This window comes from Apostichopus japonicus, chromosome 16, assembly GCF_037975245.1.
Source record: "Apostichopus japonicus isolate 1M-3 chromosome 16, ASM3797524v1, whole genome shotgun sequence".
NCBI lineage: Eukaryota > Metazoa > Echinodermata > Holothuroidea > Aspidochirotida > Stichopodidae > Apostichopus > Apostichopus japonicus.
This window is the reverse complement of record NC_092576.1, coordinates 28,253,458-28,397,636: the sequence shown is the minus strand read 5'-3', so window position 1 is coordinate 28,397,636 and position 144,179 is coordinate 28,253,458. Positions and strand designations below refer to the sequence as shown.

General features: G+C 36.5%; 9 protein-coding genes, 2 long non-coding RNA genes and 1 other non-coding gene across 21 annotated transcripts in view; 10 read left to right on the top strand and 2 right to left on the bottom strand.

Annotated features, from left to right (window-relative positions):
• Positions 1–2,522, top strand: part of LOC139981972 (metalloproteinase inhibitor 3-like) — a 10,005-nt gene extending 7,483 nt beyond the window's left edge. The window contains exons 4-5 of the mRNA XM_071994431.1: positions 990–1,114; positions 1,450–2,522. Coding sequence (XP_071850532.1) covers positions 990–1,114; positions 1,450–1,641 — 317 coding nt within the window. The 3' untranslated portion in view covers positions 1,642–2,522. The remainder of the gene's footprint in view (positions 1–989; positions 1,115–1,449) is intronic.
• Positions 2,523–11,617: 9,095 nt separating this feature from the next.
• LOC139981967 (metalloproteinase inhibitor 3-like) lies at positions 11,618–17,364 on the top strand. 2 transcript variants are annotated; one of them, XM_071994426.1, is made up of 6 exons: positions 11,618–11,834; positions 13,423–13,563; positions 14,744–14,914; positions 15,958–16,082; positions 16,394–16,419; positions 16,489–17,364. In XM_071994426.1, the coding sequence occupies exons 1-6, from the start codon at positions 11,708–11,710 to the stop codon at positions 16,577–16,579; spliced, it is 681 nt and encodes a 226-aa protein (XP_071850527.1). In that variant the 5' UTR covers positions 11,618–11,707; the 3' UTR covers positions 16,580–17,364. The 2 variants fall into 2 exon arrangements, with proteins under 2 accessions (XP_071850527.1, XP_071850525.1); XM_071994424.1 differs by having other exon boundaries at positions 11,624–11,834; positions 16,394–17,364.
• Positions 17,365–26,801: 9,437 nt separating this feature from the next.
• LOC139981974 (metalloproteinase inhibitor 3-like) lies at positions 26,802–33,463 on the top strand. The gene is made up of 5 exons (XM_071994433.1): positions 26,802–27,037; positions 28,507–28,617; positions 29,969–30,127; positions 31,574–31,698; positions 32,082–33,463. The coding sequence occupies exons 1-5, from the start codon at positions 26,911–26,913 to the stop codon at positions 32,253–32,255; spliced, it is 696 nt and encodes a 231-aa protein (XP_071850534.1). The 5' UTR covers positions 26,802–26,910; the 3' UTR covers positions 32,256–33,463.
• A 5,389-nt stretch (positions 33,464–38,852) lies between these two features.
• Positions 38,853–45,775, top strand: LOC139981971 (metalloproteinase inhibitor 3-like). Its single transcript, XM_071994430.1, has 5 exons — positions 38,853–39,063; positions 40,047–40,157; positions 42,156–42,329; positions 44,243–44,367; positions 44,703–45,775. Exons 1-5 carry the CDS (start codon positions 38,937–38,939, stop codon positions 44,892–44,894), a joined length of 729 nt encoding a protein of 242 aa, XP_071850531.1. The 5' UTR covers positions 38,853–38,936; the 3' UTR covers positions 44,895–45,775.
• Positions 45,776–56,481: 10,706 nt separating this feature from the next.
• LOC139981968 (metalloproteinase inhibitor 3-like) lies at positions 56,482–63,553 on the top strand. The gene is made up of 5 exons (XM_071994427.1): positions 56,482–56,724; positions 58,296–58,418; positions 59,581–59,751; positions 60,794–60,918; positions 61,254–63,553. The coding sequence occupies exons 1-5, from the start codon at positions 56,598–56,600 to the stop codon at positions 61,443–61,445; spliced, it is 738 nt and encodes a 245-aa protein (XP_071850528.1). The 5' UTR covers positions 56,482–56,597; the 3' UTR covers positions 61,446–63,553.
• An 8,669-nt stretch (positions 63,554–72,222) lies between these two features.
• LOC139983251 (uncharacterized) lies at positions 72,223–87,388 on the top strand. 4 transcript variants are annotated; one of them, XM_071996672.1, is made up of 5 exons: positions 72,223–72,243; positions 73,596–75,608; positions 76,008–76,175; positions 79,498–79,717; positions 80,797–86,908. In XM_071996672.1, the coding sequence occupies exon 2, from the start codon at positions 74,135–74,137 to the stop codon at positions 75,287–75,289; it is 1,155 nt and encodes a 384-aa protein (XP_071852773.1). In that variant the 5' UTR covers positions 72,223–72,243; positions 73,596–74,134; the 3' UTR covers positions 75,290–75,608; positions 76,008–76,175; positions 79,498–79,717; positions 80,797–86,908. The 4 variants fall into 4 exon arrangements, with proteins under 4 accessions (XP_071852773.1, XP_071852774.1, XP_071852776.1 ...); XM_071996673.1 differs by lacking the exon at positions 72,223–72,243 and adding an exon at positions 73,121–73,202 and having other exon boundaries at positions 80,797–87,388; XM_071996675.1 differs by lacking the exon at positions 72,223–72,243 and adding an exon at positions 73,121–73,202 and having other exon boundaries at positions 73,596–75,575.
• A 6,370-nt stretch (positions 87,389–93,758) lies between these two features.
• Positions 93,759–96,476, top strand: LOC139983252 (uncharacterized). Its single transcript, XR_011798572.1, has 3 exons — positions 93,759–93,907; positions 95,318–95,383; positions 96,415–96,476. It is a non-coding gene; the product is annotated as an uncharacterized lncRNA (long non-coding RNA).
• Positions 96,477–97,502: 1,026 nt separating this feature from the next.
• On the top strand, positions 97,503–101,859 carry LOC139983250 (techylectin-5A-like). Its single transcript, XM_071996671.1, has 10 exons — positions 97,503–97,550; positions 97,663–97,731; positions 97,844–97,894; positions 98,007–98,075; positions 98,188–98,238; positions 98,351–98,419; positions 98,641–98,855; positions 98,984–99,295; positions 99,662–99,923; positions 101,222–101,859. The coding sequence occupies exons 1-10, from the start codon at positions 97,508–97,510 to the stop codon at positions 101,527–101,529; spliced, it is 1,449 nt and encodes a 482-aa protein (XP_071852772.1). The 5' UTR covers positions 97,503–97,507; the 3' UTR covers positions 101,530–101,859.
• A 1,173-nt stretch (positions 101,860–103,032) lies between these two features.
• Trnac-aca (transfer RNA cysteine (anticodon ACA)) lies at positions 103,033–103,105 on the bottom strand. The gene has a single exon. It is a non-coding gene; the product is annotated as a tRNA-Cys (tRNA).
• Positions 103,106–111,659: 8,554 nt separating this feature from the next.
• Positions 111,660–117,442, top strand: LOC139981969 (metalloproteinase inhibitor 3-like). Its single transcript, XM_071994428.1, has 5 exons — positions 111,660–111,850; positions 113,389–113,511; positions 114,671–114,841; positions 115,883–116,007; positions 116,343–117,442. Exons 1-5 carry the CDS (start codon positions 111,724–111,726, stop codon positions 116,532–116,534), a joined length of 738 nt encoding a protein of 245 aa, XP_071850529.1. The 5' UTR covers positions 111,660–111,723; the 3' UTR covers positions 116,535–117,442.
• Positions 117,259–135,385, bottom strand: LOC139981964 (alpha-(1,3)-fucosyltransferase 4-like). Of its 6 annotated transcripts, XM_071994420.1 has the most exons (5): positions 128,796–128,961; positions 123,817–127,022; positions 123,060–123,123; positions 121,800–122,079; positions 117,259–121,360 (listed from the first exon to the last, which is right to left on the bottom strand). In XM_071994420.1, exon 5 carries the CDS (start codon positions 121,163–121,165, stop codon positions 119,792–119,794), a length of 1,374 nt encoding a protein of 457 aa, XP_071850521.1. In that variant the 5' UTR covers positions 121,166–121,360; positions 121,800–122,079; positions 123,060–123,123; positions 123,817–127,022; positions 128,796–128,961; the 3' UTR covers positions 117,259–119,791. The 6 variants fall into 6 exon arrangements, with proteins under 6 accessions (XP_071850521.1, XP_071850522.1, XP_071850520.1 ...); XM_071994421.1 differs by lacking the exon at positions 123,060–123,123; XM_071994419.1 differs by lacking the exons at positions 121,800–122,079; positions 123,060–123,123; positions 128,796–128,961 and adding an exon at positions 135,230–135,385.
• Positions 132,855–137,838, top strand: LOC139981975 (uncharacterized). Its single transcript, XR_011797944.1, has 4 exons — positions 132,855–133,703; positions 135,270–135,351; positions 136,486–136,695; positions 137,730–137,838. It is a non-coding gene; the product is annotated as an uncharacterized lncRNA (long non-coding RNA).
• The last annotated feature ends 6,341 nt before the right edge of the window (positions 137,839–144,179 follow it).

The window sequence follows — 144,179 nt, the reverse complement described above, 5'->3', positions numbered from 1 at the left end:
AGAAATTTCACCCAAATGTAACAATTGTTGTGTGTGTGTGAATTTGGACACTCCTTTTAGGGTCGTTTTATATTGCTGCACCGCTTCTTTCTACTCTTCTTACAAAATAGTCCAATTGTGAGCGTCAGAGGGTTCTTTCTTTTAGTTAAACAAATGTTACGTTGGGGTGTGCTCCGGCTCATTTACTTTGGGCTCCGTTATTAAATAATGAACAACAAACAAAGAGAAACTCCAGACATAGATGTAATTGTAGAATATGAGCTTTATTGCTGGAGTGTATCTGAAGTACACTCTCTGAAGTCTGGAATCTTAGTCTTCTACATATTAAAAAACTACAGTATTTAAGTCATTACAACTTCCTGTGAGTGGGCGATAACCTCTCTGTGACATAAACTCTTGGTCTTACTTATAATTACTAAGGCACATAGGAGATGACTATGACTAACCAAATTTGTAATACACATGAGATGCAACAGGTTGTCATCTGTGTTTACGCATGAGTATTTCATGGAATTAAGACAAAGGGGGCTTCTACGAATATGATGTGGGTGTAGGGTGAATAAGTCATGAACAGGAAGTAAGTAGTTACTCTTAAGACAAAGAGGCATGGAAGCAAATGTTTAAAGTAATATGATGTGGATATAACTACATACTACATTACACAAACTGTAACCGGTAATACATTTAACAGTTAAACGGTTCTTAAAAAGCAACGTGCGACTCCCACATCTGAACCCTTTTCTCTACGCACGGTTTTAAATATTTTAATTTCATGATGAAGGAATATGTGACCTATAATTCAAATATAACTAAACATAACCCAGGAGTGTATAGGGTGGCTAAGAAAGGTTTTGAAGGTTGGTGTATATAATCATAATAATACTTTGTGACCTAGGATTTATTTTTTCCTTAATACCTAACATCAGTATGTACATTTTATCGTCAGATGTGCTCTTATACGTAATCATGTTTTTGGCTCATCTTTATAGGCGATGTAGTTGATGGCCAGTTGACACTCGGAGTATGCGGATATTACAGGACCGTTAATCAGATCACCCAGCGACAGTTTCAAGGGCTGAAACGTCAGTATAGGAAGAACTGCAATAAATGTTCCGTAAGTTTGTAATCAAAAGCATTAGGCCTTGTCGCAGGGTTACGTCGACGATTATTGAATATTAAATAATGCGGAGTGTTACAAATCACGACTTGGCTACAACATACCATGAACGAAGTGAACATTGCGGCGTCAACATTATATACGGGCAATCATGGAATGAAATCACAAATACACCACAGTAACTTATTTCTCAGCCGCATGACAAATCGATTTTTGGGGTTTCTGTTGCAATGTGTCTGGTCCGTAAACAGTGTGACGTCAATGTTATATTCAGGCAGTCATGAAATAAAATCACACGTACATCACAGTTACTGATTTTCTCTTCAAATCAGATATGCGGGCAATACGACTATTGTGATTCAACTGAAGGAATATGCACACTGGAATCGGCCAGCTACAATTTCGGCAGCTACGGCGATGGTGGGAATTGTGAAATTGATTTTGCAAGATGCGGCAAGAACAAGAAAGGGATTTGCGTCTGGCTCGGAGGGAGAGACTACAAGAAGTGCTTGAGACAGCAATAAAGTCATGATGCGGATACTATAAGGCGGCCACCAAAAGTATAAATTAGAAACTGTAGTTTTCTTTTCTTTAGCTTTTCTTTCCTTTTGGTTTTCAGTTGGGTAGCTTAAATTTGCTTTCATCTTGTTAATGTTGAACGTTTTCCTTAAAACGGTACTTGTCCTTTAGTTGCAACGTTTACCAAGTCTTGTGACATGCACAACTAGTGATATACCGATGCGTTAGCGGCGATGTCTATGCTAAGAACAATTTGGTTGCACGAATTATAGGAGCGAGTTATTAACGTTTAGTTCAATACAGAAAAATAAGCAAACTTCTGAATTTTATTACAATAACCTGTTCTTGTTATCATTTCAAGTCATGTTTTTTCTGTCAAAATTCGAAACAATTGAAAATGTACCTGTCACATACCAATATGTCAACCGCACCCTTCTTCAAACTCATTAATGTTAGAGCTATGGCAGAGATGTAAGAACATATTAGCAAGATCTTTAGTGTAGTTATTGTAAAATTATGGCCATAACGTTGAAGAGAGTCAAACCTTTCAGCCATTTTCTACTTTTAAAATTGTCTGTTTTGTGTGGCGGACATTGCTAGAATTTATAAACTGAAACAAACTAAGGACACATAAGAGACATAGATGGTCGGATCGTTAACTTGAACAAATCGAGTCATCTTTGTATTGGAATGTTTTGTAAGTTTGTTTCCGCTTCATTTGGCATCTAAAGAATATCCTGGTAGCATGGAAACGTCAAGTCCCCTAAAATGTTCATATTTACCTAAAATTGTATTTTTTGGCATTATACAAGCAGTTTGCTAACAGTTTTCTTCTTTTCCCACCCCTTGTTTCACTACAACAGTAGAAGTAAATCATAATCAATCAGGAATGATTCAGTGTCTTCTTTTAGCATGTTTTCGTTTCAGAAGCTGCACCAGAATTACCAAAGTGTAGGCAGAGGCAAGTGGGGTGGAGAAGCAAAGAGGTTTTTATTTTGTATGAGGGGCAGAGCAGGTACAAAAGGGCATATGTATGAAGTGTAAATATTAACGAACGTTTAATGCAAAGAAACAAGCCCCCCCCCCCCCCCCACCGCTATCTCGCCCTTATGTCCATCCAACCCTTAATCGGAGAAACAAAACTTCATTTATGGTACTTTACTTGTGTTTCATGAAATTTACCATTTTCTATGAGCATTGTCGATCAATTCGGCGACCGACATTGCTTTTGCGTCCGACTGCAAGCTGTGTAACCGAGTAAAATTTCGAAAAGACTTGCTTTATGAATATAGCTGTTTACTGTTATTGGATCAGATTCACATTTGCGAGCCCATGAATGGATGATGACAAACAGCATAATTGAATCATTGAAACGATGGAACTGTTAAGATGATATTCAAGCGATATTCAACTAGGATTAATTTGATGCGACTTTCTGAGATGGATACGGGTCAGAAAAAATTACTTATGAAGAGTATATTCGTTGGAATACTTCATTTCATACATATATGTATATATAAATATATATTTATAAATGTGAATATGTATTAATACATATATATATATATTAATATATATTAATACATAGTTATATATATATATATATATATTTATTGCTTTTGAGTTGCTGGCTAAGGTTTCTGCAACCGCCTTGCACTGGCTATGCCGTTATCTTGTGGGTAGTCTCCAGACTTGTGCAGTGAAGGGTAATTGCATCCAGCTGAACTTGTGGTTGATGCGCTACTTGACCGACTTTGTTATTGGGCATGGTCTGCCATGTTCATTGGTCCCTTAACCAGCAGTTGGCCTTTGACATGGGGGATCGCGGTTTTTATAATGAATGTATTCCAGAAGTTTCAGTTACACCCAAATTTTCGTAAATGATTTTTGTTTTGTATCAGCAGAATTTCAGTTCGGTGATCGTAAATGAGTTTTGTTCAAAGATTTCTAACGTAGAGTAGGGGATGCGCCAGGGGGGCCCACTGTCTCCATTACTTTATGGATATTCGCAGGATTTATCTATCTTTGAGAGAGCTACCGGGGCGAAGTTGAATCCGAACAAGGGGGGGGGGGTTGGTATGGTTCATCTAGGAAGTAAATTGAGCTTTTTGTTATTTAAGCAATTGTTTGTAGCCTTAACTGACCCAGGGTTGCCTTGTTTATATTTTGAACGTTTTTGGGGAGGGTAGCACTTGAGTAGATGAATCTCGGCACTGGTTAGCAACAGAGAACCGCATAGGAGTACTCCAAGCAGGAAGGTACGTGTCATTTGCTCCTCTCTAATTGAGTTGCCCCTTGTTGACCTGTCACGGCCAGCCCTCATTCACAGCTCCTTGCGGGATAGGGCCTTGAATGCAATATTTGTACAGGGACGTCATTCTGCCGCAGTATGGCGTTCGGTGCATTCAAGGCTGAATGGTACAGGCTCCGCGATCTTGCCTGGGGAATTACACACGGTGCCATGGTGACCAATCTGAAGAGGTATCATTGGCGATTGGGTGATGGACTGTGCCCGAGGACCGGCTGTGACAGCTTAGAGAGTCCCGCTCATGTTTTTTTTTTTAATGGTTGCTCTGTTTTAAAGTTTTGGGAGTGGTTCTGAACCTGGACCGACCGTGTAACGGGAGACCGTTCATGTTCGGTGGGACAGGGTTTTGTTTTGTTTTATAAGGGGCAGATCCTCCAGTTTGTTCTGTTACTGTGTTGCATCGTATTATTTGGGCTTGTGCTATGTTGATAAAAACTTAGTTGGAGGAATATATGCGATATTGTTTTAGGGGAAATTTGCCAGTTGGCTGGCAGTCCTGGAGGCGGTGAAGTGTGACATTTACCTTCAGGTTTAAGGCAACTTTTGCCATTTTTCTGGGGCTGCCCTTTTCGGAAGCTAGTGTGCTGGGTAGGGGTGTTCGTTTTGCTGCGTGCTGGTTGTCCTTTTGTGTTTTTTGAATGTTGGATGGGTGGTTGGGGGTTGTCGTATTGTGCGTATTTATTTTTTGGCTCTCTTGACTTGAGTTTTGTTTGTTAGAAAGGGATGGTTGGGTAGTGCCGTTCGGCCGTGACGTTTAGGACCCCAACCGGCCGGGTCAGTATAGATATATGGGTATATTTTTCTCCAGCTCTCCCCCTTCCACCCTCTCTATCTACATCTCTCTCTCTCTATAAATATATATCCCGGTGGAGGCTGGAAGTTCTTCCAGATTTTCCAACTAATTACGATTTAATTTCATTAACAAAAGTATGTTCAAAGTATCTCTTTAGAGTGTAGTGGCCAATTGGCTAAGGCGTCGGACTCGTGATCCAAGGATTGTTTGTTCGATTCCTGCCTAGTTCATTACGTTGTCTCCTTAGGGGTTAAATTGGTACCTGTGAGGTAACTTGTCATTGGGCGCAGTAAATAACTGCTGCCACCTGGAGGGATTGTCTCTGGGACAGGTTATCGTTGAGCATGGGTGATATAACTTGTAAGCGCTGTGATATGGTTTACAATGATTAGCGTAGCTAAATGCCTAATATTATTATTATTAGAGGTCCGACCTTAGGAATGACGAATTATTTCGAGTTGGTTAGAATCATGTTTGATCTCTAGAGTAAGGCAAATATGTCACCAAAACATAACTAGTATTGTTCGATACAGGTGACAAATGCATACAGTGGAATTGCGACCTTCCTTACCGGTTTCGAACTTCTGGACATACAATCAGCGTCCATGGCCTAGTGGTTACGGTGTCCACATATGCAGCGGTGCGGCGATTGTTAACGTGTACATTCGAAACGTAAGTGCACGTCGTTATATTTGAGAAGAAAGAACAGATCCTTTTCTGTAAACATTTCTTGCTGTTATCGATTAATCTTAACTTATCTTATCTTAACAGTACCTACAACTTAGAACACCGAACTATTAGCCGAAGTGCAGTTTCATTAGTGACAGATTATTCAGAGCCAAATCAGCTATACATGCTTGTCCATTTTGTGCATTCAAGATAACAGTGAACACTGTCACTTCAGTTTAATTACATCTTTCATATCGAATGCATTAGTTCTAACAACCTTCAGTTTATAGTCATGAGTTCTAGTTTAAAAAATTCATTTATTTTACTGGCTTTCATACTCCTTATAACCACAATATCATGGAGAAGAACAAGCCATAGGTTTTGAATCTCTTTGTGTTACACGTACGACATCACACTTATAAACTGCAAAACATGAAATTAAACTTAGAACTGATTAATATAGGTTACTAACTATGCTTTCGGCGTGCGTGTCGCCATGCTTTTGCTTCCAACAACTGTCAGGCGCCCTCATTTTTATCTCTTATCTACACCGCAACACTTCCTAATTATAACTCCAGTATCACTGCTTTCACCAAAGGGAAATTGCGGGTGTTCAGCCTTTCTGAAAAATCCAAAGGTTTAAAGCAGGAGCTGTTTATAAAAAAAACCGATTAGTTTTATAATCTGCAACTATCGTACTTTGCACGGTTGAAAATAAGTTGGCGACATTTGTTATTTTTATTTTTCTCGTTTCAAACACAGTTTGACTGTTGCATTAACTAGGCTATTTACCGCACACTTATATAGAAAGAATGAATCAATATCTAATGACTTAATATTAAACACAACAATATGACAGGGATCAGATTGATGGTAACGCATTTATGCTTAAGTTTGAGTGACTCAAATATTGCCCTACCAAATGAATCGTGCTTCAAATGCATTAAAAAAGAAGCAGAACGATGAAACATTTCGGACGGCATTACAAAGTGTTTCTTGTTTTTTGTTTTTCCTTCTTTTTTTGTTTTCTTGAGAAGAAAAGTTCGCTTTTTATTAAAACGTGAAAATCAATGAATAGCTCAACCACATGCAAAAGCAAATGAAATTGTTTTTACTCATTTCAAACAAAACACCCATCGCTTTTAAATGTTTGATGTTTTGATCTTATCATTGAGCAGAACAGGGTAATAAACATTTATTTGTCAACAAATGATGTCAAGGCTTACAGTTACAGTAATTGATCCTTATAGATAGGGTGTCGAGAAATACCTTAATGAAAGGATTGTAAGGTTCATTGTTCATATCATCTTTGTAAGCCTAACAGACAAATTTGAAACAAAAAAAGGTTGGAAAAACATAAATGAATGTAGGCAAGCAGCATGTGAAATATGATCAATGTATCCGCAGCGTTTGCCTACAGACACGTTAGTCACAGTTTGATCGCAAGTTATCACATGTACCTTGGTTTTAGAACCACTGTGCTCGTATGTCTCATGTCTGAATTCTGTATTTAGCCTTTATCACAATGTTTTGTTCTGTAATACAGATTTTGTAAAGCGGGCCATCAGATCACAGGAAGTTGTCATATTTCAATTTATAGCAACTACCATGATCCAATGTATTCGCTCTGAAAGAATGCTAGAATAGAGCACAGTTTATAGCAGTTTTCTGATTTGATTACCCCAGTGTCGACACTATGTTATGATAAGCTGGACGGGTGCACGATTACCGTATGCAGTGCAAATTTTGGTTTTTGACATTATTCCTTACACTGTCAATTCCTAGGTAGATCGAGACTATCTAGGTAAGTCAATCACGGTTATATCAAGTCTAGATAGGCAGATAACATCCTAACATCAATTTTCGTATACTTTCTTCTGGGGACCTCTACCCGATGTTCCTGACAGCAATGATGATTCCGTACATGATTCTGAGAAATGTGATTCATCCCACTCAAAAGTTGACTAATATACTGATGATTGCGCGATCTATATTGTTGCACAGCAAATGCATAGTAGGTTGCAGCACTAATTATAAGGAGTAATTTGTAGAGGTTGGTCTTTCTTGGATTGTTCTTGATAATACCAGGTTAAACAGATAAAGCATATATTGTATGTGTTGTACTACACTAACATATTGTATTACAACTGCAAATGATCCTCTGACGAATTTTTATGGACCCATGATGGGCAAAACCAGCTGTAAATTACGTGCCCTTTCTTTAATACTTTGTTTGATATTTCTTACTTCCAACAAAAAGTTCCACACCAATGTTTGTTTCTCAAAGTATTCTTACCACTTTTATTAAAATTTATTAATCAGATTCGTTTTCTAGTTTATGGTTTAAACTTTAGAGTCGAGATTTTTTATTTAGCAATAAATACAACTTAACACAACTAGTAACGACGTCATCATTCCTTGTTTGATTGCGAAGCAAAACGTCTTTATTGAATAATACCTAACATGTTAACATGTAGGTGACAAGATCGGCACTCATTGTGTACAATACCAACAACGAGTGCCAAGCCAATTCGCAAAATTCATATTTTCCACTTTAATTTTACAGGTTTCCTTTAAAAAAAATCCATATCTTCTTAAACATTGGCTAGTGCAGATGAGAAGGTACCACTGGAAACTACGCAGCACCTGTTGTTAGGTGCCATCATTGGAAGTCATTTGATGGAACCGTCTAAAAAGCCGCAACTGTGTAGACCACTTAGATCGGTTTAACAAAGTTCTACATATTGTTTTTACGGAAGATCCAGAAGACTCATGTTGGATGGTATCGTTAAGATTAATATGACAGTTATTCTTAGAGAACATTACTTCTACATGTTACCTAACAATATTGTTCTAAATAAACAATAATTTACCTACTCCTGATACATATACATATATATTGCTGATGAACTGTTGGTTAGATATTAATGAAAAATAGCCCAATTACTAGTGCAGAAATTACATAGTCAGCTCAGCATGTTGGCATATATTCAACCACAATGGCAAACAGTTACCGATTTTGGTCGGACACATATCCCAAGTGTCAGGTCAAAGATTGCCCAACGTCTGTAAAGTGTAGTAAGTGCACTCCATTGTCAAAGACACTTCGTCACAGTGTCGAGGCAACTTTGCAAAATTCAACCAAAGGTCGGCAGCAAATTACCAAACAATTAGTCTGACATATATATGCTTAGTATCAGCTTTTTTTGGTATTGGCCATGACATTATATTAGTATTTTTTTCAAATGTAGTAGGTATATAGCGGGTTTCGACCTAGGCATTTTTTCGTAGTGTGTAAATTGTATCTAAAAGTATTTGAAAACATGGCGGTCACATTTATGTAGCAAATTTAGTAGGAACTCGTAAAGATTATCAATTACGAATAAATTACGTGTACATTTGCTCACTGATTAGTAACAATCCCTTTTTTGATGTCCGCTGGCCAATTCAGATAGCTCCTTTGCTCCATCTTAGACCCTGTGATTACATCTAAGTCAACATATAATGAGTCACTATGATAAAGCTGACATTTATTTTAGGTTTTATCCTCTCAATTTACCTAATTTATTATGTTCAGACATTATTTTCATGTCGTCACTTTTCTGTTTATGTTTTAAAATTGTATATGATGAAATTAACATTCCTGACATTCTCGTTATTTTTCTTCCTGTGTATGTGATCAACGACGCTTCCTGGAGATGTAGACCTACGATATCTACCTTCTTTACGTATGCTGTTCCCCTATTACAGAGTTGTCTCCACTATGCCTTAGCGCCACCATTGCCATTATACGTAACAATGCAAGGATAGAAACTGGTACATAACACAAAAGCTCTTACCTAGTCCCCTTGATACCACTGGCATTTTTTGCAGAACTTTCAAGGTCTTCACTCATGGGAAGGTAAATGGAGCACCACTGCCTAGACCCCACCAGGAGCTCTCAGACGGGCCGATATAACCTATGCCGCTGGTACTTGACGGACGTTCAGTTCCCGACTGACTTAATAAAATGCCTGAACCTTTAATGGAATGTACAAAGATGAATTTGTTTTTTTTTACTCTCATATGTAGAGGAGCTGGCGTAGAAACTGTTGTTTAAAGAATCGTCTGGGCATACGCATGGGAAGAAGATGGAAAATGTTGGAAAATACGTCCCCCTCTCCATGCACCATGGCTGTCGCCACCGCATTCAGATATTCCTTGAAAGTGAATTTAAAGCCAAAAAGTAAGGAAGAGGAATAACTAAACATTCTTTCTTGTCTCTTTAGCAATTTATTTAGGTAACTGATGCTTGTCCCACATATCAAAATGTATCGCATATGGTATTTTTTGCATGTTATGCAAGTCAGCAATACAACATGTTTCAGTTGTTGAGTAGTTTTAGCCAGGGCGTGTACAGGCGTATACATATAATAACGTTTGTAAACAAGCCTCTGAAGAAAAGAATGAAACACAATGGCCATCGTTCTTGCGCTAACATGATCAAAAATTGAAAGTATTATTGAGTACAATCCATCTGCTCAGGTTTCAACAACAAGTTGTGAAATTTTTCTTACTTCACTATAACCAAAATTCCCATGATTTGATTGGCTGCAGATGGCTGCACTTCGTAGTTGTATCCTCCTTACTCGTTGTGCATAATTGTACTGGTAACGTTGTTTTACCGTGTAAGGAGCGTGATTTTTGAACGATAGGCTATCATATGGTTGTACACAAATTTATAAAAGAAGGCCATGTTGCCATTTTTCGACAAGAATAATTCAGGTAGTATTGACTAATGGAAGTTTACATTGGAATGGTTTAAGGGACTCTACATAAAACTTGAGCCGGGGTACAAATGTTATCAGGATTGGAAAATTGTATATTTCCAAATAATGTTGTCATGCCTTCATTGTTATAATTTCGGCCTCGAGAGATCGCAGAATAGTGCAGCAAAAAACAAGTTACCAAACAATTCGCGCACATGTAATGGTATTTGTATTTTTACTTCGTGTCATTTCTTTCACTGCTTTACAGCAACGGGCAGAATAAAGGATCAATTAAAGCGGCCTTAGTTCATCAGTAATTATCGCAACTTGAATAATCAAACTGATTTCTGCTTACAGTTGATATCTATAGTCAATTAGATTTTCCATTACCATTTAAAGCCTAGGCGGGACGACGATTTAGTTACATCATAATAAATGTATATTAGAATGTAACGGAGCTGAGCCGTATCATTTGTGGTTGATGTTATTGCCTCGAACGTTGTTGAGATACCCGCAAGTCTTCTGTTGCCATAGTTATACAGGAAATGTGTTGCAACAAGAGCGCCATGAGCTGACCATGCATTCGCGAGAGTTCAGAGTATTTGTATTCTGCAAAGTTAGACGCAAACAAGAGCACAAATGGCAATGGCAATGGTGTACAAATTGGGGGTGTGAGCTATTGAACAGATGGTACTGAGCATTATAGCTAAGTTTTTTGGGGGGTTATCTAACTATCTATCTGAATATCTCTCTACCTATCTGTTTGTCGGTCTGTCGGTCTATCTATCTATGCGTACTGCTAAAAACGGCTGTTCTATGACGGCTAACTTTAGTAACCCAAAATTTGTTAATAACTGGATATATCGTTCAAACTCAAAGCTTATTAAAACAACTAGGACCGGGAATATTAGTCTATAATTTAGGTTTATCGAAATAATTGGTATATCGATAGAAAATCCAGCTGTATCATATCGACTGGGTAATTGGTGTAAACATCCACGTTAATAACATAATTGGGTAATTGTTCAAGATTCCAGGTTTATCAAACTATTTAGTATTTCGGTTGAAAATCCAGATTTCTCAAATTAAATGGGTATATCGATCGATGATCATTTTTTGCTGTCGATAACTTGAAGTTTTCACCCATTTAACATTCAGCTATGCACTAAGATGATTCGATTACCACAATTTGTCTGTAAAAGAACCAATCATCTTAGGCAATGGTCAGGCTACCCGCTATTGCGATAGTCTATGAGGAAGAATTATTATTATATTCACAAAACCGTCGTAAAATGTAATGACACCACAGGGAGGAAAGGGTGTGCATAATTCCCAGGTCTGTCATTGCTCGCTAGCCTAGAATGTGTTTTTCTTCTTCTATGTAAAAGAATAGGCACTTACTGGTAAAGAGAGAAATTGAATCGGTTGTTGATCAAATACTTTGCCACATAATACCGTTGGACACGATTGAGGCAAACCATTTCGTGTTTGCTGACGACTCAAGACTACAATTCCAAAAAAGGTAGATTTAGTTCTCTGAGACGTTATAGAAGATGTCCAAGGCGATGTGGTTCTCCAGCGTACTGAGTGTTGTACTTCTAATGTCCAGCATTCGTAACATACAGTGCTGCACATGTGTACTACTGCATCCTCAAGAGGAATACTGTACATCTGATTATGGTGAGTAATGTATTAAATCAATTTATCCTCCATACTACATTTTACAGACATTCTAATTATATTTCTTTGGTGATATGTGTTGTGCTTTTTGCCAGATGCATTGTGCCTGTATCACAGGTTTGAAAATCTGAAATTCGTTGATTGACTGTCTGAAGTAATTGAGAGAAAAAGTAGCTTAATAAATAGCTAAACTAACAGTTCATATTGTGAGTTCTTAAAACACTCCACTGAAAGTATTGCAATATTTTGGATTCCATTTGATTGTAACTCTCATATCAGTATACGTCATCAACGTAACAGCTACTTCTCATATAAGAAAATGTGAAGCAAAATTACGAAAACAACTTTGAGTTTCCCATTTAGTCTTTAAATTGGTTTTCATTTATACTATGAAAGCTTTCTAGACGGTTTAATGATAAAAGTTGAATACAAGTTCTATAGTAACTATCCTATGAATTTTCATTTGGTGGAAAAATCGAGGTGATTTTCTTAGTGATCAACCGCAATGTTATCTTAAGTAATACTCAACAGGCTTGGAAAATTGCCAACAAACTCAAAAAGCTGCTTTAAGATATTGATGTCTTCTTTTACAGAGGTGTATCAATAAAAAATGAAAAAATCATGCATCTGAATGTCTATCAAGTTTGATGCCCATAATTTGAGATACAGCATCATTTAAAAACTAGTTGGTGTGTGTTTAAAATTAATATATACTTTATATATTCCTGAGTATTTCTTAGATACCTTGCAAAATCTAAGAGATGGTTTAGATATTTAGATGACTTAACTAATGAAATTTTACAAGCATTCATTTGTCATTTTGTTACCTCAAGAAACGATGTTTGCTGTTTTGTGATGTCAATATGTTTGAGATAAAAAAGTTTTTAAACAGATGAAATAGTCTGTTTTGCATCTTGTATAACTCGTAGTTCATTTAAGTTGAGTAAATGGGTGAACTTGCTGCATTGACTGTTGTTTATTTCAATTATTTACCATTGAGTTCACCATACTAGAACCACCTTACTAGAAGAAACTGAAAAAAGATGTATGATATAGACTATTCCGTGTGCACGCAAGCTTCATGGAGAATGTCTTTACCTTCCACACTTAATTTGTAATTTGCCATTAATATAAAATGTTTCAGCAATAAGTAAAGAAGACCGAGTGTGTGTTTACTATATTTAAAAGGAAACACGTCATGGTCTCATCTTAGTGTTTATATCTGTTTGTATGGAAACTCAAATTTGGCAATGTAAATCTGCTGCAACATTATTGCCAAAACGTTTCCGTAGGAACGTATTTGAGGGTGCTTTAATTAAAGCCTACAACGCAACCAGCTGGTTGAAAGGTGGAAAATATGTTCAACTGATATCCAAATTCTAAAGTTATCTAAGGTAATTATTTGTCAAGCATTTTTATTTTCAACATTTGCTCGATGAAAAGGCTTTAGCGAAGTAGATACAAGCCAATTGATACCTATATTAACGTTTTATTGGGCGTGGAGGCAGTTTGCTTGTAATTTTCCGTTTGTTTAACTTCAGTCGAGACATGAAATAATACTCAGTCTTCACGTTTTAAATTTTCACAGTCATACAAGGCCGAGTGACAGCAAAGGATGAAACTTTCATAGACTATGAACGACATTACCACTACCAGCTCAGTCAATCCCCACCACCAAGTCAATCCCTACCATGGATCATTGCTGATTACTTTTCATATTTTTCATCTTGTGAGTATCAAAGACAAATCGTTTGCGTAGAGTTGAGATATGGCGAAATATTCATGACATCATACAATCTTACAATCGTTGTAAGTGGTCTATCAAAAAAATCAGTTTTATTAGAGAACACGTCTACAAACTTCAATATGTTACAAAGAAGGTCATCGAGTGGTCACATAGGAAGACAATTCGCGGTTGACACAATTCTGTTGATAAAATTTGTATACTATCTTGTTTGATTCCAGAGTTGTCTGTTCTAAAATGTAAGTTTCGCGAGTTACATAGAAAGCAATTGTTTCAAAATGGTAATAAATTTGATGCTCTCGTCATCATTGTTATTAGTGACACCACTCAAACACTCTCATTATTCAGCGACAACAATTGACATGTATATTATTTGTATGAAGTTTTAAAGTTTCATTTCTGCGAGGGCTTGAACATGGATTGCAAGATTAATAATAATAGCAAAGTCATAATGGCTTCTTTTCAAGAGTGTACTAAACGTAAACAGTGTACTAAAATTAACAGAATAATAGATTGGGCTTGGAGTAATAATGTAATAACTTACCAAGCGTAAACTATAAACTTAATATTAAACCGTTAACCACAATGGTAAAAAGGGATTGGTGATACAAACTAGCATATTCATTGTGGTCTACGCCAGTAAAAGAAAAGATTGAGTTAACGTGAATCTTCTACTTCAAAACTATCCGCAGTATAAACTTGCTTAAATTTCAACAACAAAAATTCCTCGGGTATTAAATTTTGATAGTTGGTCACGTGATAGGTTATCAAAAGTACAAAAATGTATGTTATCTGCCTTTAAGAAAACCAAAATATCTACGTTCACTTCTTTTCCTGAATTTGCCATGAAAAGATTAGAGATCAGACTGATCAGCAAGGATGACAAGATTCATGTTATAAGTATATCGGCTGTTAGTGGTTGTTTATAACGTAATGAAGAAGAAGAAAAAAATCAAACCAGCGGTATTGAAAATAAGAAGAATTGCATAACACATATCTATGTCACTGTTCAATCTTGCGATACGTCCACCACCTTGATCCCCAACCAACTGCCCCTTTATTCCCAGGCAATCATTGACCTGTATTTGTGTGAACTTCGCAAGGTAGGTCAGCTTTATGTTACAGTAAATATTTTTTTTTATTACCTTGTTTCGTTTACATTCAGCTGTGGGTTTTGACGCAATGAAGAAGATTGTCTACACCGTGGATATTGAGAAGGTTTTTAAAAGAAACGGTTTGACTGCCAAAGGAACGACGGTCGAGATCATAGTCACTCACCATGCAAAGCTTGATTGTAACGTCTATCTTTCTATCAATCAGAATTATGTTATAATGGGTAAGAGTGAAAAACACGGTTCCGTTCGTCCTGATGTTAGACTTTAGGCGTAGTTACAATAATTGTTATTAGATTTAATTATATTGTTAGATTTAACCGGGAACGTGAAAAACGCAGTAATGTCCATATTTGTACCTGATACAAAACAAACCCAAAAATATTCGCCCGGCAGTGGCACTAAATAGTGTATTGAAATACCGCACCTTTTTGAGAAAAAAAGGAAAATGTGCGTTTGGAAATTGTGAGATCACACGCTGTAGTCTCTTTCCAATTGAGATTACGTGGTTAACATGTATTTCGTCACCTGTTGCTAAAACGCAAGGTTAACAAAAGTTCAAGCCCCTTAAAGCTATAGGGGCTTTCAAATATATTCCTCTCTAAAATGTGAGCTCGCTACGAGACAACAATTAGCTCTGGAAACATTGCAGCGTGTTGGCAGGAAGGTTCCCCTGAACTCTTGGGCTCGAAGATGTATTCCGCAAAGAACAATCAGAGTACCAATATTCTTCTTTATGTGCTTAATAATCGCCAGCAGACGCCAACCCATGGTGTAGCTTGGGGGGGGGGGGGGTTAAGAGGGATGTAAACCCGGCCAATAACAGTGAACACAATCGGAAATAGTTCATAAGCGTATTTTTGGCAGACAGAATATTACTTAAAATTATTGTGTACAGTAAATCGTTTATAAAAAGGTTATGCGGTAAAAATTCTCCCAGCAGGATGACAAGAATTGAAAAATAAAACGATATAGATTCTTTCCAGATACACTAACCATAATGAACATTCCAAAGAAATCCTCAACAGGATGATAAAGGGAAAGCCTGATAGTGTCATATCCGGGCATGTAGAGGTGAAAAATGTTCAAAAGAAATCTCACCCAAATCAAACAATTGTTGGATATGCGTGAATTTGGACGCTCCATTTAAGGTCCTTTTATATTGCTGTACCTCTCCTTTCTACTCTACTAACCTTATCATCAGTGCGTACATTTTATCGTCAGATGTACTCTTATACGTAATCCTGTTTTTGACTCATCTTTGTAGGCAATGTAGTGGATGACCAATTGACACTCGAACCATGCGGATCTTACAGGAATGTTGATCGGATCACCAAGCGACAGTCTCAAGGGCTGAAACGTCAGTATAAGAAGAACTGCAACAAATGTTCCGTAAGTTTGTAATCAAAAGCATTAGGCCTTGTCGTAGGGTTACGTCAACGATTATTGATTATTAAATACTGCGAAGTGTTATATAACACGACTCGGCTAAAATTCACCACGAACGAAGAAAACATTATATACGGGCAATCATGGAATGAAATCACAAATACACCACAGTAACTTATTTCTCAGCCGACTGACTTTTGGGGTTTCTGTTGCAATGTGTCTGGTCCGTAAACAGTGTGACTTCAATGTTATAATCAGGCAGTCATGAGATAAAATCACACGTGAATCAGTTACTGATGTTCTCTTGTAATCAGATATGCGGGCAATACGACTATTGTGATTCAACTGAAGGAATATGTACACTGGAATCGGCCAATTTCGGCAGCTACGGCGATGGTGGGAATTGTGAAATTGATTTTGCAAGATGCGGCAAGAACAAGAAAGGGATTTGCGTCTGGCTCGGAGGGAGAGACTACAAGAGGTGCTTGAGACAGCAATAAAGTCATGATGCGGATACTATAAGGAGGCTCCCAAAGTATCAATTAGTTTTCTTTTCTTTTAGCTTTTCTTTCCTTTTGGCTTTCAGTTGGGTAGCTTAAATTTGCTTTCATCTTGCTAATGTTTAACATTAGTCTTAAAACGTTACTTTACGTTTAGTTGCAAGTCTTGTGACATACACACATAGTGATATACTGATGCTTTATTGGCGATATCTATGTTGTTATCATTTCAAGTCATGTAATTTCTGTCAAAATTCGAATATTGTATCATAAGATACTGTCACAAAACCAATTGAAAATGTACCTGTATACCAATGTTTCAACCGCACCCTCCCTCAGACTCATTAATGTTAGAACTATGGGAGAGATGTAAGAACATATTAGCAAGATCTGTAGTGTAGTAATGGTAAAAGTATGGCCATAACCCTCAAGAGAGTCAAACCGTTAAGCCATTTTTATACAGTTTAAACTCTCTGTTTTGTGTCGCGGATATTGCTGGAAATAATGAACTAAAACAAACTAAGGACATATTAAGAGACAGATGGACAGATGAACTTGAACAAATCGTGTCATCTTTGTATTGGAATGTTTTGTTAGTTTGTTTTCGCTTCATTTGGCCTCTAAAGAATATCCTGGTAGCATGGAAACGTCAAGTCCCCAAAAATGTTCATATTTACCTACAAAGGTCTTTTCTTGCATTATATAAGCAGTTTGCTAACAGTTTTCTTCTTTTCTCACTCCATGTTTCACTACTACAGTAGAAGTAAAGCATAATCAATCAATAATGATTCAGTGTCTTCTTTGAGCATGTTTTCTTTTCAGAAGCTGCACCAGAATTACCAAAGTATGGGAAGAGGCAAGTGGGGTGGAGAAGCAAAGAGGTTTTTGTTTTGTAAATGTTATGTAAATAACCGGGAACGTTTCAGGCAAAGAAACAGCCCCCCTCCTCCACCGCTATCTCGGCCTAATCTCTATCTAACGCTTCATTGGTGAAACACAATTAAATTCATGATACTTTATTTTCCTTTCATGAAATTTACCATTTTCCAAGAGCAATATCGATCGATTCTTTTGCGTCCGACTGCAAGCTGAGTAGCCGAGTAAGTTTCAGAAAACTTGCTTAATAAATACAGCGGTTCACTGTTTTTGGATCAGATTCACATTTACATGCCCTTGAATGATGATGACACACAACTTCATTGAATCATTGAAACGATAGAATTGTTAAGATGATATTCAAGCGATATTAACAATGATTAACATGATGCGACTTTCTGGGATGGATACTGGTCATGAAAACTTACTTATGAAGAGTATATTAGTTGGAATACTAACGGATAATTTACAAAAACAAATTTCATACATATATATATATATATATATATATATACATATATATATATATACATATACATATATATATATATATATATATATATATATACATATATATATATTTACATATATACATATATATATAATTTACAAAAACAAATTTCATACATATATATATATACATATACATACACACACATACACATACATATATATATATGTATATATATATGTATATATATATATATATATATATATATATATATATATATATATATATATATATATTGGATACATTTTTTTTTTGAGTTCTCAACTCGTTTATCATTCGTTTGTTTATTTCATGCATCAATATTCACATATCTCTTAATTTGACATAATGAACATAATATTTCTCTTAGCGTAACAATCATAGTTCTTTTTTCTTTTCTGTTTTTGCTTCTTTCAATGTCACATAATAACACAAACATATGTGACAAACATAGTAGTCTTGTTTCTTACTTCAACACAATACATATAATCTGGATCTTAATGTAATAGACATAATTCAATGGAATTGGAGAAGGAGCAAATTAATTTAACAGAAAGGGACCGTTCTAAAAAGCTTTCTCATAGTCATTGAAAGAAAATTGCTAAGTGCTACCACCGCTAGCGATGTTCTTTTTTACTTGCAGGAGAAACTAAAACTTGTCCAGAAACTGATGTAAACTAAAAGGCTCCGAGGTCAACATTTTACTGAAGATATAATACTTCAGATGTAAGATTCATAAATTATATGGGAAATTATAACCAAAAAAGAGATCGTACTTTGAAAAAGACAAACTGTTCCCATAAAATGCATTGCTCCATATGCAGAATAAAGCTGGAGGTTATCTTACAAACCCAGAAGAGATGATCAATAGTCTCTACACATCTCTTACAAAATGTGCATAGAGCATTATCCTTAATTTGCATACGGGAGAAGAAGGTAATTAGTGAGAATGATGCGATAGATAAAACGAACTGGAAATACTGAACTTTTGATTCTTTTAAGGAGAGGAAGGGAATAAGAAAAAATATTTTGCCACTGTTCATCACTTAAATAAAAAAACCCGGAGCGGGTCCATTTATTCTCACAAGTAGGGAGAAGAAATGAAAGATTTAACTAACTTCTTGTAAAAACACCTGGAGAGGAAAGGAGTACAGTGAATCTTGTCAAAAGGGGTGGTATGCAAAACATGGGAAACAGTGGGGGTCCTGTTATTCTTCCAGTGCCTGGGGATAGCAGAAATGAGGCCATAAAATAAGGTGAAAGGGAAATCTTCTCTAGAATAAATACGTTTAAAGTTAACAAAGCTTAAAGGTATATAGTCGTCATCTATCAGATCATTGATGGTTATAACACCCTTGTTATACATAAAGCTGTAACACACTGTCTTATTATTTACCTTGATACTGGAGTTATTCGAAATAATTTTGGAATGTGAATTATTTTCTACAGGTCTAATATTATTATAAGCCCAAACAGAGCAGACATCATTAATAAATGAATTAGGAATAACAATATCATTACAAGAATAATTACATTTAAAAAGAAGATGCTTGCCATATTTGTTCAAAAAAAGGTCAAGAAAAACGTTTCCATCTGCATGTACCTGTTCAGTATATCGTCTTACCCACACACATTTCAAGCTACGGATAAAAGAATGAATATGGATTGCCCTTAGGTCACCCAGACTAGTAGGGTGACCGTTTGTAGGGTGACTACTAGTAGGGTGACTAGTAGCAATGACCGTTTTACGCTTAACTTGATCAGGTTAACCACCCCAAGCGAAGCCAAAAAAAGTTTTCTAACTTGTTGATAAAGGGAGCGGGGTGATCAGTAAGGATCTGGCACGAGAAGACAAACTGATTTGAAGATTTAAATTTTGCCTACAGAGGTAAGGCCACGAGCGGACCACAGGTTTAAAATATATTTTAGACGTGATAACTTTAGGGAATAATTAAGGCGAAAAAGATTATCATGACAGTTATCAAATGTGATGCTCAAGACCACGACATAATGTCAACACAAAAAGAAACACGGGGTTTCTGAGAAGCAAGGGAAAATAACGGGAAAATATTAGACTGGTCATAATTTACTCTCAAACCAGAAGAAAGCCCCTAAATGTTCAAAATATCAACTGTGGCCTTTAAGCTGTTGTCAGTACCATCTAATACAATATAGATGTAATCAGCACATTGAATAAGTCTACTGCTTCCACATATGCCTCCTTTCTTTGCCTTGTTTTCACTGTTCACAATGGTGGTTTTGCGACAAGAATATTCAATATAGTCCAAACGAAAAAGAGGGTCTTGTCTATAAAATTTTCAACGAGATCTAAAATATGCTTGGTAATCGAATTGGTAAAATCAGAGTCAGCGAGAAGAGAAATGTTGAATTTCCCATAATTATATATAAATAAGCTGTTGTAAGTACGATCTTCTACTACAATACAGGTGTCATCACCATATTGAATTAGTCTACACTTAGTACCTAAAATAGAAATACCTTTAATATACGAGAAGAACTAATTTTAATAGCAAGTGCCACTACACAAATGATAAAATATATAGATTAAGAGGGCAGCCTTCACAAACTCCCCTAGGCATTTTGAAGGATGGCGAAGAAAAGCCATGATTAATAACACAGGCTGGGGAGTTAGAATAAAACTTTCGACTCCATATAATGAAACTGTTGTTAAAAATTAAAAATATACGCAATCAAAAATAAAGTTCCATTCAAGACGGTAAAAGACCTTTTCAAAATCTAATAATAATAATAATACACACAAAAGGCAGTGACGTTAATCTAAATCTCACATACAACGGATGTTCTCTCCAATAAACCTATTTTTAATAATAACACTGCGAGCTTCAGAAAGAAATAAGGTATCATACGCAAAGTTCAAGGCATTGGTTACAATATCAGCTATGATTGACCATTTTTGTTTTGTATGTAAAAGTCTACTGATAAACCATTGCTGCCGGGCTCTTACCTTTACTAAGTGAATTTAAGGCTGAGTAACACTCGTCAGAACTTAATTTAGCATCACTACTGGCAGCACTTTCATTCGACAGAACATTGACATTAGGCAGATTGTCAAGGAGCAGAGATGGGTTACACATTTCACTATACTACAGGGATTCATAATACGGACGCAAATTGGAGAGAATGTCTGGACCATGAAAGATGAAAGAACAATCATAAGTTTTCAGCTTATGAATTACATTAAAGGATTTAATACGCTCTTGAAGATCAAAACAGTACTCGGTATTTTTTCCCCCCTTCTCCACCCACATAGCTCTAATCTAGAGCCAATGATAATACCCCTAAGTTTATAATCATAAATGTGTAGTTTATTCCTGGTTAAAGAATGTTTTATGAAATTATCAGAGGAGTTGGAGGCCCAATGGGCTTGTTCAAGGCAGGAAATTTTCTTTAACAACTGCTTCTACATATGCCTCCTTTCTTTTGCCTTGTTTTTACTGTACTTTCTTTAGCCTTGTTTTTACCGGTATTTATCACTCATGCAATATCACTTTTTATATGTGTTTCATCGTTATGCGTTTTCAATTTCATGTCTGTTTTAGAGCTCTTGTGTTTGAACAATTTCCATTGTATTTTTATGCATGTGGCTGAATAAATCATCTATCTATCTATCTATCTACACAATGGTGGTTTTGCGACAAGAATAGTTAATAAAGTCCAGACGAAAAAGGAGGGTCTTTGTTTTTAAAATTGTCAGCGAGATCTAAAATATCCTTGGTAATTAAATTGGTATCATCGGAGCCAGCGAGAAGAGAATTGTTGAACTTCCCCATAATATATATATATATGTAATTTAATTGACCTGGGAAAATGCTGACGCAGTGTTTCGCCGTGTGTTTAAACAGTGAAGCCTTGAAAAATGTGGGGGCGCTGTTTGTTGTACGGCAAAAAGGCAGATCATTTGTAAGTCTTCATACATTCATGTTATATTTTAAATTGACTTTAAATTGGAATTTCGTTTTTTTGAAAGAGTAAGTGTTATTTTCACACAGAAACATATAATGGCTACCAGAGTGGAAAGTACTGTACTCCTGACTTAAGAATCAACTTTGATTTTGTTTTTCGCCTCTAATGACTGGAACAAAGTGGAGTGATTTATGCAACTTGAAATTTCTGGAAAATTTCATTTCCGGGATCTGAAAGGCTCATGACAGATTTTTCTCTTGCTTGTTTTATTTTTGCGCTCCACTTATATGGTGTCATTGCTGTCTCTGGAAATGCTGAGAAATAGCCACGCCCCTTATTTAGTTTAATACTTCCATATTAGTCTGTGTAAAGTAATGTTGCAAAGTAATAATGCAGGATAACAGATCCACCTTATGGAGTGAGAATGCAGAAAGTGTGTTTTCAAGTCAATGGAGGTCGACTGCGTTTGCCTGCAAGAAACACACATTTTGGAAGATGTCCCTCTATGGGCTTATGAGTGGGGTGGTGAGCTGCATGCTTCGATTGCTTTGTCTTCATCCTGAGGCACTGTCATCCTTCTGTCACCTCGTCAGGCGGGTTGTGCCACTAGGGTGGAGACGGACCATGAGTGCCGATTGTTTTGCATTCTTTTCAAGTATCCACAGGGTAATATCTCCCTTTGTACTGTGTATGCTCCCAATCGGTCTTCTCATAGACGAGACTTTTTTGACACGCTGCCTTCCTTCATTCCTGGTAGTGCACCATGTGTCATGGTCGGAGACTTAAACTGTGTCTCAGACTCGGTTCTTGGCAGAATCCGGGGCTTCTGTGTCTGCTAGTCCCGACGCTGGGATCACATAACTGGACAGATTCACTTCCACACACCTTTTAGCTGATGTCTTGAGGCATATGCACCCGTGTAGTACGGGGTATAACATGGGTGAGGCCAAATGGGGAAGATGTGTCGAAAATAAATCGAGCATATGCGCCCGTTAGTCTTACATGTTCGAGTTGCGTGACACTGAGCTGTCCGCTCGCTGACCATGACACTGTGGTTGCACGGTTTGATCTGGCTTCTATTTTCCCGATCGGGCGGGGCCTATGGAAACTTAAATGTCAGATACTAGGCGAGGAAAATTTCCGCCAAGGTTTCGAAACCAGGTACAATGGATAGCAAACTTTCAAGCCGGCCTTTGCCTCTACATCCTAATGTTTGGATGGTGTCAACTTCCACATTAAACGCTACGCGGTTCTATATTGTGTGACCAGCGCACGGTGGCGGAGAGAAGAATTATCGAAGCTGTGCGCGGAGGTGAAGTTTGACGACTCTTTGGCTGTCATCGCTTTGCAGACTTATCTCGATGAAAATTACCACGGTGCGTCAGGGCCCGTGTCTAAGCATTGAAAGCTAAGGAGCCCCCTTAACTGAGGTTTTACCAGTTTGTTAGCTCATCGGCGGGTGACAGATGCGTCCCATCTGTGCGCACTACTGATAGGACCGTGGTTAGTGACCCTCACGGCATTGTCCGCGTGTATAAAGATTATTATTCGAATTTGTTTATGCGCGGCAATGTCGACTGGTCGGAACGGGCCGATATATTGAGGGGAATCTCACAAACTATTCCCCATGAGGTCAATGATATGTTAGTGGGCGGAATAACCACTGTTGAGCTTTGGAAGGCGCTTTCAAAGATAAAGAATAGCAAGTCCCTGGGTTCGGACGGGCTTCCGAGGGAGTTCTACCGAACCTTTTGGGCAATAATAGGACCCGACATCAGAGCCGTCTTCGAAGACGCCTTCCTGAACGGACTGTTAAACCAAAGTCAACGTTTGGCATAATTACTTTGCTTCCCAAGTCTGAGGACCCCTTGGATCATCATAACGAGCGTCCGATTACCTTGTTAAATGTTTGCTGGCTAAGGCTTTGTGCAACTGCCTTGCACTGGCTATGCCGCATCTTGTGGGTCATCTCCAGACTTGTGCAGTGAAGGGTCATTGCATCCAGCAGAACTTGTGTTTGAAGCGCTATAGACCGACTTTGTTATTGACCGTGATCTGTCATCTTCATTGGTCTTTCTTGACCGGCAGAAGGACTTTAACATGGTGGATCGCGGTTTTTTAATGAATGTATTGGAGACGTTTCAGTTGCACCCATATTTTTGTAAATGGATATGTGTTTCTTATCAGGAAAGTTTCAGTTCTGTGATCATAAATGGAATTTGTTCAGAGCGTTTTAATGTAGATAGAGGTGCACCAGGGGTGCCCTCTGTCTCCATTACTTTGTGTTTTGTTAAGAGAGTCCTCTTCCGGTGCTTGGAAAGGGACTAAAGACTTGTTCCATTCGTTGTGCTAAGGGGTGCCAAAGTGAAATGCGTTCAAAATGCAGATGACGTCACGTGTGTTGTTTCGAGTCTGGGCTCCTTTCGTGCCCTCTCGCAGAATTTATCTAACTTTGAGAGAGCTACCGGGCAAAGTTGAATCCGAACAAAACAAAGGGCTTTCGCCTTGGTAGCTGGAGATACAAAGACTTACCATTCGGTGCGTCTTGGTAGGATCAGAATATCAAAATTAATGGTATATGGTTCGGCTACGGATACACATTGTGATGTCACCTGCAACGAGAAGGCTAGGGTATTTGAGAGCAGGCTCAAAAACTTTGACACCTGCTGGCTTTCGATCTTGGGGAAAGTCACCGTTATTAATCTTTTTGTTTCGCCCATCTTGTGGTACCCGGGCGCGGTGTACCCAATTCCGCGTCGCGTACTGGTGCGGTGGGAGAGAGCGATATTTTCATTCATTTGGTTAGGTGGTACAGAGCTTGTCAAAAGGGCGGTAATGTACCAAAAACTGGAGAAAGAGGGAGGGAGTTAGGGGTGGTTCATGTGGGAAGTAAAGTGAGCTTTGTGTTAGTAGAAGCTCGTAGATGATTGTCAAGTACGAATATATAACGTGTGCTTTTGCTCAATCATAAGTAACAATCCTTTTTCTCCCTTGTGCAAGCTGTCTGCTGACCAATTCAGACAGCCGCTTCGCCCCATCTTAGACCATGTGATCACATCTAAATCAACATATAATGAGTCACCATGGTATAGCTAACTTTAATGTCAGGTTATACCTTCTCAATTTACCTTTCTTCATTATGTCCAGACATTATGTTCATGCTGTAACTTTTCTGTTTATGTTTGAAAATGTTATATGATGAAATAAACTTTCCTGACATTCTCTTCTTGTGTATGTGTATGCATGTGATCAATGACGCTTCCTGGAGATGTAGACCTACAATATATACCTACCTTACGTATGATACAGTGTTTGTCTCCATTATGCCTAAGAGCTACCATTGCCATTATACGTAACAATGCAAGGACACTGTTACATAACACAAAAGCTCTTACCTAGGCCCCTTGATGCCACTGGAAATTTTAAACGTTCAGGGTCTTAACTCATTGAAGGTCATCTGAGCACCACTACCTAGACCCCACCGGGAGCAACTCGCTCGAGTTCATTTAACCTATACCGCTGGTACTTGACGGACATTCATTGTCGCATAGCATTCTGGACTCCGACTTGGGCCTCCTCCCATGTTCCCGGCCACGAGCTGGGCCTGAGTTTGGTTTGCAGCTTTAATGCATTTGACGTCACCAAGGTGGGATGTAACATATGGTCCCTAAAACATTGCAAAACCTGGCAATATGATTTTGCAAAAAATATAAATATTCCCCCCCCCCCAAGAAGTGTTGTTCCCACTCGCTCTCCCCAGATCCCATCCTAGATCAAAAGGTGTGACATGCTAATGAAAGTCATATGCTTTAAACATGAGCTTATTTTCTCGGAGCTTCCGGGGGTTCTCCCTCAGGACCCATCCCAGCTGGCGAGTAACTTGAAGTCTACAAGGGGATGAGTTTAATCCACCCCCGTCACTTCGGGGGATGGATTAAACTCAGCAAGGACAAAAATGACAGTTGATGTCCATAGTCGATTAGATTTTTCATCGCCATTTAAAACCTAGACGCGACGGCGATTGTGTTCATCTTAATAAATGTATATTAGAATGTAACGGAGCTGAGCTTTATCATATGTGGTGTGATGTTATTGCCTCGAACGTTTTCGATATACCCGCAAATCTTTTGTCGCCAGGGTTATACAGGAAATGTGTTGAAACAAGAGCGCAATGAGCCAAACCGTGCATTCGCGAGAGTTCAGAATATTTGCCTGTGAAGTTAGACGCAAACAAGAGCACAAATGACAATGGGGTACGAGTTTATAAAAGAATGGGTGTGTGAGCTGTTGACCAACTGAAACTGAGCATTATAGCTAAGTTTTAGGCTTTTGCGTATGCATCTATTTGTATATATATATGCGGCTGTGTGGTTTATCAAAATAATTGGTATATCGATAGAAAATCCAGCTTTATTATATAGACTTAGTAATTAGTGGAAACATCTACGTTAATAACATAATTGGGTATATCGTTTAAGATTCAAAGTTTTCAAAATAATTGTTGTATTTCGTCTGAAAATCCAGATGTATTTTTTGCGGTCGTTTACTTGAATTTTTCTTGAGATATACTCATATAACATTTAGCTATGCACCGAGGGGGATCCAATGATACTACAACATGTAATAAGGCTACCTGCTATTACGCTAACATATAAGGACGAATATTTTGTTTTGATCTTTCTTATGTAGGATGAATCCTCACAACTACTAGTGCATTCATTTCGAATTTCACATTTATCACATTTGTTTCTTTTTCCTGTACCGTCGTAACAATTCAAATGAAGCCCCAGGTTGTGTTCATTTCTCGCTAGCCATACGATGTGTTTTCTTTTTCTTCTATGTAACAGAATATGCACTAACTGGTAAGGGAGAAATTTAATCGGTTGTTGAACAAGTACTTTGGCACATAATAACCTTGTGCATGATTGCGGCAAACCAATGCGTTTTTGCTGACGACTCAAGACTAGAGTTGCCCGAAAATATTAATAAGTAGATTTATCTCTCTGAGACGTTATAGAAGATGCCAAAGGCGATGTGGTTCTCCCGCGTACTGAGTGTTGTACTTGTAATGTACAGCATTCGTAACATACAGTGCTGCACATGTGTACTACTGCATCCTCAAGAGGTATATTGTGCAGCTGACTATGGTGAGTAATGTATTTAATCAGTTTATCCTTCGTACTATGTGTGACAGATACTCTAATGATATTACTCTAGGTGATATGCGTTATGCTTTATATTGGATGCATGTTGTGTGTTTAACCGGTCCGATGATCCAAAATACGTTGGTTGGCCGTCTGAATAAATAAATAGCTAAATTAAATGTTGTTATGGTGAGGTCTTAAAAAACTTAAAGTAAGAGGTAATTTCATGTGACCTTAAAAGCAGCTTTTGAGTCGGTATTTCAATATTTGATACTATTTCATGCTAAAACTCTCGTATCAAATAGACGTCATCAACTTAACTAATTGCTACCTTTCATTTAAGAAAACGTGAAGCAAAATTCCAAAAAACAACTTTCAGTTTCCCATGTAGTCTTGAAATGTGTTTACTTTGATACTATGAAAGCTTTCTAGACGGCATAATGATAACATTAAATAAAAGTTCTATAGTTACTATCAAATGAATATTCATTTGGTGGAAAAATCGAGGTGATTTACTGAGTGATCAATCGCAACGTGATCTTCAGTTATATTCAACAGGCTTGGAAAATTGCCAACAGACTCAACAAGCTGCTTTAAGAAATTGATTGCTTCTTTCAAAGAGCGCATCGGTGAACTGTAAAAATCATGCATCTGAATGTCTATATAGTTTGATGCCCATAATTCGAGATACAGCGTAATTTAAAAACTAGTCGGTGTGTGTTTAAAATTAGTATTTACTCTATAGTATTTCTTAGGGAATTTACCTTACATAATCAAAAATATTGTGTAGATATTTTGATGCATTGAACTAGTGTACTATCACAAGCATCCAATTAGTCATATTTTTTTTGCCATATTAAGTTGAGTAGACTAGGTTAACTTGCTGCAATGCCAAGACTATAACCACGTTATTAGATGAAAGTGAAAAGGAATGTAGACTATCTCATGAAAACACGCAATTTTCATATAAAATGTCTTTACCTCCAACACTTAATTTGTTATTTATATTAATATGACATGGCGATACGAATATCGGCTAGACTTGCAGGTGTAAAGTAGGGCGAGTTTGTGTGTTGACTATGTGCAAAAGGAAAGACTTCTTAACTCATTCAAGTGTTGATATCTGTTTGTATGGAATCTCAAATTTTGCAAAGTAAACCTGCGGCAACGTTAGTACAAACATAGTTACTGTAGGAACGTATTTGAGAGTTATTGAAACCTACAACGAAACCAGCTGGTTAAAAGGTTGAACAAATAAATCATGTTCAACTGATATCCAATATCCGAATTTCTCCAAAGTTGTCAAACGCTTGTTTTTCCGGACAGTTGTGAAATGAAAACCCCTTAGCGAATTAGATTAAAGTCAATTGATACCTATATTAAAGTTGCGTTGGACATTAGAAGCATTTTGCATGTCATTTTAACGTTTGTGTAATTTCACTCCAAAGATAAAATAATACTTGATTTTACAGTCATACGAGGCCGAGTGACAGCACAAGATGTACCTTTTATAAACTACGAAAGAGATTACCAGTATCAGCAAAGTACAACTCCCCTGCCACCGGCCATGAATCTTACAGGTCGTGAGTATCAAAGACAGCTTATTATGTATTGTGTTGAGATAAAACGAAATATTCATGACATTTCTAAAGATTTGACGATGAAATCTTACAACTATTATTGTTAATATTTGGTCTATCTAAAACTTAATGTAGAAGAGAACACGCCTAGAAACGTCGACGTGTTACAGAAAGGTTATCAAGTCGTTGCGAGGTTGACATTTCTGTTAATAAATATTAGTATACTCTTTGGTTAAATTTAGAGAATTTCATCAGGGCGGGTGTAAAGTTCATGGGTGGTAAAACATCATGCTAAACGAAAGTAGCATGTGTGGTTGTGTTACACGTTAGCACGAGGTGCCCAAGAGTTCAGTGCATCCTTTCAGTGTTTGATTTACAACCAACCTCGTCTGTCAAGTTCTGATAAATGTAAGTTTGGCCAGTCAGACAGAAAGCAATCGTCTGAAAATGGTAACACATTTGATGCTCTCGTCATCATTTTTATTACTGAAACCACTCAAACACTCATAGTATTCAGCGACAATACTTTACATGTCTATTTATTCATCTCAAGTTTTTCATTTTTTTTTTCTGCGAGGTCTTGATCGGTATGGGTAATACATTGATTCTCAAATACAACAATAGCAAAATCATAATGAATCCTTTTCAAGAGTGTACTTAACGTGATCAGTGTACACAAATTCAGAAATAAATAGCTTGGGCTTGGAATAATAATCTTACAACTTACCGACTGTCAACCTATACTCTTACTGTAAAACAGTCAACCGCAATAGTAAGGAGGGATTGGTAACACAAAACTAGCGTATTCATTGTTTTTGAATACGCCAGATGAAGAAAATATTGGGTTAACGTGAATATTCTACTACATAAATATACGTAGTATCAACTTGTTTAAATAAAAAGTAAACAATTCTCGGGTACTCAATCGTGATAATTGGTCATGTGATTGGTTATCAAAAGTACCAAAAAAATGTTTGTATCTCCCTTTAAGAAAACAGAATTCTCTACGTTTACTTATTTTCCTGAATTTGCCATGAAAAGATTAGAGATCAAAACCATCAGCAAGGTTGACAAGATGAAAGTGATAAATACACCGGTTGTTAGTGGTTTCTTTATAGCAAAAAGAAGAAAATCAATCAGACCAGTGGTATTGAAAAAAAGAAGAATTGCACAATATTGATCTATGCCACTGTTCAATCTTCGATACGTCTAACAGGAATGATCCCCAACCAACTGCTCCTTCCTCGTCCTTTTCCCAAGCAATCATTGACCTGTATTTGCGTAAACTTGGCAAGGTAGATTAAAATTATTTTACAGCATAGTCTTTTTACTGCCTTGTTTTTCTAACTATCAGCACCTGACGCAAAGAAGATTGTCTACACCGTGGATATCGAAAAGAGTTATAAAAGAAACGGTTTGACTGCCAAGGGAACTACGGTCGAGATAGTCACACACAGTGAAACGCTTGATTGCTTCGTCGGACTTGCTATAAATTACAGTTATGTGATAATGGGTAAGAGTGAAAAACACTGTTCCTTTTCCCCTCAATAGGAGTGGCTACAATATTTGTATATATATTGAATATTGTTAGAACAAACAGTGACACTAAAAAAACAGTAATGCCCATATTTGTACGTTATACAAAAAAAACCCAATAACATATGCCCGGTAGTGAAATGAAATACCGCACACATTTGGTACAAAAGGAAAATGACCGTGTGGAAGTTGCGACATCACATGATGTGGTTTCGTGCTAACGAGAATACTTTGAGATTACGTGGTTAAACTGTCTTTCGTTGCCTGGTGGTTAGAACGTTAGGTTTACGATATATCAGTCCCTGGAGAATACAGGGACTTTTAAATACACTCCATTGAAATTTAAATTATCTCTGAGATGTGGTTTTCTGCTTTGAACTCGCTACGAGACAACAAACAGATCTGGATACCTTGCAGCTACTGGGAAGGAGGGATGCTCCTGGACACCATTAGGGCTCTAAGATGTATTCCGAAAAGAACAAAAAGAAAACAAATATATTCTTTCTCTGCATAATAATCGTTAGCAGACACCACGAAATGATGTACTCGGGGAGGGAGCAAGGGTAGGGGAGCGGGGGCCTTAAACACAGCCAATAAAATTAAACATAAAAAAAATATTTCAAAAGCGCTTGAGTATACATCTGTTATTATAGGACAAATTGTCACTGATGTTGGTTAAATTTAATTATTTTTGGCCCACATTGGGTATTAATTAGAATCGTTGGGTACGGTACATTCATTTATAACATGCTTATGCGGTACAACCGCTTCCAGCAGGGTGACAAAAATCGAAAAATAAATAAACACACTTAACATTTTTCCAGTTATACTGGCCATAAATGGACATTTAAAAGAAATCCTCTATAGGACACAGGGAAAGCCTGTCCTAAAAATGATTAACGGAAAGCTTGATAGTGTCATATCCGGGCATGTTGAGGTGCAAAATGTACAAATGAAATGTCACCCAAATCCAACAATTGTTGTGTGTGTTTGAATTTGGACACCCCGAGGGTCCTTTTACATTGCTGCACCGCTCCTTTCTACTCTTCTAACAAAATAGTATAATTGTGAGCGTAAGATGGTTCATTCAAACAAATTGTAAGCGGTCATAAATTTAACAGTTTAACGATTGTTAAAAAGCAAAGTACGACTCCCCCATCTGAAACCATTTCTCTACGCACGGTTTTAAATATGATAATTTCATGATGAAGGAATATGTGACGTATAATTAAAATATAACTAAACATAACCCAGGAGTGTATAGGGTGACTAAGAAAGGTTATGAAGCTTTGGTGTATATACTTATAGTAATAATTCTTTGTGACCTAGCATTTATTTTTTCTTTAATACCTTACATCAGTATGTACATTATATCGTGAGATGTGCTCTTATACGTAACCATGTTTTTGGCTCATCTTTATAGGCGATGTGATTAATGACCAGTTGACACTCGGAGTATGCGGATATTACAGGACCGTTAATCAGATCACCAAGCGACAGTTTAAAGGGCTGAAACGTCAGTATAGGAAGAACTGCAATGAATGTTCAGTAAGTTTGTTATCAAAAGCATGAGACCTTGTCATAGGGTTACGTCGACGATGTTGATTATTAAATACTGCGTGTTTAAAATCAAGACTCGGCTGAAACTTACCATGAACGATGTAGAAAGTGCGACCTCAACAATATTATACGGGTAAACATGGAATGAAATCACTTGTACATCGCAGTAACTTATTTCTCAGTCGTATAACAAATCGAATATGGGGGTTTCTGTTACAAAATGTGTCTGGTTCGTAAACAGTGTGACGTCAATATTATATTCAGGCAGACATGGAATAAATTTACAAGTTAATCACAGTACCTGTTTACTTAGTCGCAAAACCAACAATTTATATTTACATATTTTTGTATTTGCTTTTTCTTCAAATCAGATATGCGGGCGATACGACTACTGTGATAAAACTAAAGGAATTTGTACACTGGATTTTGACCACTTCTATAGTCGGTACTGTGAAATTGATTTTGCAAGATGCGGCAAGAACAAGGGAGGCATTTGCGACTGGCTCGGAGGAAAAGACTACAGAAGGTGCTTGAGAAAGCATTAAAGTCATGATGCGGATACTATAGGCGGCTCCCAAAAGTATCAATTACACATTGTAGTTTTCTTTTCTTTTAGCTTTAGTTGGGTAGCTTAAATTTGCCTGATCTTGTTATTGTTCAACATTTCCTTAAAACCGTACTTAACGTTTAGTTGCAACTTTTACCAAGTCATATCACCCGCACAACTAGTGATATTCCGATGCGTCATATCTATAATAACAATAATTTGGTTGCACGAATTATAGTAGCGAGTTATTACCGTTTAGGTTAATATAGAAAAACACGGCCAGTTACATTGCAACCTTCTGAATTTTATTACTAGTATATGGTTTTGTTATAGACTCTATTATTCTTTTAAAATTAGAATCTTTTATCACTAGATACTGTCCAAAAAAACCGATTGAAAATGTATCTGTCACATACCGAAGTTTAAGGAGCACATTCCCTCGGGCTCATTCATGTAAGAGCTATGGTAGTAAGAAGATCACTAAAGCAAGATCTTTAGTGTAGTTATGGTAAAACTATGGTAGTTATGGTAAAACTATGACCATAACGTTCCAAAGTGTCAACTTTTCAGCTAATTGCTAGATCTATTGTGAAGTTATACTAACACAATGGCCATAACCTTCCAGAGTGTTAACCTTTCAACCATTTTCTCGATCTTTAGTGTAGTTATAATAAAAGTATGGCTATAACGTTCCGTATTGTTAACCTTTCAGCTATTTTCTAGATCCTTAGTGTAGTTATAATGAAAGTTTAGCCATTATTTTCCATAGTGTCAACTTTTCAACCATTTTTCTACATTTATAGCTGTCTATTTTGTGTCGCGGACATAGCTAGAAATTATGTTGAAGTTAGAGAGACGGATGTATCGGTCCTATTAGGATCTCCTTCAGAGGCGACCTAAAATGAATCAAGCTAAGAACACATCAAGAAACATAGATAGGCAGACCGTTAACTTGGTCAAACGGTCAGATCATCTGTGTATATTAATGTTTTATTTGTTTATTTTCGTTTCAGTAGCCTCTAAAGATGATCCTGCTAGCATCGCAAAGTTAAATCTTATAACATTGTCATGTTTTTTTTGGCATTACATAAGCAGCTTGCTAACATTTTTTCTTCTTTTCTCACTGGTACATAGGAAAAGACTTTGTAATTAAAGTAACGGTTACTAAGAAATAATATAAACTACAGAAGTAAAGCATACACAATCTAGGATGAGTCAATGTCTTCTCTTAGCATGTTTTGGTATCAGTAGATGCACCAGAATTGCAAAAACACTCATGTATGTAGTGTAAATCACGGGGAACATTTAAGGCAGAGAAACACGTCCGTCTTTGGCCCTGATCTACCCAAAGCTTCATTGGTAAATACAAATTTAATTCATGAAACATGTTTCATGAAATTGACCAGTGTTATACATAAACTATTTTTAAGGGCAGTGTAAAATAACATAGTAGTAACCTCTTTGTTTTTCATTAACTTCGGCTGCTGTTTTACAAAATATAGTGAACGTTCACTATAAAGCGACTGCAGCACTCAGTTATTTACTTATGTAAAATTAAAACGTGCAAAACTGAAATTCTGATGTAAATTAAACAATATCAACCTCTGTGAATTGTGAATACTTTACAACCACGTTCACGAGGTCTAAACCGGCTTTCATTGCATGGCATGCCCATTTACGTGTGAGTACGTGTACTTATTATATTAAACATTGTGATAGTGTAAAAGCGCGTTCCCAAAAACTAAATATTGAAGAACAGTTCCCAAGGGAACAATCAAATAATTTAAGAAACAAATGGCATATGTTGCAATTTTGATACTGTGCTATTTTTATATTAATAAGATATAGCAAACCATATTAAATTAGTAAGATCAACAACTTCCTAAATTAGTTTTTGTTATTAGATCGTCTCCATTCAAATAACGAGATACTGATGAGATAAGAAACGTAAGCTATACCTATAGAATAATTCGTGGATAAACTTATGATTTTGCCAGGGAGTTTCCAGTATTTGCTCTTTTTGTATTCCGAACTTTATCATCGTGCTTCCATCTCTGTGTTTTCTTAAATATATCATCGCCTGGACATTCAATTAGCACTGAAGAATACAGCTCACTTTGCTACACATGAGAAGTATTTAGTTTCACCTTTAAATGCTTTTGTCGAAACAATGTTAACTAAAGAGTCATGTGAAAATTGTCTTGCCTGTCTCAATGCCATCTTTAGACAAACTTGATAGTTTAACAGTTACTCGATATACTGTTAACTAAATGCAGCAAACGTGTATTGCCTTCTTGAAGTTTATTGTGTGCAAGAAAAGTGAATGAGGTATGATACAATATATGACTAAATGGAAAACTCCGTGGTTGGTTCGGTTCAAACATAAACCATAGTAAAATATTTTAGGATGAAACCTCCCTGAGCACATTCAAACTGCACTTCATATCTTCGTATTAGTTGTTTAAATTATTTAAGCAATAAATAAAGTAGACGACACGCTTTTTTGGAAAAAGCAAAGTTACTAGAGTACAGTGAGGAGTTTAACAGCTGGTTGGAACAGTTGAGGCTGTACGTTGCATCTTAAATGCGAACATGATCATATTATACTTGTTAGAGTGTGGTTTTTACGTGACCCGCCATGTGCGATACAAAACGGCACGGCCAAACGGCACTACCGAACCATTCCATTCTGACAAACGAAACTCAGGTGAAGCGAGCCAATAAAACATGCGCCCGTCGACCTGCAGACACAAAACGCCCAACCCCCCCAAACATTCAAAAAACCACAAAAAGACGACCAGCACGCAGCGAAACGAAAAACCCCTCCCCAGCACACCACCGTCCAAAAAAGGCAGCCCCAGATAAACGGCGAAAATATAGTGTTTTGATGATACCATCACACTCGACTAGTAAAAATTTAGACCAACTAAATATTGAACAACAGTTCCCAAGGTAAGAAAAACATAACTTTAAGAAAGAATAGGTATATGTTGCAAGTTTGATACTGTGCTATTTTTATATTTATGAAATCAAGCAAACCATATAAAATTAGAATGCTGTACAACTTCCTAAATTAGTTTTTGTTATTAGATCGTCTCCATTAAATAACGAGATACTGATGACAAACATACCTGTGACCATCAGCAATTAAGTCCACCGTTCAGAGTTTCGGAAACACTGGAATATTCTTTCGTGTGAATAAGAAACGTTAGTTAAACTTTAGAATAGTTCGTGATTAAACTCATGACTTTGCCAGGAGGTTTTCCAGTATTTGCTCTTCCTGTATTCAGAACTTTATCATCGTGCTCCCATCTCTGTGTTTGCTTAAATATTTCGTCGCCTGGACATTCAAATAGCACTGAAGAATACAGCTCAGTTTGCTTTACATGAGAAGTATTCAGTTTCACCTTTAAACGCTTTTATGGAAACAATGGAAACTAAAAAGTCATGTGAAAATTGTCTTGCTTGTCTCAATGCCATTTTTAGACAAAGTTTTGTGTTCATAATCCTATGGTGTTTTCTTTGTCAATGCTCAAGGGCAAAGTATGTTTATTCTAATGTCATATGTACCTCCCTCTGACTTGCTGAAACCGTATCATGCTATTACAAATTGCATGTACACGGGCAATAAACATATAGGATCGAGCAGCCACTTGTATTAATTATTCCTTTTAAATGTACCCACTTGATCACTAAGCTCGGGTGTAACACAAATATCGCTTTCGAACTATGTATCAGTTTATAAAAGACGCTGCTCTTCCCGAGAATCTAGATAGCAAGCTGACGGTGATCGACCGACGGGAGAAAGACGACATGGCTGCCAGTGAAGAAATGTTGTTACAAGTTTAAAATCACAATAATCATAATCGCCGACGGTACAGGCAGCATTAGAGGTACAGAAAACTGATGTAACACGATGTATATATATTTTGGCTATATGTGTAGATCTGTATTGTTAAAAAACAACAATGCCTGAAAACGTAGCATCCTAGACGTAATCACATATGTCTACGTAAATAGCATGGCGATAGGGATATTTATACGTACTGGACACTTTGTGAAGGTAAATATCTTTATTCGTGGATTAAAATACGTGTCCATCGTGTAAAGTACATCACAAGGTTTTCACAAACTGTCGTTTGCAAGTTTCCTTCTGATACATTGAACAATACACAGCTCTTTATCAAAGATTATGATCCCATTTAAGTGAAGCATTAAGGATAACGAGTCTGAGAACTTAAAAATATACTGGTTCCTGCTGTGTTTCTTTTATATAATTAGAGCTGAGGATGAAACGTTAATTTCGAAATTTCTTTATGGTCAAATTGAGCCATCATAATTGCATTTGTTTTTGGTACGAGAACTGCACTTGAGATTTTCCGAACTTTGTTATCTGTAAACTAATCCCAAAACCATTCAAATCAATTGAGCATTTTCTTGGCATTATCAAATTTTAAGCTATACCCACAATCTTTTACATCGGGATTTTAATCAGTTTTTTTGGATGCTTTTCACCGAGGAAAGTGAAAACGAAACGAATCAAGCGTTATCTTTTTATAACTGAATCAGGCAGTCATATTCTTAGAACGAAACTTGAGGTTACTTTATTTCTGTTTCTTGACTTTTGTTGATTCGTTTTATTATTATTATTATTCAATCAATTGTCTGATCTTTCTCATCATTTAAAAGTGCAAGATACTATTCATTAATTCTACACTAAAGCGCCGTGTGTTCTTTGTATGATACTAAACGATATGTTACGACACCATAACAAAGTCTTTGAAAGATGCATTATGTCGGCAACTGTACGATGTGTAAAAGAACTTCGATAAAATTGAGTGTTTGAAGCTTAGCTCTACAAAGGGGAAATCGCTGTGGGCTGGCTCACTATATTGAAGTAAAGAAAGTAATATTGCAGACAGCGCGTACTAGAGCTCGATAAAGACATACGGGTATTATGTTAGTATTCAATATCATGGTTCTGATTGGGCAATAATAACAACTGTCGAATTTCGCTCAGTTTTATCGTATGGTATGGTATCGTACGTATTGAGAACGGGATGATATAAGTACATAGTTTTGTGTCGTTTATCGTACGTAGTGTGAACAGAGATCGATGTGTTCAGAAGCTTGTCTCTATCATTGCATAATATGGAGCTATGCTAAGTAAAACAATCATGTTTGACTGCAACTAAACTTGGGTACCAACTATTCGATCGTGTCTTGTAATATCGGTCTGACTTGGAGTACATAATTATGATGTCATCTTTCAAGTATATAGCTGTACGTGACTACAAAGTGTAAAACGACCGAAATCTGCTTTTGCAAATAATATCTATTGTTTTGATTTGGAGCACCCTTCACTTCCAACTCATTACGATTTTTAATTATATATATATATATTGATTTGCTTTTGTCATTACGTCTGTTCATAGTATCTCTTTCGAGATCCGGCTTTAGGAATCACAAATGACTTCGAGTTGGTTAGCATCATATTTGATGTCTAGAGTAAGGCAAAAAATGTCACCAAAAACAGAACTAGTATTGTTTGATACAGGTGACAAACGCCTACAGTGGAATTGCGACCTTCCTTACCGGTTTCGAACCTCTGAACATACAATCAGCGTCCATAGCCTAGTGGTTAGGGTGTCCGCGTACAGAGCGGGAGGCCCGGGTTCGAATCCCGGTGGAGGCTGGAAGTTTTTTCATTGTTCTTGATTTTCCAACTCATTACGATATATATATATATATATATATATATAGCTATATATATATACATATATATATGGATATATATATATATATATGTATATATATATAGAGAGAGAGATAGATATAGATATATATATATATATATAGATATATATAAATAGAGAGAGATATCTAGATATATAGATATATATATATACATATATATATATATATATATATATATATATATATATATATATATATATATATAAATTGACCACATGAAGAAAGGGTGTGTTCATTGTTCTTGATTTTCCAACTCATTACGATATATATATATATATATATCTATATTTTATCTATATATATATATATATATATATAGATATAAATATATATAGATATATATAGAGATATATATAGTTGTATATATATATACATATATAGATATATATATATATAGATGTATATCTATATATATATATATAGATATATATATATATATATATATATATCTAACTATATAACATTCTAGAACATGTGATTAGGCTACCCGCTATTGCACTAGCCTATGAGGAAGAATTGGTTTCTTTTTATTTTTGGATGTAGAATGTGCCCTTACAACTAGCGCATTCACTTTGAGTTGTTGTTCATCTGTAACATTTGTTTATTTTTATAAGCCTTGATGCTTCAGCTGTACTGAGCTATTATACTCACACAACCGTTTTAACAATTGACTAAATTGACGACATGAAGAAAGGGTGTGTTACCAGGTCTGTCATTTCTCGCTAACCGTATAATGCTTTTCTTATTCTATGTAACAGAATAGGCACTTACTGGTAAAGAGAGAAATTTAATCGGTAGTTGAACAGGTACTTTGGCACATAATAACCTTGTACACGATTGAGGCAACCATTTCGTGTTTGCTGACGAATCAAGACTAGAGTTCCCAAAACAGTAGATTTAATTCTCTGAGACGTTATAGAAAATGCCAACGGCGATGTGGTTCTCCCATGTACTGAGTGTTGTACTTGTAATGTCCAGCATTCGTAACATACAGTGCTGCTCATGTGAACAACTGCATCCTCAAGAGGAATATTGTGCAGCTGATTATGGTGAGCAATGCATTTCATCACTTTATCGTTCATACTACGTGTCAGAAATGCCAATAATATTTCTTTGAGTGATATGTGTTATGCTTTATGTTGGATGCATGTTGTGTGTATAACTGTTCCGGAAATTCTAAATTCGATGATTCACCGTCTGAATAAATAAATAGTTAAATTAATTGCAAGAAACAATAGGTTTGTAAATAGCTAAAATAACCGTTAATATTGTAAGGTCTTAAAACACTTAAAGTAAGGGGTATTTCATGGGACCTTTAAAAGCAGATTTTGAGTTGACATTGCTAATTTTGGATACTATTTTATTCTAAAGTCTCATATCAGTAGACGTCATCAAATAAACAAGCTACCATTTATTTAAGAAAATGTCAAAATTATGAAAACATTTTAGTGTCCTATTTAGTCTTTAAATATGTTTACATTTATACTATGAAAGCTTTCTGGACGGTTTAATGAAAAAAAGTTGAATACAAGTTCTATAATTACAATCCTTTTAACCTTCATTTGGTGGAATATTCCAACTATTCGCCATTGAGTTCACCATACTAAAACCACTTACTAAAAGAAACCGAGTAAAAAAGATGTATTGTATAGACTATTCCGTGTGCACGCGAGCTTCATGGAAAATTTCTTTACCTCCAGCACTTAATTTGTAATTTTCCATATTACATTAACCTTCAGCGATAAGTAAAGAAGACCAATTGTGTGTCAACTATATGTATAAGTGTTTATATTGTTTATATTGAACTCAAATTTGGCAAAGTAACGTTAGTGCAAAACGTTATTCTAACGTTACCTTAGATTGTAATTTGTCAAGCGTTTTTTTATGTTAGCTCGATAAAAAGCCCTTTGTCAAGTGGTACCTATCATAAAGTTGTATTGAGCGTGGGAGAATTCTGCCTGCCATTTTGCGTTTGTTTAACTTCAGTCGAAAGATAAAATAATACTCAGTCTTTACGTTTCAATTTTCACAGTCATACAAGGCCGAGTGACAGCAGAAGACGTAACTTTCATAGAAAACGAAGGAGATTACCAGTATCAGGAGAGTAACCTACCATCCTTCTTTGATGACTATTTTCCATCTTGTGAGTATCAAAGACCAATCGTTTGCGCCGAGTTGAGATATGTCGAAATATTCATGACATTTTTATGAAATCTTACGATCATTGTTAGTATTTGGTCTTTGAAAGAAATAGTAATAAGAGAACACGCCTACAAACGTCAATGTGTTACAGAAAGGTTACAGGGGCGTAGCGAGCGGGGGGTGTGGGGGGTGTCACACCCGCCCCCCAATAATTTGGTCGCTGTCGGCAAATTTTGGGTCTGTCGGCAAAAGGAGAAAAGGTGAAGAGAGCGGAATGGGAAGAAAGAAGGAAAGCTGAATAGAGAAAAGGAGAACGGGAGCTTCTTCCGTGCCAAATTTGACTTAAAATATTCACCAGATTGCATCTAAGGACGTTTCAAAACTAAAAATTTTCCAAAGGGGGAGGGTTAGACCCCCTACCCTTATACCCCTCCCCCATTTCAGTCACCACTTCCAGATCCGACGGCAAATCAAATTTGACTTAAAATATGCACCAGATTGCATCTAAGGACGTTTCAAAACTAAAAATTTTCCAAAGGGGAGGGGGACACCCCCTCCCCTTAAACCCCTCCCCCATTTCAGTCACCACTGCCAGATCCGACGGCAAATCAAATTTGGCTTAAAGTATGCACCAGATTGCATCTAAGGACGTTTCAAAACTAAAAATTTTCCAAAGGGGAGGGAGACACCCCCTCCTTTTAGACCCCTCCCCCATTTCAGTCACCACTTCCAGATCCGTCGGCAAATCAAATTCTCCACACCCCCCAACAAAAACCCCTTCGCTACGCATCTGAAAGGTTATCGAGTTGTCACAAAGGAATGTAATTCGCGGTTGGCACATTTCTGTTGATAAATATTTGTATACTATTTCGTTCATTTTAGATAACTTCAGAGAGGATGTAAATTTTATGTGTGATAAAATATAATGCTAAACGAAATTAACATTAGTGGTTATGTTAGTTAGCACGACGTTCCCAAGAGTTCAGTGCATTCTTTCAGTTTTTGATTCACAACCAGACTCATCTGTTCTGCTAACTGTAAGTTTGGCCAGGTTTAAAGAAAGCAATCGTTTGTGAATGGTAACAAATTTGATGCTCTCATCATCGTTGTTATCATTACAACCATTCAAACACTCTCAGTATTCAGCGACTATTCTTTACATGTCTATTTATTTGTATCAAGTGTTAAAGTTTGAAGGCTTGAACGGTCTCGGTCGTACATGGATTGTCAAACACAATTCAACGCTTTTGCGAGATTATTAATAATAGCAAAATCATAATGCCTCCTTTCCAAGAGTGTACTAAACGTAAAAAGTGTACTAAAATCAACATATTAAAAGCTTGGGCAAGTAGTAATAATGTTACATCGTACCAAGCGTAAACCTTCAAACTTAATATTAAATCGTTAACCACAAAAGTAAAGGGAAATTGATGATACAAAACTAGCTTATTATGTTTTCTACGCAAGAAAAAGTGAAGACTGAGTTAACGTCGATGTTCTACTTCAAAAATATGCGAAGTTATCAACTTGCTTTATATTCAAAAAGACAAAAATCCTCTGGTACTCAATTGTGAAAGTTGGTCACCTGATTGGTTACCAAAAGAGCCAAAGTAAATGTTATCTCCCTTTAAGAAAACCAAATCATCTACCTTCACTTCTTTTCCTGAATTTGCTATGAAAAGATTATAGATCAGACTGATCAGCATGGTTGACAAGATTCATGTTATAAGTACATCGGCTGTTAGCGGTTGTTTATAACGAGAAGAAGAAAAAGAATAAATAAACCTGCGGAAATTGAAAATAAGAAGAATTGCATAACACTTATCTAGGCCACTGTTCAATCTTGCGATAAGTCCACCACACATGATCCCCAACCAACTGCCCCTCTTACGTCCTTTTCCCATGCAATTATTGACTTGTAATTGCGTAAAATTGACAAGGACTGTCAGCTTTCTGTTACAGTATATTAATTTTACTACCTTCTTTCTTTTACAATCAGCTGTCGGTTTTGACGCCATACGTAAGACTGTGTACACCGTGGATATTGAAAAGAGTTATAAAAGGAACGGTTTAACTGCCACGGGAACGACGGTCGAGATCATAGTCAGTCTCCAAGGAGCATTTCTTTATTGCAACGTCAGACTTAGTGTCAATCAGAATTATGTGATAATGGGTAAGAGTGAAAAACACGGTTCCTTTCTCCTCAATAGGAGTGGCTGCAATATTCGTATCAATATTGAATATTTTAAGAATAAACAGTGACACTAAAACAACATTAATACCCATATTTGTACGAGCTACAAAACAAACCCAATAATATTTGCCCGGTTGTGACCCTAAATAGTGTAATGAACTACGCATACATTTGGTATAAAAGGAAAACGACCGTGTTGAAGTTGTGACACCACATGCTGTGGTTTTGTGCTAACGAGAATACTTTGAGATTACGTGGTTGGCCTGTCTTTCGTTGCCTGGTGGTAGAACGTCTTGAAAGTTTTATTTCAGGCGTAGTTACAATAATTGTTATTAGATTGAATTATATTGTTAGATTAAACAGTGACATTAAATCAACATTAATGTACATAATGTACCTAATGTACGTAATACAAAACAAACCCAATAGTATTTCGCCCTGCAGTGACACTAAATAGTGTAATGAAATACCGCACCTTGTTGGGATAAAAGGAAAATGTGCGTTTGAAAATTGTGACATCACATGCTGTGGTTTCGTTTCAATTGACATACTTTGAGATTACGTGATTGACCTGTGTTTCGTCACCTGGTGCTAAAACGTAAGGTTAACAAAAGTATAGGCACCTTACAGCTATAGGGGCTTTCAAATATATTCCTCTCTGAAATTTGAGCTCGCTACGAGACAACAAGCAGTTCTGGAAACGTTGCAGCGTGTTGGAAGGAGGGTTCCCCCTTAACCATTGGGCTCGGAGATGTATTCCGCAAAGAACAATAAGAGTATAAATATTCTTCTTTCTGTGCTGAATATTCGCTAGCAGACGCCAATCCATGGTGTAGTTTGGGGAGGGGGTATAGGAGGGGGCTGTAAACCCAGCCAATTACAGTGAACACAATCGGAAATAGTACATAAGCGTTTGAGTAAACATCTGTAATAATTGAACAAATTGTCATGACTGATGTTGGTTGAATTAAATTATTATTGGCAGACAGAATATTACTTAACATCATTGTGTACAGTGAATTATTGATAACATGCTTATGCGGTAAAACTGCTCCCAGCAGGATGACAAGAATTGAAAAATAAATAAAAAACATTAAGATTCTTTCCATATATACTGACCAAAATGGACATTCCAAAATAATCATCAAAAAGGAAACAGGGAAAACCTGTCCTCAAAATGATGAAGGGAAAGCCTGATAGTGTCATATCCGGGCATGTAGAGGTGCAAAATGTACACAAGAAATCTCACCCAAATGTAACAATTGTTGTGTGTGTGAATTTGGACACTCCTTTTAGGGTCGTTTTATATTGCTGCACCGCTTCTTTCTACTCTTCTTACAAAATAGTCCAATTGTGAGCGTCAGAGGGTTCTTTCTTTTAGTTAAACAAATGTTACGTTGGGGTGTGCTCCGGCTCATTTACTTTGGGCTCCGTTATTAAATAATGAACAACAAACAAAGAGAAACTCCATGAACAGGAAGTAAGTAGTTACTCTTAAGACAAAGAGGCATGGAAGCAAATGTTTAAAGTAATATGATGTGGATATAACTACATACTACATTACACAAACTGTAACCGGTAATACATTTAACAGTTAAACGGTTCTTAAAAAGCAACGTGCGACTCCCACATCTGAACCCTTTTCTCTACGCACGGTTTTAAATATTGTAATTTCATGATGAAGGAATATGTGACCTATAATTCAAATATAACTAAACATAACCCAGGAGTGTATAGGGTGGCTAAGAAAGGTTTTGAAGGTTGGTGTATATAATCATAATAATACTTTGTGACCTAGGATTTATTTTTTCCTTAATACCTAACATCAGTATGTACATTTTATCGTCAGATGTGCTCTTATACGTAATCATGTTTTTGGCTCATCTTTATAGGCGATGTAGTTGATGGCCAGTTGACACTCGGAGTATGCGGATATTACAGGACCGTTAATCAGATCACCCAGCGACAGTTTCAAGGGCTGAAACGTCAGTATAGGAAGAACTGCAATAAATGTTCCGTAAGTTTGTAATCAAAAGCATTAGGCCTTGTCGCAGGGTTACGTCGACGATTATTGAATATTAAATAATGCGGAGTGTTACAAATCACGACTTGGCTACAACATACCATGAACGAAGTGAACATTGCAACGTCAACATTATATACGGGCAATCATGGAATGAAATCACAAATACACCACAGTAACTTATTTCTCAGCCACATGACAAATCGACTTTTCGGGTTTGTGTTGCAACGTGTCTGGTCCGTAAACAGTGTGACGTCGATGTTTTATTCAGGCAATCATGAAATAAAATCACACGTACATCACAGTTACTGATTTTCTCTTCAAATCAGATATGCGGGCAATACGACTATTGTGATTCAACTGAAGGAATATGTACACTGGAATCGGCCAGCTACAATTACGGCAGCTACGGCGATGGTGGGAATTGTGAAATTGATTTTGCAAGATGCGGCAAGAACAAGAAAGGGATTTGCGTCTGGCTCGGAGGGAGAGACTACAAGAAGTGCTTGAGACAGCAATAAAGTCATGATGCGGATACTATAAGGCGGCCACCAAAAGTATAAATTAGAAACTGTAGTTTTCTTTTCTTTAGCTTTTCTTTCCTTTTGGTTTTCAGTTGGGTAGCTTAAATTTGCTTTCATCTTGTTAATGTTGAACGTTTTCCTTAAAACGGTACTTGTCCTTTAGTTGCAACGTTTACCAAGTCTTGTGACATGCACAACTAGTGATATACCGATGCGTTAGCGGCGATGTCTATGCTAAGAACAATTTGGTTGCACGAATTATAGGAGCGAGTTATTAACGTTTAGTTCAATACAGAAAAATAAGCAAACTTCTGAATTTTATTACAATAACCTGTTCTTGTTATCATTTCAAGTCATGTTTTTTCTGTCAAAATTCGAAACAATTGAAAATGTACCTGTCACATACCAATATGTCAACCGCACTCTTCTTCAAACTCATTAATGTTAGAGCTATGGCAGAGATGTAAGAACATATTAGCAAGATCTTTAGTGTAGTTATTGTAAAATTATGGCCATAACGTTGAAGAGAGTCAAACCTTTCAGCCATTTTCTACTTTTAAAATTGTCTGTTTTGTGTGGCGGACATTGCTAGAATTTATAAACTGAAAAAAACTAAGGACACATAAGAGACATAGATGGTCGGATCGTTAACTTGAACAAATCGAGTCATCTTTGTATTGGAATGTTTTGTAAGTTTGTTTCCGCTTCATTTGGCATCTAAAGAATATCCTGGTAGCATGGAAACGTCAAGTCCCCTAAAATGTTCATATTTACCTAAAATTGTATTTTTTGGCATTATACAAGCAGTTTGCTAACAGTTTTCTTCTTTTCCCACCCCTTGTTTCACTACAACAGTAGAAGTAAATCATAATCAATCAGGAATGATTCAGTGTCTTCTTTTAGCATGTTTTCGTTTCAGAAGCTGCACCAGAATTACCAAAGTGTAGGCAGAGGCAAGTGGGGTGGAGAAGCAAAGAGGTTTTTATTTTGTATGAGGGGCAGAGCAGGTACAAAAGGGCATATGTATGAAGTGTAAATATTAACGAACGTTTAATGCAAAGAAACAAGCCCCCCCCCCCCCACCGCTATCTCGCCCTTATGTCCATCCAACCCTTAATCGGAGAAACAAAACTTCATTTATGGTACTTTACTTGTGTTTCATGAAATTTACCATTTTCTATGAGCATTGTCGATCAATTCGGCGACCGACATTGCTTTTGCGTCCGACTGCAAGCTGTGTAACCGAGTAAAATTTCGAAAAGACTTGCTTTATGAATATAGCTGTTTACTGTTATTGGATCAGATTCACATTTGCGAGCCCATGAATGGATGATGACAAACAGCATAATTGAATCATTGAAACGATGGAACTGTTAAGATGATATTCAAGCGATATTCAACTAGGATTAATTTGATGCGACTTTCTGAGATGGATACGGGTCAGAAAAAATTACTTATGAAGAGTATATTCGTTGGAATACTTCATTTCATACATATATGTATATATAAATATATATTTATAAATGTGAATATGTATTAATACATATATATATATATATTAATATATATTAATACATAGTTATATATATATATATATTTATTGCTTTTGAGTTGCTGGCTAAGGTTTCTGCAACCGCCTTGCACTGGCTATGCCGTTATCTTGTGGGTAGTCTCCAGACTTGTGCAGTGAAGGGTAATTGCATCCAGCTGAATTTGTGGTTGATGCGCTACTTCACCGACTTTGTTATTGGGCATGGTCTGCCATGTTCATTGGTCCCTTAACCAGCAGTAGGCCTTTGACATGGGGGATCGCGGTTTTTATAATGAATGTATTCCAGAAGTTTCAGTTACACCCAAATTTTCGTAAATGATTTCTGTTTTGTATCAGCAGAATTTCAGTTCGGTGATCGTAAATGAGTTTTGTTCAAAGATTTCTAACGTAGAGTAGGGGATGCGCCAGGGGGGCCCTCTGTCTCCATTACTTTATGGATATTCGCAGGATTTATCTATCTTTGAGAGAGCTACCGGGGCGAAGTTGAATCCGAACAAGGGGGGGGGGGGGTTGGTATGGTTCATCTAGGAAGTAAATTGAGCTTTTTGTTATTTAAGCAATTGTTTGTAGCCTTAACTGACCCAGGGTTGCCTTGTTTATATTTTGAACGTTTTTGGGGAGGGTAGCACTTGAGTAGATGAATCTCGGCACTGGTTAGCAACAGAGAACCGCATAGGAGTACTCCAAGCAGGAAGGTACGTGTCATTTGCTCCTCTCTAATTGAGTTGCCCCTTGTTGACCTGTCACGGCCAGCCCTCATTCACAGCTCCTTGCGGGATAGGGCCTTGAATGCAATATTTGTACAGGGACGTCATTCTGCCGCAGTATGGCGTTCGGTGCATTCAAGGCTGAATGGTACAGGCTCCGCGATCTTGCCTGGGGAATTACACACGGTGCCATAGTGACCAATCTGAAGAGGTATCATTGGCGATTGGGTGATGGACTGTGCCCGAGGACCGGCTGTGACAGCTTAGAGAGTCCCGCTCATGTTTTTTTTTTAATGGTTGCTCTGTTTTAAAGTTTTGGGAGTGGTTCTGAACCTGGACCGACCGTGTAACGGGAGACCGTTCATGTTCGGTGGGACAGGGTTTTGTTTTGTTTTGTTTTATAAGGGGCAGATCCTCCAGTTTGTTCTGTTACTGTGTTGCATCGTATTATTTGTGCTTGTGCTATGTTGATAAAAACTTAGTTGGAGGAATATTTGCGATATTGTTTTAGGGGAAATTTGCCAGTTGGCTGGCAGTCCTGGAGGCGGGCCAAGTGTGACATTTACCTTCAGGTTTAAGGCAACTTTTGCCATTTTTCTGGGGCGGCCCTTTTCGGAAGCTAGTGTGCTGGGTAGGGGTGTTAGTTTTGCTGCGTGCTGGTTGTCCTTTTGTGTTTTTTGAATGTTGGATGGGTGGTTGGGGGTTGTCGTATTGTGCGTATTTATTTTTTGGCTCTCTTGACTTGAGTTTTGTTTGTTAGAAAGGGATGGTTGGGTAGTGCCGTTCGGCCGTGACGTTTAGGACCCCAACCGGCCGGGTCAGTATAGATATATGGGTATATTTTTCTCCAGCTCTCCCCCTTCCACCCTCTCTATCTACATCTCTCTCTCTCTCTATAAATATATATCCCGGTGGAGGCTGGAAGTTCTTCCAGATTTTCCAACAAATTACGATTTCATTTCATTAACAAAAGTTTGTTCAAAGTATCTCGTTAGAGTGTAGTGGCCAATTGGCTAAGGCGTCGGACTCGTGATCCAAGGATTGTTTGTTCGATTCCTGCCTTGTTCATTACGTTGTCTCCTTGGGGGTTAAATTGGTACCTGTGAGGTAACTTGTCATTGGGCGCAGTAAATAACTGCTGCCACCTGGAGGGATTGTCTCTGGGACAGGTTATCGTTGAGCATGGGTAATATAACTTGTAAGCGCTGTGATATGGTTTACAATGATAAGCGTAGCTAAAGGCCTAATATTATTATTATTAGAGGTCCGACCTTAGGAATGACGAATTATTTCGAGTTGGTTAGAATCATGTTTGATCTCTAGAGTAAGGCAAATATGGCACTAAAACATAACTAGTATTGTTCGATACAGGTGACAAATGCATGCAGTGGAATTGCGACCTTCCTTACCGGTTTCGAACTTCTGGACATACAATCAGCGTCCATGGCCTAGTGGTTACGGTGTCCACATATGCAGCGGTGCGGCGATTGTTAACGTGTACATTCGAAACGTAATTGCACGTCGTTTTATTTGAGAAAAAAGAACAGATCCTTTTTTGTAAACATTTCTTGCTGTTATCGATTAATCTTAACTTATCTTATCTTAACAGTACCAACAACTTAGAACACCGAACTATTAGCCGAAGTGCAGTTTCATTAGTGACAGATTATTCAGAGCCAAATCAGCTATACATGCTTGTCCATTTTGTGCATTCAAGATAACAGTGGACACTGTCACTTCAGTTTAATTACATCTTTCATATCGAATGCATTAGTTCTAACAACCTTCAGTTTATAGTCATGAGTTCTAGTTTAAAGAATTCATTTATTTAACTGGCTTTCATACTCCTTATAACCACAATATCATGGAGAAGAACAAGCCATAGGTTTTGAATCTCTTTGTGTTACACGTACGACATCACACTTATAAACTGCAAAACATGAAATTAAACTTAGAACTGATTAATATAGGTTACTAACTATGCTTTCGGCGTGCGTGTCGCCATGCTTTTGCTTCCAACAACTGTCAGGCGCCCTCATTTTTATCTCTTATCTACACCGCAACACTTCCTAATTATAACTCCAGTATCACTGCTTTCACCAAAGGGAAATTTGAGGGTGTTCAGCCTTTCTGAAAAATCCAAAGGTTTAAAGCAGGAGCTGTTTATAAAAAAAAACGATTAGTTTTATAATCTGCAACTATCGTACTTTGCACGGTTGAAAATAAGTTGGCGACATTTGTTATTTTTATTTTTCTCGTTTCAAACACAGTTTGACTGTTGCATTAACTAGGCTATTTACCGCACACTTATATAGAAAGAATGAATCAATATCTAATGACTTAATATTAAACACAACAATATGACAGGGATCAGATTGATGGTAACGCATTTATGCTTAAGTTTGAGTGACTCAAATATTGCCCTACCAAATGAATCGTGCTTCAAATGCATTAAAAAAGAAGCAGAACGATGAAACATTTCGGACGGCATTACAAAGTGTTTCTTGTTTTTTGTTTTTCCTTCTTTTTTTGTTTTCTTGAGAAGAAAAGTTCGCTTTTTATTAAAACGTGAAAATCAATGAATAGCTCAACCACATGCCAAAGCAAATGAAATTGTTTTTACTCATTTCAAACAAAACACCCATCGCTTTTAAATGTTTGATGTTTTGATCTTATCATTGAGCAGAACAGGGTAATAAACATTTATTTGTCAACAAATGATGTCAAGGCTTACAGTTACAGTAATTGATCCTTATAGATAGGGTGTCGAGAAATACCTTAATGAAAGGATTGTAAGGTTCATTGTTCATATCATCTTTGTAAGCCTAACAGACAAATTTGAAACAAAAAAAGGTTGGAAAAACATAAATGAATGTAGGCAAGCAGCATGTGAAATATGATCAATGTATCCGCAGCGTTTGCCTACAGACACGTTAGTCACAGTTTGATCGCAAGTTACCACATGTACCTTGGGTTTAGAACCACTGTGCTCGTATGTCTCATGTCTGAATTCTGTATTTAGCCTTTATCACAATGTTTTGTTCTGTAATACAGATTTTGTAAAGCGGGCCATCAGATCACAGGAAGTTGTCATATTTCAATTTATAGCAACTACCATGATCCAATGTATTCGCTCTGAAAGAATGCTAGAATAGAGCACAGTTTATAGCAGTTTTCTGATTTGATTACCCCAGTGTCGACACTATGTTATGATAAGCTGGACGGGTGCACGATTACCGTATGCAGTGCAAATTTTGGTTGTTGACATTATTCCTTACACTGTCAATTCCTAGGTAGATCGAGACTATCTAGGTAAGTCAATCACGGTTATATCAAGTCTAGATAGGCAGATAACATCTTAACATCAATTTTCGTATACTTTCTTCTGGGGACCTCTACCCGATGTTCCTGACAGCAATGATGATTCCGTACATGATTCTGAGAAATGTGATTCATCCCACTCAAAAGTTGACTAATATACTGATGATTGCGCGATCTATATTGTTGCACAGCAAATGCATAGTAGGTTGCAGCACTAATTATTTTGAGTAATTTGTAGAGGTTGGTCTTTCTTGGATTGTTCTTGATAATACCAGGTTAAACAGAAAAAGCATATCTTGTATGTGTTGTACTACACTAACATATTGTATTACAACTGCAAATGATCCTCTGACGAATTTTTATGGACCCATGATGGGCAAAACCAGCTGTAAATTACGTGCCCTTTCTTTAATACTTTGTTTGATATTTCTTACTTCCAACAAAAAGTTCTACACCAATGTTTGTTTCTCAAATTATTCTTACCACTTTTATTAAAATTTATTAACCATATCCGTTTTCTAGTTTATGGTTAAAACTTTAGAGTCGAGATGTTTTATTTAGCAATAAATACAACTAGCAACGACGTCATCATTCCTTGTTTGATTGCGAAGCAAAACGTCTTTATTGAATAATACCTAACATGTGAACATGTAGGTGACAAGATCGGCACTCATTGTTAATTCACTTCAACTACCCAATACCAACAACGAGTGCCAAGCCAATTCGCAAAATTCATATTTTCCACTTTAATTTTACAGGTTTCCTTTAGAAAAATCCATACCTTCTTAAACATTGGCTAGTGCAGGTGAGAAGGTACCACTGGAAACTACGCAGCACGTGTTGTTAGGTGCCATCATTGGAAGTCATTTGATGGAACCGTCTAAAAATCCGCAACTGTGTAGACCATTTAGATCGGTTTAACAAAGTTCTACATATTGTTTTTACCGAAGATCCAGAAGACTCATGTTGGATGGTATCGTTAAGATTAATATGACAGTTATTCTTAGAGAACATTACTTCAACATGTTACCTAACAATATTGTTCTAAATAAACAATGATTGACCTACCCCTGATACATATACATATATATTGCTGATGAACTGTTGGTTAGATATTAATGAAAAATAGCCCAATTACTAGTGCAGAAATTACATAGTGTCACGTAAGTGGATGCAAAATTCCTGGTGTTGATATGCTTCACTGTGTGCATTGGAGAACCTGTATCGCATATAACGAGTAACTAAATTCCGGGTTTCTCGGCTCCTTATTGTTGGTATGTTTCACCGAGATATATCGGAATACCTGGGCTTACAAATTGTAAGAGCCGTTACGTCATATTAGATTCGTGTTTTTTTAAAGTTGATGTTAGGGTGGAATACAGGGGAAAGGTAGTCAGTTGCATTCCATCTGGTAACGATATCACGTCGGGCAGAGAGGTAGTTTCTCCGTTATTGAGAACGGGAGTTAGCATATTCATAAAAAGGCAATGAGGTCTTAAATTGAGTTAGTATAATATTGTCAATGAGGACAATTTTGCGTACACTTGTTATTGAGAACAAGCCGCTACAATACCGTATATTCTCGACGCACGTGCTTTATTCGTTTAGTGTGACAAGCGGAGTTTGCAGTATAGTAAGATTACGGGCAGGCGACCCCCAATAATCTGTGAGAATTCTAAGTATTAATGTAAAATTGGTATATTCTAGGACCACATTAAATGAGAGTGTCATCATTTCGTAAATTTATTTGTAAGTAAACTGTATGATCCAAAGTGCTTGAATTGAAACGAAATTCTTAAAAGTGGTCGAATAACTAGCAGAAATGCTGAGACTAATACATGTAACGAGAGTTAGTTTCATTTTGTCGCATAATTGGTTTATTATTGAGATTGGATGGAATTTATATTTGATTGATTGATTTATTTGTTGCATCACGTGAATATATACAATGTGATAGGAAATCCTTTAAGAAACCTTCACATGGCTTAACAAAGTATAGAGGACTCCCTGTAAAGAAAAGGAAAGAGTAAACTAAGTATATTCGAGCCTTAATTGTTTGAGGAACAAGAGCAGATCTTTAATTTTTCGCGTAAAGAATTTATTCTGAAAAATTTGTAAGATTATCTTTAGAAAGCGAAGGAAATGCTGTATCATGATTACGTTAATGTGTCTCGTAAGGAGTGAGAGTTAAAATGTCCCTTATAAGTGACGATAAATCAATCGTAGTTTTGCTTCCGGAAATTGACCGTATGTTTAAAACAAATACTAGGAATGGTTTTGTTCCTCTGTTTGTCTACAGGGTTTTATTTTTGGTGACTCCAAAACTAAGTGCCTGGGGTCACGGGGGTATTCTTCCGTGCCAATAGATGTGGTTTGGTCCACACTTTTAAGACGCCGGATACAGGTATCCTACCTTTGACACGTGCCAAAAGCTGAATGGTTTGACTCCGCCTATAGCGACTACCTTGTGGGCGGTGATCTTCTGAAGTCTGTCATAAAGCGTACTATAGCAGTGTCAGTTAGCATAAAGGGGGTAGGATTCACTGGATAAGTATCCAAGGGGGTGTAGTTATCTTCATATATGCATTTCTTTTATATTTTCTTTTACCAAATAATCATTGAAATATCTCGTGCCAATAAATGCATGAGAATTAAAAGCAGAGTGTTTGCGTGGTTTCTTGATTATCAATTGAGCGTTACTTTCTAGAAAGGGTCACTATGTGTCACTTGTGACACATAGTCAGCTCGGCATGTTGGCATATATTCAACCACAATGGCAAACAGTTACCGATTTTGGTCGGACACATATCCCAAGTGTCAGGTCAAAGATTGCCCAACGTCTGTAAAGTGTAGTAAGTACACCCCATTGTCAAAGTCACTTCGTCACAGTGTCGGGGCAACTTTGCAAAATTCAACCGAAGGTCGGCAGCAAATTACCAAACAATTAGTCTCACATATATATGCTCAGTATCAGCTTTTTTTTGGTATTGGCCATGACATTATATTAGTCTTTTTTTTTTCAAATGTAGTAGGTATATAGCGGGTTTCGACCTAGGCATTTTTTCGTAGTGTGTAAATTGTATCTAAATATATTTGAAAACATGGCGGTCACATTTATGTAGCAAATTTAGTAGGAACTCGTAAAGGTTATCAATTACGAATAAATTACGTGTACTTTTGCTCAGTCATAAGTAACAATCCCATTTTTGATGTCCGCTGGCCAATTCAGGTAGCCCCTTTGCTCCATCTTAGACCCTGTGATTACATCTAAGTCAACATATAATGAGTCACTATGATAAAGCTGACATTTATTTTAGGTTTTATCCTCTCAATTTACCTAATTTATTATGTTCAGACATTATTTTCATGTCGTCACTTTTCTGTTTATGTTTTAAAATTGTATATGATGAAATTAACATTCCTGACATTCTCGTTATTTTTCTTCCTGTGTATGTGATCAACGACGCTTCCTGGAGATGTAGACCTACGATATCTACCTTCTTTACGTATGCTGTTCCCCTATTACAGAGTTGTCTCCACTATGCCTTAGCGCCACCATTGCCATTATACGTAACAATGCAAGGATAGAAACTGGTACATAACACAAAAGCTCTTACCTAGTCCCCTTGATACCACTGGCATTTTTTGCAGAACTTTCAAGGTCTTCACTCATGGGAAGGTAAATGGAGCACCACTGCCTAGACCCCACCAGGAGCTCTCAGACGGGCCGATATAACCTATGCCGCTGGTACTTGACGGACGTTCAGTTCCCGACTGACTTAATAAAATGCCTGAACCTTTAATGGAATGTACAAAGATGAATTTGTTTTTTTTACTCTCATATGTAGAGGAGCTGGCGTAGAAACTGTTGTTTAAAGAATCGTCTGGGCATACGCATGGGAAGAAGATGGAAAATGTTGGAAAATACGTCCCCCTCTCCATGCACCATGGCTGTCGCCACCGCATTCAGATATTCCTTGAAAGTGAACTTAAAGCCAAAAAGTAAGGAAGAGGAATAACTAAACATTCTTTCTTGTCTCTTTAGCAATTTATTTAGGTAACTGATGCTTGTCCCACATATCAAAATGTATCGCTTATGGTATTTTTTGTCTGCATGTTATGCAAGTCAGCAATACAACATGTTTCAGTTGTTGAGTAGTTTTAGCCAGGGCGTGTACAGGCGTATACATGTAATAACGTTTGTAAACAAGCCTCTGAAGAAAAGAATGAAACACAATGGCCATCGTTCTTGCGCTAACATGATCAAAAATTGAAAGTATTATTAAATACAATCCATCCATCTGCTCAGGTTTCAACAACAAGTTGTGAAATTTTTCTTACTTCACTATAACCAAAATTCCGATGACTTGATTGGCTGTAGATGGCTGCACTTCGTAGTTGTATGCTCCTTACTCGTTGTGCATAATTGTACTGGTAACGTTGTTTTACCGTGTAAAGAGCGTGATTTTTGAACGATAGGCTATCATATGGTTGTACACAAATTTATAAAAGAATGCCATGTTGCCATTTTTCGACAAGAATAATTCAGGTAGTATTGACTAATGGCAGTTTACATTGGAATGGTTTAAGGGACTCTACATAAAACTTGAGCCGGGGTACAAATGTTATCAGGATTGGAAAATTGTATATTTCCAAATAATGTTGTCATACCTTCATTGTTATAATTTCTGCCTCGAGAGATCGCAGAATAGTGCAGCAAAAAACAAGTTACCAAACAATTCGCGCACATGTAATGGTATTTGTATTTTTACTGCGTGTCATTTCTTTCACTCCTTAACAGTAACGGGCAGAATCAAGGATCATTCAAAACGGCCTTAGTTATAGTCTCTGGGGTGTTGTTCTCCAACATGTTTACTTTTCATCAGTAATTATCGCAACTTGAATAATCAAACTAATTTCTGCTTACAGTTGATATCCATAGTCAATTAGATTTTCCATTACCTTTTAAAGCCTAGACGGGGCGGCGATTTTGTTACATCTTAATAAATGTATATTAGAATGTAACGGAGCTGAGCAGTATCATTTGTGGTTGATTTTATTGCCTCGAACGTTGTTGAGATACCCGCAAGTCTACTGTCGCCATGGTTATACAGGAAATGTGTTGCAACAAGATCGCCATGAGCTGACCGTGTATTCGCGAGAGTTCAGAGTATTTATACTCTGCAAAGTTAGACGCAAACAAGGGCACGAATGGCAATGACAATGGTGTACAAATTGGGGGTGTGAGCTATTGAACAGCTGAAACTGAGCATTACAGCTAAGTTTTTTTTGGTTATGTTACTATCTATCTGAATATCTGTCTATCTATTTGTTTGTTGGTCTGTCGGTCTATCTATCTACGCGTACTGCTAAAACAACGGCTGTTTATGACGGCTAACTCTAGTAACCCAAAATTTGTTAGTAACTGGATATATCGTTCAAACTCAAGGCTTATTAAAACAACTAGGACCGGGAATATTAGTCTATAATTTAGGTTTATCAAAATAATTGGTATATCGATAGAACATCCAGCTGTATCATATTGACTGGGTTATTGGTGTAAACATCTACGTTAATAACATAATTGGGTAATCGTTCAAGATTCCAGGATTATCAAACTAATTAGTTTCGTTTGAAAATCCAGATTTCTCAATTAAATGGGTATATCGATCGATAATCTATGTTTTGCTGTCGATAACGTGAATGTTTTACCCATTTAACATTCAGCTATGCACCAAGATGATTCGATTACCACAAATTTTCTGTAGAAGAACCAATCATCTTAGACAATGGTTAGGCTACCCGCTCTCTCGCTAGCGTATGAGGAAGAATTATTATTATACTCACACAACCGTCGTAAAAATGTAATGACACCACAGGGAGGAAAGGGTGTGTATTCCCAGGTCTGTCATTTCTCGCTAGCCTAGAATGCGTTTTCCTTCTTCTATGTAAAAGAATAGGCACTTACTGGTAAAGAGAGAAATTGAATCGGTTGTTGATCAAATACCTTGCCACATAATAACCTTGAACACGATTGAGGCAACCATTCCGTGGTTGCTGACGACTCAAGACTACAATTCCAAAAAAAGTTAGATTTAATTCTCTGAGACGTTATAGAAGATGTCAAAGGCGATGTGGTTCTCCCGTGTACTGAGTGTTGTACTTGTAATGTCCAGCATTCGTAACATACAGTGCTGCATATGTGCAGATGTGCATCCTCAAGAGGAATACTGTACATCTGATTATGGTGAGTTATTTATTAAATCAATTTATCCTCCATACTACATTTTACAGACATTCTAATTATATTTCTTTGGAGATATTTGTTGTGCTTTTTGCTAGATGCATTGTGCCTGTATCACAGGTTTAAAAATCTGAAATTCGTTGATTGACTGTCTGAAGTAATTGAGAGAAAAAGTAGCTTAAATAAATAGCTAAACTAACCGTTCATGTCGTGAGTTCTTAAAACACTCCACTGAAAGTATTGAAATATTGTGGATTCCATTTTATTGTAACTCTTATATAAGTATACGTCATCAACGTAATAGCTACTTCTCATTTAAGAAAATGTGAAGCAAAATTCCGAAAAAACTGAGTTTCCCATTCAGTCTTTAAATGGGTTTTCATTTTTACTATGAAAGCTTTCTGGACGGTTTAATGATAAAAGTTGAAAACAAGTTATATAATTACTATCCTTTGAATTTTCATTTGGTGGAAAATTCGAGGTGATTTTCTTAGTGATCAATCGCAATGTTATCTTAAGTAATATTCAACAGGTTTGTAAAATTGCCAACAAACTCAAAAAGCTGCTTTAAGATATTGATGTCTTCTTTTAAAGGGGTGTATCAATAAAAAATATAAAAAATCATGCATCTGAACGTCTATAAAGTTTGATGCCCATAATTTGAGATACACTTTCATTTAAAAACTAGTTGGTGTGTGTTTAAAATTATTATAAACTTGATATATTCCTGAGTATTTCCTAAATGCCTTGCAAAATCTGAGAGATGGTTTGGATATTTAGATGACTTAACTAATGAACTTTTACAAGCACTCATTTGTCATTTTGTTATGCTCAAGAAACGTTGTTTGCTGTTTTGTGATGCCAATATGTGTGAAATAAAAAAGTTTTTAAACAGATGAAATAGTCTGTTTTGTATCTTGTATAACTCGGTTTTCATTTAAGTTGAGTAAATTGGTGAACTCGCTGCATTGACTATTGTTTATTTATACTATTCACCATTGAGTTCACTATACTAGAACAACCTTACTAGAAGAAACTGAAGAAAGATATAAGATAAAGACTTATCCGTGTGCACACAAGCTTCATGGAGAATGCCTTTACTCCATCACTTAATTTGCAATAAACAAATTTTCAGCGATAAGTAAAGAAGACCGAGTGTGTGTTTACTATATTTAAAAGGAAAAACGTCATGGTCTCATCTTAGTGTTTATATCTGTTTGGAACTCAAATTTGGCAATGTAAATCTGCTGCAACATTATTGCCAAACCGTTTCCGTAGAAACGTATTTGAGGGTGCTTGAATTAAAGCCTGCAACGCAACCAGCTGGTTGAAAGGTGGAAAATATGTTCAACTGATATCCAAATTCTAAAGTTATCTAAGGTTATTATTTGTCAAGCATTTTTATTTTCAACATTTGCTCGATGAAAAGGCTTTAGCGAAGTAGATACAAGCCAATTGATACCTATAGTAACGTTTTATTGGGCGTGGAGGCAGTTTGCATGTAATTTTCCGTTTGTTTAACTTCAGTCGAAACATGAAATAATACTCAGTATTCACGTTTTAAATTTTCACAGTCATACAAGGCCGAGTGACAGCAAAGGATGAAACTTTCATAGACTATGAACGACATTACCACTACCAGCTAAGTCAATCCCTACCATCGATCATTGTTGACTATTTTTCGGATTTTTCATCTTGTGAGTATCAAAGACAAATCGTTTGCGTAGAGTTGAGACTTGGCGAAATATTCATGACATCATACAATCTTACAATCGTTGTGAGTGGTCTATCAATTTCTTTATTTTATTAGAGAACAGGTCTACAAACGTCAATATGTTACAGAAAGGTCATCGAGTGGTCACAGAGGAAGACAATTCGCGGTTGACACAATTCTGTTGATAAAATTTGTATACTATCTTGTTTGATTCACAACCCGAGTTGTCTGTTCTAAAATGTCAGTTTCGCGAGTTACATAGAAAGCAATTGTTTCAAAATGGTAATTAATTTGATGCTCTCATCATCATTGTTATTAGTGACACCACTCAAACACTCTCATTATTCAGCGACAACAATTGACATATATATTATTTGTATGAAGATTTGAAGATTCATTTCTGCGAGGGCTTGAACATGGATTGCAAAATCATAATGACTTCTTTTCAAGAGTGTACTAAACGTAAACAATGTACTAAAATTAACAGAATAATAGCTTGGGCTGGGAGTAATAATGTTACAACTTACCAAACTATAAACTTAATATTAAACCGTAACCACAATGGTAAAGGGGGGTTGGTGATACAAAATAGCATATTCATTTTTGTCTACGCCAGTAAAAGTAAAGATTGAGTTAGCGTGAATCTTCTACTTCAAAACTATCCGCAGTATAAACTTGCTTAAATTAAAAAAAAAAATAGAAATTTCCTCGGGTATTAAATTTTGATAGATGGTCACGTGATAGATTATCAAAAGTACAAAAATATATGTTATCTGCCTTTAAGAAAACCAAAATATCTACGTTCACTTCTTTTCCTGAATTTGCCATGAAAAGATTAGAGATCAGACTGATCAGCAAGGATGACAAGATTCATGTTATAAGTATATCGGCTGTTAGTGGTTGTTTATAACGTAATGAAGAAGAAGAAAAAAATCAAACCAGCGGTATTGAAAATAAGAAGAATTGCATAACACATATCTATGTCACTGTTCAATTTTGCGATACGTCCACCACCTTGATCCCCAACCAACTGCCCCTTTATTCCCAGGCAATCATTGACCTGTATTTGCGTGAACTTCGCAAGGTAGGTCAGCTTTATGTTACAGTAAATATTTTTTTTATTACCTTGTTTCGTTTACATTCAGCTGTGGGTTTTGACGCAACGAAGAAGATTGTCTACACCGTGGATATTGAGAAGGTCTATAAAAGAAACGGTTTGACTGCCAAAGGAGCAACGGTCGAGATCATAGTCACTCACCATACAAAGCTTGATTGCACCGTCCATCTTTCTATCAATCAGAATTATGTTATAATGGGTAAGAGTGAAAAACACGGTTCCGTTCGTCCTGATGTTAGACTTTAGGCGTAGTTACAATAATTGTTATTAGATTTAATTATAATGTTAGATTAAACCGGGAACGTGAAAAAAGCAGTAATGTACATATTTGTACCTGATACAAAACAAACCCAAAAATATTCGCCTGGCAGTGGCACTAAATAGTGTATTGAAATACCGCACCTTTTTGAGAAAAAAAGGAAAATGTGCGTTTGGAAATTGTGAGATCACACGCTGTAATTTCTTCCCAATTGAGATTACGTGGTTAACATGTATTTCGTCACCTGTTGCTAAAACGCAAGGTTAACAAAACTTCAGGCCCCTTAAAGCTATAGGGGCTTTCAAATATATTCCTCTCTAAAATGTGAGCTCGCTAAGAGACAACAATTAGCTCTGGAAACATTGCAGCGTGTTGGCAGGAAGGTTCCCCTGAACTCTTGGGCTCGGAGATGTATTCCGCAAAGAACAATAAGAGTACCAATATTCTTCTTTATGTGCTTAATAATCGCCAGCAGACGCCAATCCATGGTGTAGCTTGGGGGGGGGGGGGTTAAGAGGGATGTAAACCCAGCCAATAACAGTGACTACAATCGGAAATAGTTCATAAGCGTATTTTTGGCAGACAGAATATTACTTAAAATTATTGTGTACAGTAAATCGTTTATAAAAAGGTTATGCGGTAAAAATTCTCCCAGCAGGATGACAAGAATTGAAAAATAAAACGATACAGATTCTTTCCAGATACACTAACCATAATGAACATTCCAAAGAAATCCTCAACAGGATGATTAAGGGAAAGCCTGATAGTGTCATATCCGGGCATGTAGAGGTGAAAAATGTTCAAAAGAAATCTCACCCAAATCAAACAATTGTTGGATATGGGTGAAATTGAACGCTCCATTTAAGGTCCTTTTATATTGCTGTACCTCTCCTTTCTACTCTACTAACCTTATCATCAGTGCGTACATTTTATCGTCAGATGTACTCTTATACGTAATCCTGTTTTTGACTCATCTTTGTAGGCAATGTAGTGGATGACCAATTGAAACTCGAACCATGCGGATCTTACAGGAATGTTGATCGGATCACCAAGCGACAGTCTCAAGGGCTGAAACGTCAGTATAAGAAGAACTGCAACAAATGTTCCGTAAGTTTGAAATCAAAAGCATTAGGCCTTGTCGTAGGGTTACGTCAACGATTATTGATTATTAAATACTGCGAAGTGTTATAAAACACGACTCGGCTAAAATTCACCATGAACGAAGAAAACATTGTAACGTCAACATTATATACGAGCAATCATGGAATGAAATCACAAATACACCACAGTAACTTATTTCTCAGCCACATGACAAATCGACTTTTCGGGTTTGTGTTGCAACGTGTCTGGTCCGTAAACAGTGTGACGTCGATGTTTTATTCAGGCAATCATGAAATAAAATCACACGTACATCACAGTTACTGATTTTCTCTTCAAATCAGATATGCGGGCAATACGACTATTGTGATTCAACTGAAGGAATATGTACACTGGAATCGGCCAGCTACAATTTCGGCAGCTACGGCGATGGTGGGAATTGTGAAATTGATTTTGCAAGATGCGGCAAGAACAAGAAAGGGATTTGCGTCTGGCTCGGAGGGAGAGACTACAAGAAGTGCTTGAGACAGCAATAAAGTCATGATGCGGATACTATAAGGCGGATCCCAAAGAATCAATTAGTTTTCTTTCTTTTAGCTTTTCTTTCCTTTTGGCTTTCAGTTCGGTAGCTTAAATTTGCTTTCATCTTGCTAATGTTTAACATTAGTCTTAAAACGTTACTTTACGTTTAGTTGCAACTTTTACCAAGTCTTGTGACATACACAAATAGTGATATACTGATGCTTCATTGGCGATATCTATGATAACAACAATCTGCTTGCACGAATTATAGAAGCGAGTTATTAACGTTTAGGTCAGTAAAAACAATAAGGCTATTTCAATAGGAAACTTCTGAATTTTCTAACAATTACCTGTCCTTGTTATCATTTCAAGTCATGTAATTTCATTCAAAATTCGAATGTTGTATCACTAGATACTGTCACAGAACCAAATGAAATTGTACCTGTCACATACCAATGTTTCAACCACACCCTCCTTCAAACTCATTAAATGTAGAGCTATGGCAGAGATGTAAGAACATATTAGCAAGATCTTTAGTGTAGTTATTGTAAAATTATGGCCATAACGTTGAAGAGAGTCAAACCTTTCAGCCATTTTCTACTTTTAAAATTGTCTGTTTTGTGTCGCGGACATTGCTAGAAATTATGAACTGAAACAAACTAAGGACATATTAAGAGACAGATGGACAGATCGTTAACTTGAACAAATCGAGTCATCTTTGTATTGGAATGTTTTGTTAGTTTGTTTTCGCTTCATTTGGCCTCTAAAGAATATCCTGGTAGCATGGAAACGTCAAGTCCCCTAAAATGTTCATATTTACCTATAAAGGTATTTTTTTTTTGCATTATACAAGCAGCTTGCTAACAGGTTTCTTCTTTTCTCACTCCCTGTTTCCCTACTACAGTAGAAGTAATGCATAATCAATCAAGGATGCTTCAGTGTCTCTTTTAGCATGTTTTCTTATCAGTAGCTGCACCAGAATTAGCAAAGTATGGGAAGAGGCAAGTGGGGAGGAGAAGCAAATAGGTTTTTGTTTTGTATGAGGGGCAGAACAGGTACAAAAGGGCATCTGTATGAAGTGCAAATATTAAAGAACGTTTAATGCAAAGAAAACACGCCCTCCCCTCACCGCTATCTCGCCCTAATGTCTGTCCAACGCTTTATCGGAGAAACAAAACTTCATTTATGATACTTTAATTGTGTTTCATGAAATTTACCATTTTCTATGAGCATTGTCGATCAATTCGGCGACCGACATCGCTTTTGCGTCCGACTGCAAGCTGTGTAACCGAGAAAAGTTTCGGAAAACTTGCATTATAAATAGAGCTGTTTACTGTTATTGGATCAGATTCACATTTGCGAGCCCTTCAATGGATGATGACAAACAGCATAATTGAATCATTGAATCACTGTTAAGATGATATTCAAGCGATATTCAAGAATGATTAATTTGATGCGACTTTCTGGGATGGATACTGGTCAGAAAAACTTACTTATGAAGAGTATATTCGTTGGAATACTTCATTTCATACATATATATATATATGTATTAATACATATGTATATGTATATGTATATGTATATGTATATGTAAATGTAAATGTAAATGTATATGTATATGTATATGTATATATATATATATATATATATATATACAGACCATACCACTCGACCACAGGGATACTACTGGCTATGAAGGCGTGATTGAATGATTTGTATAACTGCCAATGAGAGAGTATTACGCAAGTGTTTTATGATGTATCTGTCCAACTGAAGGCAAAAAACATTTTTGCATCATTGAAGACTTTTATGATACGACAAATCTGAAATTGAACCTACGTTTCAAAAATCGATATTTTTACTTTATCTCAATTTTGTGCAATTGACGGTACCAGGCGAAGCGTCTGTCTTACAAATTGTCAACAGATCTGAGAAAAGTCACCGCACTATTATATTCTTTAATAAATAAATAAATAAATATATGAGCTTACATTATTCAAAATGGAACCTTTCATTTTTGTTTGTATCAAATGGCGCTTCGTTCAGAGCAAACACGTATTTAATCAACGTCGTTTCATTATTGTCTGAACACAATGGAGAAGTAAATTTGATATACATCTTACAGCCTATGTATGCATAATTTTTCTTGGTATATTTGTTTTGTATTATTAATATTTTTGCTTTATGTTTCAAACGATATGTTAAGTCAACTTCAATTTCCTGAAATAGGGACAAAGTAGTATTGTTTGCCCTGCACACCGAGGCTCGGAGGCTTGCTACTCGCCTGACTCGATTTATTTTAATAAGGATTGTAATAAGGATTGTATTGGCACCTGATACACATAGAAAACACAGTAACTACTGTAAATTTTACAGTTTTGTACCACAGTAAAATCTGGATCGTGCTATAAATCGGTAGAATGTGCTATTAGGATTACAGTAAGAACTGAGGATATGTGTAATTCCAACAAACCAGTTGTTTGGTATTTGTATTTTGTTGGAATTACAAATAACCTCAGTTCTTACTGTAAACTTAATAGCACATGCTACCGATTTATCATATTTGTCAGCACGATCCAGAATTTACTGTGGTACAAAACTTTAAGATTTACAGTAGTTACTGTAATCTCTGTGAGAATCGACTGATATTGGACACTGGCATCATGATCGTTAGTTAGATGACACGCTGCCTGATCCCATTGGTTATTTATTTTGCAGAATATCAAACTAAGGACCGTCATATTGAATATGTTACGTTAAACATTGGTTTAGAAATAGAGAAACCTCATTTATTTTACTAGTTTTTAGTTGATATCACAAGTTCTTTATTCATGTTTTAAACAACACAACAGAGTGAAGGTATTCCCAAGTTTTCAAAACAAAAAGATCGGTAGTGGAATTTAACCTCGAGATGTTCCCGATACTGATGTTTGTTCAAATAACAGTTAATGGGTAAGAGTCTCATAGTTAATTTCATGGAAGTGGGAGAATAATATACTACCGTAGAAATAATATCACCAAGGTTATAATGAAAACACTTTTTTACTATTATTCCGATCGTATTTCCAATGATACCATTTAATCAATGATGTCCCGATGTAATCACAGAGCTGTTGTCTAAGTATGACCTAGATATTAATAGTTTATCAGAAGAAAACAAATATCAGTCTGTGTAAACTTTTCGAAAGATACCTGGCATGATTCAAGATGAGATTTAATTGATAAACTTAATCGTAGCTATGATCCTAAACTTTCCTCCAAGTGAATGCTGATGATCGAGTAGCATTCTCAAAATGCCGTCGTTCAGACACTACAGATACATTGTAACCACATGTATAAGGAATATTTCAAAACTTCTATCAACTATATGTTTAAGTTCTTTAAGCTACACATAAGAGGGATCATCTCTTTGGGCTAATATGCTGCACTTTAATGAGTTTAAAGTATCAAGTAACGTCAAGAAATTTATCAGAATTAACTCCAAATCCTGCAAGATATAAATTGTTTTTGCAATGACTCTTGACCAAGCTCCCATCTACCACAAAGCAACCGCATTCACTCAAAAGTGTACAGTCATTCTCATAGGCATTATGGATCCTTCTGGAGAGTGTTATGATGCAGCATGTTACTTTAAAGATTTGCTACGCTAATTGCTGTAATGCACGTTTTAAATGGTAGTGTATTATTATGCTAATTTCTAAACGTAGAGCACAATTACTGCAGTTCCAAGTTACGGTCGAGTAACCTTACCGAATGTCATATAAATTAGTTTGCAAGGAGTGGCTCGGTCTCTTCTCCCAGTGGCACCAACCTGTACGTCACGCTACGTCGAAACAACCATGTCTGCCTAGCACTTACAAAAACAACTGTGTTCCTAACATTGAGCTATTTTTAAAATACCATTTCCTCTCAACCTGTAATTCATATGATAATGAGAGACACAACGTTTTACGTTGCCCACTGTTGATGGTTCACCTCATTAAGGACTGAAAACGTTACGCCAGTCTGTTCCATCGGTTCCGTGCAATTTCATCAAATTTGGAACAGTTTTCTATATACCCAAAGCAACTCATAATTATTTGAAAACTGAATATAAGTAATAAAAAATAACTTTCAGTCTAGGATACGAGGCTTATTACCACGACTTGAAAATCGAAGTGCCACCAATCCGGCAGTCATATGTTTATGATGAAATTACCAAATGCGTCATTATCTCGGTCAGGGAAGCTGAAACATTTCCCCTACAATGAATGAGAGGTTGATTTTGGAACCGCAAAGACCTAATGATTTCTTCGTTCGCTTTCTAGAGTGGTGTTGTTTAAAATCTTCAAGAGCGCCATCGTAAAGACAACACAAGAAAGCAATTCATGGAGTTGCAAATCTCACCCTTATATTTGGGTATAAACGTCCATTCAAACAATTTATTCATAATAAAGTACCTCGTTGGTAAAACATTTTGAACACTTTTAAGGTTTGGAATTTACATTTAACCAAAGAACAAGTTTGTTATTACTGACTATGAATTTGTAGCAAGTTTGTTAAGCAATGAACAAAGCCACCGAAGAAATATCATACACTTGAAACTTGAAATAAGTTAACCACGCAGTCTATGTGATTTTGCTACGTGCAAAATTTGGCCAATGGTAACCTTTACCTCCTTTGATCAGGTGATATTTGGCATTTAACTGTAATTGAAGATATGTTGTTTGTTATTGACCTCTTACCTCTAACTACATGACGACTCCATTAGTCACACATGTACTACAACCCATCTCAAAGCACAAACTCAACAAGTTTGAAGTCCATCGGTCTTATGGTCCATGAGTTGTTTTCAAAACGCTTATTTTAGTATACGTGTAATGGCCACAGTACTATATGGGTTAGTAGACCTGTGACCGTTGTCCTTATGGCGTCAATAGTCATACAGGCCAAACAACAAATGCCTTAGCACGTACCCACTAAGTTTAAAGTCTATCAGCCGTATAGTCTAGGAGTAACTAGCAAACAACCTTTCCGTATATATTTAACCATGATTGACCTTTGATCTCCTACGATCTTTATAGTTTTACGTTAATTGATAGACAAGTAATGTGTTATTACCTACTTGTGTATGAATTATTGGTTCATATTGTTATTTTGGTGTACGTGCAATGGCCACAATGCTTTTGTGTGTGATTTGACCTTTGTCTTCCACTACCGCGCTCTCGACCCGCACTTGTTTCGTTTCGCGACCCATGGTGAGAAAGCGTTGCTTCATCAAACTATTTTTAGGATTGCACGTATGCTCGCCAGTAATAATCTTGACCAGAGTAACATTGGTGTAAGTTCCTTTCTTTAAGTTTAAGTTTTCGTTGATTCTATTACTATTTCTGCTGGGAATATTAAAGAAACGAGAAGTGAAAGTTATTTGGTCTTAAAATCCACTCCGTGTTTAATATCCTAGTGGAACTTCTTTCTGACAGCATATGTGTTTATAAACACAACGAAAATACGAGTAAAGAAATGACGCGAGTTTTGAAATGAATCTACGATATCATTTATCTTCGTGGTCTCTTTTGAGCAGTCTCTGTCCACAATTATTCAGGTTGGAGAATCTTTCTAGTAAATAATGCATAACTGAGTTTCTATTTTTTTTTCGTTTAGTGTCACAGTGATATATGATGTATCGATCATTCCTAAGAGCAAAAAGCACGTAAGTAGTCATACATTCATAGCTTGTCAACTCCATACACCGATACTTTCAGAACATTAGATAAAAACAACATTGTTAAGTTATTCCTTTAACATAGTTGATTAACAGTCATGTGTAATGTTCCCAATGATCTGATTTATAGTTTTATATATAGCATTTAACAAATAAAATGATTTGTTTTCTGATATTTTTCATCTTATTTCTATCTACGCTTAATGCTGTTTCTTTGATTTTATGACTGTTGTCCTTGTTGTTTCTCGTTGACATGTCTTGGTCAAGATGATGGACGAATCTTCATCTCAACGAATGTAATATTACACCACGTACTAGGATAAAAATAGCTGAAGATGCTCTCTGCACCTGCTCCATTGTAGTTACCATTAAGTTATCGTCAGTGCAGATGGTGTTACAGCTGCTGTTATATCGAAATCGATTGCAGTATCGTTGAGTATTATAGCAAGTAGAGTGCCACCAACCGCTACAGTGTCTCTCAGCACAGTTGAAATTACCGCTAGCGTCATTGTCACGGTCATGCGTGCTAAAGTGTTTGCCTCTATACCCCGGGAAAGTATTTTCTGTGTTAAAAAAAGAAGAAGAAAGGAATTGTATGCTTGTATATGCAACAATAAGAACATATGGTTTCCGACTCTTATGTTTACATAATGAATCCAGTGCTTAGAATTAGAGATACATGTTTGAGTTGAATAGCATATGCGTCATAATCAGGGACGTCGCTAGAGGGAGGGTGTGGGGGGGGGGGGTTCTCACCGCCTTTCCGACTGTCACACTCTAATTTTTCCGACTGTCGCATTCTAATTTTCACATATTCTTGTAATTTGTGAGTGACCTAAAATTTTCGGTCAAAGTTGACCTTTAATCAGCCATATTTACAACGTTTTCCTTCTCACATTGAGAAATTGTATCTCGCGATCCTTATACTCCACCATACAAAACTTCGTATGATTTTGAATACTCTAAAAAAATGCCTAACAGAACGCTTCAATTCGGTTAATTTATGTATTAACTTTGCTATTGGGTGGGTTGACCCTGTTCGTTAGTTGCTAATCTACGGAAGCTTAAAAGTGCCATCAACATAAGAAAAACTTTGCCCCATAAGTTGACATTTTCCAGTAAATTGTTGAGATAACAAGATAAAATCTTATCCAAAAATCAGAAAAAAAGCTGGATTGCTCAGTTGCTTTAACTGAGCAATTGAACAATTTTCTGAAAATGTTTAATTGACAACTTATCATATCTCGTCAATTGGACATTTTTTGAAAAATTTTGAATTGTTCACTTCATTCCAACTGAGAAATTGAAAAATTTTCTGCAAAATGTTTAATTGACAACTTTTTGTATCTCGTCAACTTAACATTTTTCTGCAAATTGTTTAATTGTTCACTTCATTCCAAATGCTCAGTTGGAATATGGTGAACAATTGAATTTTTTCATGTGAGTGATTAATAGCCCCACCCCCCCCCCCCACCAAAGAAAATAATATTAAGGGTGCTAGTAACAAGCACTGTATTCTTTGGTAATTCACTATGTCGTCGAATATAATTTGTTGAAAAAAAAGTTCTAACCTTTGTTACATTAACATAGATAGCTTTTGTAGTCAGTAGTCTATGTAGCCTTCAAGCAGATAACTATACTCAGTTGCTTACTTGCTTAACCAGAGTGATTAATAAGTTTGTGAAGTGAGGGCCAATGGTAAAAGTATCGAAAAAAATTCCGCTGGCTACGCGCGCTTTCAACTGTTAATGTTGACGAGTAGTACGGGGCGGGGGGGGGGGGAGTACAAGGCAGCAGTCGGAATTTTCTGGCTTCAAAACACATCCAGTTGGAATTTTAGCCACTCCCCCCCCCCCATCATCAGGCCTTAGCTACGTCCCTGGTCATAATGTTATAGTTATTGCAAACAAACACCCCCAAAGTTCTTATGGCGGAATTGAATAATATAAGTTTAACCAAATTAGTGCAAAGAACTTTAATATAGGAATTTCGTCATAACTCCTGGCTCATATATACACTTAACCATTCTTAACCATATGTTATGACAGAGAGTAGGGAAAACAAACACAACAAATCACATAGCTTCCGTACTTCTCCGTACGTGGTGGCAACTTTATTGGGCGGTTAAGTTTGTAGCATTGTAAGAGGGCGGTGGATATTATCTTTTCCCGGAGATGAGTTAATTACTCTAACATGGTGGCTGATGAGCTACGTCTCTCAATAAATAATGGTAATGAAAACAAATAGGAATGTACACAATATGGCTGCCGCTGAACGTAACGCAAGGAGATTTCGGAGTGAATAGAATAAAGAGAGAACGAACAGGGCCTACTTAGCGAAACCGAAAGCGCTGAACAGGGGACGCCAAGTCGAACAAAAGTATGCTGGAGAGTACATGCCCATTACGTAAATAGTCGGTAGCTCACTGGGCACTACCTCACACTCTCCCCTGCTAAAGGAAGTTTGTCCTCAAACGGCCAATACAAGATACCTGAAATACAAGATACAAGATACCTGAAATAAGATAAAATAAGATAAGATAAAATGAAATAAGATAAAATGGGTTAATATGAAAGAAAACTTTTACAATAAAAATATACATGTGTATCCGCACTACCAACTAGAAGTACTCGGGCAAACTATTGCCGTGGCAGATTTCTAAGTAGTCGAAGTCAGCTGTTTCCTAAGCTAACGAAACATGAAATTGCGCTGTTATACATGCCCATTACGTAAATAGTCGGTAGCTCACTGGGCACTACCTCACACATAGTTAAGAAATTGTTTTGGCTATGAAAATGCTTATTTTGGTAGTGTGTCATTAAAGTCTAATAAGATATGAATTTTCGCATCTGGCTTAAATCCTGACGAAGGATGTCCAAAAATATAAACCTCTTTAACTTCAGACTCACATGAAGGGCATCATTGTTTTAAAACCGCACTTTGAGCATGAGTGCATTTTGTACTTCTTTTACTGTTCTAGATTTTGCAAACTCTTACATTTCTAGTTCTGCTCATCTTGTGTCAGTTCAGTTCATTACCTAGGTAATTCCAGGTTAGTATGTATTTATGGAATGAGGCAAGTAACATAAAAAACAATTGACACTAGCTTTTATCGACAATGGAAGCACGATCTTGCGTCGTTCTATTCCTTGTTTATACAACTGACTGGACCAATGCGCTTCCACCTCCCTGACTGGGCATACCCTTTCATTGCTGCGGTAGCTTTCAAGTTTTCATAGCTGCTGGAAGGTTATCTATTTGATACCGTATATTTGTTGAAACCGAGATGTTATTGACAACCTCACATTCCAAATTACACAATAACTGTTAGTCGTATTTAGAAGTAGTGTAACTAGCATAGAATACGTTGCATGTGCCAATATTATGGTATTTTTGTTTTCATTTCATTAACTGGTCAGAATTGAGAAAAGTTACAAATATCTTATTTCGAGGAAATTGTAATACACTTGTGATTAGACGAGATTGGAGATACAAAAGTCAACTGTGTATATCGCCAAGAATTCGATAAAATAGGCACAAATAAATATAGTTTAGATAACTTCATCCTAAACTGTCACAGTTATAATGATGAAGAGAAGTTCACTTTTAAAGATACAAAGGAGAAAATATTCCAAAATTTTGGTACGAAAATGGTTAGAAAAGTCGCCACTGTTCCGTCATTCATCAGAGTGCGAACATCGCTCTCTCTGCCTAAGGAGAATTCTCCATTAAAATATGATCATAACAAAATTAATGGGCATACGCTTACTGTGGGAGAAAAATACACAATGAAGTAAGAAACAAACCTGTATTTCCACTACGGGTGCCAATTTTAGTTATCATGTAGTTGTTGGTCTTAGACTCTATTTCAAACTCTGTAAATTGAGCATACTTATGCGACCCATCAGCAAGAGAAATGTTGAAGCGAAGGGTGTAGTCTCTCTGATTTGTCCAGTAATGAAGTTTGTCATTTCCAAGCCAGAAATTACTTTGTAGATCGCCAAATCCTTGTTTATACGTAGTTCATGTTTGGACGAAGGAAATCGATCCATCATTACGACGTTGAAACACCTAAGGGTGCACAAAAAATTGAAGAAATCTGAACTAAAGATTACACAGTATCGGATAAGTGTGTAAAAAAGAAAAAAAGAAAGGTTATTATCAATCAAAATAGAGACACAGACTCTTTTCTCAGAAAAATTGTAGTAGAAAAACTAGACTTACAAGTTGTTTTAATATTTCTAGAAATGCTTATAAATTTCTCTCCACAAAAAAAATGCTTTATAACAACGTAAATACCCTATCATTGAAGTGACACCCTCTTTGAGTAGTATTTGCAAGAATAACATTCATATTTTCTCTATAGTTAAATATATAGCCAACGTTATAGTTAAATGTTGATTTAAGCTGTACGCATATTTGTTGATCGGTATTTAAAAATTGTCAACATTTCTTTGTATATGTGAGTCCTAAAAACAATTCCTAGTCCTAAAACCAAATACTTACAGTCCATCCTTCACCATGGTCCATCTTACATGTTACATTGAACGCAGTACCCGGCCATCCGGATTGCTGGATGCTGTAAACACCGTCTTGTGTATAATGCAAGACGTCAAGCATACGTATCCAAGGATAGTCAAGTAAGCGATATGAGAAAGTCGTTACGACTATATTAATGACGTGAAAGCCCTGCATAGAACATTTATGAATAAACTAATATATTGTGTGTTAAACACTTTCAGTTTTTTCAGTGGAAACTGTTTTTTTATATATATATATCTGTCTGAAATAAGTACTTATTTGTAGGGTTAGTAAACGTTTGACACAATGGTCACTGAGATGAAAGTCTTTGTTACCATCTCACTGTTCAAAACTATTGGAGTTTGTAAAATTCAAGTTCAAAATGCACTGATCGGTTTCCATTGCCTTAAATAGATTTCGAGACAATTCCAGTCTTTCTTTGCACACATGCATGTCAATCCAAAGAGGTGCAATTGGTTATAGTGTGGTTCAAAGTTTGACCTAGTAATACAAGCGTAATATGTTGAAAGCATCTTTCGTATGCAGACTAATATCTCTTCGTAGAGGAAGGATACGTTGGTTTAAAGGTAGGGGTATACTGGTTATCAATCATTAAGCAAGTACCATAGCCGGCTTCAGACCGAATATTCAAATTGCCAGAACATACAGTGTTTTGGATTGTATTGTAGTTCGATATAAAGAATATGCGGGTTAGGGCTGGATGGGAATACAACCATGTCTGCATGACGGAAATATTTCAAGCACATAAAGACGTAATGTTCAAATACATCGTTGAAAAAGTTGGTTTGTTTACTTTTTATTACAATTTAGAGTTCTGTACAGTCTGTAGGATATATGTGTGGTTAGCACATCATTTACACCTTCATAACTGACGACAGCGGACAGTCAAATTAACCGACTACGTTATAATTTACATGGTAAAAGATTTCATCACTATGGTATGCCCTGATGCTGTCTCGTACTGTATATAGCATACTGCAAAATGCTCTTAAAATATGCTCAAGATTTTTCTCTTTTGCTTTGGCGATATTTGCAAACTGCTTATACAACTCTAGATTTGTGGAGTGTTAGCTCGGTGGTGAACGCCGGAGCCTTTCAATCATGAGGTCCTGAGTTCGAGTCACTCCAAGATTTATGTATGTCGTCCAGTTACAGAGTTTTGACAATTGATAACCCATAATCATGGACGTTAAATATGAATGTAAGAGACTGACTTCGGTCAGCTGGAGAGCCTTGAGAAGGATATAAAATACATACATACATAGTTATCATTTACAATGCGTAGCAGAATACCATGCATACGTTGCACGTTATTCTATTATGTACAATGCATACACAAGCATTTTGACGTAATCGTTGTTTGCATCTGGAATATCAAACTTTGACCTCCTTAAAAGATTATTAAACAATACTGATGAACGGGTAATTCCATTAGCTTCGTATTTATATGTTTGTTGTATTTTTTTACTGTATTCATATACGTGTATTACGTGTATCTGCAGCACTACAGTCAGTGGAGTAACAGGTAATTTAAGCTTAAAATTTATATACAGGTTATAACAGGTTGAAAACACAAAATAATCGTATGAATTAGCTGATATTGTTTATTTGTAATATTCTTGCATGTTCGTTATTTGGTGTAGCAGAATTGTACTGCCAAGATCTTTTGTACCCATTAACTTATATGAGGCTACATCTGTTTGGCTCAGATGCAATTCGAATGCGATCTGAAATATATGGGTTGTCTTCCGGTAATTATTGTTTCTAAGTTGATGACGTTTACCATACCGCAACCAGATGAAGACAGTTATTGTAATATGCATTTTCTATTATGGGTAATCTGTAAACAAAATAACGAAGTTTCAATGTATTTCAGTTGAGTTATACATACGCTCTGATATCATTTTGTTTATTATAGACATGGCGATGACAGAAAACTGGTGGCAAAACTTACCTTGTCATTTTCATCCATCATGGCGTCTGGACGAGATAACGAATCTTGACCTCCTACAACTGAAGCGCAAAGCTCAAAATAATGCAGAAGACTCGATGGTAGTGGAACACAAGATATATCAAGCCTTTCTCGAGTATCCGTGTGGGAAATTCTGCAACAATAAGAAACCTAGTCTTACTAAAGCCCTGAAATTTCTCGAGCGGGCGGACGAATACATAACAAATACTTTAAGCGAAAACAACGAAGCTAGGATTGGCTACGGAATCGTGATTAATTGTTTTCGCATGTGGAAAGATCCATACCGAGTTAAATATGAAGAAACATTGAGAACTCTGAACGAAGAGAAGGAGAATTTCCCAAAACACGAACATTATATATTTGCTAAACGTGCATAGTGTCTTTCCCGTTTGGGGCCAAAATGGATCGAAGAATCACAAGTGTTTTTTGATAAGGCATTGAAAGGATACCCCGATAACTGCCAGTGGCTGTTCGAAAAGGCCTTGATGTTCGGAAGAAGATCACGACTATCAATTGGTCAATATGGTTGGACTAAAGATGCCATTAAGAAAAAGCAAGAAAACCTGAAATCGGGAAAGGATATATTGCAAACCATATTACAAAAAGAGCCTGATAATAGTCTTGTCAAAGTTTATATCGGTGAAGTGTTATCACCCTTAGGTGAGTCAAAGGATGCAGAGTTATATATCGCAGAAGCTTTAGAATGTAGCCAAAATGATGCCAAAGTTGCTGAAAAGGCAGGTTCAGTTTATAGAAAACTTGGCAAAATTGATGTTGCGGAAGATATTTTTAAGGACCAACTTACAAGGAAGGAAACAGCTGAGGCGCATTTTCAGCTGGGAAAACTTAACAAAGCTCGCTTTAACACTAAAGACACAACTAACAGTGAGGAATATCTTAGTCAAACCTTAGTTCATTTCACAAAAGGACATGAAATAGATCCTGCCCATAACCCTTGCTTGATAGAAAATGCTGAGATGACAGCAAAAGTTGAAGATTATGAAGAAGCTAAAAATTTATTCACAGATATATTTGAACAAGAAATGAACGGTATGCTATCTGCTGGAGATAGTCTATATGTTTACACGGTTGCTGCAAAATTAGGCCAAAGGTTACTTGAGAAAGTCTTCGACATGGACGAAATCGTCAATATCTACTACAGATTAGTTACCCTTTGCACCAATCCTAAAAGAAGAAAAGAATTCATTAAAAAGATAAGAAAAATAAGCGAAAACGTAAGCTCTGTACAATTTCAACTGTATGCAGTATTTAAAATGGCGGAACTGAAAAGACGTTTCGGTTCCTACTCCGAATCGATATCACTTTACGAGCATTTACTCAAAGTCAAGAATGGTGACGGAGAGATGGTTAAAGTAAGGGAGATCAGAACCGGATTGTCTCTTGCACAGGTGGAGAAAAGACTCAACGACGGATTTGCAGACAATGAGGAAAACCCACAGCAAATATACTCAATGGTTTCCTCAACGATCGAGCAAGGAAGTCTCGAGGGTAGCTATCTATTTGCAACGGCAGCTGAAAAACTACTTTCGATTTTTTTTTCACATAAAGTTAGGTATCCCTTGTACACTTGCACGGATAAAGTTAATCCTAGACGAAAAAGTCGACATATTGCATGCTGATTTTGAAGTAAATGGTGACGACGAATTCGCCAAAATGATTCATATAGACGTGAAACAGGATTTAATAAGAAAGCTGGTGGAACAATTTTTCACTTATGATACTGGTTTGGCAGATAAAAGGCAAACGAAAAACAAAGGTTTCCTACTGAAGGTTTACGACTCACTACAGAGACTTCGCAGGGAACGCTTAGATTTCGAGTTGAAACTCATCAAGTCCCACATCGATGGAAAATCATGGAATGGTACCTGCGGGAAAAAGGCAACCGCAGTACTTCTACAAGCAAGGGTAATACTAGACCATGCTATTCATTTATATCGGGTAAAATGTCATGCCTTTTTTTCTAAATGAAACTACTCGGAGAGGATTATATGTGTTGAAACAAATCTGTTCTATCTTCGACCAATATCAAAATTAGCATATCAAGGTAATGAAGTTTAAACTCTAAATATTAAGCCTTTACAAGTCAATTTGTCAAAAGCCAGCTACATTAACTATGAAACAATATCCTTAAAAACTGCTAAAAGAGCTGTTTTCGTCATTTCAAGATAGACGAGATGTGACTGCACATACAAAAGATATAGATAGATATTGGATATGGTTGTCGTAACAACACAAACTCCTAACTGATTGTAATCACATAATAAACAGTATCTTTTTAATTCAAATCATATAATGTTCATTCACAAGAGGGAAGTATATTTATACTCCTAAATTTAGATAGAAGTACTTCAAAAGGAACCATGACGTTCCATCTTTCCCATACATTTCGATTGGGAACAAGCATCTGTGGAAAAGGAAACTACGAAGGAAAAGCTACGTGGATGGTGTGCGAGTGCATTTCCAAAATATAGTATGCTGTCAGACGTTTTTGAAAATCTGCTCGAGGTAAAGACTAATGTTTAAACCAAAAAAAATCACTGTATAAGAATTGTCGCATATACTAGGAACTGCTTAATGTTTGGAACGCTCCTTTAACGCTAAATTGTCGACGCCGCCGTTGTCTCCTCAGTACAGGCCTGAATGTTAATGTTACCACTAGACAGGCCTGAATGTGAATGTTACCATTAGACAGGCATGAATGTTAATGTTATCATTATACAGGCCTGAATGTTAATGTTACCATTGCACAGGCCTGAATGTTAATGTTTACAATTGCACAGGCCTGTATGTTAATGTTACCATTGTACAGGCCTGAATGTTAATGTTACCATTGTACAGGCCTTAATGATACTGTTGTTACCATTGAACGTGCCTTAATGCTAATGTTACCATTGTACGGGCCTTAATGTAAATGTTACCATTGTACAGGCCTGAATGTTAATGTTACCTTTGTACAGGCCTGAATGTTAATGTTATCATTATACAGGCCTGAATGTTAATGTTACCATTGCACAGGCCTGAATGTTAATGTTTACAATTGCACAGGCCTGTATGTTAATGTTACCATTGTACAGGCCTGAATGTTAATGTTACCATTGTACAGGCCTTAATGATACTGTTGTTACCATTGAACATGCCTTAATGCTAATGTTAACATTGTACATGCCTTAATGTAAATGTTACCATTGTACAGGCCTGAATGTTAATGTTACCTTTGTACAGGCCTGAATGTTAATTTTACCATTGTATAGGCCTTAATATTAATGTTACTATTGTTCAATACCATTGAACGACACTTATCATTGAAAGAAGAAATGTTTCACCAGCTTACTGAAAATAAAAGTTACTTTGAATGATTGAACTATGTCGCATTTAAGCACAGTAAATTATACAATAATACGGGCCCACAGTACATAACATCGATAACTCGCTAAAATATGCTTGATCGAGTATGTAATTTCGCTTTGAATTGCTAAAATGTTATTTCAGTATATAACAGTGTGAAGTTTTCCTCTTAAGTATCATATCAATTTGTTTTGTCGCATTTCACGTACAACTCTGCCCGTCCCCCGCACGCGAATTTTTTTCCCAAACAGGTTCTCAATTACGGAGTTTTCAGCCAATCAGATTGCTCGTGACGTCAGCATCAAACGCTTGATAGTTCGAAGACATACACTGAGTTACAGACTGACACTTAATAAAGTCTTGTTACGCGGTTTCCCTGCAAACGCCCTAACTTTTACTTTTAATGCTTGGATAACATGTTGACCTTACTTATGGTACATACGCTACATTCTATCGGTTTCGTGTTTACGCCATCCAAGATTCGTCAGCCGTTCTATTGAAATCGGAATTCGTTTCGTGGAATGGGTAGGCCTACACCAAAATCAACTTCACGACGCGAGTTCAGCCTTGAATGAATATACGCAAAACAGTTTAGTGTATAGTCAAGGCTTCATAATTGACGCACCCCCGTAATTGACGCACCTTCAATTATTACTAGCAACGATAGAGCAGGCCACCTAAACTTTTTGCAGTCAAGCAGAATTACATATTTCATGAGTTTGAATCCATTTCAGCTATTTGATGACCAAATTGTGGAATTTTTAAGCTTTTAACACCCTTCCCCCCGGTTTTGTAGCCTACGTTCAGTTTTTGGGCATTTGGAAATCTTGCACCCTAAAAATAACCAACATTTCCTCAATATCATGGACAACACTACTCTCTGGGACCTGATCTGTCTAAGCTTAGAGGCTCAAGTATAGCAAACAGCATCTAAAGTCAATGGCTGTATACTAAAGCCTTCACTACAGTTAGCTTATCGACGAATGTGTCAATTTAGGGGTATGAAAGAACTTGACACGGCAGACATTTTGTGGTCAAGTTCTGCTCAATTGTACGTTGCATATGCACAGAACAATAAATATATTGAGATCATTACATTTCTGAGGAACCACACATATGAAAAACACATACAGTTGAGTGATTTTGATTTTTCCTTGATAGAAATCGTTGATCAAATCCTTAAGTGCGTCAATTATGAGCCCACCATGCTACAGTATGATGTATTTCCGTCACTGCACTGTGTACACAGTTATAATACATATAGGCCTATATCGCATGTGTTATGTACCCCTGTACGAAACTTTCACTGTGCGATGTTATCGATAAATGCCTTCACAGAAATCTTCGATCAAAGTAGATCATACAATACTAGTGTGCTCATTATGTCTAAACCAATTCCAAACACATCTACATATATTTACGAAAAGCTGCGGGTAATTTTGAACGGGTATATCTTCGTTGCAACGAATGGATGCAGACATTTTGATAACCTCGAAGTGAAGGGTTTTATTGTTATGACGTAACTTTTCCGACCAATCATGAGCGACTATTTATACACAATTGAGAACCTGTTTGGGAAAAAAGAAATCGCCCCCCGCACACGCAAATCCCGTTCAAACGAAAAATTTACAAATATGAACTTTGGAGCGCTCGTTTGATGTCGTACATGACTGATATTATTTGATACATGGATTTTCATGTACACCCAAGTGTACACTACTGATTGAGGTGGGGAAAATTAACAATAAAAGTTGTACATAGGGACCAGGTCATGTTTTTTTCTACAGTGAACAACATGGTTGAACTTTAGACCACGCGGTGTTTAATAGAAAATGTCTGGATTGAGATAATACATAGCTGACTGAATACGTCATAGTGTAAACTAGCCAATGATGTCATTTTCTTTTACATTTCTGACACTCCCACATATGGACTTAACCCAATTACAAACCCTTGCAATAAAAACGCCCAAAAATGAATATTCATAGTCACGCTCGTCTCGCCTTGAATACCCGTGCATGTGCATACATGTATACATACACAGCCTTACTAGCCCCGTCCATTCAACCAATCGGGATAAAGAATGAGGCAATATATACATTTGAAAGCTGTAAAATTGACAGTGGAAATGAGACTCTTCCATTGACGCAAATTGATATGTCAAGTTCCTCCTTAAGATTTGACTTAATGTAATGGTCTTTATGTTAAACAAAGTATAGTCCTGACAACCACTTTATTTTATACACCTCACTTGTTTAGAGGGCTGACTCCCAAAGCATTAAAGAGATGTAGAAGTACAACCTTCCAATGGCCTATTGCATATCAAAATTATGTTGATATGTTGTACAAACAGACATCTTATAACTAGATAAGAATGAGATAGAAGGGAAGCTGTACATTCTGTTCAAAACGGATTTAACATACGTTTAGTTTTCATCGTAAAATATCAATTGAATAAATAGTTGTTAATTCATTTGTTCAGGTTCAGCCGATTTACGATAGCAATAACTTCTGGCTTGCTGCTCTTGGAAGTTTTTCAACGACCGAGAAGCATAAATCTTATCAAACAAGCGAAACATTCCCGTTAAAACTAAAAGATGAAACCAAACCACCCATCGATATTGCGATTTCGGAAATAATTGAAAAAAAAAACAATTATGAAGTGGAAAGGCTGTCGCTTTTCTTTATGGAAAAGTGCAAAGGTATGTGAAATCCAACATCCGATGAATATTCGTGATAGATTCATTCTTGGTAATGAGGCCATGATTGTGGCGTACAAGCTTACACGAATCATTTAGAGTATTGATTTATACCTAATGTATAATCTAAGCATCACTCACAAAGCACCATTTGGTATCTAAATGTATATTTTGCTTATGATGAACACTCTACGATGCACCTCCATCAAACATGTGAATCAGTTGTAACTACCCAAGGCCCTAAAACCCTCCTTTACGACTTCACTCTCTCCTGACCTTAAGGTTCATACCCTCACATAAGTCAGTCTGGGGAGGGGGTGGGGGATGTAATTTCCCCCTGATGAAATATTGTACGTTACATACGTCACTAATTCTTGTAGGTTTTGAGTTGTTCACTACAAAACGGAAATTTCACCTGAGCTGTTGATTTTTTTTTTGCTATCAAGATATACAATAGATCTCTACCATCCCCGTCTTCGATATTGGTTTAGAAACGTCATGCAGATAGCTTTCCTTGATATGTTGCATACCTTCTCTAGTTGAGTCATTAACCACATCATAATTGATTTTGGACCTTGACATTTCATTTCTTCACCTTATACGTTTGTCTGTGTTATTCCGTAGTACAACCTCTGAGGTAGGTGTGAATATCTAAACTTTGACGATTATCCAGTATGATACCTCCCGTAATAATCAATATTCCACAATTCCTTAAAGGGTGTGAAGACTCGCGCAAAAAGAAACTTCTAATGCCGGTAATTTGACCTAGTTTCGAATGAGGTGTAACAGAAGTATTAAACACACACAGCTTGCTACCGTCGGTAATTAGACACTAGTGTACAGTCATTACATACAGCTGCGGTCAATACACACAGCATAATATACAAACGATACAGCGTTGGACATCTCAGGTCCAGCTAAAGATAACAATTAAGGTATCACGTTTCATTACTGTCTGCATTTTGTAGCGAGTTTTATTTTTATGGGGTAGGTGTTTTGACCGTGTGTTTACGTCTGGACAGTCCCTTTGTCTTCCCTCCGCATTCGTATGATACAATTTCTCTTTTCTTTCTTTCTTTTAGCAATTTGAAACTAAACGTAAGAGACGAGGAATGGATTCTATCGATCTCATGTTCATTACTGGAACCCGGTTACCAATTTAACTCTCATCGAAAATAATTTTCATGAATCACCACAGGGCACCCTTGCGAGCTTTCGTTGACTTATGGATGGGTTATACTGAGGCTCAACTACTCACTGTCTACCAATTGACTGTGTATTCAGTTACCGTCTGGATTAAGTGTTTGTTTATCTTCTTATGTCTAGATTTTGATTTAGATCAACGGCTTTTGGAGGTAGATGCACAAGAACTATTGCGACCATCGTAGCTTAACACTATTTGATGTTTTGTGCAAATTCATTGCAAAATCTACACGCTTTGCACATTGATCATATCTGAAATGTCATGTCGTGTTGTATATAAGTAGTTTATCAAGTCTAAACTAGACTTTGTCCTTTTAGAGTACCCGAACAACATTAATGACATGTCATGTACAGAGTAGTAAAGGATATTATACGACGGAATTATTTTATCCGGTAGGATGTTTTAAATTAAACTATAATATCCCCCCGGATAAAATAGTCAGAGGGAGATTATGCAAAGTCACACCTGTATTTTACTGAAAATACGACATATTTTGACAGTGTTGACCCTTATCATACCTGTATTAATTAATAGTTTACATTTATTATTATATTTGATACCCCTGACAAAAAAATAAAAAAAATAAAAAACAAATCTATTGATTTGAGTCGGTAGTAAGCACCTTTCCTTCCAATTGGATATTCTTCTGACATTACATGAGTGTATAGAGCAATGAGCTGTCAATAACATACAAAGATAGTAAGAACGTTAATTAAATGAATTCAATATGGTTTTCCTCCTTTTAATTTGTCTCTATAAAGCATTATCAACAAAGTCTAACATTTGTCAATCTTACCAGTGATAAGTTTTATTACTTACTAGTTTTTTGTTCTAGTGAAATTCTTTTTTTCTTCCTCTTCTTGATGAAGGATGCAGTGGTTAGTTGTGTTTTTATGATTTTGAATTAGATTTATATTACTTTTAGTATAGCGCCACCTTTTCCTTTGCGACCACTCAGATCTGTTAAATTGTTTTGGTTACAGTTTTTTTTTCTTCAATTCAGAAGCATCGCTTGGTTTAGATGCGAACATTTAGCATTAATCTTGCTCATTTTCTAACCTTTGAGTGTGATAGTCTGTGAGTACTTGTATTTTTTCACCGCTTATATAGGATTACAAACTTGTCAATCACAGTTATTATTGGCCAGTTTGCGCTGTGATTTTGAGAGGTACAATAATGTTTGTTATCCCCCATTTTATGTATTACTGTATACCAATTCCGCTACGTTCCAGTATTACATTGTTGCTTACGGTTGTTTATTGTGATATCTTTATTATTGCAAGTACTTCACATCTATGCTTGGGAATTCTATTTACCATCACAACTCATTCAGTATGTTTCTTTACCTTGGGCTTCCAATAGCGTGATATTTAAAAATCGTAATATGTGCATGATGCGCGTACAGGGTACGTGTAGGTCAGGTTTTGGTTGAATGGAGTCTAGGTTGGAACTATACAAACTACATATCATGTGTTCCCTACGTTGGCATTGAAGTGGACAGTTTCGGATAACCACAAGAATGACAGTCAGTACTTATTTGCCTTATCTATGTTATCTATGTTAAATAACGTTGACCTTCACCACGAACTATAATGACATGTGTTTGTATACAAATACAGCTGTTCTAGTCTTTGTTTTGGGGTTTGAGGAAAAATCGGTTACATGGCTGTATAGCGCCCTCAGTTTTTAGCGTGAGGAGAGCACATGTGGTGTTTACATAATTTCGTTATTGACCAGTAAGTAAGTGATAAACATTATTATTATATTTCTTCGGAGCATTAGCTACCAAAAACATTGTTAGGCTATCCACTGTACATTAGTTGATGAATAATCATGTAAATTATGGAATCGATCTGCTTTGTAATTTAATTCTCACAATTATCAGATGAAAAGTGGTGCATGAAATTAAAAAAACTATTTGATGTCTAAGCTTTAACTGGCGGTTGGCCCTCTTGTTTAGCACTAACACTATTCAAGATAATGATGGACGAATCTTCACCTCATCGAATCTGAGATTACACCACATACTAGACTAGTCATAGCTGAACATGCTCTCTAGAGGCTTCTCCATAGTAAGTTTCCATTTAGACTGTCAGTGTTGCATAAAGACTAACAGGTCCTGCTGTACTGGAACCGATTGTACTAGCAATCAAAATCACAATTTAAACATAGTTCATGTGCCACCAGCCGATGCTCATAGCTAGTACATTAACTACTGTTGCCACCTGTAACACAAGTTACCGTGTTACGAACATAAATCAGTAATTACTGATGCACGGTTGTGGGACAGGAACAGTAGTAACATGTGTTACAGGTGGCACCGGTAGTTACTGTACTAACTATGTGTTTGAAGTAAAGGAGGTACGTCGGCTTCATTCCAGTTCACACTTCTCTTGAAATCACACTCAGCTGGTATTTATTTGCAAAAGCTTTATAACACAGACGAGCTCCGTTCTCGTCGAAGAGATCGTCCACATATAAAATCCCTTCTTTATAAAAAATATTGTTAGGACCTACATTAACATTCATGCGTAAGTGAGAGTATTCTACATATATTCATATCCGAAAGAGTCCGTGGGTGGCATGTACGTGATGTCACACCACGCCTCACATATATTTGTTTAATAAAACCTTTCGAATGTTTTTGACATCGGATTTCTTACAATTGCATTAGAAAAAAAAACAGTGTTTAACCAAAAGGTAGTAGGTATAGATCGAAGAAAACTTTCCACGGTCCATCCATATCATTTGTTTAACGGCGGACCCAGGTGCAATTCAGACTTTTAACAAAACATTCAATGTGAGGGGGAACTTTTAACCCCCCCCCCTCACCTAAACAATCTATTATCGATGAACGTTTAACTGTGTCTAGATTGCCATATGACTGCACTCCCAAAGTGTTTGATTTATGAAATGACTCCATACCAGAAGGACCCATGAACGATTCTGAATGATTTAAGAGAGGGTATGAACGGTAATTTCGCGATTTTGGTGGTCCTTCATAGTGAGCTAGTGTGATTTCTATGGAAAAATGACAGATTGAGTTTCGTTACTGTTTGTCTTGTGGCGCAACTAATAAAAACACAATTTTGTCATACAAAGGTGATAGTAGAGTACTGCATGAGAGCCCGTATCGTTTTACGTAGTGCAATTGGTACTATTAGTATTACGTATGCTACGTATTAATAATAATCCTAGGGCGATACAGACAGTGTTGAATATGCATGTGTGGCGGGTTTTACATCCAATTGAAAGGAGGTATACCTGGCGGCAAAACAAATCCAGTTAAACAGAGCCACTTAGATTTTTTTCTTGGTTTCATCCGGATTACTTAATACTATCAGTGTCAAATTCATTATTAACAGCAAGCTATAAGACTGATCATTCATTAATTAGCACATTTTTTAATTTAAATAAGGTCACAACAGGAAGAGGATTGTGGAAATTTAAAAACTCTTTACTGAAAGATGACTGCTATTTTTACGATTGTTAAAGACACAATTGCCACAACTAATGATGAATATGCATGTTTTCCGTATGTTCGAGAGAATATTAATATAATTCCCAGAAAGGATATTCAGTGCGTTATTAATGATCAGCTGTTCTTCGAGATGCTTCTTTTAAATATTAGAGGGAAATAAATTTCATACTCTTCATACAAGAAAAAGGTACAAGATTGCATGGAAAAATAACTCATAAATGAAATTGACCGAAAACATCCGTATTGTAATGAAAGTGAGGATACAAGAAACTATATTGATGAGTTAAATCGTAAGCTTCAGTCTATTCGTGAGAAAAGACTCCAATGATGTATGGTAAGGGCCCGTGTGAAATGTTCTGAAGAAGGAGAGAAACCTTCAAAATTCTTTCTCAATTAAGAAAAAGAAACCATGTTAGTAAACTCATTAGTCACTTGAAAAATATTAATAATCAAGATATTTATGACCATGATCATATACAGAGAGAAATTTTTAATTTTTATCAACATTTATATAGTTCTCAGGATGCTTTTTTAAGAAATGAAGATCTACAAGAGAAGTTTGGTCAAAGTATTATAAAATTATCAGTATATGAGTCTAGTAACCTTAAAGGTCTTTTGACTTATGAGGAAGTTACTTGTGTTTTAAAAAAAAATATGAAAAACAACAAATGTCTTGGCTCTGATGGTTTTACTGTTGAGTTTTTAAACATTTTCTGGAATGATCTTGGTCATTTTTTGTTACGGTCATTGAATTTCAGCTATGAAAATTCGTTATCGGTTACACAAAGGCAAGGTGTCATCAACCTAATTCCAGAGGGTGATAAACCTCGTTTTTGTTTGAAGAATTGGAGACCAATTTCACTGCTTAATGTGTCTTATAAAATTGCATCTTCCTGCATTGCAAATCGTATGAAGGCAGTTCTTCCTAATATTATTTCTTTGAACCAAAGTGGCTTCCTCAAGGTTCGGTATATTGGTGATAGAATTCGTACAGTGTATGACAATATTATTAGTCTTGAAGAAGACCAAACGCCAGGGATTTTATTTGGGATTGATTTTGAAAAGGCTTTTGATAGTATTTCGATTAGGTTCATTGGAAATGTACTCCGCCTTTTTATGTTCGGTCTTTCCATTATCCAGTGGTTTTTTGATACTTTTTATAGTGATATGTATTCCTCTGTTCTTGTAAATGGCTTTTCATTTCTATTGATCGTGGTTGCAGACAAGGAGACCTTTTGTCTCCATATCTCTTTATTTTAAGTGTAGAATTATTGAGCATTCTTATTAATAATGATAATTTTATCCAGGGTATTGATATTGGAGGAAGCTGTTATAAACTTGTTCAGTATGCTGATGAAACAACCCTTTTCATGCACGGGGATGAAATATCTTTTAATATGTATTATGAAACAGCTCGATTATTTCGGTTCTTTGTCTGGGCTAAAAATAAAGCCTAGCAAGTCTCTTCTTGTTGGGTTGGGGAGTTTGAAAGGGTCTTCGTTTCCTTTCAATAAAAATATAATATCTGTTGGAATAAAGGTGATGATTTTACACTATTGGGGATTGTATTTAATACTAATCTAAGTAGTATGATTGATAAGAACTATGATAATGCACTGACTAAAGTGTTTAATATTTTAAGGATGTGGGAGACACGTAATCTTACAGTGCTGGGTCGCATTACCATTGTTAAATCTTTATTATTGCCTTGGTTTAATTACTAAATTATGACGCTCCCATTACCCAGTCCAGAGTATATTGAAAGAGTACATTCCATGTTTTTTTTCCGTTTTGTGTGGAAAAATAAACCAGACCATATAAGCCGATAATAATTAATACAAGGATACCCCGATGGGGGATTGGAAATGATAGATGTTTGTAAACATTGTATTGCTCTTACGATCTTTACGTTTGGACGTTTGTTGAAGAGCAAGAGCTCTAGTTTTGTCTGCTGTATTTTACGTAGGTACAATATAAGTGTTAAATCCTTCTTTGATAATGGGGATTTTTATTTGAAGTTATTGAGTTCAAAAATCTGTAATCCTTTTTGGAAGAACCTTTTTGAAACTACCCATAATTTTATTCATGATGTTTTCTATTTACTATTTACCATGATATTAACTATATTAAGATTGATAATTTGGAATAGCAGTTTATTTAAAGTTGGAAATAGCCCAGTATATTACAAGCGTTGGTATGACAAGGGTATACGTTTTATTGGCGATTTGATTAGTTATGGTACTTTTTATACTTTTGATAATTTTACTCAAGAGTTCATAACATATCAACCAATTTGTTGGAGTATTATGGTATTATCAGCTTTATTAAAGAAAAATGGAAGGGTTTATCCAATGATACAATTTTAAGGGTTATTTTTCCTAATAATAGTTATATAAATACTCTGCATGCAAGTGCTTCTTTTTTCTCTAAACAGTTTACAATAGATTGCTGGAGTTCTCAGGTTATGAGCACAAATCCTATATTAAGTGGTGCCAGACTATTGATATCAGTAAAAAGGATTGTTTTTTTTTCTTGTTTTGTCCCTTTTCGGTGTTCGAGTGACGTTAAAATTAGATGGTTTCAATATAGACTGTTGCATAGGATTATTCCAACTAACAAGTATTTGCATTTAATAAAAGTTATCACTTCTGATAATTGTGATTTTTGTCAATCGAAATAGATCGTCGCCGTTAGACAATGCCTAAGAAATGTAATGGATCTTGAGTTAGTTTAATACCGAAATCATTAATGAACATTAGCCTACGGTGAATAAGAGGACCCAACGAAAACATATATATAAGACTTTCTCAAATTCACGGCACGATCAGACGTACGAGAGCTTGAAGTTATTAAGAACACAAAGAATTTCCTTAAGAGAATGTCTGTTATGATCAATTAAAAAGACTGTGTAATCCGCGTATTGACGCAATCCTGTTTCATTTCCAGCAATATAATTTCCCCTTAGAATGCTATTAAAATTAATTTTTAAAGCTATAATTTCTGCACACAGAATAACAATGTAAGGGCATAAGGAGCAGCCTTGCCTAACACCTCTATTAATTGAAAAGAGGCCTGTAGTATAACCATTGTTACAAATACAAACATTACTGTTGTTATAGAAAACGTTAAACCACTTTTTAAAGCTATTGCCGAAATTAAAGAAAGTGAGAGTAAGTTAATAAAGTTCTACTCCACTCTGTCCAAGGCTTTCTCAAAGTCAACCATTAAAAGAAAACCTGGTACATTTTTCTCAGAAGTATAATTTATCAGATCTAAAACAAATCTAACAATTTCGCCAATGGATTTTCCTTTCATGAAACCGCTTTGCCCAAACCCGATTACTTTAGGAATAACGAGTTTTAATCGTGACGCAAGTGTCTGAGCAACACTTTTGTAATCGGTATCCAGTAATGTGATAGGACTGTAAGTTTTAAGGCCTGTAGGATCCTTTCCAGCTTTCAAAATAAGAGTTGTATTACCTCTTGACTGCTCCTTCGACAAAATACCATTGATGTAACTACCTGTTACTGCCTAAAATATACTTGATATCCCCCCCCCCTCCCCAACCGATGTAGTCCTAGAACTAACGATTGTCCCCTGAAGCTTAAATAATGATGAAATCATAGTAGTTCATTTTAGGCTTCCTTTAATCGTGAGCGAATAACAGCTGTGTCGGAAATATACAACTCCTGTTCTAAAGTAGAAATCTTTGACAGGAGCTCACCTTCTTTCTGACGGCGTGTTTTGGCTTTGGCTTTGGCAAAATGAAAATGATGATAATGATGATGATGATGATGATGATGATGATGATGATGGTGCAATGAGGAGGAGGAGGAGAAGGAGAAGGAGAAGGAGAAGGAGAAGGAGAAGGAGAAGGAGAAGGAGAAGGAGAAGGAGAAGGAGAAGGGGTAACAATGTTCTTACTCATCTTCACATCAGTGTGGTGCACAGGGTGGTTGGGGTAGGAAGAAGGCACCTTCCAAATTTTTCCTTCACCGACTTAGATAGAGGCCTGATAATTTGTGGAAAAGGCGTAGACGGATCCACTAATTTTTACGAATGAGGTGATGGCTTTGTGGTCTTTGGATTTGTTTTCCATGTTGGCTTTCACCCCAAAAAGAAAATTAAAAAAAGTTAAGAGATCAAATAGTGCATTCTGAGGCACATTTAATGTATACATTGGGTCTTTAATAAGGTATTAAAGTAACGTTGTGCAACGAAATACCTTTCAAGTTTGACAAAAAATTCTCCGACTGATTATGGAAGTGTGGAGCACCCCATCCCCCCCCCCACTTTAATCATCCCTATTAGATACTATACACACAGCTTATGGGACATCATTACCACAAACGAACACATCATTCAATATGGACTTCTTCGGGTACTGAAATTTTGATACGGTTTGGCCAGTTTGTCATTTTAGTATGCGCTAAGAAGCTGTTTTAGTTTGTTTGACCATTGACCTCTGACCATATGACGTCGTAAACCACACAGGTACAACCTTTGCCCAGGTACATATAGCCTACCGAACAAATTGAAGTCCGTCTGTATTATAATTACAAATATACCGTAATACCCAAAATGCATTTGATTGTTAAACGCTTTTCCGCAGCATGTTGATCAATTTGTCATTTGACCTCCTTTAATCTCGTAACCTTTGGCATTTTACAAGAATTAATACACTGTATATATCATACTACAGTAATATGTCGATCGGCCTGGAAAGTTAACCGTCGATAAATAGTTGGACAACCTACTAAAGTTACTTTTGAGTCATGATTTCAGTCATACATAATTCTTTTCGATGCTCGGATATTAAACAGACTAAAATAAACTACCAATGGGTAATACGTCGAGAGGATTGAAGGTGATTTTAATGGGTTTTAGAAGTTCCTGGGTGAAGCTGGAAGATACCGAGTTTAGTGGATCACTATACTAAACTGTACCATCTCAAAATGTAAGCGGTCACATCGTCAAAATATTCAATGTGCTGAGACAGCCCAATACAACAGTTATCATATGGTGGGTATAGAACATGTCAGTTGAAACATCGACGTAACCAGGACTTTGCAAAGGGGGAGCAAATGTTGCGATTGATATGGCGGAGAGGTGAAAGGAGAAGGGGGGGGGGGACATTTTTGAAGAATTGAAGGTCCTTAGATGCGATCTGTTGCGATGTTTTCTCAGTTTCATCATGATCATATAATATCATATTATCAGCAGATTTTGTTTCCTGTTTGAATTCCTTTTCAAGTTCTTTTACATATTATATCAGAAAAACAAACATAGTGCTTTTTTACAATTTTTCCAGTAGGATGATTCTTGTTTATTGTCCAATGTCTGGACTTTAATACATTTGACGAACTTAACTGATGGACAATATAAACTTTCATATTTTTTAAGACAGCCAGATGTGCAGTGGCCATAAAAACAAATATCGTTATTGCAGTGTATTAGCAGTTTCATAATTATTTATAGGAAGCGCGTATCACTTAGGATTGCTAGCTTAGCTTCATAAACTAAAGACGAATCAGAGAAAGGTTGAGAACGCACATTGTCGTCGTCGTTGTGCATACGGTTCGTGACACTCCATCGAGTCCGGTTAGGTAGGCCATATGTATTTTATTACGCAGTGGCCAACTATAGGCTTGTAATAGGCTATAGGCTAAATTTAGGTAATTGCATCTGCCAAACTAAGTAGCTGAATTAGTAGGTCTGAATGTTACTACGATTATAATCGAGTTAACGGAGCTGACGAGCATTCAAGATCAAAAGAGCACTGACAAAATACCATGCGAAAATACAACAGGTTTTAACGGGTTGTTTTTCGACACTGAAAGGGAAGGAGCAGTTGCCCCCCCCCCCCCCCTCGGCTACGACCCTGAATTGCAAACGTTTATCTATGCTTTTGCGGTCTTGGAAAGTGGCGAATTTAGGGTGCACGTTATACTGGGGCAATTAATTGTGGTACGGGACCTGCATAATTTGATAATCTACGATACTTTGAGGTTACTGGCTATATTTGTCATTTTGATGAGTGCTGTTTTGGTTATATGACTCTTGGCCTCAGACGTCTGACGTTTTAACTTATTACGTAATTGGTAAGGAATAGTTTGCGAAACGCATTTACGCACACATTTGACCATGTTTGACGTTTACCAGTATGAAATGCACATCACGGGATAATTTGGTGGGCTAGGTATTACGTCCTACCAAACCACACACACGCGATCACCATCTTATATATTCCCTTTGCCTTCGAAAATGGATAAGTAACAAACGACTCATGTTAATGGATTGTTCCTAACTATATATCGATACTAGATACCAAGAGCTAAATATAAACGGTTGTGCTTTACAAAAGAAAAAAACATAATCTAACAGTTTGTGTAGTTTATATCTCCAAAGTTTCGAAGGGTCTGCCTAAGTTTATTGTTCCTGTTGCGATTACAATGAAATCATGTACGACATGAGTTTTGATGATCATCATAAGTTCTTCGTCGATGGCATACACAACTAGTCAAAAACCTCGTGATAAAGTCAACGCAGAGTGCATGCAACCTTATAAGTTAAGACTTATCTGTAAATGAAGAGAAAACATAAACCACGTCTTCGTGTTCTTTTTGTATATTTATTATACTCTATATGCAGCTTGTATTGATATGTAAATTTAAATTTCCATTCAAAAGGGTCTTTACATCTTTTATCACGTCGGTTGATTGAGAAAGAGTCGACAATGCCGGTGAAGTTAATCGACAGCAAAAGATTTATTGCCAACCTTTATTTGCATTATTTTCTATATATGACAGGAACACAGTAGAAAAACGTTTTTATTGGCATGCTTTGATCGATGTTATGATCGATAATTGACAATATTGCTAGGAAATGTAAACATACGACACTTCTTTCTTTGTATCATCATGATAGTTAAAAAATAATCATATTCTCTGAAACCAAGTACAATATGAGGTTCCAATGAATCCGGTAGAGTAACTTTTTGTTAATACGAAAGCGTATATTGAGCTTAAAAGAAATAGCATATAACCATTAAAAATGGAAAATGAAAGTAAAAGATGGAGATATAGAATTAATCATAATGATCGGTACACACCAATCATGATATGTAGGAGTTGATTGCTAAGTACAAATGCTGGAGTTTTGCATCTTGTGGTCAAAACAAAATCCTGATAGGATTTTGTTTGGTACACATTTTAAGTTTTCAAATTCGGTTGTATTTGTTAATGCATCTGGCAACAGTAAAGTGAATGATGTCATCACGGCAATTGAACTGAACAATCTTCTTGCTTTTCCATATAATATTAAACTTGCATATGCACAGAGAAGAATAACATTTCCACAAAAAGGAAACTTGCATTTTGATGAAAGTTTAAATGCTGACAACGTGGACAGCCAAGCAAATGTTTAGACTGTAGGCCTATCGGGTTTATGGATAAATCGAACAGGATATTTTAATAGATACAGCAAAGGTCTCGATTTTTTTTTTCCATTATGAGATTACTTCAGACCACGTATTGTAGACCACCTTGGAAAAAATGAAGGGTATAGCAAGTCAAAACAGACATATACATTCAATCAGCAATATATATATATATATATATATATATATATATATATATAAACCACGTCTTCGTGTTCTTTTTGTGTATTTATTATACTCTATAAGCAGCTTGTATTGATATGTAAATTTATATTTCCATTCAAAAAGGGTCTTTACATCTTTTATCACGTCGGTTGATTGAGAAAGAGTCGACAATGCCGGTGAAGTTAATCGACAGCAAAAGATTTATTGCCAACCTTTATTTGCATTATTTTCTATGTATGACAGGAACACAGTAGAAAAACGTTTTTATTGGCATGTTTTGCTCGATGTTATAATCGATAATTGACAATATTGCTAGGAAATGTATACATACACAGTTAATTTATTGGTGTACAAATATTAAAACCTCTTATAACGGCTTCTATAAAACTTCGATATCATAAAAATCCAAAAAATATGTTCAAAATAGTAATACCATGTAACATTACATTCGAATGAAACTTGCCCAATGAATTCATTCTTCACCTGAATGTAGGAAATTCTCCGAATGACTATAGAATGCGGGGCCTCTGCCCCCCCCCCCACACTAATTGCACACGCTACTGAAAGACTAGCCCATCTTACACCAGTCGTGCACCTGCAATATGTGAGTTGTTCTTGTAAATTGTGAAAGTATGACATTGTTTTTCTTTTCTTATCTTTTCTGACTTTTTTTTTTCTAAGACCCAGCAAGCTGAAAAAATTATAGTGAACAGTTGACGTTGAAACGGCAAATTTGTTAATTCTGGAAACGCAAATGACTTATTCCTCTCTGATATCGAAAAATGAATTACACATTGGCAAAGTTGGGCAAGTTTCATTCAACTGTAATGTTAAATGGTATTACTAAATATTGACCAGGCTCTCCTGGTCCTGAGTTTATATTTTCAAATAATGAATCACATATAAAAAACATCATATATTATTGAAATTCTGATCATGTTTGTCAAAACGTCATTTTATTGTAATGGACGTCCTATATAACACACTAAAAAAAAATGTTTATGAAAATAACATATATTCAATATACATATACATGATGATCATAATGATTGATCATGATGATCATGATGATTATGATGATCATGATGATCATGATCATGATCATCATGATGATGACGATGATCATGATTATCATGATGGTGATGATGATGATGATGATGATGATGATGATGATGATGATGATGATGATGATGATGATGATGATGATGATGATGATGATGATGATGATGATGATGATGATGATGATGATGATGATGATGACGTTCATTTCGTTTGCAATTATAAATATAGTATTTCATATGAATATGAAAATTGTTGGGATGTATTTTCCCATCATGATCATCATGATCATGATGATCATGATCATGATGTTCATGATGAATTAATAAAGAGCCTGTCTTGTAACAATAGCGCGTCAGCTTTAGCTGGGAAAAAATAAAAGGTTATCACGTAAATCAAATAAGAAACGTTTGAAAATATATCTACTGAATAGACCGGGAGTCGATATACGCCAAACTGTATCTCCTTTATAAGTATACGTTACATATTGCTGGAAGATTGAGTTTTTGTCTAATTCCAATGAAGATAACGAAATGTAAACCTAAGTGACAAAAGCTGATCATCCGTCAATGACGTAATCACAGTATCGTTGTACAATTCGTGCTCTGATATTGATACGTATTCGTTTCGTCCAATCAGCTTTAAGTTAACACATGTACATATTTGTTGAGACTATGTTACTTAGTTTATATTAAAGACATCACATCATCCAACTCAGTCATTCAAAACTTCACGGAGAACACCAATGACAAGTAGAGCGGTCAACTTTGAACACAATGGAGAGAAAGAAATTTTTTCAGCTTTTCCATTTGGCACTAATCCTCATCGATATGACGGATGCCGGAAGTAAGTGTATATTTTTGCAAGATAATAAGAGTTATGGATTCCATTTCTTTCTATTTACCAATAACAATATGTTCAGTCTTTTAGAGTCTCCTGTAGGGTTGTCAGACTGTCTTGGTTGAGGGGTTTGGGCATACATAAAGTACATCCTATTCTGTTTTATTTATTTTTTCTGTCCGATTAACTATGTAGAATTCCACTTTTCTATATCACATCATTCTTAGGCATACTGCTGCAGGTTTGAAGTTTTCCTAAAGACTTATTTTGGCAACCTTGTGAATTAACAGCAACGTGAGCAAGGCAACTTTTAGCAAATTTCAAGCAAGGGTTTTTCAAGATTAATTCACTTTTATGGGTCCTCGAGCTGCTTGAATATTAACATGATTACCCCTCCCTACATATATCTCCGTGTATTTTACAGAAAATTTATTGGAAAATATAAACGGGCTTACCTATATTTTATTAATATCTGCATGTCTACTTTGAGTTTTTGTGATAGTATAGTCACACCAGTTGGTATCTAGGAATATGCTGTTTATAGTTCCTAGGGCTATTGATATATGACAATCCTATGTTACTTAATGGCCGAGTTGTGAGTGTTTTATCACCCTTTCATCTATAATCTATATATCCTTTCGTCTAAAATTAGGCTAACTGTTATCACGTAACAAGTTAGGCAGACTATTCAACAAATCGATTCATCTGCTGTTAGCGGTCAATGGGGTGTCGCAATGTACGGGAGAATGTATACTCCAGTCGTCCAAAGATAATATCAACCTTTTGTTTTTTCTTCATATGTTTGCCGACTTCAAATATTCCCCAACGTCATACCCATGTCTTGGCTTAATTTGCGCAGTCGTTACACAGTGCATTATTTGTAATGGACTGACTGATTACGTAATACGTTTCGTAAGAACTTTTACCAGGGAAGCAATGTCACAAAACTGCCAAATAGATCAGTTGTCTAAAGTTATACCACAAAATTGGCCATCATACCGAGACAATTTTCCTCACTTTCAGTACAGCCAGTTCAACATGTACAGAAAACCCTATGGACTGGGATTTGCAGTACGAGAACTGCTACCAGTAACTTAATTTTATGTTTTGACGATTTCAATATTGGTTATCTATACCATCCAATTTATTTAAATTTTACTTATTTACTTCTTTTATAAAGAATTCCATATTTAATAACCATTACTTCACACTTAACCACTTTTATAAATCTTAAACATATGTTTTGTGTTGTTTTGTTCCGTCTGTTCTGCTCTTTTTGCGTTTCGTTTGTTTCGTTTTGTCTTTCCTTATCTTGTCTTGTTTTTATCATAACTTAATTTCGTGACTGTATACTTTTTACCGATTGAACGTGTAGCTGTTTCTGATGTTTGTTCCTTCTTTTTTTCTTATTCATAGAATTGTGTGATTTTGCTGCGAAATTCCCATGTAAAGGAAGCCACTGTTTACCTTCACCTTGTAAAAGTAAGTAAAAAGTAAACAGAACACAGAATGTTTACAAACTATCATTTATATATTACAAGAAGTCACAAAATTGATGTATTTCCTGTGTCTGTGATTTAGGTGGTTTTCAAACTTGAATTCTTCCTGGCTCGTTTAATTTTTCATTTAAACCAAAAATAATAATAATACAAAATACCATTGTTTGAGAGACAGTATTTAATATCGCTATGTTTTGGTTCGTTATAGAAATTGACAGTACTATCTCTTTATGAACGGCGTGCATGATTTTACTAGTTAAACTTTATATAACAAATTTCTGTCACCAAATACATTTCATCCTTCTCAATTCAATTTGAAAATATTCTTTTAATTATTATTATTATTTTCTTTTTTCTTTCTTTTTGGGATGGGGGTTGGGGATTTGCAAATACAAATAATAGGTCTATGAGATGTCGCCCAATAAACTTGCTAGTATGATTTACAATTTTCGCATTATTGGCAACATTCTGTCTATATGGACAGCCTTTTTAAACATCCGCTTATCTTCATTTTGGTCTGTTAAAATAACATCATAACGATAAAGAAGACCATTAGATTTGTAAATTATGATACACGGACATATTATTATTATCTGGTTAGAGGGGAGCACGTTATCTATTTAGCTGTTAATTTATTTGTGTTGTTAATGATATTCTTATTTTCCATCATCTAATACCACTTTCTTACGAAACAAGATATGTCTATAGTCCAAACTGTAGTGCAAAATAAACAAAGAAGAGGACTTCATTCAAGACAATTCTATTTCCATTTAATTGAACCTACTTAAAAGCATTACTATTAAAACAAAATTGTTCATAAACATCCTTCACATACTGTTTTCTAGGTAAGACAATGCAGGAATCAAAGGAACCAACTACTGAACCACAAGGCACGACTCTAGGTAAGTCCCGTAGTATATCAAGCGCACAACTCATACCATGTGTTAATAGAAGAACTCACATTAATGATGCATTATTCAATTGTTCATCAACATTCTTCCTATCCTTGTTTAGGTAAGACAACGCAAGAATCAAAGGAACCAACTACTGCAATCACTACTGAACAACAAGGCACGACTCTAGATAAGTCCCGTATCATATCAAGCGCACTACTGATATCATGTTATAATAGAAGAAATCACATTAATGATGCATTATTCAATTGTTCATAAACATCCTTCCTATCCTTGTTTAGGTAAGACAATGCAAGAATCAAAGGAACCAACTACTGCAGTCACTACTGAACCACAAGGCACGACTCTAGGTAAGTCCCGTAGTATATCAAGCGCACAACTCACATTATGTGTTAATAGAAGATATCACATTAATGATGCATGATTCAATTGTTCATAAACATCCTTCCTATCCTTGTTTAGGTAAGACAATGCAAGAATCAAAGGAACCAACTACTGCAGTCACTACTGAACCACAAGGCACGACTCTAGGTAAGTCCCGTAGTATATCAAGCGCACAACTCACATTATGTGTTAATAGAAGATATCACATTAATGATGCATGATTCAATTGTTCATAAACATCCTTCCTATCCTTGTTTAGGTAGGACAATACAAGAATCAAATGAACCAACTACTGCAGTCACTACTGAACCACAAGGCACGACTCTAGGTAAGTCCCGTATCATATCAAGCGCACTACTGATATTATGTGTTAATAGAAGAAATCACATTAATGATGCATGATTAAATTGTTCATAAACATCCTTCCTATACTTGTTTAGGTAAGACAATGCAAGAATCAGAGGAACCAACTACTGTAGTCACTACTGAACCACAAGGCACGACTCTAGGTACGTCCCGTAGCATAACAAGCGCACTACTCACATCATGTGATAATAGAAGAAATCACATTAATAATCATTATTCAATTGTTCATAAACATCCTTCCTATACTTGTTTAGGTAAGACAATGCAAGAATCAAAGGAACCAACTACTGCAGTCACTACTGAACCACAAGGCACGACTCTAGGTAAGCCCCGTAGTATATCAAGTGCACTACTGATATCATGTGTTAATAGAAGAAATCACATTAATGATGCATGATTCAATTGTTCATAAACATCCTTCCTATCCTTGTTTAGGTAGGACAATGCAAGAATCTAAGGAACCAACTACTGCAGTCACTACTCTAGGTAAGCCCCGTAGTATATCAAGCGCACAACTCACATTATGTGTTAATAGAAGAAATCACATTAATGATGCATGATTCAATTGTTCATAAACATCCTTCCTATCCTTGTTTAGGTAGGACAATGCAAGAATCAAATGAACCAACTACTGCAGTCACTACTGAACCACAAGGCACGACTCTAGGTAAGCCCCGTAGTATATCAAGCGCACTACTGATATCATGTGTTAATAGAAGAAATCACATTAATGATGCATGATTCAATTGTTCATAAACATCCTTCCTATCCTTGTTTAGGTAGGACAATGCAAGAATCTAAGGAACCAACTACTGCAGTCACTACTCTAGGTAAGCCCCGTAGTATATCAAGCGCACAACTCACATTATGTGTTAATAGAAGAAATCACATTAATGATGCATGATTCAATTGTTCATAAACATCCTTCCTATCCTTGTTTAGGTAGGACAATGCAAGAATCAAATGAACCAACTACTGCAGTCACTACTGAACCACAAGACACGACTCTAGGTAAGCCCCGTAGTATATCAAGCGCACTACTGATATCATGTGTTAATAGAAGAAATCACATTAATGATGCATGATTCAATTGTTCATAAACATCCTTCCTATCCTTGTTTAGGTAGGACAATGCAAGAATCTAAGGAACCAACTACTGCAATCACTACTCTAGGTAAGCCCCGTAGTATATCAAGCGCACAACTCACATTATGTGTTAATAGAAGAAATCACATTAATGATGCATGATTCAATTGTTCATAAACATCCTTCCTATCCTTGTTTAGGTAGGACAATGCAAGAATCAAATGAACCAACTACTGCAGTCACTACTGAACCACAAGGCACGACTCTAGGTAAGTCCCGTATCATATCAAGCGCACTACTCATATCATGTGATAATAGAATAAATCACATTAATTTTGCATTAATGTGCATTTCGATTTAATTTACATGCTTTCTTTAAAGTCGCAATCAGCTTTCAGTCGTTAAGTTCATATCAGGATGTTACTACATGGAAAAAAGAAACAAAACATAATAATTATGATATTTCAAAGCTAAACTGCTCTCCATGCAGGTTCTACGATATATACGTGTCCTCCGAACATGATCTATGGAAACTGCACTTGTGAAGCAACATGTGAAGATCCCAAAGAAGAGTCTGCTTGTAATAGTACCTGTTTAGGTAGCACGGGCTGTATCTGCAAAGCTGGATTAATGCTGAATGGAAGTGACTGTATCAGTGCGAGTAGATGCAGCTGTTTCGTTGCAGAGGCCAACTTGGTTATATCGGTGAGTGTTTGTGACATCTATTTAAATGTAAGATGACATTTCTAATGGATATTTGAACACAGAATTAAATTTTATCTGACAACAATTTTGTTCTTCAAACTTAAAATTTTACATTTGATCTGTTTTAGAATGGAAAAACATACGTTAATGATAACTGCACCCAGAAGTGTTCCTGTAGCAATAACCGACTTATCTGTGAAGATGACTACAGCTGTAGTGCCAATGCTGTGTGTGATGTCAAGAATGAAGTACGACAGTGTTATTGTAATGAGGGATACGAAGTTGACGGTGGATCTTTTGTATCCTTGCCGTTTAGAGACTGCCAGGATGTTTATGACGCTGGACATAGACAAGATGCCGTTCATACAATCAAGCCTACTGGATGGCCTGGTTTACCATTCAACGTATCTTGTAAAATGGAAAACGGTGGAGGATGGACCGTAAGTCTTGATTGAAACTATATGAATATTTCAAGTATGTTTCTGTGAGTTTTGTTGATTAAGTCTATTGTTGATGGTAATGCAAGTCCCAGTTTTTTTTTTCCGGTTTGATTGCACTTTATAATTCTTTACCAGGTATTGAGTGTATCAAAATTACTTTAGTGGAAGCACAGTGTGACAATCCCAAAAAATTGCCACCTCTTAAAGAAAACAAAAACAAAGAAAAGTCCTACATTTGTCTTACTGAAATAGTATTCTATTAATATATATTCGTGCGGTGTTTCTTAAATTAAGTTTGTCTGTTACCATGCTTCACGACTCTCATCATTATATTTCTTTCATTGTATTTATTCGCTATATTTTCAGGTGTTTCAACGTCGTACCGATGGCTCTACGAGTTTTTATCAACACTGGGCTGCGTACAAGGACAGGTTTGGTGACAGCAGGAACTTATGGCTAGGAAATGAAAAGCTTCATTACTTAACGAACCAGAGAAACTACAAGCTTCGCTTTGACATCACTTCTTCTAGTGGATTGGCTAGATATGCTGAGTATACAGACTTTCAAATCGAGTCTGAAACCAGCAACTACACAATGAGTGAACTGGGCAATGAAGGTGGAAATACAGGTTTGTTGCATGTTTGATATTAGCGCCTTGCCTTGGATACTAGGTCAAGTTAAAGTTACTAGTATGTACAGAATCAACTTCATGAGAAAATGGTCGTCGGGGTTTCAACACATCTTGATATTAAATATTACCTACAAAATCTGCTCTAAGTACACTGGATCAGAAACCCTTACAAAGAGGGTTTGGGGAACCCCCCCCCCCCCTCCTTTCACAATTCACGCACAAAATTTCTACGGTTGTATATACGAGATAATTATCAAGTTTATAATCCATTTCTGGGTGTGTGTTTGAGAAGTGTAACGCATTAATTAGAACAAAACATAGATAGAAATAGAAAAAAGTGAAGAAATAGTACCACGCATATTCAACCATCTTAATTAGTTGCAACTGATGTGAAGAACCATCCTTACATTCGCCAGTTTTGGTGTGGTCATATTGGAAGAGCAAAGAAGGTTTTGTCCCGAACGGGATTTAAGCAAGTAATCTGAACAATTGCAAAACAAATCTCGTCCCATCTGGACCCGTTACTTTAAAGAAAAGGGTACAATGTTAGATATTTACCGTATCATCGTATCAATCGGATAACGGTGGTGTCATTTACAAACTATTGACGTAGTCTGACTAGCCGATGAAAAAGAATATATGCTGAATTAGCAAGCACCAATCTAAGAACAGGATATATTATGGAAGAGAAATACGACCATTTATATTCACAGAACCATTAACAGAGAATAAAGGTTTGCAGTAAACACATACTACTAACAGAATAATGTTTCTAACAAGATCTGTGAAACAATATTACCAAGAAGAGCCACACACCACGAAGACAAAGACAACCCTAGACATAAATAAAATTGCAATGAGAAAATAATAGCTAAAAACTAGTCAATGGAAATCCCAGGATTTAGTTTTCATTTGTAATCAAACACAATATTGACTAATTTAATCATAATATTTAATATCATTAAACAATAATTTCCTTGTAGACAAGCCTATTTTTTATATTAAACATCATTAATTTAAATCCAAATCAATCGTCATTTCCTTTAAAAATTAGCCTGATTAAAGTAAAGAGCAATATAGAATAAATCAACTCATGAAGTATATATAATGATCACGGAATTATCCCATTAAAAATGAATTCTGAATCTCTATCAATGTGAATCCCACCCTCTTCCCAATATACTGTAAAACGTGTTTTATGTCCCAACAAAAGTTTGCAATATATCAGGATACTTAAGCTATTGTTTAATGACCAAGTATTAACCACTGATGGTTCTTGCTGTTTTACTTCACAGGTTATGATCTTACTGATACCAGAGGAAAACAATTCAGCACGCATGACCGAGACAATGACGCATTTGGTAACTTCAACTGCGCAGAGAAGCACAGAAGCGGCTGGTGGCACTCGAATGATGACTGCTCTACTTGTGCGAGTAATAGCCTTTGCGATTATTTCCAATACAGCAGCAGCTGCAAATCAGCTTGTACGAGTGAAAACCTCAACGGTGTCTACAATGGAGGCAACGGGGAAATGATCTACTCTGATTTTGATACTAACTGCAACGTCCAATATGTTGAGATGAAAATTCGACCATCCTCTTGAGTTGATGAACAAGATGATTGTGAAACTGAGCATTTTACGAAACATTTTACGTAATAATTCAGAATTTAATTAAGTCTGACCAAACGGAGCGTGGTTGGAATATACTTTATGGATAACAACATAAGAAAACATTAAACCTTAAGATTGAAACATTCACTAAAAAGTTTATTGTACGAAATGGAATGAAAACTTGAAAAATCGGAGCAAAGACAAATATAACATTCATTGCTCTACTGGTGAGTCATTCATCACTGCAAATAATTACGAGACATCAACAATAGTTAAAATACAATAAATAAAGTAATACGAAATAAAAAAAAACGTTTCGAGTTTTTATTTAAATTGTTAAAGTTTGTTAAAAGGGAACCAGAGACATCAGTCGTTCACACCGTACATACCAAACTTCATAAATAGTTATTAGCATAACATTGCGTGTAGAACGTATACTATTGACATAAGGTGTAGTCTGAATGTGTCACAGAACTCACCTTTTTTTCGCATGTTTGATAAACCAGAACCACCCCAACCACCCCCACCCCTGTACATGATTAAATGAAATAAAAATTTAAGTTAAAATTTGAAACATTACTCGACAACGTATTAAACAGAATTTAGGGGAAAGTGTCTGAACTTACAGGATTGGCACTGTTGTGTTTTCTATAGCAAAATTCATTCGAAATACAGTTTACCAAGTATACATGTCTGTTGTACGAGATCCATGTAGTATGTACTTATATTGAGTTAAACTGACCCTACGTAAGCTTTTTTGCACGCCTGGAAAACACTAGCAGAGAATGTTGGTATTCGACACCTCATTTGTCTCCTCTGCCATTAATGAGGAGACTGACAGAGGGTCTATAGAGCAATCGTCGGCTGCAGCACGCATTAAGAACTTTTCTCCCCACCCTTTAAAAAAATACAACAAAATCGTTTCTGATTATGTTACTGACTATTTCAACATTGGGCCTCTGATTCTTCAGGCTCTATTAAAATACCTCAGTATTGGTTGAATTCAATTATAGTTTGAGTGGTAATTATATTTGGTATTATATTGGTACAAATATGTTCACTATTATTTACGCTGGTATTAATAAAGAACGAAATATTCGTCTATACTGAATTAACATTTCAAATCAATTTAAAAATAACACGAAATTCTTCAATTAAAATAATATGAAGCGCGATCCAACTATGGATCAGTAATAGCTATATACGCTGCGAATGATAGCAACAGTGTACTGAGTTCCAGCAATGCCTTATCCAAGAACTGAGAAAAAATAATGCCAGTTCGAGGAAATATGATGAAAGTCAATAGCCTATTGCCATTTTTGTATTAAAATTACTTAAAATAGAAGGACTGAAAATGTAACCACTGCTAATGAGAGATAAAGAAGTGATGGAGTAGAGGGGAGGGGGGGGATATATATATATATATATATATACATATATATTTAAATGAAAATCGTAATGAGTTGGAAAATCAAGAACAGTGAAAAAACTTCAAGCCTCCACCGGGATTCGAACCCGGGCCTCCCGCTTTGTACGCGGACACCCTAACCAACTAGGCCATGGACGCTGATTGTATGTCCAGAGGTTCTAAACCGGTAAGGAAGGTCGTAATTCCACTGTAGGCGTTTGTCACCTGTATCGAACAATACTAGTTTTGGTTTTGGTGACATATTTTGCCTTACTCTAGAGATCAAACATGATGCTAACCAACTCGAAAATCATTTGTGATTCCTAAAGCCGGATCTCGAAAGAGATACTTTGAACAGACTTTATGTTAATGAAATGGAGGTAAACGACAAAGGCAAATGAATATATATATATGAAAATCGTAAAGAGTAATCGTATACACATACATACATATATATATACATATATATATATATATATATATATATATATATATATATAGATATAGATATAGATATAGATATAGATATAGATATAGATATAGATATATATAGATATAGATATAGATATATATATATATATATAGATATAGATATATATATATATATATATAAATATATATATATATACATACTATAATACTCTCTCATTGGCAGCCATTAGATCACGCCTTCATAGCCAGTAGTATCCCTGTGGTCGAGTGGTATGGTCTGTCACACGATACCCGATGTTCGATTCCAGCCTTCGCCTGATAAGTCCCAAAAGGACGATACCGGTCGTGAAATGGAACTTCTCTGGTGTGCTTGTTCTTATTAATTTGATATATATCTGTAATAACAAAATGCTGCTCATTCATTATATATATATATATATATATATATATATATATATATATAATATATATATATATATATATATACATATACACATATACACATATATACATAATGAAAATTGAACTGAGAAAATGCTGACACAGTGTTTCGCCGTGTGTTTAAACAGTGAAGCCTTGAAAAATGTGGGGGCGCTGTTTGTTGTACGGCAAAAAGGCAGATCATTTGTACGTCTTCATACATTCATGTTACATTTTAATCAACTTTGATTTTGTTTTTCGCCTTTAATGACTGGAACAAAGTGTAGTGTTTTATGAAACTTGAATTGTCTGGAAAATTTCATTTCCGGAATCTGAAAGGCTCATGGCAGGCTTTTCTCTTGCTTGATTTATTTTTTCGCTCCACTTAGATGGTGTCATCGTTGTCCCTGGAAATGCCGAGAAAACGCCACGCCCCTAATTTAGTTTAATACTTCCATATTAGTCTGTGTAAAGTAATGTTGCAAAGTAATAATGCAGGATAACAGATCCACCTTATGGAGTGAGAATGCAGAAAGTGTGTTTTCAAGTCAATGGAGGTCGACTGCGTTTGCCTGCAAGAAACACACATTTTGGAAGATGTCCCTCTATGGGCTTATGAGTGGGGTGGTGAGCTGCATGCTTCGATTGCTTTGTCTTCACCTGTGTCACTATCATCCTTCTGTCACCTCGTCAGGCGGGTTGTGGCACTAGGGTGGAGACGGATCACGAGGGCCGATTGTTTTGCATTCTGTTCAAGTATCCACAGGGTAATATCTCCCTTTGTACTGTGTATGCTCCCAATCGGTCTTCTCATAGACGAGACTTTTTTGACACGCTGCCTTCCTTCATTCCTGGTAGTGCACCATGTGTCATGGTCGGAGACTTAAACTGTGTCTTAGACTCGGTTCTTGGCAGAATCCGGGGCTTCTGTGTCTGCTAGTCCAGACGCTGGGATCACATAACTGGACAGATTCACTTCCACACACCTTTTAGCTGATGTCTTGAGGCATATGCACCCGTGTAGTACGGGGTATAACATGGGTGAGGCCTAATGGGAAGATGTGTCGAAAATAAATCGAGCATATGCGCCCGTTAGTCTTACATTTTCGAGTTGCGTGACACTAAGCTGTCTGCTCGCTGACCATGACACTGTGGTAGCACGGTTTGATTTGGCTTCCATTTTCCCGATCGGGCGGGGCCTATGGAAACTTAAATGTCAGATACTAGGCGAGGAAAAGTTCCGCCAAGGTTTCGAAACCAGGTACAATGGATAGCAAACTTTCAAGCCGGCCTTTGCCTCTACATCCTAATGTTGGGATGGTGTCAACTTCCACATTAAACGCTACGCGGTTCTATATTGTGTGACCCGCGCACGGTGGCGGAGAGAAGAATTATCGAAGCTGTGCGCGGAGGTGAAGTTTGACGACTCTTTGGCTGTCATCGCTTTGCAGACTTATCACGATGAAAATTACCACGGTGCGTCAGGGCCCGTGTCTAAGCATTGAAAGCTAATGAGCGCCCTTAACTGAGGTTTTACCAGTTCTTTAGCTCATCGGCGGGTGACAGATGCGTCCCATCTGTGCGCACTACTTGTGGGACCGTGGTTAGTGGTCCTAATGGCATTGTCCTCGTATATAAAGATTATTATTCGAGTTTGTTTACGCGTGGCAATGTCGATTTGTCGGCACAGGCCGATATATTGAGGGAATCTCAAAAACTGTTCCCCGTGAGGTAAATGATATGTTAGGGGGGGAATAACCACTGTTGAAATTTGGAAGGCGCTTTCAAAGATGAAGAATGGCAAGTCCCCAGGTTCGGACGGGCTTCCAAGGGAGTTCTACCGAACCTTTTGGGCAATAGTTGCACCCGACATCAGAAACGTCTTCGAACACGCCTTCCTAAACGGACTGTTAAACCAAAGTCAACGTCCGGGCATGATTACTCTGCTGCCTTAGTCTGAGGACCCCTTGGATCATCATAACAAGCGTCCGATTACCGTGTTAAATTTGGACTACAAGTTGCTGGCTAAGGCTTTGTGCAACCGCCTTGCACTGGCTATGCCGCATCTTATGGGTGATCTCCAGACTTGTGCAGTGAAGTGTCATTGCACCCAGCAGAACTTGTGTTTGATGCGCGACTTGACCGACTTTGTTATTGAGCGTGATCTGCCATGTGCATTGGTCTCTCTTGACCAACAGAAGGACTTTGACATGGTGTATCGCGGTATTTAATGAATGTATTGGAGACGTTTCAGTTGCACCAACATTTTCGTAAATGGATATGTGTTTTTTATCAGGAAAGTTTCAGTTCTGTGATCGTAAATGGGTTTGTTCAGAGCGTTTTAACGTAGAGAGGGGTGCACCAGGGGTGCCCTGTCTCCATTACTTTATGTTTTGTTTAGCGAGTCCCTCTCCCGGTTTTTGGAATGGGACTCGAGACTTGTTCCATTCGTTGTGCCAAAGTTGCCAAAGTGAAATGCGTTCAAAATGCAGATGACGTCACGTGTGTTGGTTCGAGTCTGAGCTCCTTTCGTGCCCTCTCGCAGGATTTATCTATCTTTGAGAGGGCTACCGGGGCGAAGTTTAATCCGAACAAGACAAAGGGCCTTCGCCTTGGTAGCTGGAGATACAGAGACTTACCATTCGGTGCATCTTGGTCGGATCAGAATATCAAAATTAATGGTATATGGTTCGGCTACGATACACCTTGTAGTGTCACCTACAACGAGACGGTTGAGGTATTTGAGAGCAGGCTCGAAACCTTTGGCACCCGCTGGCTTTCGATCTTGGGGAAAGTAACCGTTATTAATCGTTTTGTTTCGCCCATCTTGTGGTACCCGGGCGCGGTGTACCCAATTCCGCGTAGCGTTCTGGTGCGGTTGGAGAGAGCGATATTTTCATTCATTTGGTCGGGTGGTACAGAGCTGGTCAAGAGGGAGGAAATGTACCTTTGTGTTATGTGTTATTTAAGCAGTAGTTTGTAGCGGTAACTAACCCAGGGTTGCCTTTTCATATTTTAACGTTTTGGGGCGGGTTGCACTTTCGTCGATGGGTCCCGGCGCTGTTTAGAAACAGAGAACCGCATAGTAGTACTCCAAGCAGGGTGGTGCGTGTCATTTGCTCCGCTCTTAATAAGTTGCCCCCTGTTTCCCTGTCACGGCCAGCCCTCGTTCACAGTTCCTTGCGGGATAGGGGCCTTGAATGCAATTTTTGTACAGGGACGTCATTCTGCCGAAGTATGGCGTTCGGTGTAGGTTTAAGAGCTGCTGAAAGCAAAGTACGACTAACTAAAGCTACAACGTACGACATGGCAGTTAGCAGCCTAACATCACCTTTCGTATACTTTCTTCGGGGGAACTCTACCCGATGTTACTGACAGCAATGATGATTCCGTACAGGATTCTGAGAAATGTGATTCATCCCACTCAAAAGTTGACCTACATACTGATGATTTCGCGATCTATACTGTTGCACAGCAAATGCATAATAGGTTGCAAAACGATTTATAAGGAGTAATTTGTAGATTTTTCTTTGAGGGGGGGGGGGGTTAGTAACTTGTTGTCATTGTGTTCTTTATAATACCAGGTTAAACAGACGAAGCGTATCTTGTATGTGTTGTACTGCACTAACATGGTTAAAACTTTAGAGTCGAGATGTTAATTCACATCAACTACACAAATACAGACAACGTCTGCCAAGCCAATTCGCAAAAGACATATTTCTCACTTTAACTTTAACAGGTTTCCTTTCAAATATCCATACCTTCTGAAACAATGGCTAGTGCAGATGAGAAGGGACCAATAGAAACTACGCAGCACCTGTTGCCAGGTACCATCTTTGGAAGTCATTTGATGGAACCGTCTAAAATCAGTAACTGTGTAGACCATTTAGATCGGTTTAACAAAGTTCTACATAATTTTGGACAGAAGATCCAGAAGATTCATGTTACCTTTAAGATTAATGACAGATCAGTTTGTAGTTTGACGCATCAACGTATTGTAATCATCTGCGGGTGCTTAAAAATTTGGGCTTCCAAATAAAATTGCATAAAATGTGGTTAAAGGGGAAGGTTCTTTGTCATGATTTTGACAGCAACTTTTGACAGTCCCTCTCCGTGGGGAGGATGGAATTAAAATGCACATTTATTTGGTACTATTTTCGGGGAAGGGGCACAAAGAAATACTTGTAACATTTACCCCTGCAAAATACCGTCTGGTGGTATACGTCATAAGTGTATTATGAAATATTTCTTAATGTACTTTCTCTGCAACTAATTTTATTTTAATATGACAGTTATTCTTAGAGAACATGACTTCTACATGTTACATAACATGTGTTGGTGCATTCTAAATAAAGAATTATTTACCTATCACCCGATACATATATCACCCGATATATATATATATATATATATATATATATATATATATATATATATATATATATAAATATATATATATATATAAATATATATATATAAATATATATATATATATATATATATATATGCATATATATATCTGATTAACTATTGGTTAGATATAAATGAAACTTAACCCAATTACTAATGCAAAATTTCGTAGTGAGCCCAGCATGTTGGCATATATTCAACTAAACTTTTACCGATTTTGGTCGGACACTTATCCTAAGTGTCTGGTCAAAAATTGCCCAACGTCTGTAAAGTGTAGTAAGTACACTCCATTGTCAAAGACACTTCGTCACAGTGTCGAGGCAACTTTGCAAAATTCAACCAAATATGGGAAGAAAATTACCAAACAATTAGTCTGACATATATGCTAAGTAATACCTTTTTTTTTGCATTGGCCATGATTTTATATTAGTATTTTTTTTATAGATGTAGTAGGTATGTAGTTGGTATCGTCCAAGGCATTTTTGGCGGTCACAGTTATGTATCAAATTTAGTAGGAACTCGTAAAGATTGTCAATTACGAATAAATTACGTGTGCTTTTGCTCAATCATGAGTAACAATCCCTTTTTGATGTCCGCTGACCCATTCAGACAACCCCTTTGCTCCATCTTAGACCCTGTCATTACATCTAAGTCAACATATAATGAGTCACTATGATATAGCTGACATCTATGTTAGGTTTTATCCTCTCAATTTACCTAATTTATTATGTTAAGGCATTATTTTCATGTTGTAACTTTTCTGTTTATATTTTAAAATTTTATATGATGAAATTATTATTCCTGACATTCTCGTTATTTTTCGTCCTGTGTATGTGATAAACGACGCTTCCTGGAAATGTAGACCTACGATATCTACCTACCTTACGTATGCTGTTCCCCTATTACAGAGTTGTCTCCACTATGCCTAAGCGCCCCCATTGCCATGATACGTAACAATGCAAGGATAGACACTGGTACATAACACAAAAGCGATTACCTAGGCCCCTTGATACCACTTGCATTTTTGCAGAACATTCAAGGTCTTCACTCGTGGAAAGGTAAACTGAGCACCACTGCCTAGACCCCACCAGGAGCTCCCAGTCGGGCCGATATAACCTATGCCGCTGGTACTTGACGGACGTCCAGTTCCCGACTGACTTAATAAAATGCCTGAACCTTTAATGGAATGTACAAAGGATGAATTTGTTTTTTATTACTTGAGGGGTACTGCCCGGGCTCATTGCAGCCGACTCTCATATGTAGAGGAGCTGGCGTAGAAACTGTTGTTCAAAGAATCGTCTGGGCATACGCATGGGAAGAAGATGGAAAATGGTGGAAAATACATCCCCCTCTCCATGCACCATGGCTCTCGCCACCGCATTCAGATATTCCTTGAAAGTGAATTTAAAGCCAAAAAAGTAAGGAAGAGGAATTACTAAACATTCTTTCTTGTCTCTTTAGCAATTTATTTAGGTAACTGATGCTTGTCCCACATATCAAAATGTATCGCTTATGAGTATTTTCTGCATGTTATGCAAGTCAGCAATTCAACATGTTCCAGTTTGAGTAGTTTCAGCCAGGACGTATACAGGCGTATACATGTAATAACGTTTGTAAACAAGCCTCTGAAGAAAAGAATGAAACAAAATGGCCACCGTTCTCGCGCTAACATAAAAACAAGTTTAAAGTATTATTGAGTACAATCCATCCATCTGCTCAGGTTTCAACAACAAGCTGTGAAATTTTTCTTACTTCACTATAACCAAAATTCCGATGATTTGATTGGCTGTAGATGGCTGCACTTCGTAGTGGCATCTTCGTTACTCGTTGTGCATAATTGTACTGAAAACGTTGTTTTACCGTGTAAAAAGCTTGATGTTTAAACGATAGGCTATAATGTGGTTGTACAAAATCTTCTAAGAGTAGGCCAAGTTGCCATTTTTCGACAAGAATAATTCAGGTAGTGTTGACTAATGGCAGTTTACATTGGAATGGTTTAAGGGACTCTACATAAAACTTGAACCGGGGTACACATGTTATCGGGATTGGAAAATTGTATATTTCCAAATAATGTTGTCATGCCTTCATTGTTATAATATCCGCCTCGAGAGATCGCAGAATAGTGCAGCAAAAACAAGTTACCAAACAATTCGCGCACATGTAATGGGTTTTGTATTTTTACTGCGTGTCATTTCTTTCACTCCTTAACGGGCAGAATCAAGGATCATTTAAAACGGCATTAGTAATAGTCTGTGAGATTTTTTCTCCAACATGTTTACTTCAGTAATTATCGCAACTTGAATAATCAAACTAATTTCTGCTTACAGTTGATATCCATAGTCAATTAGATATTCCATAACCATTTAAAGCCTAGGCGGGACGACGATTTAGTTACATCTTAATAAATGTATATTAGAATGTAACGGAGCTGAGCCGTATCATTTTTGGTTGATGTTATTGCCTCGAACGTTGTTGAGATACCCGCAAGTCTTCTGTCGCCATGGTTATACAGGAAATGTGTTGCAACAAGAGCGCCATGAGCTGACCGTTCATTTGCGAGAGTTCAGAGTATTTGTACTCTGCAAAGTTAGACGCAAACAAGAGCACAAATGGCAATGGTGTACAAATTGGGGGTGTGAGCTATTAAACAGATGAAACTGAGCATTATAGCTAAGTTTTTTTTTGGTTATCTAACTATCTATCTGAATATCTGTCTATCTATCTGTTTGTCGGTCTGTTGGTCTATCTATCTATGCGTACTGCTAAAAAAAAAAGACGGCTGTTCTATGACGGCTAACTCTAGTAACCCAAAATTTGTTAATAGCTGGATATATCGTTCAAACTCAAGGCTTATTAAAACAACTAGGACCAGGAATATTAGTCTATAATTTAGGTTTATCAAAATAACTGGTATATCGATAGAAAATCCAGCTGTATCATATCGACTGGGTAATTGGTGTAAACATCCACGTTAATAACATAATTGGGTATTTGTTCAAGATTCCAGGTTTATCAAACTAATTAGTATTTCGGTTGAAAATCCAGATTTCTCAAATTAAATGGGTATATCGATCGATGATCATTTTTTTGCTGTCGATAACTTGAAGTTTTCACCCATTTAACATTCAGCTATGCACCAAGATGATTCGATTACCACAAATTTTCTGTAGAAGAACCAATCATCTTAGGCAATGGTCAGGCTACCCGCTATTGCGATAGTCTATGAGGAAGAATTATTATTATATTCACAAAACCGTCGTAAAATGTAATGACACCACAGGGAGGAAAGGGTGTGTATAATTCCCAGGTCTGTCATTTCTCGCTAGCCTAGAATGTGTTTTTCTTCTTCTATGTAAAAGAATAGGCACTTACTGGTAAAGAGAGAAATTGAATCGGTTGTTGATCAAATACCTTGCCACATAATAACCTTGGACACGATTGAGGCAACCATTCCGTGGTTGCTGACGACTCAAGACTCAAAAAGGTAGATTTAATTCTCTGAGACGTTATAGAAGATGTCAAAGGCGATGTGGTTCTCCCGTGTACTGAGTGTTGTACTTGTAATGTCCAGCATTCGTAACATACAGTGCTGCATATGTGCAGATGTGCATCCTCAAGAGGAATACTGTACATCTGATTATGGTGAGTAATGTATTAAATCAATTTATCCTTCATACTACATTTTACAGACATTCTAATTATATTTCTTTGGTGATATGTGTTGTGCTTTTTGCTAGATGCATTGTGCCTGTATCACAGGTTTGAAAATCTGAAATTCGTTGATTGACTGTCTGAAGTAATTGAGAGAAAAAGTAGCTTAAATAAATAGCTAAACTAAACGTTCATGTTGTGAGTTCTTAAAACACTTAACTTAAGGTATTGCAATATTTTGGATTCCATTTTATTGTAACTCTCATATCAGTATACGTCATCAACGTAACAGCTACTTCTCATATAAGAAAATGTGAAGCAAAATTACGAAACAATTTTGAGTTTCCCATTTAGTCTTTAAATGGGTTTTCATTTATACTATGAAAGCTTTCTGGACGGTTTAATGATAAAAGTTGAATACAAGTTCTATAGTTACTATCCTATGAATTTTCATTTGGTGGAAAAATCGAGGTGATTTTCTTAGTGATCAACCGCAATGTTATCTTAAGTAATACTCAACAGGCTTGGAAAATTGCCAACAAACTCAAAAAGCTGCTTTAAGATATTGATGTCTTCTTTTACAGAGGTGTATCAATAAAAAATTAAAAAATCATGCATCTGAATGTCTATCAAGTTTGATGCCCATAATTTGAGATACAGCATCATTTAAAAACTAGTTGGTGTGTGTTTAAAATTAGTATATACTTTATATATTCCTGAGTATTTCTTAGATACCTTGCAAAATCTAAGAGATGGTTTAGATATTTAGATGACTTAACTAATGAAATTTTACAAGCATTCATTTGTTATTTTGTTAGCTCAAGAAACGATGTTTGCTGTTTTGTGATGTCAATATGTTTGAGATAAAAAAGTTTTTAACAAATGAAATAGTCTGTTTTGTATCTTGTATAACTCGTAGTTCATTTGTTGTTGAGTAAATGGGTGAACTTGCTGCATTGACTATTGTTTATTTATACTATTCACCATTGAGTTCACCATACTAGAACAACCTTACTAGAAGAAACTGAAGAAAGATATAAGATAAAGACTTATCCGTGTGCACACAAGCTTCATGGAGAATGCCTTTACTCCATCACTTAATTTGCAATAAACAAATTTTCAGCGATAAGTAAAGAAGACCGAGTGTGTGTTTACTATATTTAAAAGGAAAAACGTCATGGTCTCATCTTAGTGTTTATATATGTTTGGAAACTCAAATTTGGCAATGTAAATCTGCTGCAACATTATTGCCAAACCGTTTCCGTAGGAACGTATTTGAGGGTGCTTGAATTAAAGCCTACAACGCAACCAGCTGGTTGAAAGGTGGAAAATATGTTCAACTGATATCCAAATTCTAAAGTTATCTAAGGTTATTATTTGTCAAGCATTTTTATTATTATTATTATTAGCAAGATACCTATAGTAACGTTTTATTGGGCGTGGAGGCAGTTTGCATGTAATTTTCCGTTTGTTTAACTTCAGTCGAAACATGAAATAATACTCAGTATTCACGTTTTAAATTTTCACAGTCATACAAGGCCGAGTGACAGCAAAGGATGAAACTTTCATAGACTATGAACGACATCACCACTACCAGCTAAGTCAATCCCTATCATCGATCATTGTTGATCATTTTCCGGATTTTTCATCTTGTGAGTATCAAAGACAAATCGTTTGCGTAGAGTTGAGACTTGGCGAAATATTCATGACATCATACAATCTTACAATCGTTGTGAGTGGTCTATCAATTTTTTTTTTATTAGAGAACAGGTCTACAAACGTCAATATGTTACAGAAAGGTCATCGAGTGGGCACAGAGGAAGACAATTCGCGGTTGACACAATTCTGTTGATAAAATTTGTATACTATCTTGTTTGATTCACAACCAGAGTTGTCTGTTCTAAAATGTAAGTTTCGCGAGTTACATAGAAAGCAATTGTTTCAAAATGGTAATAAATTTGATGCTCTCATCATCATTGTTATTAGTGACACCACTCAAACACTGTCATTATTCAGCGACAACAATTGACATGTAAATTATTTGTATGAAGTTTTGAAGATTCATTTCTGCGAGGGCTTGAACATGGATTGCAAAATCATAATGACTTCTTTTCAAGAGTGTACTAAACGTAAACAGTGTACTAAAATTAACAGAATAATAGCTTGGGTTTGTAGTAATAATGTTACAACTTACCAAACTATCAACTTAATATTAAACCGTTAACCACAATGGTAAAGGGGGGTTGGTGATACAAAATAGCATATTCATTTTTGTCTACGCTAGTAAAAGTAAAGATTGAGTTAGCGTGAATCTTCTACTTCAAAACTATCCGCAGTATAAACTTGCTTAAATTTAAAAAAAAATAAAAAATTCCTCGGGTATTAAATTTTGATAGTTGGTCACGTGATAGATTATCAAAAGTACAAAAATGTATGTTATCTGCCTTTTAAGAAAACCAAAATATCTACGTTCACTTCTTTTCCTGAATTTGCCATGAAAAGATTAGAGATCAGACTGATCAGCAAGGATGACAAGATTCATGTTATAAGTATATCGGCTGTTAGTGGTTGTTTATAACGTAATGAAGAAGAAGAAAAAAATCAAACCAGCGGTATTGAAAATAAGAAGAATTGCATAACACATATCTATGTCACTGTTCAATCTTGCGATACGTCCACCACCTTGATCCCCAACCAACTGCCCCTTTATTCCCAGGCAATCATTGACCTGTATTTGCGTGAACTTCGCAAGGAAGGTCAGCTTTATGTTACAGTAAATATTTTTTATTACCTTGTTTCGTTTACATTCAGCTGTGGGTTTTGACGCAACGAAGAAGATTGTCTACACCGTGGATATTGAGAAGGTTTATAAAAGAAACGGTTTGACTGCCAAAGGAACGACGGTCGAGATCATAGTCACTCATGAAGCAAGGCTTGATTGCACCGTCTATCTTTCTATCAATCAGAATTATGTTATAATGGGTAAGAGTGAAAAACACGGTTCCGTTCGTCCTGATGTTAGACTTTAGGCGTAGTTACAATAATTGTTATTAGATTTAATTATAATGTTAGATTAAACCGGGAACGTGAAAAAAGCAGTAATGTACATATTTGTACCTGATACAAAACAAACCCAAAAATATTCGCCCGGCAGTGGCACTAAATAGTGTATTGAAATACCGCACCTTTTTGAGAAAAAAAGGAAAATGTGCGTTTGGAAATTGTGAGATCACACGCTGTAATTTCTTCCCAATTGAGATTACGTGGTTAACATGTATTTCGTCACCTGTTGCTAAAACGCAAGGTTAACAAAAGTTCAGGCCCCTTAAAGCTATAGGGGCTTTCAAATATATTCCTCTCTAAAATGTGAGCTCGCTACGAGACAACAATTAGCTCTGGAAACATTGCAGCGTGTTGGCAGGAAGGTTCCCCTGAACTCTTGGGCTCGGAGATGTATTCCGCAAAGAACAATAAGAGTACCAATATTCTTCTTTATGTGCTTAATAATCGCCAGCAGACGCCAACCCATGGTGTAGTTTGGGGGGGGGGGGTTAAGAGGGATGTAAACCCGGCCAATAACAGTGAACACAATCGGAAATAGTTCATAAGCGTATTTTTGGCAGACAGAATATTACTTAAAATTATTGTGTACAGTAAATCGTTTATAAAAAGGTTATGCGGTAAAAATTCTCCCAGCAGGATGACAAGAATTGAAAAATAAAACGATACAGATTCTTTCCAGATACACTAACCATAATGAACATTCCAAAGAAATCCTCAACAGGATGATTAAGGGAAAGCCTGATAGTGTCATATCCGGGCATGTAGAGGTGAAAAATTTTCAAAAGAAATCTCACCCAAATCAAACAATTGTTGGATATGCGTGCATTTGGACGCTCCATTTAAGGTCCTTTTATATTGCTGTACCTCTCCTTTCTACTCTACTAACCTTATCATCAGTGCGTACATTTTATCGTCAGATGTACTCTTATACGTTATCCTGTTTTTGACTCATCTTTGTAGGCAATGTAGTGGATGACCAATTGACACTCGAACCATGCGGATCCTACAGGAATGTTGATCGGATCACCAAGCGACAGTCTCAAGGGCTGAAACGTCAGTATAAGAAGAACTGCAACAAATGTTCCGTAAGTTTGTAATCAAAAGCATTAGGCCTTGTCGTAGGGTTACGTCAACGATTATTGATTATTAAATACTGCGAAGAGTTATAAAACACGACTCGGCTAAAATTCACCATGAACGAAGAAAGCATTACAACGTCAACATTATATACGAGCAATCATGGAATGAAATCACAAATACACCACAGTAACTTATTTCTCAGCCACATGACAAATCGACTTTTGGGGTTTGTGTTACAACGTGTCTGGTCCGTAAACAGTGTGACGTCGATGTTTTATTCAGGCAGTCATGAAATAAAATCACACGTACATCACAGTTACTGATTTTCTCTTCAAATCAGATATGCGGGCAATACGACTTTTGTGATTCAACTGAAGGAATATGTACACTGGAATCGGCCAGCTACAATTTCGGCTTCTACGGCGATGGTGGGAATTGTGAAATTGATTTTGCAAGATGCGGCAAGAACAAGAAAGGGATTTGCGTCTGGCTCGGAGGGAGAGACTACAAGAAGTGCTTGAGACAGCAATAAAGTCATGATGCGGATACTATAAGGCGGCTCCCAAAGTATCAATTAGTTTTCTTTCTTTTAGCTTTTCTTTCCTTTTGGCTTTCAGTTCGGTAGCTTAAATTTGCTTTCATCTTGCTAATGTTTAACATTAGTCTTAAAACGTTACTTTACGTTTAGTTGCAACTTTTACCAAGTCTTGTGACATACACAAATAGTGATATACTGCTGCTTCATTGGCGATATCTATGATAACAACAATTTGGTTGCACGAATTATAGAAGCGAGTTATTAACGTTTAGGTCAGTAAAAACAATAAGGCTATTTCAATAGGAAACTTCTGAATTTTCTAACAATTACCTGTCCTTGTTATCATTTCAAGTCATGTAATTTCATTCAAAATTCGAATGTTGTATCACTAGATACTGTCACAGAACCAAATGAAATTGTACCTGTCACATACCAATGTTTCAACCGCACCCTTTCTCAGACTCACTAATGTTAGAGCTATTGGAATGATGTAAGAAAATATTAGCAAGATCTTTAGTGTAGTTATGGTAAAAGTATGGCCATAACGTTCAAGAGAGTCAAACCTTTCAGCCATTTTCTACTTTTATAACTGTCTGTTTTGGGTCGCGGATATTGCTAGTAATTATGAACTGAAACAAACTAAGGACACATTAAGAGACAGATTGACAGATGTTAACTTGAACAAATCGAGTCATCTTTGTATTGGAATGTTTTGTTAGTTTGTTTTCGCTTTATTTGGCCTCTATAGAATATCCTGTTAGCATGGAAATGTCAAGTCCCCTACAATGTTCATATTTACCTACAAAGGTACTTTTTTGTATTAGATTAGCAGTTTGCTAAAAGTTTCTTTTTTGTTACTCCCTTTTCCCCTCTTTTAGTAGAAGTAAAGCATAATCAATCAAGGTTGAGTCAGTGTCTTCTTTTAGCATGTTTTCTTATCAGTAGCTGCACCATAATTACCAAAGTAGGGAGGGCGGCAAGTTGGAGAAGCAAAGATTATTTTTTTGTATAAGGGGCAAAAAAGTACAAAAGCGCACCTGTAAGAAGTGTAAATAACCGGGAACGTTCAAGGCAAAGAAACACGCCCCCCCCCTCCCCTGCTATCTTGCCCTAATCAGATCATTGATGATTATAACACACTTGTTATACATAAAGCTTATTATTTAACTTTATACTGGAGTTATTCCATACAGGTCTAACATTATTATAAGCCCACGCAGAGCTGACATCATTAATAAATGAATAAGGAATAACAGTATCCTCACAAGAATAAATACATTTAAAAAGAATATCCTTGCCATATTTGTTCAAATAAATGTAAAGAAAAAAGTTTCCAATCTGCATGTACCTTTCAGTAAACCGTCTTACCCAAACACATTTGAAGCTACGGATAAAAGAATATGGATTGCCCTAAGACATGTAGGGCAATGAGCGTATTAAGCTTAATTTGATCGAGTTAACCACCCCAAACGAACCGAAAGAATAAGTTCTCTAAACTGCTGATGAAGGGAGCCGGGTGATTATTAAGGATCTGGAACAAGAAGACAAACTGATTTGAAGATTTTAATCTTGCATACAGGGGTAAGGCTACAAGCGGACCACAGGTTTAAAATATATTTTAGACGTGATATCTTTGGGGGATAATTAAGGCAAAAACGATTTTCATGACAGTCCAGTGAAACACAGTGCATCAGCTATATCCAGGGTCCAGTGAACCACAGTGCATCAGCTGAGAAGACGACAAAAGTGAAGTAATTAGACTTTTATGCCATTGCTTCTACTAAGGCTTCCCAAATATTACTTGAAAAACAGCAGTTCACTGCTACTTTTGTGAAGGTTTTGGCATCCAAATGCGGTACACGATATCATCATTTCGAGTCATTTACAAGCAAAGCGCTACCAGTTGGATGAGTGGCTCCAGTTCATGTCACTTGACGTCATTCTCCCTACTTTAATTCCTTGGCGTATGTCCCTTGCCTGTTATAAAGGAGTTGGTAAAGAATGTCTCTACCAAACTGACCGCTTTTATTAAATGGGAAACCTCTTTTCAGTTTAAGGGGAATAGTAGATAATGGTATTTCTTAGTCCTTTTCAGTCATGCTGAGTCATTAACAGTCGTGATTGATGGGATTCTGGGGCCAAATCACTTCATGAAATGAATATTAAACTGAATTTCATGTGCACCTTTTGTGAGGAGGATGGGGAAACTATTGATCATTTATTTTGGGATTATAATAAAAACAAATTATATATTTTAAATGTCGTACAATCTGTGCTTGGTCAAGAACTTAGATAGATCTATCTATCTATCTATCTGTCTATCTGTCTATCTGTCTATCTCTCTATCTCTCTATCTCTCTGTCCGTCCGTCCGTCCGTCCGTCCGTCCGTCCGTCCGTCCGTCCGTCCGTCCGTCCGTCCGTCCGTCCGTCCGTCCGTCCGTCCGTCCGTCCGTCCGTCCGTCCGTCCGTCCGTCCGTCCGTCCGTCCGTCCGTCCGTCCGTCTATCCGTCTATCCGTCTATCCATCTATCCATCTATCCGTCTATCTATCTACCTATCTATTGGCAGTATTTATCCATAATATACATCTCAAAACAATATTGTAAATTAACGGTTATATACCGGCAGGAATGATGCCTTTGTAAGATGTAATTTAACAGCAGTTTATTTCATTTTGTTTAAACCGTGCGACGGTTTTTAACGTTTACATTCGAACCGTAAGTGAATGCCGTTAGATTTGAGAAAAGAAAAACTCCTCTTATGCAAACATATCTTGCTGTTATCGATTAAATCTTAACTAATCCAGTACCTAGGAGTTAGAACACCTAATTATTAGCCAAAGTGCAGTTTTATAAGTGACAGATTATTCAGAGCCAAGTCAGCTACAGCTACAGCATACATGCTTGTCAATTTTGTGCATCCAAAATAACAGTGAACACTGTCACTTCAGGTTAAAAACAGCCTTCATGATACGTAAAACACATTATGTTTAAATTTCCGAAATTGGACAGAAATCACATGACGGGAATCCAACCCATAACAATTTGAGAAAAACCTTCATTATGAATATGTAACATTGAGCAGTGTCCCCTTGTATGTTAATTGATACAAAACGGTATTAAATCAAACTATGCATTCACGCTAAGGTAAAGTTGGTTTGTGAGTAATTACATCCAAGTTCAATAAAAATTTATCCTCAATTAACGTTATGCAATAAGTTTCATACCCCTCGAATTCTTGCAAAAGATGTTTCAGTTGAAGTATGTAAAATTGTATCTGTCATCCATTTCTTCATTGTAGTACCTGAAAGTTGAATACTCTTTAACCCAGTTCCGCTCTCCACATTCATTACATCCTCCCATCCAATTGGGTCCGTATGGATCGAAAGGCTGCTTCTGCGGTTCATTATGCTTTTCTTGTATGAAGTGTATTAATCTACACATTCCAACATTCGAAAATGCAAGAATATCTCCAATCAAAGTATTAACAGCTTTACCAATTGTCTTCCATTTAAAGTATGAGTCATAAAGAGCCTGATCTTTGGATACCCGGAGAATATGTTCCGCTAAATCTTTCATAGAGCTGAAATCGTCGGCATGAATAAATGAATTAGGTGGAACAAGCTGTTCGTAGTCCATCTTTGGAGGACCTATGACAACAGGAATAGCATTGTAACGGGTTACCGTATACCAAAATTTTTCAGTTATGTAACCGCAACAACAACTATTTTCGAATGCTACGATAAATTTGTAACGAGAAAACACCTTCGGGCAATGGTGTCCTGTACGTTCTGGACAAGAAAGTTCACCACACTCTCCAAACATATCAATTGGAATGTAACCAGAAAGATCGTGCACAGCGTCGTACCTTCTCCACATTTCGGTTGAACAGTGACTAGAAATCCAGGCCATTAAGCCTTTCTTCTTATTAAAATTTGATGTAAACGCAACTTTTCGTTTTCCCCTTTTGCTGAAGGGGAAAAATCTCCCATATGGTAAAATAATATCTGCTTTTGGATGATACGTTGAGGTGATGTTAAAATGAATATGGCTGACTTTTGGAGGAGGCACTGAATCCCTGGAAGTAAAAGGACTCTCTTCTGTTGTGAACACCCAAATCTGATTAGGTTGTCGTTTACTTTCCAGTTCCAACCAGATGTCCTCGCAATTGATAGCCCCAGAAAATATAAGTATGTCTGCTTTTTGAGTGTTATTTGTCCAGTGACTTGCTTGCTCAATTAAGACTGACCTGGGTTGTCTACCTCCGCAAGAGATCAACTTTGGTAGTTGTAGTTTGTTTGTCCAGTGCCCCTCGGAGGGAAAAGCTTCCACGCGATAATCAACTTTTGCTTCAATAATGTCATCATGACCTTTTGATGTCTTCTCTGGTTGTGTAAAATTAGTGTTATTGCAATATTTCCTTTCGGCTGTAGGCATTCGATTACCGTCGGACGAAAGCAACTTAGTATTGTTACTTAGCTGTGCTCGCGCCATGAGATTCCATGGTTGACGTAGCGTTGACCTATCGATTTTCGTCTCCAGTGTAAATAAAGTATAGAGTGATAATGCAGCAGATATGATAATTATGCAAGTAAACTTACGTCGGTTACTTCTCAAATACTTCATGATGAGAGAAATGTGTTGAAAAGTTCACAACAACTTCTGAAAATTCATAAGGTCAACAGACATATAAATATGCTGATGACTCACGTTCATTAACCCCTCATCAAAAGTCGTCGAACCAATGAAGGTTAACAAATTCGATTTGCTCTTCGATGTTCTTATCGTTGATTCTTTGTTGGTTTCCAGTAGTGCAATATTCTAAGGTGTAAAGAAAATCAAACAAAATATTTATAATGAGGATGAACACATTTCACCGTTTTTAAACCCGTAAAACACATCGCTTTAACTTTACCAATGATAAGTCATAGTTCCTTTCAATATAACATGATAGAATCTGTAGAGTATATATTTCGATTTTTTTCGGAAAGTTGAGCGTAGAAGGCATGAACATGCAAGACGTGTGCTTGCAACAGAACAATGGTTATGGATCAGTACAAACGGTAAGCTTATGGTCGTCTATATAGTTGACAAAACACAAGGTTTAATTACTGATTCTCAGTTAAGAAAAAGATCAATCTCGTCAATAAGTCCTGGGTCTGACGTTAAACTGCATCCAGGCAGAGTGGGGTGGCTGTGTGTGGGGTTAGTCAGTCCAAGGCTAACGTCTTATATAAAGCACACAAGAAGCCATTATTACCTACTGCGACTGGCTAGTTGATCGGCGCCATAAAACGGAGCGGGCCCATGGGTTGGGTTTGGGAGCAGTCTGCATGGCGGAATTGGCGTTGTTGTTCTAATGTTCCTACGGTATTGAAGGCATGAAGCAGCACCAGCAGTAGGTGTACGTGTAGTAAAGGGCGGTTGTACATGATAGTATGTTCCGGCCAGCTGCATCCGTAGCGGAGTGACGTCCCAGCGGATTATTAGTCTATAATTCTCTTGTATAACACAAGAGAATGCCGACGGTTCTTTGAGGACTATGGCAAAACAGCAATAGCAGCAGTAGCAGCAATCTCGTCAGCTTTATTTGAACTTTTAATGTCGACTTATTTGTTCGAATTTTGGCTTTGTACCAATTGACGACATTTCGACTTTAGCGGCTCAAAATCTTGATTTCCTACTCGAGAAATTTTCTCATGAGGATCATAAGTTTGAAATGAGTTTACATTAAAAGTTGGTTTCATTTGGTGCTACTTCATTCTATCAGGAGTAACAGTTCTTTGGAATTTATTTCAAGCCCTGGTGTGGATATTAGGGACTTTGTATTTACTTCTTGTTCTCTTTATGCGCTTATAAAGCTCAAACATAAATTTTGAGAGGAATTCAACATAATCGGAGATTATTTTTAACCTAATATTATCCAGTATTGGAAACGTAGATAAATGGGTGACACATAGGCGAACATTTTGTATTCTTGTTTTTGTTTGGAGTTTTATTAATCTAATACGTTCATTGATGGCAAAAAAGAAGAAGAAGAGTTGAACATTTTCAATAGGTTCAAAAGTACAGCACCACATTGCATCTCTTTAAAGCAAGACAAATTACCATATTTTCTGTAAATTTAGTGTACCACATCTATCAGTTTTTTAATTGTATATCAATAATACTAATAATAATCATGGTCATCATCGTCAACGTCATCGTCAGCGTCAAACGACATCGTCACCGCAATTGTTCGTCGTCACTATGATTATTGCCCTCACCACGATTACATCTTCATCAAAGTCAAGTAATTTTAGGCAAATAGTACAGAGTTCAAGTATGAATAGGTATCAATTAGTATTGCGTGGTGTAAGGAAAATAGCAAAGAAACAACCGAAACTTTAAACTCGATTAAAGAAATAAAAAAATGCGGGTTTCAATTTTTTTTATACAAAAATGAACTTTAACTGAGTTATCAGATTAATGACTTTTACTTTTTTCCCACAAACAATTTTCGAAATTTGAAATTACTAACTATTTCATAGGCGCAATCTCCTCACAGTCTTCTCATTTTGCTTTGAATTTGATAATAGAATATCCTGTACTTCCAATAAAGAATGTAGGGAGATGTTTAACAATTCTGTTATCTTCTCAGTAATATTAAATTTTGTAAAATCAAAATGAAATTAAAAAAAGATTTTGTTCAAACATCCAAAGTGAACAAATGGACCTAATAACATTACGAAAAAACGAGGTTCTCTATAGACTCCCCATGGCAGCTGCAAAAGGTAAAAATGGGATTATCTATAACCTTCACAAAAGGGCTTGTTAGTTACAAGTATTCGGTGCATGAAAGCAAATTGGAAATATGGAACCTTAACGTCTATGACGGATTGTCATGCACGAAGAAAAACGATTGCACGAAATATCATCACCGCATTTCAAATTGTTATTCCTCTTTATTCCCCTTCTCTAACGTTATAACTAGTTTAAATATAATTATTATCATTGCAGAACAAGTATGAATTCTATATTCATGTGTTGATTATATTAAATTTAATACAACAAAGTGGCAACAAAAAGCTCAAAATGCATATTTCTTTGCCACTGTTTCTAAAGAGTAGTCAAAGCTGAGGCGAAACTAAGAAAACTTCTGTAAAATTACAACATAAAAGCTATTATTGTAACTAAGACCTCATCAATTCTGTGAAGCATATGATTTACAAAGGAATTAAATATAAAACGACGACTAAAGCTATATTACATATTTACAAATTGGTGAAGATTGATACCTTTTAGAAGAATTTGCTGTTTTAATTTCCTCCACAATAGCAAATATGTGTGTACCTGGGAAAGAACGCAGCAACCATGTATTCTTATTTATCGTACAGCATAAATTGCTCAATCGTCTTATCTGGCAGTGAGTTTGGACTTTAATTCTAATTATTTAGGGAGGCTAATAACTAATAAATCTCGATAACGATATCTCTAGTACTCATGTTGTGGAATGATTTCTGTTCCATTAATGAGTCATTATCGCTTCGACTTTGGAGTTTACATAACAACATATATTGTACAGGTCCATGTACAACGCCCCATCTGAAATTATTCCAAATCCCTGTAGCAACACAACTGGCCTAACCATCTTTGTTTGTGCAGTCTGGTGAAAGCTTCACTTCGAATCCGATCATTATGAATCCGTGTATTGTTGAATTTGCTAATTAACATTGTATTGTACGTGTCATTTGATTTACGGTCGGCGGAGTTTTTTTCTTTTCTTTCAGGTTTATATTTGGCACAATCAGTGTTGACAAGTTGGAACCCGCACTAGAGCTTTAAAAAGGTCCAGAAAACTCCAACATAGGCTGATACATCATTTTCTTTGAAACTTTTGTACAAGATACTGTTTATTGTAAACTTTAAATTAATAAATCAGTGAAAACAATGTGGTTTGGGAAATTAGTTTGCTACTGGTGGGGCACACTGTTTGACAATTGGAACATGCACTACAGCTTTGAAAAGATCCAGGAAACTCCCACATAGGCTGATGCCTTAGTTATTTTTAAAGTTGTATACAAGATACTGTTAATTGTAAACTTGAAATTAATAAATTAGTGCAAAACAATGTGGTTTGGGAAATTAGTTGCAATTAATGCCTTCGCAACATAAGGTAGATCCAACGCAGAGCATCCTTTTTTTGCACCATTCATCTAAGTTTGGTTAGATCAGTGGGTAAGAGATTCCACATTCCAGCCAGGAGGCCCAGTGTGAAATCTTGAAAAACCAAAGAATTTGAAAATGGGACCTGCTGCCTCTCACTTGGTAGTCAGCATTTACGGAGAGAGTGAGAGACATGGAGTCGCCAACAAAGAAAACAATTGATAGGCTAGTACAAGGTTATTGTGCATTGGTGTGCCATCTTGGCATGTATTTTAATTGAATAGATACCGTAATGAATTCATTTTAATTTTACAGGTAGGCGGCTCAAAAACTTGCAGAGAAGTAAAAAAGGACATAGAATTGACATGAATGAATATGATTCAAATTCTTTTTTTGTAGATATTGTTGTTCTAGATAAATCTGAAATTTATAACTTTGCTTTTTCTTCAAAAATTGTTTATGGCTGGTGATGGTGGGGTTATCCAGAGGAGGGATCATGGGAGGGGGCTGATTGGGGATAGACACAATTAACAATATTGTCCCTATAATCAACACACACACAGTATTACAATAGGATGTCCCATACGATACATAATTGTCTCATTCGTGACAAAACATTTACTGACTATATAACTTAAATTAAATAGCTTAATTTAGTGTTTTAATTACATTAATGAATCGCGGAATATATATGATTGGTTTTGAAAATATTTATTAAAAATATTCTTAATTTACTCATGGCTGTAAAGTAACGAGAATCCTTGCGGCAGATGTTTCAGTTCAAGTATGTAAAATTGTATCTGTCACCCATTTCTTCATTGTAATTCCTGAAAGTTGAATACTCTTGAACCCATTTCCGCTCTCCACATTCATTACATCCTCCCATCCAATTCGGTCCGTATGGATCGAAAGGCTGCTTCGGTGGTTCATTATGCTTTTCTCGTATAAAGTCGATTAATCTACACATTCCAACATTCGTAAATGCAAGAATATCTCCAATACCAATATTCACAGCTTTACCAATTGTCTTCCATTTAAAGTATGAGTCATAAAGAGCCTGGTCTTGGGATACCCGGAGAATATGTTCCGCTAAATCTTTCATAGAGCTGAAATCGTCGGCATGAATAAATGAACTAGGTGGAACTAGCTGATCGTAGTCCATCTTTGGAGGACCTATCACAACAGGAATAGCATTGTAACGGGTAACAGTAAACCAAAATTTTTCAGTTATGTAACCTCCACAACAACTGTTTTCGAATGCTACAATAAATTTGTAACGGGCAAAAACCCTCGCGCAATTAATTCCTTGACCTCTTTGACAAGAAAGTTCACCACACTCTCCAAACATATCAATTGGAATGTAACCAGAAAGATCGTGCACAGCGTCGTACCTTCTCCACATTTCAGTTGAACAGTGACTAGAAATCCAGGCAATTAAGCCTTTCTTCTGATTAAAATTTGATCTAACCTTTCGTTTTCCCCTTCTACTGAAGGGCAAAAATCTCCCATATGGTAAAAAAATATCAGCTTTTGGATGATATGTTGAGGTGATGTTAAAATGAATATGGCTTACTTTTGGAGGAGGTACTGAATCCCTGGAAGTGAAAGGACTCTCTTCTGTTGTGAACACCCAGATCTGATTAGGTTGTCGTTTACTTTCCAGTTCCAACCAGATGTCCTCGCAGTTGATAGCCCCAGAAAATATAAGTATGTCTGCTTTTTGAGTGTTATTTGTCCAGTGACTTGCTTGCTCAATTAAGACTGATCTGGGTTGTCTACCTCCGCAAGAGATCAACTTTGGTAGTTGTAGCTCGTTTGTCCAGTGCCCCTCGGAGGGAAAAGCTTCCACGCGATAATCAACTTTTGCTTCAATAATGTCATCATGACCGTTTGATGTCTTGTCTGATTGTGTAACATTAGTGTTATTGCAATATTTCCTTTCGGCTGTAGGCATTCGATTACCGTCGGGCGAAAGCAACTTAGTATTGTTACTTAGCTGTGCTCGTGCCATGAGATTCCCTGGTTGACGTAGCGTTGACCTATCGATTTTCGTCTCCAGTGTAAATAAAGCATAGAGTGATAATGCAGCAGATATGACGAGTATGCAAGTACATTTACGTCGGTTACTTCTCAAACACTTCATGATGAGAGAAATGTGGTGAAAAGTTCACAACAACTTCTGGAAATTCGTAAGGTCAACTGAAATTTAAATATGCTGATGACTCACGTTCATTAACCCCTCATCAAAAATTGTCGAACCAATGAAGGTTAACAATTTAGATTTGCTCTTCGATGTTCCTATCGTTGATTCTTTGTTGGTTTTCACTAGTGCGATATTCTAAGGTGTAAAGAAAATCAAACAAAATATTTATGATGAGGAAGAACACATTTCACCATTATTAAACCCGCAAAACACATCGCTTTACCTTTATCAATGATAGGACATAGTTCCTTTCAATATAACGTGATTGAATTCCTAGAGTATCTATTTCGATTTTTTTCGGAGAGTTGAGCGTAGAAAGCTTGCGACAGTACAATGGTTGTGGATCAGTCCAAACGGTAAGTTTATGGTCGTCTATATAGTTGACAGAACACACGGTTTAATTACAGATTCACAAGTTAAGAAAAAGATCAATCTCGTCAGCTTTATTTCAACTTTCAATTTCGACTAACTTGTCTGAATTTTGGCTTTGTACCAATTGATGACATTTCGACTTTATCGGCTCAAAATCTTGATTTCTTACTCGAGAAGTTTCCTTAATTTTAAAATTCCTGTTACTGGAATGGTATAAAACACAAACTTATGAGGATCATAAGTTGGAAATGAGTTTACATTGAAAGTTGTTTCATTCGGTGCTACTTCATTCTATCAGGAGTTACAGTTCCTTGAAATTCATTACAAGTCCTGGTGTGGATCTTCGGGACTTTGTATTTACTTCTTGTTCTCCTTATGCACTTTTAAAGCTCTAACATGTAGTTTGAGGGTAATTCAACATAACTGAAATGATGTCAGTGTACCGCCCCGGCTGAGGGTCAGGAGGGATTATTTATAACATATATTATCCAATATTGGAAACGTAGGTAAAGGGAGAGACATAGGCGAATTTGAACTTTATTAATGTAGCATTCCTTATTGATGGCTACAAGGAAATAAGTTGAACATTTTTCAATAGGTTCCAAGTACAGCACCACACTGAATCGCTTAAAACAAGACTCAAATTACCATATTTTCTGTAAATTTTTGTACAGAGTTCAATTATAAATAGGCCTCAATTAGTACAGCGTAGTGTAAGGAAAATAGCAAAGACACAATCAAAGCTTTAAATTTGAATAAAGAAATAAAAACGTTTGCTGATTTCAATTTTCGATACAAATGTGATCTTTAACTGAGTTATCAGATATATGACTTTTACTTTTTTCCACAAATAATTTTCGAAATTTGAAATTACTAACTATTTCATAAGTGCAATCTCCTTACAACCCCAGAAAAATTAACTTTCGTAAAAGCAAACAATGCAATTAAAAAACGTTTTGTTCAACATCCAAAGTGGAAGAATGGACCACATAACATTACGAAAGAACAAGGTTCTCTATAGACTCCTCATGGCAGCTGCAAAATGTAAAAGATGGATTATTTATAACCTTCACGAAAGCGCTTGTTAGTTACAAGTATTCGGTGCATGAAAGCAAATTGGAATATGGAACCTTAACGTTTATGACGGAATGTCATGCACGATTGCACTAAATATCGTCACTGCATTTAGCATTTGTATTCCTCTTGATTCCTCTCCTTAAATGTTATTACTATTGTAAATATTATTATGATCATTGCAGAACAAGTACAAATTCTTTATTCATGAGGTGATTATATTAAATTTAAGTCAACAAAATGGCAACAAAAAGCTCATAATGCACCTTTTTTACCACTGTTTCTAAAACATAGTCAAGGCTGAGGCGAAACTAAGAAAAATTGTGTAAAAATACAATACAAAAGCTATTATTGTAACTAAGACCTTATCAATTCTGCGAAGCATAGGATTAATAAAGGATTTAAATAAAATACGACGATTAATGTTATATGATATATTTACAAATTGTGAAATATTGATACCTCTTGGAAGAATTTGCTGTTTTAATTTCCTCCACAATAGCTAATATCTGTACCCGGGAAAGAACGCAGCAACCATGTAATCTTATTTATCGTACAGCACAAATTGCTCAATCGACTTATCTGGTAGTGAGTTTGGACTTTAAAGAAGATACTAACTCAGTCTAGATAAAGATATCTCTTATACTCATGTTGTGGAATGATTTCTGTTCCATTAATGAGTCATTATCGTTTCGACTTTGGAATTTACATAACAACATATATATTGTACAGGTCCATGTACTGCGCACCCTCTGAAATTATTCCAAATCCCTGTAGCAACACAACTGGCCTTACCCTCTTTGTTTGTGCAGTCTGGTGAAAGCTTCACTTCGAATCCCATCATTATGAATCCGTGTATTGTTGAATTTGCTAATTAACACTGTATTGTACGTGTCATTTGATTTTCGGTCGGCGGTGTTATTTCTATTTTTTTCTTTTAGGACTATTTCTGGCACAAACAGTTTTGACAAGTTGGAACCCGCACTAGAGCTTTAAAAAGGGCTGGAAAACTTCAAAATAGGCCGATACATTATTTTCTTTGAACTATTGTACTGTTGAACTGTTGTAAACTTTCAATTAACAAATCAGTGAAAAAAATGTGGTTTGGGAAATATGTTGCTATTGGTGGGACACACTGTTTGACAATTTGGAACCTGCACTTCAGCTTTGGAAAGGTCTAGAAAACTCCAACATAGGCTGATGCCTTAGTTCTTTTAAACTTTGTATACAAGATACTGTTTATTGTCAACTTGAAATTAATAAATCAGTGCAAAACAATGTGGTTGGAAAATTAGTTGCTATTAATGCATTGGCAACATAAAGTTAGACCCAACAGAGAACAGCCGTTTTTTGTTACCATTCATCTAAGTTTGGTTAGCTCAGTGGGTAACAGCTTCCACATTCCAGCCAGGAGGCCCAGTTTCGAATCTTGAATACAAAAGACTTTAAAAATGGGACTTGCTGCCTCTCACTTGGTAGTTAGCATTTACAGAGAGAGTGAAGGACAAGTAGTCACCAACAAAGAAAACAATTGATAGGCTGGTACAAGGTTATTGTGCATTGGTTTGCCAACCCTGTCGTGTATTTTAATTGAATAGATACCGTAATGAATTCAATTTTAAGCTTTACAGGTAGTAAAAGTCTTGCAGAGAAGGAAAATAAGACATATAATTGACATGAATGAATTGGATTCAAATGCGTTTTTTGTAGATATTGTTGTTCTAGATAAATCTGAAATTTCTAACTTTGGTTGTTTTCATTTTCCATAAATTGTTTATAGCTGGTGATGGTGGCCCTTACTCAAAATCCAGATATGGCCCAGTTATGGCAATTTGTATTTGGCCGATATCTGTGCCATATGTGAAATATATATATGGCCATAACAAGAATTGGGCAGATATAACTTGATATTAGATAACGTCGAAATCTGGCCCATATATGGCAAATCCATATCTGAGAAATCCATATTTGGCTCATGTGTGGCAAATCCATATCTGGCCCATATATGGCACATCCATATCTGACCCATTAATTAGAAATCCATATCTGGCTCATATATGCCACATCCATATATTGCCCTTGGCAAACCCATTACTGTCCCATTTTATGATAAATCCAGATTGAACTAACTAAAAAAATGGCTACATCTGTGCCAGAATTCATCTAGCGATGTAAAGAAATATAATTTGAACCAAATAAAGGCAATATATGGCTCAGATAAAGCAGCTTTTTATTTACTTCTTAATTACCTGGCCATTAATTACATTTCCTGTTTGATCCATCAGCAGGTATTTTGTTTTTTCTTCTTTTCACCTTACCCACAGTATGTCCAAGCCTTTACAAATAACAAACTAATACTAAAAAGGGGTCTTCTGTTCAAACAATTATTAAGGCAATATAACCTTCAGAACAAAAATACTTGGTTAAGAGAATAAAATATCCTGGCATGATAAAATGTTCCAAGAATAAATTGGCACTTGAAAGCCTGCTTCATGACAAAATGCCCATCACTCTGCCGTCTCTAGGCTGTCTTCAGTCTCTGCAAGATCTTCGAGTTCTTTCATCAACACAATTCTCAAAATAATGACGAAGACATGTAAAGTTGGGATTACTTTTCTTCCAGAACATTTCAAACCCAATTGTGTACATAACTTTTTTGTGACACACAGTTTTATTTGTGACTCACAATGCTTCCAACTTGAAAGAGATTTCAAAATCATTTCAAATTGTGTCCGAAAAACCCCAGACAAATAGACTAAAAAAGCAAGGCTTTATTGGAGGTAAAATTCAACTTATTTTGGACTTAAGAATCTGCAGTATGATACCTAATCCGACTGATATGGTCATAAAATTACCGCTGTTAAAAAATTAGCATGCACGCTCTGACAGTTATTTTACTTGTACGAGAGTCTTTGTGTATACACTGTATTGTAAAAGTATACTTACTTAAACTTTAAACTGGCATCGCGTGATACCACTTGTACACTTAAAAGTAATACTTGAAGGTTGAGTTCTTTATTATTCCGTGGTCCTGTAGAGGTTGATACTAAATTACGTTGTGCTATGCCTTTATTTAATAAATTTGCTTTAGTAACTAAGTTTAAGGAGGGCGATATATGTTCCATTCAGTATCAAAGTTCAGTCCCAAAATAGGTTGTTTCCATCCGTTCAAAAAAATTTCTTCCTTACTTCTGACTGTTCAGTTCATTACAGATACTTTGCCAATGTCCTGACATCAAAAGGTTATTTTTTTACGAATCTCCATCACCTTTTCTTAATGTACCAATCCTTTCTATTAAATTTCCTTCTGCTCGCTACTCCAACCATGTGTACACTCCATTTCCTTTCTCACTCCCAGAGTAACAATGCACATGTCCTTTGTTCACAAGCAGGCTTCACACTCATTTACCCTCTGAGCCATCCTTTTTCCATCTAAGACCGTGTGTTTGCCTAGCAACCAGATAGATCAAGTAGCCAATTTCTACCCCTTTTGACTTAGTGTGTACTGTAAGTGCTTTACCATTGAATTATGTGCAGTACCACAATATAGGGCAATGTAAATCTCTATAGAAATACACTATGTAAGAGCATACAGTCTTACATGTATATCCAGTTATATCTGGCATGGCCAGATAAAACTTTATATGCGTATCTGGATTGACTCTATATCCAGTAATATCTGGCCTTATATGGCCATATCAAAGTTGATATGGATAACTGGATTATCTGGTTTTATATGGCCATATCAAACTTTATATGCATATCTGACTTACAATTATATCAAGATATATCTGGCTTTATATGGCCAAATAAAATTTTATCTGGATTGACTCTATATCCAGTTATATCTGGCTTTATATGGCAATATCAAACTGTATATGCATATCTGGCTTACAATTATATCAAGATAAATCTGGCTTTATATGGCCATATCAAACTTTATATAGATATCTGGCTTACAATTATATCAAGGTATAACTGGCTTTATATGGCCCTATCAAACTTGATATGTATATCTGGCTTACAATCATATCAATATATATCTGGCTTTATATGGCCAGATAAATTTTTATCTGCATATCTGGATTGACTCTATATATATCCAGTTATATATGGCTTTATATGGCCCTTTCAAAGTTGATATGGATATCTGGATTAATTATATCAAGATATTTCTGGTTTTATATGGCCATATCAAACTTTATATGAATATCTGGCTTTATATGGCCATATCAAACTTTATATGCATATCTGGCTCCCAATTATATCAAGATATATCTGGCTTTACAGGCCAGATAAAATTTTATCTGCATATCTGGATCGACTGTATATCCAGTTATATCTGGCTTTATATGGGCATATCAAACTTGTATGTATATCTGGCTTACAAGTATATCAAGATATATCTGGCTTTATATGGCCATATCAAACTTTATCTAACTAGATATAGCCAGATATCAAACAAGATATGATATTTAAGTAAGGGGGGGGGGGGTAAGATGATGGATCTTGGAGGGGGGCTGATTGGGGATAGACGCAATTAACAATATTGTCCCTATAATCAACACACACACAGTATTACAATAGGATGTCCCATACGATACACAATTGTCTCATTCGTCACAAAACATTTACTGACTATATAACTTAAATTAACTAGCTTAATTTAGTGTATATATTACATTAATGACTCCTGGAATATATATGATTGCTTTATTTATTAAATAATACTCTTAATTAACTCATGGCTGTAAAGTAACGAGATTCCTTGCGGCAGATGTTTTAGTTGAAGTATGTAAAATTGTATCTGTCACCCATTTCTTCATTGTAATTCCTGAAAGTTGAATACTCTTTAACCCATTTCCGCTCTCCACATTCATTATATCCTCCCATCCAATTGGGACCGTATGGATCGAAAGGCTGCTTCGGTAGTTCATGTTGTTTTTCTCGTATGAAGTCGATTAATCTACACATTCCAACATTCGTAAATGCAAGAATATCCACAATAAAATTATTCACAGCTTTACCAATTGTCTTCCATTTAAAGTATGAGTCATAAAGGGCCTGGTCTTGGGATACCCGGAGAATATGTTCCGCTAAATCTTTCATAGAGCTGAAATCGTCGGCATGAATAAATGAATTAGGTGGAACAAGGTGATCGTAGTCCATCTTTGGAGGACCTATCACAACAGACCCGTAAAACACATCTCTCTAAATTTACCAATGATAGTTCATAGTTCCTTTCAATATAACATGATAGAATTTGTAGAGTATTTAATTCGATTGTTTTTCGGAAAGTTGAGCGTAGAAGGCATGAATATGCACGACGTGTGCCTGCAACAGAACAATGGTTATGGATCAGTCCAAACGGTAAGTTTATGGTCGTCTATATAGTTGACAGAACACACGGTTTAATTACTGATTCTCAAGTTAAGAAAAAGATCAATCTCGTCAGTTATATTTCAACTTTCAATTTTGACTTAATTGTTCGATTTTGGCTTTGTACCAATTGACGACAATTCGACTTCATTGGCTCAAAATCTTAATTTCTTACTCGAGAATTTTTCTTAATTTTAATATTCCTGTTACTTCAATTATAAGTTGGAAATGAGTTTACAGTGAACATTGTTTCATTCGGTGCTACTTCATTCTATCAGGAGTTACAGTTCTTTGGTGTTAGTTTCCAGCTCCGGTGTAAATCTGGTGTGAATGTTGATTAAAGTGAGGAACATATGCTAACTTTTGGGTTTCTTGTGTTTGTTTTGAGTTTTATTAATCTCATACGTTCATTGGTGGCAATAAGGAAAACAATTTGAACATTTTTTAATATGCGCAAAAGTGAAGCACCACACTGTATCTCTTTTAAGCAAGCCTCAAATTACCATATTTTCTGTAAATGTAGTTTACCACTTTCATCAGCTTTTTTTATTGTATATCAATATTACTAATAATAATAATCATCATCGTCGTCAACGTCAAACGTCATCGCGATTGTTTGTCGTCACTATGATTGTTGTACTCACCGTGATTATATCCTCTTTAATGTCAAGTAATTGTAGGGAAATGGTACAGAATTCAATTATGAATAGGCATCAATTAGTAAAGCGTAGTGTTAGGAAGAAAAAAACGTTGCTTGTTTCAATTTCTTTTAGACAAAATGATCATTAACTGAGTTATCAGAAATATGACTTTTTTCCCACACACAATTTTCGATATTTGAAATTACTAACTATTTCATAGGAGCAATCTCCTGAAAATCTTCCTATATTTATTATTTGATAATATAATATCCTGTATTTCAAATAAAGAATGTAGGGAGGTGTTTAACAATTCTATTTATTCTAGAAAGTAAAATTGCAATTAAAATATGTTTTGTTCAACATCCAAAGTGAAAAAATGGACCACATTACATTACGAAATAACGCAGTTCTCTATAGAGTCCTCATCGCACCTGCGAAAGGTGAAAGAGGGATCATCTATAACCTTCACACTCGCTTGTTAGTTTCAAGTATTAGGTGCATGAAAGAAAAATGATTTCACTAAATATCATCATAGCATTCAAATTGTTGTTCCTGTCTGTTCCCTTTTCCAACGTTATTACTGTTTTAATATTAATATTGTTATCATTTCAGAAGAAGTAAGAATTCGTTATTCATGCGTTGATTATAAAAAAAGATTATTTCACGCAGTGGCCAAAAAAAGGGAACAATGCACATTTCTTTGCTACTGTTTTTGAAACAGTCAACTAAGAAGACTTCTGTTAATATACAATATAAAAGCTATTATTGCAACTTAGGCCTTATCAATTCTGCCAAGCATAGGATTTACACAGGAATTAAAAACAATACGACGATGAAAGTAATATAACATATTTACAAATTGATTAAGATTGATACCTTTGAGAATCATTTTCTGTATTAATTTCACCCACAACAGGAAATACGTGTGCCCGTGAAAGAACAAAACAACGATATGTTCTTACTTATCGTAAAACATACATGGCTCAATCGACTTTTATGTAAGTCCTCAAAATTTGTCACAGTGCTGTAGACTATTATATCGCAGTGAATTTGTACTTTAATCCTCGTTATTTACGAAAATTATTAACTCAATCTCGATTAACATTCTATAATACTAATGTTGTGGAATGAGTTATATTTCAATATTAAGTCGCTACCGCATGGACTTTGGAGTTGACATTGCAAAAAAATATGATAATAATGATAAGAATATAATACGACTATTAAAGTCCTATTATGTATTTAGAAATTGATAAAGATTGATACCTTTGAGAAGAATCTTCTGTATTCATTTTCATCCACAGCATGTAATACGTGTGACTGAGAAACACCACAACAACTTTATGTTCTTACTTATCCTACAACATATTGTAATTATCTTTTTAGGTTCGCAAATATGTGTTTCAGAGATTTAAATGCACACTGTGATATGAAATATTGGCCATGCTGTGTATGCAGTAACCCAGACAGAAACAACCGTTAAGCTCCACATGGGCCTAACGTGGGCAACTTTTTGGGGCGAAAAAATGGGATAACCAGCTGGGACCTAGTCAGTTTTGGCCAGGTTGCCCAACTGGCTACAGATGACGTTACCAAAACAGGCCCATACAGAGCCCATATGGGGCTCATGTTGTAGAATGATTTCTGTTCCAATAACGAGTCATTATTGCTTCGACTTTGGGATGACATTATAACATATATTATACAGGTCCAAGTACTGCGCATCATATCCCTGTGGTATCCCTGTAGCAACACAAACGTCTTTCTGCGGTGTACTAAAGGAACTAGCTGTTACCGGTACTTTTACAGTTTCATTCAACGAATAATCATATGCTTTAGATTGGAATCGGTTCATGCATGGTTACACGATGGTTCTTAAATACTAATGTTATGATGACCCAGACTGTTTCAGTACCCAGGGCCAAAGTTTGTACTTGATGTAAACACTATTTTCAGGCGAAAACAGTATCAATCATGATGTTACATGTGCAGAACAAGGTACAATATTGTATGGCGCCAAATACCTAATTGACATATAAAAAGTTTGACTACATTGTTAAAATTCTCTTAATTTAAACAAAAACAAATTTAATAATAATTAATTTAAATAATGTAATTTTTACTTGGCACAGCATCACTGTCATCCTCAGCTCCACTTTCCGTACGTTATCTCTCCTTAATAATGGCTACTGCAATCACAGATAAATACTTTGGATCTGTGTGGGAAGTGTCAATGGAGTTAAATGAGAAAACAGCAGAAAGACATATTCCTCAATCTTCCATGGGATATCTACTATAGTAACCAGAGGAGCCAGTGCTTCCAACCAATTATAGACAGTATGGTAATTTGTCATTGTTTTTATTTGCAAAGCGAAAATGTGATTTTTTTTATATGCAATGTGCTTTCCTCCCTACAACTCTAACTAAAATTGTAACAACGTAGATGCACAACCGTTAACTGGAGTGGAATTGTTTTGGGGTTGAACAGTGAATAGATATTTCAGAAGGAATTCTTTTAGGCTATTGTGCATGCATTGCTACAAAAGCAATGTGGTTAACAAATCCCGATGAGTCAGATTTGTGCAAATTGTCTTCTGTTGTTGCACTAGATTGACAGTGAATACCAATGTAACTTGTTCTCCACAGACCTGAAATACATTTGGATATGTCATGAAGGTCAATTTGAGAGGAATCAGCTCCACTAAATAAAAGTATATTTCATTACTTTTTAGAGCCGGGGACGATAAGCCTGTCCGGTTGACCCTTCTCATGACGATAATGTAGCACGTAGGACAAGCCAGACCGAATCCACTGTGATCAGAGATACCAATAAAATTTGGAAAATTCATGTATGCAGCCACGTTGGAAGCGTTGTTGTAGACTTTGACCGGGAAAAACAATATTCATGCCTTAGAGCTATAAATTAATTTAGAGTATGTTATATAAAAGAAACTCCAAATTCGCATTTCTTCTTCTTGATTCAAATCCACATGGCTTATGTGTGCCGCTGCCGATGCAAACCTGCAAGCAAAATTGCTAAACAGGCAATACTAAGATTGACCATTAGTTTAAAATGGGAGTGCAACTGACTCAAATTCAAAACATTTGTTTTGAAAAAATGAGTGTGAATCTTATATTGATTTCCAAAATATTCCCAACCATTCAAATAATTTTCAGCTATACTTTCGAAGACTTTGATATTTTTTATATCTCATTTTCACATTCATTTAGTACATTTCATGCATACCCTTATCAAGATTTGAATTACATTCCTTATCACTCTCGATGAAGAAAGTACGGACTATCCTTTTACAGTATGGGTTCTTGATTTGATTTGATATTATATTTATATATATATGTTTATTTTATTTATCAGATGCAATCAAGAGAAACGCAGAGACTGCCAGTTCAAATAAGCAGGAGATAGAGAAGTGCGGCTCAAAGTGGTTTCTTGGATAAAGAGACAGAACTGGCAACAGGGCTCGGAGAGCCCTGTTGCCAGTTCCAAAAAAAGAAAACCAAGAGCCACAAAACTTTTTTTGGCACTGTTGTAGAAAATGGTTGAAAAGTTTTGTTCCAACACTGACAAAGGAGGGCCTTCAATGTTGTAAAGTGTAAAGTGTTTGTACTGCTTCTTATGAATACAAAAGGTTTAAACAAAAACTGATTTTCTTCTGTGTTATAGTGTATTTGAGTTATACTCCTTGAGTTTCCTACAGCAAGTATATATACAAGTCGCTCAAACCTTAGCGATCAATTTTTGCAATTGATCAATTTTGACCTTAGCAATTACTATAGACAAAACCAAAATTTTCACACATTTTTAAAAATGGTTTTGAGCTGCTTGAAGTCCCATGTTGTGCCCAGAATGGACCCGATTAAAGCTAGCTTCGGACCCACATTTGTACCAAATGGAAATTGTGAGGGCTCTGCTTTAGTCCCACTTGGTTAACCAGCTTGCTAAAGATGTAGATTCCTTATGGGTTACTTTCTTAGACCCCATATGGGCTCTGTTTGGGCCGTGTTTGGTAAGGTCATCTCGGGCCAGTTGGGCAACCTGGCCAAAACTGACTGGGTTCAAAATGGTCAGCCCATTTTTGGGCCCCAAAAAGTTGCCCACATATGAGTTACTTCTGGATATCCCGCATGGGCCCTTTGTGGGCCCATATGGGTTCTGTGGTCCCTAGATGGGCTCTGTATGGGCCCGTCTGGTCAGTTCAAGCTGGTTGCAATGTGGGTTTATGTGGGTTGCATCTGGTTACCCCACTTAGGGCCCATATGGGCTCTGTATGGGCCCTGTTTGGTTAGGTCAACTTTGGCCAGTTGAGCAACATGGCCAAAGATGACTGGGTCCTAAATGGCTAGCCCATTTTAGGCCCAAAAAATGCCCACATAAGGCCCATGTGGAGCCTAACTGTTGTTTTTGGCTGGGTTACCGCATACAAAGCATGACCCATATTTGTATATCACATTGTGCAATGAAATCTCTGAAACACATCTTTGCGAACCTAAAATGATAATTGCATATACTTTTGGTGTTCTTGACGACTACAAACAGTATCATTTTGGATTTTAAAAGAAAAATTATAGTGGCATAACCAATTCGAGTCTATATCAATCTCCTCCAAGTGTTTCCTTCAGGAAAAAAAACCCAAAAATCAAGAGACTCTTTTCTGATACAGTATGTTATCACTCAGGGCTCTCCCGTGAAGTCGTGGCAGGGCTTTCTCCTGCGAAGCGCAGATCCCGTTGTATGTGAAGGCGCACCTATTGCCCTATCGCCCGTTTCGAATCATTCTCTTATCAGAGACGAACTGTTATCAGTTTTGGCACCCCCCTACCACCACCCCCCCCCAAGCCGCACTCCCTTAGCGTACCATCAACGGTTCCCACGGGCCAGTGAACTCCACTTTGGGGCACCACTCTTTAAACAGTGACATATAGACAAAAATGTCACAAAATAGAAGAGCAGGTGCAATACGGTCCATCACCCGATTATCGTATTCGATACAGTTACTAATGTGTTAACTGATAAAATAGATCAGCAGTGAGCAGGTGATAAGATATATTAACGTGTGTTCTGATTCGCTACAGCACGTACTGTGAAACTTGTCACACAGGATAAAGCTACATGCTACAATATGCATACTTGTATATTTACATTGTACTATCGTTTGGCTATTTAATAACCTAGCAATGTCGTATGATTGACAAAAGAAATGACAAACTATTACGCCAACATATGCAACTTGCATATTTACATTGAAAGATATTTTAATTTAACAACTTAGAAACTAAGTATATTTTCCAAAAATAACTTGCATATTTGAAAGAGTGGGCCAAAAAGTTGTCTTAGGGGACATCACTTTTGGAAACCATGTGATCTTTGAGTGAATTTAAGGACCGCACTCAGGAACCCATTGTTTTTCTCATATTATTATAAGCTCATATACCTTGTTACTGTTGCAATCAATGGTATCGTGTTTCATTGTATAAGCTAAGCGTGCTTTGCGGTATACTGTATAGTGTGTGAAACGTATATCTTACTATATTCTGAGAGAGCGCCCGCTTGTATCAAACAAGATGATTGCGTTCATGCTATCGTTGAAGAACAGGGTGTAGTAGGCAAGTCACCTGACTGATTCTGTGTAACGTTTTGTTATTAATTTATTTAAAACCCTGTCTTTTGTTATACACGTTCTGTTTAAGGAGAACTGGTTGAGCTGAGACTAACAAGATTAATTGTGTTATTATTTTATGGGTGAAATGGCTGCCCAGAAATAGACAGAGAGGTTGTAAGGCAGACGTACCAAGATTTAAATGCCGCAGTCTCTTAATCGATTACATGACTAGTATGTGTTGAGTCAGATCAAGTCCAGTGTTATTCCCAAATCCATTTTTGTTTTGGTTGCTTAGTTCAGTGTAGAAACTAGCCTAAATAGGTCCCAGATAGTATAGTCAGTCTGGTACATAATTAAGAGAGTCGTATTTTTATGTTTCGTTTCCTTCCTTCAATATCTTTCAGAAAAACCACATGAAGGTTGCTCCGTCGTCCTTTTCTTTTATTACTGTGTTACAACATGCTGAGTGAGGGTAAAAGAAATAAACAACCTGGCCACCAGAACAAGCGGTGGGAGATAAAAGAAGTCAATCCCTGCCTACATTATTTGCCCGCGTTCATCACATTAGCTTGTTCATAAGATTCTTGTAGTAGTGTAGCATGTGATACAATAATTACTGTCCATGTTTTAACCTTTCGAAGTAATACTAGAGTCTCGTCCGGAGTCCCCCGGGAGTTACATATGACTATAAGTGTAAACATATCACTATGTACTTTGTTAAGGAAAGATGTAGTATAATATTGACAATGATTTAAGATTCTCGTGACTGTGAAATATTCGCATGTTCAAAGTTAGAATTCCAAAATGCTGATATAAAAGTCATCGTTTATCTTTGTTTTCGTCAGTCTAGTATAATGCTAGATGATGTGTTTGCACATTACCAAATGCCATTTCGAAAGAGTATTACTTCCTTTCGATTTAGCCTTAGTATGTATATTAGATATTGATGCTGCTTTGATTGGTTAGTGCAGTGTGTTACCGTCAGCATGACATGTAAGGAAGGTATAATTATGATTTTGCCATTTTTTTGTAATAAAAGACTAACGTTTGAGGAATTTTGTTTTTCCGTAGAAGAAAAAGAAGATTTCCCTTGTTGTCATTTTTCATCCCAATTCTGACTCCTTTTGGCCAAATTACTAACAACTACCATCAATCACCCTGCACACACCTGAGTGTCTTCTAAGAAGCATTACCGATAAGCCAATCATTGCCTAAAAAGGCCACTACAACATAAGGGATTGTACTTCCAACTCCACCTCTTTCCTGTTAATTTTCATTTTTAATTGTTCTGTTCATAGTTTTCAAGTTCCAAATCTCATAATCAGATTGTTCCCCCAGACAAACCAACCAGCACACACAGTAATCAACGAGTTACATCACTTGCAAACCTCTAATGTGATTTAATATACACTCATATATAGAACAGAATTCAGTTAATACTGATTAACGATTGTCTTTCATTCACAGTACAAACTGACGAAGCCATATAAATTGGGTAGTTACCTACAAATTCAATACATTCAATGATCATATCCGACGTAGTGTGGTTAGGAAGGTTGAAATTTTGCCCAATTGGAGTTTCAGTTTCCAAAGTGTTGAATGTAGACTCGTGGCCATGAAAACTATTCTTGAGAGTAGTTTTGGTCCCATACATAATTTACCAATTTTGAAATGTATACGGGCACAACACCAATTAATGTGAGCAACCCTCTGCATATGTTACATATGGATTTACAACCAGTGTTACGTTACAAGAGGACAACATCGAACCAGTTTGATAACTGCTGCTGATTGAAAGGGGCATTCGATCACTCATGTGCTACAACCACCAGCACTTCCATATTTCTAACATGAAGAAACACTTAATAAATAAAATATCGTGAGGTTAAAGTTGGCGGCATGAGAAGAGTGAAACCTACAATTAAGAGGTGGGGTTGGAGCACTGACCGTCTAAACTTTCGTTGTGAGTTTTGCACATAAAATGGTTTTTTAAATGATATTGGAATCCAAACTGAGTTAAAGCTGTAACATGGAGAGCCACACACGAGGTATAGTGTAATTTTTTTCACAAACCATTTCAACTATACCTTTAATCTGATGACTGGGCCTAACATTTATAGAAGGAAACAAGTCATCAGATTAAAGGTATAGTTGAAATACCTTTATGGTTGCGTGCGGAACCGCTTCTAAAACATTCGTTGCTCAATTTTTCTTAAATTAGTTTCCCTCCTCAGAAATGTGATACTTTGCTGGAGAAAAGCTCAAAGAGGATTACGTTTCTAGAAGACGTCTTTGCTTTCTCTTTTCAACTTCTTATAATTCTTACTGTACGTCGTAATATCGACGCGACGCTCCAATATGACCATACTGCTCCAGTCTGAACAAAAACAATAGTCGGCACTAAGCAACCTCACGATGTACTTCCGCTGGAAAATGAGATTTTCATATTGATATGCAACATTATAAATGAATATGACATGGCTGGTGACGAGGTGAAATCATTCCATAAGATTGATTTCCAGCTTATTGAAGCAGCATGTCTGGGCACCAAAAAATATACGTAAAAGATAAGAAAGAGAAGCATTATGATGTTTGATAACGTATTAAATTACATCGATTGTTTTGGGAAACTACTTAAGAAATCCCCAGTGATATAAGCCTGTGAGAAGAACACAAGATTGTGGCAGAAGGTTCCCAGCTGTTGATAGGTTTGGAGACGGCGGTAAATATATTAGTCAGTCTTCTACAGGTAATCTCGAGAAACCATGGTTACTAAGATGAACTAATCCGGATTTTCAAAACCGGACCAAAAATGTTTCTTCCTCTGATTTCAATCATCTTCACAATTTTGTCAGAGTTATGCCCAGTCGAAACTATCTACATTACAGGGGTATGGACTTCGATGGACAGGGAAGCACATTAGCCGACCTCGGAGCACCTATTTAGCATTGAAAGCTCAACTAAATCTTGGAATTGGAACAGAGGGCCTCGATTAAGAAAGACCATCAGTTATGTTTTGATGTTTAAAATGCATAGCTGGTGGTTTTTCGACATTCTCTAATCCTTAAAAATGTATGTTACATTGAAACTTTATACGTGTACCCTTCCATTGATGTATGACACATTGTATTTTTTTCTGATATGAGTCGGTAAAACTTGATAAAAACTAGCACTTTTTTTTTGCTCTTTTCGCAAAAATTCATAAGCGCTCACGTGACTGCAGGTCACCCCGTGACGTACTTTTGCGGAGTCGGTTGAGGAAAACTTTCGATCAAGCTGTTCACTTCAGCACTAACACTTGGACGATATGACACTCTGTCATACTATTATTATCGAAATGCCAACAAATTGTGTAGTAGGAGGTAGCAAAAACACTTCAGAAAACGTCAATTTAAGTTTCTTCATGTCTAATTCATCAAACGGAAGAAAAACCTCACAGGTTTGGAATAATTTTGTAAGGGGTTTCCCACCGTCTGCAGGCAAACACTCATAGCAATATAAGCTACGCAGATGTCCTCGAAAAGTAGTTTCCCTATTCTTTTATATATATATGCCTAAAGTTATTAGCCACAATTGCCTCTTTTTTCTAATGTACGTACACAATTGTGTATCTTCAGACGTGATTTACCCCATATGTGCAGGGAAAAAAGATCATGTTACAAAAGAGAGGTTGAACACTGTTACACAATAGGCTTTGCGTGACTTAGTTCTCTTTAGCATAACCAACGACACGACACTAGGCACACTAAAACATACGTACGTTATGTATTGTCGTCATGTTATATTGTACTGAAACGCTGAAAGTTTTCCCAGTTTTAACTTTTGAAACTGGTATATGGAATTTATCGGCGCTTTTTTTTCGTGTTGCTCTGTTCGCTTGTGTATCTGCTCCGGTGGAGTTGTAACTGGAAGCCTTACTTTTTGGCAGCGAGACTGAGACACACTCAAAGCTTTATATTTCGTGGATTCGACTAATATTGCATATACTGACGAGAATCTGGAAACACGATTAATTGCAACAACAAATGAAGAAATACCCAATATGTCGACATATTTCACAAGATATCGTACGGCACAGTTTGTATACTGGCCTATAGTAACAACTAATCTTACGGAATATGACCAGAAGTTGAGGCAGTTTTTTAACCATTAATTAATTTTAATTGAAGAATTGCTACACAAAATGAGTTAACAAATGTGTGAAC

Coding starts and splice junctions, on each gene's coding strand:
- LOC139983250 (XM_071996671.1), top strand. CDS start 97,508: ATGCAAGAATCTAAGGAACCAACTACTGCAGTCACTACTCTAG. Junction 97,732..97,843: donor ACCACAAGGCACGACTCTAG/GTAAGCCCCGTA, acceptor ATCCTTGTTTAG/GTAGGACAATGCAAGAATCT. Junction 99,924..101,221: donor CAATGAAGGTGGAAATACAG/GTTTGTTGCATG, acceptor TTTACTTCACAG/GTTATGATCTTACTGATACC.
- LOC139981974 (XM_071994433.1), top strand. CDS start 26,911: ATGCCAAAGGCGATGTGGTTCTCCCGCGTACTGAGTGTTGTACTTGTA. Junction 30,128..31,573: donor TTACAGTTATGTGATAATGG/GTAAGAGTGAAA, acceptor TCATCTTTATAG/GCGATGTGATTAATGACCAG. Junction 31,699..32,081: donor AGAACTGCAATGAATGTTCA/GTAAGTTTGTTA, acceptor TCTTCAAATCAG/ATATGCGGGCGATACGACTA.
- LOC139981968 (XM_071994427.1), top strand. CDS start 56,598: ATGTCAAAGGCGATGTGGTTCTCCCGTGTACTGAGTGTTGTACTTGTA. Junction 56,725..58,295: donor ATACTGTACATCTGATTATG/GTGAGTTATTTA, acceptor AAATTTTCACAG/TCATACAAGGCCGAGTGACA. Junction 58,419..59,580: donor TTTTTCGGATTTTTCATCTT/GTGAGTATCAAA, acceptor GTTTACATTCAG/CTGTGGGTTTTGACGCAACG.
- LOC139981964 (XM_071994419.1), bottom strand. CDS start 121,165: ATGAAGTATTTGAGAAGTAACCGACGTAAGTTTACTTGCATAATTATC.
- LOC139983251 (XM_071996673.1), top strand. CDS start 74,135: ATGTTCGGAAGAAGATCACGACTATCAATTGGTCAATATGGTTGGACT.
- LOC139981967 (XM_071994424.1), top strand. CDS start 11,708: ATGTCCAAGGCGATGTGGTTCTCCAGCGTACTGAGTGTTGTACTTCTA. Junction 11,835..13,422: donor ATACTGTACATCTGATTATG/GTGAGTAATGTA, acceptor AAATTTTCACAG/TCATACAAGGCCGAGTGACA. Junction 16,083..16,393: donor AGAACTGCAACAAATGTTCC/GTAAGTTTGTAA, acceptor TCTTGTAATCAG/ATATGCGGGCAATACGACTA.
- LOC139981971 (XM_071994430.1), top strand. CDS start 38,937: ATGCCAACGGCGATGTGGTTCTCCCATGTACTGAGTGTTGTACTTGTA. Junction 39,064..40,046: donor ATATTGTGCAGCTGATTATG/GTGAGCAATGCA, acceptor CAATTTTCACAG/TCATACAAGGCCGAGTGACA. Junction 42,330..44,242: donor TCAGAATTATGTGATAATGG/GTAAGAGTGAAA, acceptor TCATCTTTATAG/GCGATGTAGTTGATGGCCAG.
- LOC139981969 (XM_071994428.1), top strand. CDS start 111,724: ATGTCAAAGGCGATGTGGTTCTCCCGTGTACTGAGTGTTGTACTTGTA. Junction 113,512..114,670: donor TTTTCCGGATTTTTCATCTT/GTGAGTATCAAA, acceptor GTTTACATTCAG/CTGTGGGTTTTGACGCAACG. Junction 114,842..115,882: donor TCAGAATTATGTTATAATGG/GTAAGAGTGAAA, acceptor TCATCTTTGTAG/GCAATGTAGTGGATGACCAA.